The sequence below is a fragment of the Erpetoichthys calabaricus genome, chromosome 5 (assembly GCF_900747795.2).
Source record: "Erpetoichthys calabaricus chromosome 5, fErpCal1.3, whole genome shotgun sequence".
Taxonomy (NCBI): Eukaryota; Metazoa; Chordata; class Cladistia; order Polypteriformes; family Polypteridae; genus Erpetoichthys; species Erpetoichthys calabaricus.
Window position 1 is genome coordinate 214,938,335 of NC_041398.2, and position 144,179 is coordinate 215,082,513.

At 39.9% G+C, this 144,179-nt stretch overlaps 2 protein-coding genes and 1 long non-coding RNA gene across 11 annotated transcripts in view; 1 reads left to right on the plus strand and 2 right to left on the minus strand.

Annotated features, from left to right (window-relative positions):
* Nucleotides 1-347: 347 nt before the first annotated feature.
* On the plus strand, nt 348-61,986 carry alpk2 (alpha-kinase 2). Its single transcript, XM_028802509.2, has 12 exons — nt 348-475; nt 4,833-4,950; nt 18,935-20,471; nt 33,914-36,107; nt 44,467-44,614; nt 48,477-48,604; nt 48,719-48,754; nt 48,941-49,215; nt 51,433-51,521; nt 56,520-56,737; nt 60,742-60,790; nt 60,889-61,986. The coding sequence occupies exons 1-12, from the start codon at nt 370-372 to the stop codon at nt 61,100-61,102; spliced, it is 5,112 nt and encodes a 1,703-aa protein (XP_028658342.2). The 5' UTR covers nt 348-369; the 3' UTR covers nt 61,103-61,986.
* A 14,402-nt stretch (nt 61,987-76,388) lies between these two features.
* Nucleotides 76,389-82,003, minus strand: LOC127527826 (uncharacterized). Its single transcript, XR_007934949.1, has 2 exons — nt 81,826-82,003; nt 76,389-76,886 (listed from the first exon to the last, which is right to left on the minus strand). It is a non-coding gene; the product is annotated as an uncharacterized LOC127527826 (long non-coding RNA).
* Nucleotides 82,004-104,870: 22,867 nt separating this feature from the next.
* Nucleotides 104,871-144,179, minus strand: part of nedd4l (NEDD4 like E3 ubiquitin protein ligase) — a 555,383-nt gene continuing 516,074 nt past the window's right edge. For all 9 annotated transcript variants that reach the window (XM_051928330.1, XM_028802511.2, XM_028802516.2 and 6 more), the window contains 11 exons: nt 143,785-144,014; nt 139,428-139,549; nt 130,505-130,575; nt 129,270-129,365; nt 128,535-128,608; nt 124,594-124,654; nt 124,135-124,194; nt 116,371-116,478; nt 114,627-114,723; nt 114,332-114,404; nt 104,871-108,272 (listed from right to left, as the gene is read on the minus strand). In XM_051928330.1, the coding sequence (XP_051784290.1) occupies nt 108,170-108,272; nt 114,332-114,404; nt 114,627-114,723; nt 116,371-116,478; nt 124,135-124,194; nt 124,594-124,654; nt 128,535-128,608; nt 129,270-129,365; nt 130,505-130,575; nt 139,428-139,549; nt 143,785-144,014 (1,095 nt within the window). In that variant the 3' untranslated portion in view covers nt 104,871-108,169. The remainder of the gene's footprint in view (nt 108,273-114,331; nt 114,405-114,626; nt 114,724-116,370; nt 116,479-124,134; nt 124,195-124,593; nt 124,655-128,534; nt 128,609-129,269; nt 129,366-130,504; nt 130,576-139,427; nt 139,550-143,784; nt 144,015-144,179) is intronic.

The following is a 144,179-nucleotide window of genomic DNA, read 5'->3' on the forward strand; positions in this document are numbered from 1 at the left end:
AGTTTAAACACAATAAGACAATACAATGCCCGCCTTATTAAATGGATAAGTACCTGTGTGTCTGTCTCTGTCACTCCAAAAGATTGTGAAACACAAACGTCAGTAGTAATTAAATGCATTGCATTTGTCATTCTAGTAGATGTCGCATTCCCAACATTACCACTGCTTTTATGAATCCCATGCCAAATGCCATATAACAGAGCCATACACATTGCATGGTGTACTGCAAACGTTAACACTGAGGTCTGTTAACACTGCCCGGTCTTAGATGGGCAGTACAAATAGTAAGTAATATATACAGTATATCTGGATATTAACTGTTTATTCATAAAATTTAATTTCAGGCAGCCACCTTTGTTACACTAAGTGATGCTGGCAAACGGGAAGCAGTGCTCATCACCTCAGTTTATTGCCACTCTGAGGTCACAAACGGTCTTCGAAAAATCTGATGTCCAGCTCAGCTGTACAGTATCAGGTACGCCATGCTTTATTTCTTTAACCCTACAATAAAGTGAATTCTGTTTAATAGATTTGTAGATAGGATGGCAGAGTAGCACAGCGGTTATTGCTGTTGCCTCACTCCTCCACAGCCCTATGCTTGGATTTCTTTGTGAAGATTTTTCAGTTAATAAGTAAATGTGAGCCTGTCCTACGTAAGTGAGTAGGCACATATCTGGTGACTGGCTGGTCCATCTTGCCTGCTGCTGCTGTGACCCAGAACTCGGTAGAATGGGTTTGCATTTTTTTAATATTTATGTGAGGAGCTACACAACAGTTTTTTTTTCCTAATACTGAAGGTTTTAAAAAGTATTTAACTTTTTTTTATTAGTGAATGCAATTGTGTGAGACATTCAAAGGCTTTTCTACACAGTTGGAAGATTCATTTGTTTATAATAACACACGTTGAATGTGACATCACATAAGATGTTTAAGTTTAATCAATTTGTGTTCACTTTGATGAGTTCAGTTCCACGATCAGGGGTGTGTTTCTCTGATAACCCTGTCTTTTAAATATCCCTGTTTGAAAATACTCATCAGGACTGAACTTTGGTGGTTTTTACTGCCATGGTCATATTGGCTTGATGGGACTCTCTTTATCTTATCAAGAAAACCACCCATACTAAATGAACTCTGATAACATTAAATCAAATTATTTTTGTCCTCTAAAGCCACTTTTCCCTTATCTAAGCTTTAATATTTGAAGATCAAACTGTGCATGGCACATCCTGGCAGCTTTCAATGCAAGGCAGGAACCAGGGATGCCAGACCATCACAGGATACACACTCCAAAGATGCTCAATTAGGCTTTCCAGTTTCCCTGACATGGAAGTTTGTAGACTGTGGGATAAAAGCAGTTTGTCTAGATCACGGGTGTCGCACTCCGGTCCTAGATGGCTGCAGTGGTTGCAGGTTTTCATTCTAACCATCTTATTAATTAGTGACCAGTTTTTTACTGCTGATTAACTTCTTTTGCCTTAGTTTTAATGAACTTGACTCAGGCCCCCTAGTTGTCTCTTTTTCTTTAATTAGCAGCCAAATAATAATGAGACACAAAACAAGCCGCCACATGACCAGGGGGGTATTTTTCGTATGTGGATTACTTGTTTAGCCGGATGTAATTGTTGACGATTTGGCCTGATCCTGGATCTGTCGGTTTTTCGAAACTCTTGCTAGAAGTGTTGTCATAGCAACACATCCTAATCCACAAACCTGCTCGGAGCAGGTTTGTTCTACGTAAACAAGGATTAGTTTACACACATGATCAGTGACGGTGCATGGAAGTCATCCAATCATGGCTTCGCCTTTCATGAATGAGCGACCAATTGATATCGGTGCGCAAGTTATAAGAAGACAATTTCATATAGAGAGGGTTTTGCGCGATCGGCAAGATCCTTTATTGCTCCCGGAGGAAATTCTTTTCGAAAGATACCGCTTTAGCCGAGGGGGAATATTGTACCTCAAAGATTTATTAACATCTTATATTCAAAGTCAAACTAGGCAAAGTCGGGCTCTCACAACCACACAGACAGTATGCATTGCTTTGAGGTTTTTTGCAAGCGGCACTTTTTTTATATAATGTAGGCGATGTGGAAAATCTGTCTAAAGGTGCAATTTGCCAGGCAATTCGTAAAGTCTGTTTGGCTCTGAAATATTTCCTTCGGGTTTTCATAGTTTTTCCTGGACACCTGCGTGTGCAGACAATAAAAGAGGCGTTTCATGCCATTGCAGGTAGGTAATACACAGACAAAAACACCCACAGTTCCATAAAGAATCTCATAATCAGCCTAACATTCTCATTACCAGGATTTCAAAATGTGATTGGGCCACATGGGACTGATCAGAGTGGAGTTTGATCAAACATTATTTGGAAAATATACCTCTCCTCCTGATGAATAATCAGACACAGTGTCTTCATCAAATATTTGACCTTCGTCAATATCTCGTTGGTCAGTCACAGGTTCAAGGGATATGACATTCCCTGCAACTGACCCAACAAAAAAAAGAGGGCTATATGGAACATACCTATGGCACACACATGGAGGACAAATATATGCAATGACCACCCTTTACTTGAAATGAAGTGACCACTGCATCCTGCCACTGGTTCTGAGGAGGAGCTTCCCCCTGGAATGCCCTCAGAAACAGGGCGATGGGCATTTTGCTGGAGAGCCAACTCTTCTGCAGGGGTTAGGTCTGGACCACGTGGACCTCCACCTGTTTTGTGCTTGTCTGCCTCCTTATTAGCTTTAAAATTAATGTATTTTATATTATATATGATTCTTTATGTCAACAATTCTTTAAATAGTTATATACTAATATTTACCAGTTTGAAGTATATTCTTGTACTTCACTTTAACCTGTTCCCATGTTCTCCTTGTGCTCACGTTTGATCTGTAATTATGACATATTAAATAATAATTAATCTGACACATAGGAAATGAAACGCTTCATTCAGTAAGTACAATGCACACTACTTAGCGTTTAATTCGTCGGCCACTTTTTGCCAGCCGTCTTTTCTGGTCTGGGCTGCTTTTGCAGTGTTACCCCTTGTGCATATAAAATCTTGACATTCTTCATGTCCTTCGAATAAAAGGTCTTGCGCTGCGTGTGTGAAAAAAAAATGCAGCCGTTCTTTCGTCATTTTGTTACAGCCTATCAAAGACTTGCTGATCATGTTTTCTAGACTCAATATATATGGGCTTTTCACTCAGCGCGGGCAAGCGCATTCATCTTGTATGATTAGATCCAGCTAGACTAATCTACTATGCGGCAGCGTTTGAAAAACCGACCTATCCCGGATGAGTGTCACCGGCATTAACTTATCCAAGATGAGGCACCTGATCTCGGATGATTTAAGTGACGTACGAAAAATACCCTCCTGCTCACCTATGATCGTCACACAATATCTGAAAATGAAGAAAGGTGATGGTCTCGGTAAGGTTGATCTCTCAGCTCACCAAAACATTTTGACAGTGTTCTTAGGAAAAACAGAAAATTAAGAGTTTTAGAAATGTCTGCTGTGTCAGAATGAGAGCAGCAACGAGCTGTGGAATTAAATAACGGCTTTAATTAACAGCAAGAATCAGCTTCTCATTAAGAGATTGGATGGAGTTTGAAATCCCAGGTTAGCTGGTCATCTGTTGGCTCGTTTCACATCTCATTTCTGTTTTTCTGCCATTTAATGAAAAAAGGAATAAATTCAGAGGACTGAATCCTTAAAAACAAGGCTATTAAAATTAAGGGAAAAGAAGTTAATTATCAATGAAAACTGGTCACAGATTAGGAAAAGGGTTAGAATGAAAACCTGCAGACACTGTGGCAATCCAGGCCTGGAGTTTGACACCCCTGGTCTAGATGAAGAATACTTACCCACAGAAAGACCCTCTGAAATACATACAGGTAGGACACCCTGGCCAGAGATCAAATTGTGCGAAAAACCAACATACTCACTCACTCTGCCACCTGTCAGATTGGACCCTATCAGGATTTAGATGTTATCAACCACCTAAAGTTTGGAAGTCATAATCTGGGGATAAAGAGAGATCATTGTCAATCAAACAGGCCAAGGTTAAAACCAAACTAAAAATGAAGCGATCAACCCCCAAAGGTCATAACATGAACCAAAAATCATCATGAAAAACAATGAAGCTAGGTCATGGTCTATGTCCTGTCATTAAATTACCTCATTTTCAAAAAAATCAAATTGCTGTTTGAGTTTTTTCGTAATATAGGCCATCATTTATAAACATAGCCTCATAGTCTTACATGTCACAACATCAAGAACACATGGCTAACGAAAGAACCTGTTTCTATAAACGTAGTGCTGATCAGGCTAGAAATACAGGCAAAAAACTGTGACACACAGGCATTTCTTTCATACCGATAAAAAAAGTAACAAGAAAAAAAGAGAATAAATAACAGGGAAAGTTATTACTTAAAATATGTCCATGCTACTGCATTTTGGTTTATAAAGGCAGATATCAGTCTGTGTTTTTGACTTTCATCTACATCCAGCATCTCAAACCCCCAGAAACAGAAACCTCTGAAAATGCTCTCCAGAGTTGGGTTGCCAGGTCTGACAAATATTTCCATCACAGTGAGAGCTGAAAACCCACCTAATGGTGCTGTGGTCCAGCCCAATGAATGATTAAATGGTTTAGAAAATGACCGCTTTTGTGATTGAGCACATTGCAGCATTTATGCAGAAGTGCCAAATGTATGTCACAGCAGCTATCTTCAGCTCATGATAAACAAGTTAAACCGGTGATAATATTGACTGAGAGTCGACTTGCAGAGTATTAAGTTTGGCATGGTTTCTTCTTTTTTGGCAGGTTTCCCAGAGCCAGTGGTAACGTGGTACAAGAATGGCAGAACCCTTACAGATTTAGGAGGATGTGCTCAATGCGAAACCTTAATGGACGGCTACATCCACACGCTTCACTTGAGCAAGTAATTCTTTTTTTATTGTTGTCTCCTCTTTTTTGCCTTCTTACGTTAGTGTGTGTCAGCCATCTGAGAGGGAGAGCTCAAGGAAAAAAGTTAGTAATCGTTTAAAAAACATCAATAAATAAAAATAGAAACTTGAAAAATTAACATATACCCTTTTTTATTAATATGTGTATTTAAATATGTGTTGTGATGTAAAATTTTGCATATAACTTGATAAATATTTTCGATGTCTTTATTTGTAATTTAGGCAAAGCAATGTTACATTAGTGAGAAGTATGCATGTTTAACCCAGGAATGGGTCACTTTAAATTTTACGACAGAGTTGGTTGAGGATGTGCCTTAAACCAGTTTAGCGAGTGTTTCTCTGCTAAAGTCTTTCAACCCCCGCAAGAAAGCCATAAAGACATGTGGTCCTGGGTGTGGCAGGTTTTAAGATGTTCTATTCCCCCATTGGTCTGAAGTATGGCTGTTTGGAATTGGCTTGGATTAGAAGCTTTTAAGTACCATGATGTCCTATTGGCTCTAGGGGTTGGACAGAGAATCTATAAATCTGCTTGCTCAACCACATTCTATCTCGCTTACTAACCTCTGATGATGAAGAAGCATATCTCTCTTACTAATATCTGATGAAGACCAAACTGATGAACTAAAAGGACAACACAATGGAGACCACAGCTTGGCGGCCATATTGGAACAGGCATACGGCCTGTTCCAAATAAAGCTGAGCACCAATGATGTCTTAACTAGAGACATTTTAAATAACTACAAGTCTGTGTGCCGCCTGAAACTACACATCACCATTTAATCAGGTTGTATGGTTGCCAATATTCAAATGTACTTTGTATATTATTATTTATTTATGAATATTACCAATAATACATTGTTTTATGTGTAACTTAACTCCTGCTTGTCTTTTACTATACCTAATTGCCTGAGGTTATAGATATAGAAGAGAAGGTTGGGGAGAGGTTATCCTCTTTAATAAAACCCCTGTGTGCGTCCAGGGGTCAGGGGTGTCCGTGTGTGTGTGTCTTCTGGTGAAGTGCGCATGCGCGGGGCCACGCCGCACATCGCACCATGCCCCCCGCATGCACACGGCACCGTGGACGCACACACACTGGAAGCTGAGCACACAGTGAATAGCCTAGCCACGGCCGCACATGATAAGCAAATAAAGGACATCATTGCTGGGGAGAGTGCTGATTGGGTAGTCGCGGCCGCGCACATAAAATCCGTTGCTGGGGAGACACCACGCATACAATAATCAGCTGCACGCCAGCACAGATTAAAATACTTGCTGGGGAACTGCACAGTACTTGCTGGAGGGACGCCACAGGCGATTAAATATCCATTTAATATAGACTGTTCCTACTAATGTTTATGCACTACTGTTCTAGTGCCCGTTACTGTAACGGGCTTAATGTCTAGTATACTATAATACCTTATAAACAGTGATAAGTCTGTGGTATTTGAGGCGTTCTGACAGAGGCTACATCTTAATAATAAAATAGGGGAAAGTAGAGCAATATATTACTCTACCAAGACAAAACAAAATGTATACAAAATATTTAGAATCTGTGATCACATGAAGTAAGTGACTCTTGTGTCTTTTCAGCTGTATAACAAACAAATCACATTTTTCTGCCATGGCACCCTTAAGTAAAACAATAATAAGACAGCATGTCCATTGGTAGTGGAATATTAATCAGTGGGTGACACGGTGGCACAGTGGTTAGTGCTGCTCTGTCACAGCACCTCGGTCTTCTTCTCTTTGAGGTTTCTCCCTTTGTGGCTTTTGCACATTCTCACCATGTCCACATACTCTGAATTTCTTACAAAAGAGGCTGAAGTGAGAATGACTGCCATGTTTAAAATGGCCTGGTATAAGTGAGCCTCTGGATGGACTGGCACCCTGCCACCCAAGTCTGGCTCTTGCTTTGTGCCTGATTCTGCTTTGCTATGCACCTTGTCACTCTGGGTTGGAATTAAATTAATATTAGTCATTTTCTTCCTAATTACCAATTGTCTTAATAAGTACAGTCACAAAGCTCTAATGAGGTCTGAGTACTGCCAGTGAGTTTTTTGTGATCACTGACTGTCCAGTTTTGAGACAGAAAAGGTCTCCCGTAGTGACACAATAGTCTTTGGCCTTGGGATGCTGCTCCTCAATGTCTGGCCTTAGTCCATTGTGTGTACCTGAGTCTTAAAATCACTGGGCAAAACAGATTTTGCTTTTTGAGCATTTTTGATTTACATTTATGGATTCTGACCTGCTGATCACAAACAATACTTTTAAATGTTTCTATCACATTCCATTTTACTGCAATTCCCTATTTTTGTGATTTCTTATCTTATATATAAATGTCTACACATGGAAGTGTGTGTGTCTGTCCGGCCCAGAAGTGAGAGGTGGAGTCGGGGTAAGGGCTCCACCTCCAAGTAAACAGAAACTCGCTTAGCCGTTAATAATGCAAGCGAGGCCAGAACGTCGGTAAAACAAAACCTCAGAAAAAAGACAAAGTCGCTTAGCCGCTCATATCGGTTAAAATGGTATCCCCTTCACTTTTCCTCCCGGCACTAATATACAAGCAAGGCCAGCACATCTGCAAAACGAAACCTCAGAAGAAAGATAAAGTTGCTTAGCTGCTAATGCACAAGTGATGCAAGCACGTCAGCAAAACGAAACCTCCTTGGAGAGAGATGTCCAGAGTAGTTCCTTTCAATTACCTGACATCTCTACATTTCAGTTTTTTTTCTGATGATTTCAATAGTTTCTAGGACCCCAGGCTTTTTACATCACTGGCCTAAATAGCTAGTATATTATAATATCTGTGTTGAATTCAGGGTTGCCAGGTCCTTAAAAATTTCTAGCCCAATTAGCAAAGTTCCCTGAAAAAATAGCCCATTCTGTGAGGTAGACAAAATGAGACAGAGCGAAAGGGTATATTTCAGAGTGATTGAATGGGTATATAGCATCACACAACAGCAGCAGGTGTCTCCCTTAAAGATTTTACAACAGTAAAAAACATATACAAGTGTGAATAGCAAGGTAAGGAGTACCAGAAGGATGAAAAACATGATAAAAATGCAGTGGAGGGGAATTGAAAAAATAGCCCAAAATACCACATTGCTTTTTTTAAAAAGTAGTCCAAAAAACCAAAACCCAAGAAAGTCCATTTCTTCTCACAGACGATGATCAAAAATACCCCAGCTGAGCGAGAAAACATGGACCTGGCAATGCTGAGTTTGTGATCAAAAAGTAATGTCACTGCTATTAAGAATGCGGCTCAGACATACCAAGTCCTGTTGTTTCATTTGTGATTGGGACAACCGTACTAAAGCATCTCATTACATTTTAAAGACGTGGCCACTTCATATGCATTTGGTTCCAGGGCAGAAAAGTGTTGGACATAAACTACCTGACATCTAAAAAAGATATGTTTGCCTTCTCTTCTTCTCTTCTGAAAAATTTGGAGTGATTAGAAATTTTGTGAAAGCAATGAACAAGGAAGGTGAAGGGTTTTGATATTTAAGACAAATATTTCCATGGATAATTGGTGCCAAGATTAAGGAAGGCATTTTGTTGGACCACAAATCAGACACATCGTCAGTGACAAGCAGCTGGAGGAAATCGCATGGAAGGCCTTCAAGGATGTTCCTGAGAATTTTCCTGGCCACAACAAAGCAATAAACTATGCCCAGCTTGTTGACAACATGCTTTAAGTATACAAAACCATGAATTGGCACATATCACTACAGACTCATTTTCTGCATTCAGTTTTGGACTTCTTCACTGCTAATCCTGGTGCTAACAATGAGGAACAACGGATTAAAGGTCTCACCAGGACATTACAGTGAAGGAAAGCAGTTTCAGAGCAAGTAGAATTCATAAATGCTGGCCAACTATTGTCAGACAGGGAAAAGAAAAGCAGTAGATGTTGAGTACAAAAGAAAATCGTCAACAAAACATTTTGAACTAATGCATTATGTCAACAATCAATAAGCGATTAAACACACTAAATTCAATAAAAGTTATTTATGTCTTTCTCTAAACTGTAATGTGATATGGTAAATCAGAAACTTTATTTGTATTCAGCTTGAAACTACCTATCATAATCACCAAAATTATTTTAGGAAGCAAAATGTTTCAAAAAATAAGTTGGATTCATTTTCAATTGAAATTAAATTCACTCTTGATCCTAACTAAATAATTGCCACTGATCCCAATTGCAGTGGGCCCAAGTACACCCAGGGGTTAATGTTAGATAGTAAATGCTTGTCTTTTAAGCTGTAGTGTGACCTCAGAAAGTAACCTCAGGTTATAAAAGGTTAGCATCAACTTGGCTGAGATGAGCTGCCAAGAGTGACAAGAGATGACAAGAGTGAGACGTAGAGAAGATTAGGAGGGCAGTTGTACACACTGTCTGGTAGGATCAGAGCAGTGGTATAACGATTCCTGTCACTTTCACCCAAATCCACACAACCTTTGAGGAGTGCGTCATTCTTGTTGCATACCAACAGCCCATAAGGTTTTTGCTCAGCTTTGTACAGCATGTTTTGGAATGTGTTCTGTGCTCAGCCTGTTGGATTTGTTACTTTACCACTATGCAGTTTTCCTTCTTCTTGGAGTCATCACACTTCTCATGTTCTCATCAGTCCACTTATTACGGCCTAGCATTTCATTTTATTTGTGTGCCCTTTCCTCTTTGTTTTGACTGTCACTCTGTCCCTTATCTATTTATGTATTTACACTGGAGTCGGTTTTCACTGTCCAGATCATTTAGTTCAAGTCCAAGCATCCACACAGCATCTGACATTCTGCCCTCTGATGGCGTCTCCTGAATGTCAAAGGCAGAGCAAACTTCTACAGATTGCAGACAGCCACACCACTGACTGATGTCATATAAAGTGATTCCAGTTTTTGGAATTTCTGATTCCAGAAAGTCTTTAAACCATTTTGAAAGTGAAAGGTGTCTGATCATAGAGTAAAAAAGAAAAAGCTGTGCTTGAATGTAAAATGTTCTAGCATGTGAGACAATGGGGTATAAAATAAGAACCTCAGCCAGAGAAGAAGCAAGTAAAATGCTGGATTTGTGCAAGATTGTTCAGCGGTGTTGCAATTGTACTGAACACAGAGCAAAGTAACACAGCAGAAGTGTGTAAATACAAAAAACAACAGTTGAAATGTGAAAACAGAATACATATTTACAGGTTCAAGTGTACAAACTTATTCTATCTCTCTGCTACTCCATCCAGCCATTGGCCAGTTTAGCAATTGGGAAAGAAAACCACAATACTTGAAAACATGCAGAGAAGGTGGATGACTTTAAGATGCTCCCGAGTAGAGAGTTAGTAATGCTGATGATAAGTCATTGTACACACCCATCTGAATTAGAGAATTGAGTGAATAGCCTCCAAACAACCGCTGAAGAAATAAAACACGCAACTCGGAAAGACATTTCAGAATTCTACATTAACGTTGTGCCTCAGACTTGCTTTATTTTATTTAATTTTTTAAAATTCTTTATACAACCCGATTTGTTCTCATGTTTACTGCATCTAACCCATCTACAGTATAACTTCTTTATATCTTTATATCTTTTACTGTACTAGGGGGCTCTGCTTCCTGCTCGCTTCGCTTGCCAACCCCTGGGTGGGCACTATGTGCTAGCCACTTCACGGATTTGCCGCTCGCGTATAGTGAAGCAGATGTACAGTTTAAACAGATTGTTATTTTCATGGGAATTGTTACATATGCATAATAGAACTAACTATTTTACATTACAGCAATTAATTAACCATAGTAAAAAATAGTAAAACGTAATAAATTGAAAGAAAATTATGTTTCATGTCGCTTTAGTGATATTTGTTGTGTTATATTTTTTCATTCTGTTTGGCTTTGAAATTAACACTCAAATACTCTTTAAACTCTTTTACTGTAAAACGTCAGTAAAAAAAATTTTTGAATTAACTTTTCATCAATATTGCTTTGAATTTCAATTCTGTGTTTGGACTTACATCGTGATAATGCAACGTATAACTTCCCGTAAGTGAATATCGTTTCTTTCTCTCTAATAAATAAACTGACTTTTTCTAATGTTTGTCCCTGTGATTTGTTAATTGTCATATACGATACATCCTTCTTTCAACAGTAATTCGGCAGGTGTTACCGGTTGTAGATATTCTACAGGATATTGTAAGTTGATGTTTTCATCTGTGCACCATCACCACCAACTGTTTCAGCATAGTCTATTGATACGCATTCAACCAATTTGCTGTGTAACCGATCGACAATTTTTGCATTAATTTGTTTGACTTCATCGTTTCTCTGTGCTAGGATTACCCATGTACTCATTTCTTCTGTTGATAACCCTTCTGGATGAAATTCTTCAATAAGATTTGGACATCTGCGGTGGGTTGGCACCTTGCCCGGGATTGGTTCCTGCCTTGTGCCCTGTGTTGGCTGGGATTGGCTCCAGCAGACCCCCGTGACCCTGTGTTCGGATTCAGCGGGTTGGAAAATGAGAGGTGTGTGGCCCATGGGTGTGTTTGAAAATGGTTATGTGGACGGTGGGACTTGAAAAAATCTCTTGGAAATAGTCTTGTCTCATCTCAAGATTTTCTTTCATAATAGAGAGACATAGTTCTCTATCTATCTATCTATCTATCTATCTATCTATCTATCTATCTATCTATCTATCTATCTATCTATCTATCTATCTATCTATCTATCTATCTATCTAAAGTATGTAGATCACAGTGAACATTTGACCCCACTGCAGGTCTCCTTAAATGCCACCATGCTAGACTGTTCTAATGAAAGCATATCAGTGCCCAAATATAACAAGTGTTTCAGAGTAAGAAAAGCGTCCTAACCGACTGAAAACAAATCTGGTCCTACTCTTATGAGTAGATATAAAAGCATTTTATCTAATTTTCCTAATTTAGGAAACCACTCCTACCTTCACTAGGACTTAGGAGAGCTCATGAGCAGTCATAACCTGCTAGGAGCTGCCAGAAGATGGCATTCAGGCAGAGGTTGGCACTTATATTTTGGGAAAGGTGAAAAAATGTTTATCTGACACAGATGGAGTAATATTCATAACAATACTTGTACAGTTAGGTGATTGCTCCATCCATGAAAGTGTTGATTTTTTGCCCTAGTAATAGCGATAATTTGGATATGTCGCAACCAAGTACTTCTTGAACTTTACATCAACCTTTGAACGCCCTTAAAGCACATGAGGTAGTGCGCAGATTTATACCTTTTCTCACCTCTCCCCGTGAGGTAATGTTAAAGCAAATTGCTGATTTTTCTGAATTTGGTGATGTGACTGACAACACACAAATAAAGATCATTGCCCCAAGTGTGAAAGACTATGCATATGTGAAACACAAGCAGTGCAACCGTATCAACACACAGTGGTCGTGGATGCAAAGTGTATTGTAGTAGCCAACATATAACCCTGCAGATAAGTGGAGCTGATGGTTGATTGATAGCAATATGTTACACAGGTATACTGCATTCCATAAACCTTTGGGACGTTTGTGTTAACGTTTACAAGTCCAAGAAGGTTTAAGAAGGTAGGCAGAGATTCCCAGGGTGTGATAAAGATAAGTGGGGGAGAGAGACAGAAAAATCATGCAACTCAGGAAGGCTGGAGGAGACTTTAGTAACAGCACAGGAATATCCCTGGTTAGTTTCAGTAACCATTGTTTTACAAGGCATTTCCTGTGGCCTAAACAGTGCAAAGGTGATCCTTCAGAAAGTATGGCTGTCAATCTGTTATTGTTAAATAAACGTCTACATTATCAGACTTATCTTGGTCTTTCCATCTCAGAGAACAGGGGTCCCCAACACTGGTCCTGGAGGGCCCCAGTGGCTGCAGGTTTTCATTCTAACCCTTTTCTTAATTAGTGACTGTATATAATACCAGTAGAGAAATGCATAAAAGAAAATGTGGATAGCAAAGTTTGGATATATATATATATATATATAATCTTTAGAAAAAGCTTTGGAAAAGTTAAAGATGTCAAATGGATGTCCTTGTTGAAACTCTTTGATCTGCTAAAGTATATCCATTTATCTTCCTCTCCCAGGCTGTAAACCAATTTAGTCCTTGTTGCCCATCCGTTCACTGGTGATAAAATAATCATATTTCTGCTCCGTTTAAACAGATATTACTGTGATTGATACTGGTACAATTCAGGAAAACAGGAGGCTTTGATGTCCTGCCTCCTTAAGTGTTACAGTATATTTATCCTGTCCAATTGAGCAAAATGTTTGTTTTAATGTGATACAATTCAGGAAAAGAATATGCTTTGATGTTAAATTGTCCATGCAAGTGTCCTGTATATAAAACATAATAAAAATATAGGCATCTGTTGTTTAAAAATTGCAGATTTTGCACACCAGGACAGACAGTCATAATGAACTTTCCTTCATTTTGAAGAATACTAAATAAATGTGCCAAATGAACAGAGTGCGGCTCAAGTGATGCATGTTCTACTCTGAATGTCAATACTAAACCCACTAACCCCAAAGACAAATGGTTCAATCTCATGTCTGACAACAGTTATGGTGCCAACATGCAATAAAATTCTATGAGCTTGCTTATCAAAAATGATCTTCACACTTCATGGCAAGTAGTAAAGGCAGTGTATTTTTTTAAAGGACTCATTTGACACTCTGTCTAGGTTTAGCAGGATAGAAGCAGAGAAGCAATAGCAAAGCACAGTTGGTTTTAACCAGTTTTTCTGCATTGGCAATCAATTAAAGTAATTTGTTTTACATTCTTGGTTTTGACACCTTTTTTCTGGTTCTAGGGTAATGACAAGGGGTGACTAATATTGAGTGGGCTGAATCAGCGAGGGTCTACAAGTGGAAAAAACAAGTTTTATTTCCATGCTCAGATGTAAAATAAGATCCTCCTGTAGAGTCAAAATGTTGTGCATTGCAGTTTTGGTTTAATTATAACATGCAGTTATAAATGCAATAGGCCTCCATATTTTAGAGGTAAAAGATTCTTTATTTTGATATCGGACCCTTGTATTCACCTTTAAAGGTGTGTGGGTGTATAACAGGAGTTTGAATTCTAAACAGTAAATATGGAAGAATGTATCATTTGTATTAATGTTTTATTTGTATAAGCTTCCCCAAGTCAGACTGGTGTTATTAAGGCAATGCATTATTTACCTCTTTATTAACTGCACATGCTCCTCTTCACAGAGGTAATTTGTGCAGAGGCCACTAGGAGGCAGTGTAACTTGTCAATCCATGTTGTTTGGTAGTGATCTTGATCCACAATGCAAAATCAGCCCTGCTCCAGTTGTAACACAGATATTGTAAATGGAAAATCCCTGCTGGGAGCAAATAAGCTCTCATTTGGGTAGCAGAACACATCCGCTCAATGGTGGGCTGACATTGAGGTATCATAATCATAGAAAGAAGAGGGACTGATAGTAGAAGAAGAAAGGAAAGTGGCAGTAGTGAGGGGCCCGGCGAAGAAAGGAGGCATGCTGTACCCAGTAGCTAGCAGGGTAGGCAGGGTATTTTTTTCTTAGGAGAAAAATCTGAGACGTATGAGCCAAAAGAGCATGTCTCCATTTTATTTCTTTGTCATTGTTGTCTAGGAGAAACCAAAAAAATATTAAAGAGATCTCTTTTTTGATTTTTTATTCCTATGGGCTGCTGGGCCTGGTTGAGCTGACAGGCATTTTTGTACTGGGCGTGCTTTTGACTTCCCAGTTAACTTTCAAGGAAAATGAAATATGATTATAATAACTAAAGAAAGAGAGAACAAATTTTTATATACACTGGTAAGTATCTTCATTTGTGTCAGATAAGGTAAGGTTGGGGAGCATGCACTGGTACAGCGTGTTGCCACACCCACCACACATTTAATTTTACAATGCAGAGAAGCTTTAGGAGCCAGTTCTTTCTCTGGGATATTTATGACCTACCAGATCAGATAACACCTTTTGTGTTGACATGTGAGCTGACTATGTGTGCAAGACATTCTGTTAGCCAGCTCCCCAGGATGGTACAAGTAAATTTATCCCTTGAAGCTATCCAGCTAGCCGGGTGGAATACAGGGTGCCTGGACATTGACAGACTGCAACTAGATAGAGCTAAAATGTGAAGGGTGTAATTCAGGAGCTACAGAGTGACAAAAAGAGGAGGCTGCAGGCTATAGGCTCTGTCTCTGCCACTTTCCATCGTGAGATCAACTCTCTCAGTGGCCAAATTCAGACAGTCTGTGCTGCCTGCCATTCCATCCAATGGGGGACAGTGGAACAAAGACTAAGCCAGGTGAGAAACTAACAGATATTAAAACAGTCAGCCACCTGGTAGCATATTATCAAGTTGTTTATTATTTTGGGCACATTATCTATAATACAGGAATAAAATTTCTAAACTTTTTACCTGCCTATTTTTGTACTCTATCTTGTTTTCCGAGGTCCATTATATAAAAGATAATCTATACTAATAAAAGGCAAAGCCCTCACTGACTCACTCACTCACTCACTCATCACTAATTCTCCAACTTCCCGTGTAGGTGGAAGGCTGAAATTTGGCAGGCTCATTCCTTACAGCTTACTTACAAAAGTTAGGCAGGTTTCAGTTCGAAATTGTACACGTAATGGTCATAACTGGAACCTCTTTTTTGTCCATATACTGTAATGGAGTGCAGCTCGATGGCCGTGGGAGGCGGAGTCGCGTATCGCGTCATCACGCCTCCTACGTAATCACGTGAACTGAAAACAAGGAACAGCCACAAAGAGCGCTGAAGAAAACATTCATTACACAATTGAGAAGGCAGCGAAACAATAAGAAGCGAGCGAGTGACTGACTGAACACAGCACAAGTGATCACTTTGATTAATCAAACCTGTTCAAAAAACACATTACACAATTGATAAGGTACGAAAAGAATATGAAGCAACTGACGCATACAGGCATAAATTAAGTTCATAGACCTACAAAAGATTGCCATTTTTCTCCTGTACAACTATACGTTGCATTCTCAACAGTAAGTTTCCACGGCTTGATCATATTCCAACCGGAGTGCTCAACTGACAACGTGGTATACAAAGACAACTAAAACAATCGTAATAAACGAACAGTGAAACAACGGAGAACCCGTGCATTAAATAAAAAGGCTGCTTCCTTGGCAAAGCAAGGAAAAAGGATGGCCTTATATGGCGTTCGTTTATAAAAACAATCGTAATAGACTAACAATAAACCACTACAGAACCGCGAAGCAAGCAGAAAGGACAGACTTATATGGCGTTCGTTTATAAAAAAGCGGAGAAGCTGTGTAAAGACAGCTTCACAAAAAAACAGATCCTTAACAAATTGTTATTGGTATATTTTCCCTCAGTTTAAAAAGATTTTCTTTTCTTCTTAATAAAAATTTAAAAGCAGAACTTCGCCGCTGCAAAGCGCGCCTGACTTTATTGAAAAGAAACTAAACTTGCAGCGCCACTATTCAATGACGCGCCGTTATTCAATGACACTTGCCTAACGCCTGACTTTATTGAAAAGAAACTAAACTTGCAGTGCCGCTATTCAATGACGCGCCGCTATTCAATGACACTTGCCTAACGCCTGACTTTATTGAAAAGAAACTAAACTTGCAGTGCCGCTATTCAATGACGCGCCGCTATTCAATGACACTTGCCTAACGCCTGACTTTATTGAAAAGAAACTAAACTTGCAGCGCCGTTATTCAATGAGGCGCCGCTATTCAATTACACTTGCCTAACACCTGACTTTATTGAAATGAAACTAAACTTGCAGTGCCGCTATTCAATGACACTTGCCTAACGCCTGACTTTATTGAAAAGAAACTAAACTTGCAGCGCCGCTATTCAATTACACTTGCCTAACGCCTCTCCTAAGAGGAGATACTGTGGGATCTGGGCATCAGTCAAAGCACCATTCACAGGCCCGATTAGAAAGCGGGAAGCTGTGATTTGTATATGTATATATATGTGGATGTGTATATGTATATATATATATGTATATATGTATATATATGTATATGTACATATGTGTATATGTAGATATGTATATATATGTATACAGTATATGTATATGTATATATATGTTTACATAACCTCTTTAACACACTACTTCTCCGCTGCGAAGCGTGGGTATTTTGCTAGTGTAACATATGTGGGCCATAGCAGGGATTTGGGGACATTTTGTTAAGGTCTACATAATAAAGAATACAAAGTGAAGAGCAGGGTCACTCTTGGACTCTACCATGACAAAACAATGTGCTCATACCATCTTAATTCATTTTCAAGTGTTTCAGAAAAATATGGAGGCCAATTCCCAACCCACTAATTTAACATACTTGGTTTCAATCAATAATGTGCCTGGTCATTGTCCATGTGGATTCTGCAGGATTTCCCTATGTCTGCATAGGTTTTCCTCTGGGTACTCTGGTTTTTCTTCCTCATTAACCACACATTAACTTCTTTGACAACTCTAAGTTATACCCAGTGTGAGCATAATTGTGTGTGTGTGGTGGGGGGGGGGGCTTGGTTAGAAATTTTCAAAGTTCCTCCAAGATGCAAGAATGAAAGTAACCCAACAGATGCTAGGGGTGCCCGTTCCCCTGCTAAGAAATAGTGAAAGACCTCTGAAGGCTGGCAAGAAGCCTATAAACCACATGGCTGATATGCAGCATAGTTTCACCTGGTCACTAGCCAGTAAAGCCTGGGCCATGTCCCTCCTTAAACAGCGATGCCAGGCAGAATTGGCAAGAAGCCATTATGTCCAGTCACTAAATTGAAGGACAGGATCACTGAGTGCAATGAAAGGCATCATGTAGCTCTTAAAATATTCTGAGCTAGAGAGAGTTCAGGAGTGCAGGGGTAAGAGTGAGCCACTGAAGGGAACACTAGTTTAGTGTTACTGTGCCAAGGAAGAACTTCCCATGGCACCAGAAGGGATTTCAGGTCCTGGTAGGCAGTGACCAAAAGAAGATATTGTGCTGATAAGATTGGAATCAAACTGATTGAAAACTGAGCAGCACAGATTGTTTTTTACATTAATATGCTGTACTCAAAGACAGTGCTAATGTCAGAAATTAAAATAAGGCCACAATCAAAACCAAAAACCTTTCTTAAAATATTATTTATTTAAATTAAGCTTTTCTTCTTTATAGTTAATAGCAGTGTTTTAAAATGCCAGCATGACAATGTCACAAACTGCCCAATGTGCCTCCCAAGGGGAAAGTTAGCTTTTTATAGGTTAAAGAAAGACTTTTAAAAGTTTCAAATTTCAACTTTGCCACATTATAGAGCTGCATGTGCACTTCCAAGCCACACAATACTGACTTTCATCTATTGTTTTGTGAATACAGCGTATTGATTATGTCACTTTGTACAAATGTATGAATTTCTAGAATGTTATTAAGGTGTCAGTCAAACGTATAATCTGGGTAAATGTCTCATATGTTTGTGTCCATGTGTATTTTAGTTAAAAAGAATTGTGCAGGATGAGCAAAATAATTTGGTTTCACATTTAGTTTCACAATTGAAAAACTCAGTTAAGATTCCCACTGTTGAGGGAATCAAACAGAAGTGGTGAAGAATTAATATATTTTCATTGTTTTAATATTTTATTGTTTTTAAGCTAATCTTTTTCATTTTTACATTTTTTCCAAAAATAATGTGCTCTATTTATTTAATTTTTTTAAAGTTACTGTATTTTGTCCACTGCTCCTAGGATGCAATGAATCATGGGAGTATTATAAAGTGAAGCCTTTATCGTAATTTGTATTCTTTGTAGATTAAGTGTGTCATCCCTAGCCTAGTAAGGATATATTAGAGGGGAGGTTTGCCTCAGGGGCCATTATATAACACACCTGATTATGTACCAACTTTATAAAATTAAAGATGGCTACTGTTTGCCTGCATATTCTTTACACCCTCACACATAAATATTTTTCTCCTTATCTGACTTCCAGATGCGCAGAAAAGGATGCTGCAGTTTACCAAGTGTCTGCACAAAACACTCAAGGCATAATAAGTTGCTCTGCAGTGTTGGAAGTGGGTAATTTCAAAAGAATGCACATTTTCAAAACATTGTTCCAACATACACAGAGTAACAACAATCCTCCACTTGAACCAGGAATCAACACTAAAGACAAGCCCTCAATGAAAACAGAAAAGGAAAGCCGTGAAGATTCTGATAAGGAAGGAAGCTCCATAGCAGCTTTTACTAATCGTTTATCACAGATGTCCCTTAATGAGGAGCAGCCATTGGATGAACCCAATATCTATGCAGATATTGTCAAGAGGACAAGCACTACAAGTAATAGCCGAGATTCAGTGCAGGAAGAGGAGCTCACAACTGCACTGCAGATTAGTAGAGAGAGCTCATTTAGAATGAATGATCAGCAGGCATCTTTCAGTTATCTAGGGAAAGATGGCGTCATTTGCAGTTCCCAGCTTCCAGAAGCTAAGACATACCACAAACTTGAAGAAAGTGACTTGGCAGAACCTGTTGCTACAAATGAAACACCTGTTGGCTGCAGAAAAATGGCTGACGTAAATATAGGCAGCCAGACTGAATACCACCCAGAGACCAATTCCAAAAATGGTTTGTGTGTTCCTACAGAGCTGGCTGTTTCTGAGCACTGTGTCACAGATGATGACTTTCGTTGTGATCATCCAGAAGATTTTGAATGTTCTGACCACATGACGGAATATGCCAATTCAGTCTGGCAGGCAAGGCTGCAGGGAATTGAGCTGCCAACTTTAAAAGAAAGTGACTACCCTGATGATGTACTAAGATTAAGAAAGGGCCACGGTGTCAACAGCACAGAAAAGCCAACACAGGCCAGGGTATCAAATGACAGCTCAGATATGGAGGCAACCAATGGCCTCGCTCGAGATATGTTGAGGGCAGAAGAGACATCTGTTCAAGAAGCCCCATCTAAAGACTGCCAGCCTGGAAAACACGCAGACATGGTGCATATAGTCACGGCCCACCAGGAGGACTTGGCTACAATAAAAACACAAGAGCTTACAGCCATTGCCATTAAAAACAAAGCAGAAGAAAGGAACTGTTTGACTGAACAGAAGCAGGAGGAAATGAGGGGTGGCCTTGCTGAAACATCCATGGAGAGAGAGAGAATGGACTCCACTTCTAATCTGAAAGTATATGCCAAAGAGGTAAGCTTGGAAATAGAACTTGTAGCAAAGGATAAACGAGGGCAGGAAGAAAATCTCTGCCACAAAGAAGAGGAGGAGCGCGTTTGCAGTTATTCTATTAAACAGGACACAGAGAAGATGGGACATCCAGATGCTTTTATCACTAAAGAAAAACACATCAGCCTCACCCGTGGATCTGAACAAAGTCCAGGCATTGCAGTGCAAGAGAACGATCAGCTTCAACAAAAGGGGAGAGCGTCTGACTGCACATCAGAGTGGGACGAGCGCACCCTGGCAGACAAGCAAGCAGCCCCAAGTGAACAGCATGGCGCAGATGTCTCTGACGCGGTAGGTGCACATGTCCAGAAAAGTAACACATTTTATATTGTCCGCCCAGTATTCTGGTATCTCCTTCACATGCTAATGCATTGGCTCAAGGGAGTCATTTATAATGGAGTATTTGCTGTGGATGGTTAAAATTTCATTTGCCTACATCATGCTTTTCATATTAAAATAACAACCAAATTGTTTTTTGGATACTGTATATTTTTTTAAAATATTCAGAATTTCAACTACCCTTCTTTTTTAAAAAAAAAGCAAAAAAAAGTAAGAGCTAGTAATACAACTAACAAAAATTAAAAAGAACATTGGACCTCAATGTTCTGTACAGCTTTGGGAGAAACGAAATTGACTTTAATACTTACTCTGAGCATTTCCTTCATTAAGCAAGGAAGCAAACTGCCATGAAACGACAGCTGCTTCCCCAAAGAAATGCGAGTATTTAAAAAAAAGGCACAGATAAACAGAATTGTCCCCTAATTATAGACCGGCGCTTAGTGATAAGAGTGGCACGTTTCAGGGGGCAGGGGAGGTCAAGCGCAGCTAAAATCAGAAACTCGATACACGCAGTAACTAATGTATACGCTTGTCGCAAGTGACCCTCATAAGTCTGGTGAGGTGTGTGGTGTGGAGCCTCAGAACATTCTAGATCATTGTGTTACTGGAAGAATTAAACAACTCGGAATAAAAAAGGATTATAAAGAAAACACTACTCTTTTTTGGATTTTTCAAGTATATGCTCAGAAAGTCAATTATATATGTAAATATAGTATATACATATATACATATATATAGCTATATATATATATATATATATACACATTACTGTATATACCACATATATAGTTACTGCACATACAGTAACAGTAACAGTGTGTGTGTGTGTGTATGTGTATATATATATATATACATATATATACGGGGTGAGCAAAACAATTTACAGTTGTTCATATAGAAAAAGACATGCAGGTTATTAATTATTCTAATAGCTTTACTGACTCAATAGCTTTATTAACTTAATTAACTCAAAAGAATGTCACAGTGACACAGTGCACTTAGGCACACTCTCGTAGCTGCTCAAATTGCCCACCCCTGATCGTGTTTATATACACACACACACACACACACACATATTATATAAGTATATTCATGTACATACTGTACAGTAACTATATATGGTATATACAATAGTGTGTATATATATATATATATATATATTGTGAAAGATGCCTGGACACAGACAGACACAGAGACAGCCAGATGTCCAAAAGCACACACGTTTATTTCACACAACACTACACAGCACAAACACAGTACACAAATTAGCACAAAAACAGCTTGTTTTTTCTCCTCACTCTATTGCCGCCTCCACTCCACTCCTTGAAAGCGCCATCCTCTTCCACCCGACTCCGGCTCCTCGAATGGAGTGAGGCGGCCTCTCTTATCTCTCACTGGGATGTGCTGCAGGTTCTTCCTGACAATCATGCGGCAGCACTTCCTGGTGTGGCGGAAGTGCTGCCATCCAGGGCTCCACAATTGTCCAGGCGGTGGCCACGGGCCCCAACAGGAATGGCCCCCATTTAGACCAGGGCGGCGGCCCTCTGATGGTCCAGGGGAGGTATTATACCTCTCCGGGTACTTCCAGGTGTCCCAGCCGTCTGCCACAATATATATATATATATATATATATATATATATATATATATATATATCTTTAGCTGGAAATCCACAAAGGGAGCAAATGAATAACATATCTTAAAATAATTTTTTTTCCAAAGCTTTCGATTCCTAATTCGAATCATCATCTGTTAAAAATGATTAGACTTACAGGAACCCAAGGCAATATATAGCAAATAAAGAGGGGAGGACAGGTGGATGAGGTGGGAGAAGTGATTGATGAGGTGGGGTTCGGAGGGTGTTGGTCATAAAAACTTATTGATTATTTGCATGCTCTTCTTTTCAAGCCTGCACAAGTTGGGTTCATGTCCAAATGTCTGTTAATGGCGTTTTCATTAGATAGCCACATTTCAGCCAGTTCTCTGGCACTTTTAGTATTAGCCTTGAATTTTACTTGCACTGAGTCCCGTTTGAATGTGTGTCTGGTCGAACTTGTATGTGTGTAAATCAGAGACTGTAGGTCTTATCTTCTGACTGTGTTGCAATGTACCTGCATACGTATAGCAAGTATTTTTGATATACTGTACCGCTGGACAGGCATTATATGACATGCTATAAACCACATTCCATATCTCTGCTGCTGATTACATGCTTTTAGCATTAAGAAGGATTGTGTGCAGTGTGTTTGTAGGCTTGTGTGCTACTTTCATGCCTGATCTGGACAGGATAAGTGCCATACTTTCTGATGCAAAAAAATGACTGCAACCTGACCCTCCATCCCATATGGGACACACATCTTTGATGAATGGAGTGCTACTGAAATGGTTCTCCTTCTGATAAGTTTCCCCCCTCCCACAGAGGGCCTCTGAAGCACTGTTAGAGTCACCATTGGGTTCTTGGTCACCTCCCTAACCAAGGTCCTTGTTGCCCAGTTAGTCAGTTTGACTGCATGACCAACTCTAAGTCCTTTTAATGTAAATAATACCTTCATAGTGGCCTCTTTTTTCACAATACACCACAACTCCTTCTCTTCTTTATCTTTCCTTTTATTCCTCCACCTCCACTCTCTCCTCCATACCCGATTCCAATTCCTCCTGAGTAGAATGGTGGAGAACTCTCTTTTAACTCCAGACCTGGGAGTACTTCAAGTGCTTAATCTCTTGCCCCAGGAAGCACTTCTGGGTCAGGTAGGACCACCATAGTCCTTGTAATATCAGTTTCCAAGAGCGCCTGCTGGCAACTGTATAGTTAAAGGGCCATTGGTAGTGGCATAGTAATGCAATGACAGACAATGAGGATGTGTTTATGATGAACCCCAGGATGAGAGGCTGTTGAACTGGTAGATAAATTGGTTTGGCCCACCAGTAGAGACATCCATACGGAACATATGCAAGTTTTGCTGGCTCATAAGCAGGCCATGTGGAAGGAAATCTAATTGATCATATGTCCTTCTATTGAGCAATATTCCTTCTAGGAACTCATCATATTAAAATTATTACTCATTCATAACATTTCACAAACAATGTAGACATCTATTACTTAATAACTCTTCCATAATCCCCCATGGACTACATGAAAACAGGCTTTGCAAGATTGCCCTTACAGCCAAGGTATTCCAAAACTGTGTATTTTTATCTCCCCTTCTGATTTCACTGCCACAAAAACACCTTTGTTGACCACCTTATTTAGCACACTTCAGAAGTCTGCTTGATTTTTTCATTCATTTATTACTTGCACACACATCTTTGAACACTGGCAGAAAACTTACATGGACTTAGGCAGAACATTCAAAGTTAGCATAGCCAATGGCTGGCCTGGACTTCAAATCCTGGAACTGGGAGGAAGCCGTACTGCACCTCAGTGCCACCCAGTCCACAAATTAGAGCCAACATAATATTTTAAATGAGTACTAGAGTGGGACCTAACTATGCCAACATCTTCATTGACTGGTCGGGGGGAACAGCATTTCTTTTCTTCCTACCTGGGTTTTGTACCAGACCTGTACAAAAGATATACTGACAACCGTGTTGGTGTCACCTTTTGCTCCAGAAGCCAGCTACAAGAATCATTAATGATTTTATTAGTTTCCATCCATCTCTCAGGTTTATGGTCAATGTTTCCCACCACAACCCTATAATTTATAGATATTAGTGTTTCTATCGGCTTTCCAGGACTTAAAAGTCCGTCTGTTACAAGGCAAGTGACTCACAGAGTTACCTTCTCTGCATTTCCTTCCATCCCTGACATATTAAAAACTCTTTACCTCTTTCAAAGTTTTTTAGACCCCCACCTCTGCAGCGATGAGGCTGATATTTATAATGAAGCACTCGGAATGAGGAGTTTTTTCTTTCTAGTGGATGCTCTTCTCATATTATGGACAGGACCCTAACATAACATTCACTCTAAGACGAACCCCAGCAACAAAACCCGCATTCTGTTGGTCCTCCCATTCCACCCATCCCTCAGACAAGACGCGGAGATCTTTTTTTTCCTAACTTCACCTTGATCTCCTTCCATCAACCACCTAACCTATGCAAACTTCTCCTCCACAAGCTCACTTCACATAGGAGAGCCACATTCCTCACCAGACATGTTGAACTGAAGCAGGAACCATTGTTTCACCTGCAGATATGTCACCAACAATACCCTTGTATCTGATCTCTCTAGTAATTTAAACAAGCCTCTTGCCAGTCTGAATCTTATCTTATTTCCTACATACTGTAGGTGAAACAGGAGATGGCAAGCAGACCATTTAATAATAATATCAAAATAATGATAACTATTTATACTGTGGCATGTGATTCACTGTCTTGCGCCCCAAAACACGAGGCTGAGTCTCAGTACTTTAGGAAAACCAACTTTATTCAACTTGAAACAGGAACAGCAGGGTTATTTATTGCAGCGGGAACTACTACTCTCCTTTAAATGGCACAGCACCTGGGGCCAAGTCAGTGGCCAAGTTATACTGTTCCCTGCATTTATTACATTCCTTGCATCACCCATTGGCGACAGGCACGTATAGAGCGATCTTGATCGGCTGGTAGCTGTTTCCGCACTCTGCCTCAGCAGCGGACAAGCAGCCCTCCACAGACACAGCAGACTCGCTTCAGTGTGATGTCCTGTTGGGGGGTCCTACAAGAGTTCAGAAACCTCACAATATAGCACCTTATCATTCGTTTACATGCACTTTAAGGTGCGTTCCACAGATTATTCAACGAAAACAGATATACTACATTTACTTGGATTATTATCATTAATTATTTCTATAATAATTTCTAATAAATTTAAGTATACTAGATACAAAATCAACCAGGTATTGTTAAGCAAAATTTAACCACTAAAGTGCAAAACAAACATTCACTCTTGTCCATCCATCATCCAACCCACTATATCCTAACTACAAGGTCACGGGGGTCTGCTGGAGCCAATCTCAGCCAACACAGGGCACAAGGCAGGAAACAAACCCCAGGCAGGGTGCCAGCCCACCACAGGGCACACACACCAAGCACACACTAGGGACAGTTTAGAATCACCAATGCACCTAACCAGCATGTCTTTGGATTGTGGGAGGAAACCCACGCCATCACGGGGAGAACATGCAAACTCCACACAGGGAGGACCCGGGATGTGAACCCAGGTCTTCATACTGTGTGGCAGCAGCGCTACCACTGTGCCGCCCACTTCACTCTTATCAGAAAAAGGTTTTCTAACTGAAATATTTACAGTATATATCTACATTTTACCTAGGCATATGTACATGGCAACCCATTGAGTAGAAACAGTTTGATGTTATTAAAAAGATACAAAAGCAAATCAGACAAGTCCATAGCGGTTTCAGTTGATTTAGGATGTAGATGAAGTTCTTGATTCCTGACTGTGCTTGTTTAACCAGTTGACACGGAGGAGAAGAAAGCAAAAAACTCCTATGACGGGCCATAGGAAAAAAATAAACTACTGGAGGACCACTGTTGGAAGATGGAAACGAGCAAATCAAATAGTTAGGTCTGATGGTAATCAGTTTCTGCTTAGTAGCAGTCAGAATGACCTAGGCCAGCTGGTCTCCCACCCTCCACCGGGCACAGTTGATACAGTTTCAGGTAGCATGTCAAATCAGAGACCTTGTTGAATGCTTCACTTCCCTTTATCATAGCCACACTGTGCTCTCTGTTTGTGTTCTTTCACAGGGCTTCAAAGACACTTTTCAAAGAAAAACAAAAGAAGCTAAGGACTCAGCCTTGGGACCACACATGTCTGTAGGTCTTAATGATCGACTAACGTTTTCATTTTTCTGTTCGTCTTCTCTAATGGCAGCTTTTCTCACCTACAGTCTCTTTTTCTTCTTTCATCTGCCCTGACTTTGATCCCTTTTTCCTGCTGTATACGTCCTTTTCAGTTGCACACCTGATGAAGTTACACGGCCAACATGTTATGTCTTTTACCTTCTTTTCTTTTCAACACACAAATAACCTTCAAACTTTTTTTTTTACTTTTCTGATGCAGCCCCACACTAACTCCATAATATTTAAAATACATGCAAATGTGCCACATAAATTCATTAGTGCAAATAAACAACACCAAACAACAAATAACCCACAGTATGGCATGTTTACTGAAAGTGAAACTTTAGTCACATTTTAAAGCAGAGAGCTGATGGCCAGATACACTACAAGAAGAACAAAACAAGTAACAGAAATAGAAGAATCTGTCTGACCTTGAGCAAAAGTGTTCGGGTTGGGTAGGAGCTGCTTAGTTGCATAACCTCTCACCTAGCAGAGCGCACATCAATCAGGAAATGAGAAGGGTGCCAGCGCTGGAGGATGTCAGCGTCTACATCACTCTGATGTGTGAACTGTAGCTGAAAGTAAAATTAGATCTTTTATAGCTATAAAAAAGAGCACGCTTTTTTTATAAAGGTATAATGGCCCGCTCCTTAATGCCAAGTAAGACACTTTATACCCAACAGCTGCGTGGTTGAGGAGGTGCTGCTTAACGTTGGACCCTAAGCAAAGGAGTATTACAAAAACAGAAATTGTATCTAGCAATGGAACATGGCAGTCACTTGTAAAGGATTTATTCTTAAGTTTGTAGTCTCAGGGTGGTGACATGAGGAACCAGTCTGTTCTATGATACCAGAACAGTTATCCACCATTCTACTGAGAAAGTCATGGAGGCTTTTTGAAATTACAAATCAGAGATGTTAAGAGTGGCAGCTCTGTGGGTTATTACCCCCAGTACCGCAAATATTAAAAATTACAAATTCACCTAACATTTGTGCAGCAGAATATAGCAGTACTCACTTTTATTTAACCTAGTGCTCGCTTTATCAGTTACATCAGTGCCACACTTCCTGTTGTTTGGGCATGACGCCAGAAAGCATGAAAGAAAATTCAGAAAAGCTAAAATAGAAATATTAAATTCTTAAATCAGCCATAAACAAGCTGATTTGTCATTGACCACAGAAAACATGAAATAAGGAGGAGGGTACTTGTAATGTCATTGATTGTGGCTTCACTGTGTGCCAATATGGTCTTCATATTGTATGGCCACTGTGACAAATAGAGGCACTGCCAACCCCTTGAACCCTCAGACCAGCCGTCAGACACCAGATAAAAGTCCAAATAATAGTTTATAATAATACAATGCACAAAGCACCCTCCTCTCCACAATACTTATACAAATAACCAATAATCAATAATCAAATAATCCTCCACTCCCAGACGCTTAGCCACCCTGCCTCCCAACTCAGCTCATCTGTCTGGGATCTCCCACAGTCCTTTATAGTCCTCGACCCGGAAGTGCTTCTGAGCCCTCAGTCCATGTGATTATCCAGCACTTCCGGGTCAGGTAAAAACTTCTCTTTTTCTTCAGCCCGGAAGTATATCATTTCTTCTGTTCCCGTGGCTTGGAAATACTTCCGGGGTATACAGAAAATATAAATCCCTGGGCTTCCCTGCAGCGACTCCTGGCGGCCCCCATGGTATCCAGCAGGGCTGTGCATTATAACTCCACTGTCCATGATTCCCTGCTGGCATTCGGGGCACCTCCATGCTGCAAGGAGGGCTCCATCTGGCGGCTTGGGGGTATTGGCCATGATGAATGGCCGGCCATATCTCACACCACATTAACAAAAGGAGCCTTCAAATGTCAGCTTATGATATCGACTGGGATCTTTTACTTGTCTCCTTTATGTATTATTTAATTGACACATTTACCAAGGCATTTTATAATATTTGTGAACTTCTTATATTTCCTTTGTTTTTTATTGAAGCATATGCTGGAGAAGTGACTTGCTCATGATCACACAGTGTCAGCAGGATTTGAACCCACACCCTCAGGGTTTGAGGTTCAAAGGCCAAAGCTGCAACCACTACAACACACTGCCTGCCTATTTGTATTTGTTAATATAAAACAGGTAGAAAAGGAACAACTCACAGCTGAGAATGACCCACTGACCCTTAGTACTGGTGCACTGCAGGGATGTGTCCTCTCCCCACTACTCTTCTCACTTTACACAAATAACTGTAAATGGGGCGATTCATCTGTCAAAATTCTTAAATTTGCAGATGACATAACACTAATAGGCAAAAGTTCCAACAATGATGAGTTCATATACAGACAAAAGGGGGAAAATCTGACATTGTGGTGCAGCCATAATAATTTGGACCTTGCCTGCAAAAGGGGCCAGAGTTGCCTCGAAAGCTTGCGTATTGTAATCTTAGTTAGCCAATAAAAGGGGTCATTTTGCTAGACTTCTCACTACATCCATAATGGCTAACATGGTACAACACCCTAGTACTACAGACCTTAACATTAAAAAAACTGAGGGTGATGATCACAAATTTCAGAAAACTGACACCTGCTCACCTATCACTTGCTATAAATGGCCGTTAGGATGACTGAATCATTTAAGTTTCTGGGCCCAGTGCTGTCACAAAACCTTAAGTGGGACAATAACATCACATGTATTATTAAGAAAGCCCATCAGAGAATGTTCTTTTTGTGTCACCTGAGGAAATTCAATCTCCCTCAAGCAATACTGGTCCAATTCTACACAGACATCATCAAGTCCACTCTGACCTCATCTCTAACTGTCTGGCTTGGTGCTGCCTTTGTTCAGGCGAAGGCCAATCTGCAATGCATCATCAAAGCATGTGAAAGAATCATAGGCTGCAACTTACCGCACACTGAAGTCCTATATGTGTTCATAACAATAACATTTATTTATACAGCACATTTTCATACAAATAATGTCGCTCAAAGTGCTTTACATGATGAAGAAAGAGAAAAAAAAGACAAAATAAGAGTTAAAATAAGAGAACTCTAATTAACATAGAATAAAAGTTAGGTCCAATGGCCAGGGAGGACAGAAAAAACAAAAAAACTCAAGACAGCTGGAGAAAAAATAAAATCTGCAGGGGGTCCAGGCAATGAGACCGCCCAGCCCCCTCTAGGCATTCTACCTAATATAAATGACCTCAATCAGTCCTCATTATATTCAGGGTTCTCCTGGAAGGACGTGATGATGACGGTCACATGGACTTCTGGTCTTTAATCCATCAATGTCCAGGCTAAGGAAGAGGGTCCCAAAGATCATTGCTAATTTGACTCACCCAGGGCATCACCTGTTCCAAAGACTTCCCCTCCTTCAAACATCTTTGTGCAGTGAGAGCTAAAACAACATGTCACCTAAACAGTTTTTTCCCATGTGCAGTTATTCTTACTAATCAGGTTTGATCTTTCTACTCAATATCTACAGTATGTACACCTGCACACTACACTGCCTGGACATTTTAATCATACTATCTCTTTAATTTTTTTTGTATTGACCTTGCATACTGCATCATATTTTATCATTTTATATTTTATTCTCTTAATAGTCATTAAGCCCGTTACAATAACAGGCGTTAGAACAGTAGTGCATAAACATTAGTAGGAACAGTCTATATTAAATGGCAAGGGACCTTGACCTCATTCTTTTTGTTGGTCGTATTTTTCTTTGTCTTTCAGCCTTTCTTTTGTTGATGTTTACTTGCTGAGCTGACCGTTCTTCGTGGGCTGCCGCCGTGTATTGTGTGTCTTTAATTTTCTGTGGCAGTAATACTGTCTTGTAGGTCCACTGGCTTGTACGTCTGTAATATACCTTTAATTTTCTCTGGCGGTAATACAGGCGTGCGCATTGGTAATATGCCTCTAATTTTCTCTGACAGTAATACTGGCTTGTAATTGGCTGTAATATGCGTCACTGTATTGTGTACCTTTAATTTCCTCTCACAGTAATACTGGTTTGTATTTCCGCAAAAACGCCTGTAACTTTCTCTGACAGTAATATCGCGCATCGCACCGTGCCCCACGCATGCGCACTTCACCAGAAGACACACACACACGGACACCTAGACGCAAACAGGGATTTTATTAAAGAGGATATTTATCTTTTGTATTCTGTGCTCTCCTTGTATGCTGCACTAATGCTATCAAGACAAATTCCTAGTACACTTTATTGTATCTGGTCAACAAGGTGAGTTCTGATTCTGATTCTGCCAAATCAAGAAAAGCCCCCAGGTCAACAAAAGTCCTATCCTAATCTTAACAGAAAAATGAGGGAAACACCAGCCCTTGGGTGTCCGCAAGGTCTTACTTCAGTTGCCTATCCTAAATGCAAAATCCACCACCAACCCTTACATGGGACATGGGACGCATAAACCTTGGGCTCAGAAGATGATAAAATACACCAAAAACACTGGTGACAGACAGTGAAGGTGCAAAGAAAACATTGTGAAGAGGGCAATTCTGAAGAGATCTATAAAGTTGACACTCTCTCTTATTGATAAGAATAGACTGAGCCTGTGCCGAGATTATTGTGCATTTTATGAACAAGAATTTAAAAGGGCTATGTAGAAGGTAATCTTGGAGCCTTAGACAGGCAGTGGTCAAAACCAGTAAAGTTAACAAGATCAGCATACTAATCAGTGTTTGGGGAAAGAGAGAATCAAGGTCAAAAAATCAAGGAGAATTCAGCAAGCAAACAAAGCAAAGATAAATCCCTAACCAAAGAACATTTAAGCACACACAGCAAAGATTTGTCTTCAAAATTTCAAAACAAATTGATAGCCAGAGTGCTCCACCACCATCTTTTACCAGCAAAAATGACTCACCTTACATAGAACACATTTGCTTTCTGACACAGTGGTGCCAAGTCAATAATCCCTGTTAATGTGAACAAAATCACGGAGCTGAGATGGTTGTAAACTTCAGACCATACTCTTGTCCATACTAGCAGGGATGGATGTGGAGAGAGTTAGAGGATTCACATTTCTTGGAGTCACCATCACAGATTGTCCAAACTGACCACAGCACATCTCAGCCACCATCAAAACTACTCACATAAGTCTTTACCTCATCTGATGTCTGAGGACGTTTCCCTCTAAGTTCAATAACTTGTGCATCTGAGGAGTCCATCCACATTGGCTACATTACGCCATAAGACAACATCTGCTCCGCTTAGGACTGTAAAGCATTATAAGGAATGTGGAAGTCAGCAGAAAACATCATTGACACCCAGTTCTCTTCTGGTCAGATTATGCATAACACATACAGCCTTATAAAGTCAAACAGTGTTATTAAAGATAACATGTCCATCACAGTTACTTTTAAATGAGATGCTGATTTTCTCAATTATTTTGAGAATTTTGTTTGAGTTTGCTTTTCAAGTCTGACTCAACAATTGTTATTTGAGATATAATACTAGGGTGTTGTACCATGTGTGAAAAGAAGAGCCTCGACACACATAAAAAGGTTTGGGGCAGCCACCCATGTATTCTTGCTGGCTGCAAATGGGTTTTGTTAGCATGTGCATTGTTTTGAGTCCTGAATTGAACTGATGTGCTGAAGAAATGATGGCGGCTTTAAAGGCCAAAACCAGAAATGACATCGTCCATGGTCGGAACCGGGAGTGATGTTGTCCATTGCGCCGGAACCAGAAGTGACGTCATTGGCGGTGCGTCTGGTAGGTGTTTCTGTATTTGGCCTGCAGAGATAACAGAAGTGGGATTAGTGCACCCTGACACCCTCTGGCCTGGCGGGTAATTACCTTGACTTGGTCCGCTCAGCTTCCTCCTACTCGCACATGTGTGACACAAATGCACCCAAATGAAATCTCAAGTAATGAGATGAAGGAAGTTGCCTCGAAAGCTTGCATATTGTAATCTTTTTAGTTAGCTAATAAAAGGCATCATTTTACTTGACTTCTCATTACTTGAGATTTCATTTGGGCGCAGTGGTTTGCTCTGCTGCTTACAGCTCATGAATAGTGGGTTTAAAACTGTGTGGAGATTGCAACTTTACTCCATGCTTGCGTGGCTTTTCTTTTGGCTACCTATTTTTTGCTTGTATATTGGCATAAAGTGACAGGAAGGATACTTTAAGATATAAGAACTGGAAGATGAAATGTAACCAAAAACAGACTAGGGTCGAAACTGAGATGATAAAACTTTTGGGCCAAACCCTAATTGCTAAACAAAAATCATGGTCAAGAAAACATTTTAGATCAGTAGAACATTAGAACCGTCCAGTTTGCCAGATCTATCCTCTTAATTCTTCTAAAAATAAATGATAGATTGTGTAGCACAGCGTGTAGAATACAAGTCAAGGAGGTTAAGCTATATAACGCATTTGTGAGACCTCATCAGGAAAACTGTGTGCAGTTTTGGTCTCCATGTTACAAAAAGATATAGTAAGCCTGAGGGAAAGTCCAGAGAAAAGCAAATAGGCAGATTCCAGGACTATGAGGTATGAATTATGAGGAGAGATTGGAAAGGTGAACCTTTTTCCTTTAAGTAAATTGACATTAAGAGGTAACGTGTGAAAATGAACAGACTCGACACACTTAAAAAGGTTTGGGGCAGCCATCCATATAATATTCCTGGCTGTAAAAAGTTTTTGAAAAGAACAGAGATGTTCACAATACTGAGGCCAAAGCATAACTGGTGAGGGTTTCCAAAGATGGTGGCTTTAAGAGATCAGACGGGAAGTGATGTAAGGGAACCAGAAGTGATGATCTTCCGACGTCAGTGTGTGCACCAAAAGTGACATTCTTCTGGGCGCTGGAACTGGAAGTGACATCATGCTGAGTGCCGGAAGCAATGTCATCAGCTCTGAATCAGAGAGGTTCTTCCACGGCTCGTCCGTAGAGATAGCAGGAGAAGTTTCAGTGCACCCTGCCACCCCCAGGCCTGGAATTACCTTGGTCCATACAACGTCCTCGTGTGACACATGATTGACAGGAATTAGTGCAGTGGACCCCAGCTGCTACTTTCAAATGACTTCTTCAAAAAGAACATTGGGACACAGATGGAAACCTGCCCAGGGAAATTGTCACAGAAACGTTCGAAAGTTTTTCTTCACGTACAAAACCAACAGACACATAGAATAAACTACTGTGGTAAAGAGTAAGACTTTCGGAACCTTCGAAACTTAACCCAATGTTATTTAACAAGCTTGTTGGGCTGAGTGTTCTGTTCTTGTCAAAAATTGTTGTAATGTTCTAATGTTAAGGACCTCTATGTTGATCCGGTATGCAAGAGTTCAACTGTGTATCTGAGTGTGCCCAGTAATACACTGGTACTCAATCCAGATTGGCTCGTTCCTTGTGACTAATGCTTACAATAATTTGCAGATTGTTTATTTACAGTATTTTATTATTCTGCAAATTACACTCAAGTAAATTATGTTACAAATATTTTTGCTTTAATTTGTTAGGGAGAAAAAAGCATCATGGAAGTTTGACAAATACATTAATGACATGTCTTTTTTTGTTTCTTGTTCTGATTACTGTATAGACAAGGCCAAAAACACACCATCATAAAGTTTCAGATTCCAGTGATATGCATGGAGATGCCCACCCTGTTAGCCATTCAGAAGAGAGCACCATGGAATCAGGGGAGCAAACCTCCTTTTTAACAAAGAACAAAATAGAACAGATGATTCATCGGAATTCACACAGCAAGGAATATAAAGTGAGTGACCAGCTACAGCGTCTCTTAGATAATTTACAGCAAGGAAAGCCTGAAAAAACAGTGGTCACCAATGAACCTGGTACACCTACTCTTGATCTCAGGATTGACAACAAGATACTGATAACCCAGAAATCTGATTATGATAGTGACGTGAACCTTCAACTAACAGGGAGCCTTGACACAGAAGGGCCAAAGAAACCATGGGAGAGCTTAAAAGACTCTGACAAGTTTAGCAAAGACCATAAGCAGTTATGTGCTGACACTCAGGTGGAAGACACTACAACTCATTATGGGCTGTTCAAGCCAGATACGTTTTATAGCAAGCAAGACATCATCCCAAAATTAGAGTCGCTGTACAGAAATCACTCTGGATGCTCTTCCATTAAAGGAGAACACTTTAACAAATCTAGTCTCTACAATGATGTAAATGCTCAGCTTTCAGAAACTTCAGAGGAGAAAACACCTAGGACTACAAGTGCGCCTCTCAATGAAATCACAGCAATGAAAGAACTTAAGATAGACAAAAACAATGATAACATTGAAAATGAAATGTTAGGAGACATTTCACAGCATTTCAAAGCAGAAAAACTAAGGAAAACGCAGAGGGATCCTATAAAAGGTTTAAAAAACGATCAAAATTTAAATTGCAGTCCACACACAATTCAATCTCAGAGTAACAAAAGGAGCTCTAGGAATTCATCTAAACAAAAGGGAGATTTAACGTTTTTACCAGGTTTGCAGTTCAATACACAGGAGACAACAAAAGAAGAACCACAGTGTAGCCCTCCACATAAAGACCTAGTCCAAACTGAAATTTTAAAGAATATAAAACATGAGAGTATGGCAGTAATTCAATCTGCTTCACCAAATTGTTGCATAAAGTTCACTAATCCAAAATGTATCTACCCTCCTTTCTCAGAGACTTCTCTTGGTGATACTCAGATGTCCACAAAGGATGATCATTTGTCTGCATATGATAAAACATCGTCATGTAAAAAATCACAAGCTGTAAAGTGTCCTAATAAGACTTCTTATTATTTTAAAGATTTAGGGGAAAACAAGGCAGCGGCTGAACTGGAACCCACAATACAATCTACAAAAATAGGAAATTCCAAATTTAAAGTCATTACAATGAACATTGGGAACACAAATGACAAAGTCTCCATGCAGAAGGAGACAAAATCCAAACATGCTTCACGGAAATCAGAGCTTCAGAATCCTGAGAATGATACTAAAATGACAGGTGTACCGGTACATCTCCAGGAAGAGAGGCCAACAAGTACTTCCCGGAAAGGCACAGTTCACATTAAGCATCCATCATCAAGGTCTAGCTCTAAAGAATCTCAGCCTGCCCTGGCTAAACCCGCCCTTGAAATTTCTCAACAGAAGTGCCAAAAACTAGAAAGACAATCAAGCGACTTTGATTCTTCATGTGGCACAAAAAAAGAACAAAGTCTGAATAAGTTAACCGTCGGAAAAGTAAAATCCACGGCAAAATCAAAAGTCAAATTACCCAAAGAATTTCAAGAAAGTAAAGTATCTCCTGCAAAAGAAGCGGAGAATGTTGAGCAAACTGGCTCAAAACTCAAAGGACAAACTGTGCCTTCAACACAACTTCATGATAAAGCTTCTGCCAGCAATTGCTCAGTCGTAAAAAATGCAAACCTTGTTATAGACTGTGCCCATTCAAATGATATGGGCATCCCCTTAAGAACACAAGGAAAAATCATGTCAGAGCAGGAAATCTTACACTCGGTGGGTGAAGAGACGCCCGCTGTCCCTAAGCCACATGTGCTCCAGGGTAGTGAAGAACTCGCCAAACATGTGCGTGTCCCAGATGACAAAACCACGGCAGGCCTAGTAGACAAGAAAACACAGAAAAAGTGCGTGGGAGGAAATGAACACATCGAGCTGAAGAATAAAGAATGTCAAAGAGCCGCTGGACAGACAAGTCACAAGAAACATCATCAAGATGAAATGCAGACCCAGAAACCACCAGGAAACCAAGAAGACAAAGGTAAGGCCACAACAGATTACTTGGGGGTGCCGCTGTCTCTTTAACTGTGTTTCAGGATGGGTGGGCATCTTTGTATTTTGGATGTGTGGCTTTCATCTTTGTTTCTCATTTACTTAATGTGTTTTCTAGTTATGGCTACTCATGCAATACAAGTTACTCCATGCATTAATGGAAAGGAACCAATATTTATAATGAAGGACCATAACACTCTTTAACTTATTAAAGACCTTGTTAATCTTGTAACTTTTCTCCTTAAGAGTATATTATTATTTCATTTATTAAATTGATGGCAGTTGACTTATGCGCTAACTTGGTATACTATGAAACTCACAAAGTAGACACCTTTACGGTAACATAGTGTTATGACTGTGCATTTTTATTACATTTTTTTTCTTAAAGTTCTTACATTTTTTTGGCTCAGTTTTTAAAATGTATTCTTTTTCTTTAATTGTGCATTTCCAGACTGATTCTGAATAGTTTGATTTGTCTTATGATTTTGATTATTTTATTTTCCTGACACCATTCCAGATGGGACACATGATTGTGATCATTGCAGCGAATGAAGTCACTTACCTTCTGGTCTATAAATGGTGGCAACTGTCACGTTCAGTATATCTTATTGGATAAAACTCTGTTTGAAAAAATCCTTAGTGATAGTCAGTGTTCCCAACAAATCTCTAAAGGTTTAGTGTCAGGTTTGCTTTGGTCTTTTGCCCTTTAAATAACAAATATGTTTTGGGGTTGACAGTCTTTTTGACTCATTTGACAGTTTTTGCTGATCCTTTTGGTTATCATCTCCTGGTTAATCTGTTTTCTTGCTCACAAAATTTATTGGGCTTCCTTGTTGTGTCCATAACATATGTGCTTTATGTTACATACAGAGTGGATTCAGAAATTATTCTGACCCCTTCACTTTTTGCACAATTTAATTTGTTGTAGATTTAATTTTGAATGGATAAATTTGCCATTTTTCTCCTTCAATCTACACTCAGTAACCCAAAGTGAAAAAGTGTTTTCATAAAGGTTTACAGATTTATTTAAAATCAAAAGCTGGAATCTCTCGTTCATATAAATATTCAAACCCTTTTCTGTGGCACTCCACGTTGTGGTCATGTGCCTCCTGTTTGCTTTAATTCTCCAATGAGATGTGTGTAGAACTTGATTGGAGTCCATCTGTGGCTAACTGAGTTGATTGGACATCGTTTAGAAAAGCACACACCAGCGTATAGAAGGCCCAACAATTGACACTGCATGTCAGGACGAAAACCAAGTCATGAAGTCCAAGGCCTCCCTACAGACCTCTGTAATGAAACTGTGGTGAAGTATCGATCAGGATAAAGGTATAAAACCACACTTAAAGCTTTGAGTGTCCCCATGAGCACAGTGGCCTCAATAATTATGAAATGGAAGATGTTTGGAACCACCAGAACTCTTCCTAGAGTTGGAAATCTGGCCAAACTGAGTAACTAGGCAAGACAAACATGACTAAGAACCATCTGCTGAGATGGGATGCTCCTTGGCAGCAGGGGCAGAGAGACTGGTCAGAGTGGAAGAAAAGAAGAAAGCAGCCAAACACAGATAGGTCTTTGAAGAAAACCTGCTCCAGAACGCATGCTGCCTCGGACTGGTGTGATGGCACCTTTGAGCAAGATAATGACCCAAATCATACAGCCCAGACAACCCTGGAGTTAGTGGAGTAGCAAGAGTTTGTACCGCTCAGGGCGGGGCGGTGCTTCAATTTGTCGCCCTATAACATATCTGAATATATTAACATATTTAAATAGAAAATTAAAATGATGTATAGAGAAAAATTAAGATACATTTTGCATAGATTTATCTACTCTCTATATATAAAATCCTAAGCCTAAAAGTGCAACAAATTTATGTGATGTTTTAATGTCACAATTTAAATCAGGCATAATTTAAAACCTACGTATATATATTTGGTATCATTCTTTTTAGAATTTATCAAACTTTAATGTGATGTTGTTAGATTTTCAGATTCTTATTCCGTTTTTAAATTATAAACTAAAATATCAAGAACTCACATCCCGTGAGATGAGACTTTGTGTCAAGAGATTTAACCATTTCTGGGGCTGAAATAAAAGACAAAGAGTAGATGACAAAGACAACTGCTGTACAGGCTTTTAAATGTTTGAAGTGCCGCGTGAGATGCAGATCACATGGCACGGCAGCAGCAGCAAGCCAGCAGCTGATCGAGCAAAGAAGAGGTAAAAAAAAAACTGTGTTTGTATCCCATTGTATCACCATTTAAGAGGGGGTTTCGGAGGAGCGACCGTGTCTCCTTGTGGTGCTTTCAGCCCCCCTCTTCACAACACGAGCAGCAGAGATGAGAAGTGGCTGGCGTGTAGCATAGGCCAGGGGGGTTGGTGAGTGAAGCGAGTAGGGGGGTAACTCCCTAGTTCATATATAGAGAAACAGCAATAATTTTTCACATATAATTATTTATAAGCATCACCTAGACAAGAATATAGTATAGATGCACTGATAAGCCGTGTTCTATTTATTAGTTTAATATAATTACGCTGTGAAAACCGGAACCAGTGTAGTGTACAAGTGATAGGTGGGGATGTTTTCTGCACAAAGCAACAATGCATTTGGATTGATAAGGAAACAAAATTACAAATTAGTTGTTTATCTTCCTAGAAATTATTATCGGTGTAATGTTTATTTTTATTTTTGTTATTGCCTCATAAATTTCAACTGCTGTGTCTGATGCCATCACAGAAGGACAGTCTGAAAATTAGTTTTAAAGCATTTGTTGATACATTTTTTGACTTCTTTCATTCATGAGTGATATTTTTCCGAACCCTGCTGCTTACACATGAATTGCACTGAGCCTTTTGGCCTATAATGCCTCCCCCAAAAATGTGCTGCCCAGGGCGGACTGCCCCCTCCGCACCCTCCGAGCTATGCCACTGCCTGGAGTGGTTTCAGGACAAGTCTCCGACTGCCTTTGAGTGGCCTGTTTCAAAGCTCAGACTTAAACCCCATAGGGAAACCTGAAGATGGCAATTTACAGACGCGTCCCAACCCATTTACTGGGGCTTGAGAGATTCTTCTGCTAGGAAGAATATGATGAACTGTCCAAATCTTGGTGTGTAACGGTTGGAGAGACTTACCCAAGTAGATTTGAAGTTACCAAAGGGGATCCTACAAAGTTCTGAATTAAGGGTCTGAATACGTTTTGAATTTCTCCATGGCATCAATAAAGTTTTATCTAATCTAATCTTATATGAGTGAGTGATTTCAGTTTTTGATTTTTAATAAATTTGCAAACCTTTCTGAAAACAAATTTTCACGTTGTCATTATGATTTACTGAGTGTTGATTGATAGGCAAAAATGGCAAATGTCTCCATTTAAAATTAAATCTACAACATGATAAACTGAGCAGAAAGTGAAGAGGTCAGGATATTTCTTGAATCCACTGTCGATTCCTGTTAGTAACGCACATTAGAAAGGCTCACTGTTCCCTTGAGCTTTGTGAGATGCAGTTTAGAAACTAACATCAGGGAAGGTGGCTGGCCTTCAGAAGCTTCACTGCCCCACACCTTAAATGAGTGGAATAAAGAAAGCATGGCCAGGTGCTCCTGCATCTCAGAGTGGAAGGGGAACCCAAGATGACAGAAGATAATGGGCACTTCTGGGATTCCTAAAACTGATAAAAGTACATAAAGAGAATTTTGAGGAACCAGACAATCAGATTTTCTGGAACCGGAAGTGAACGCTGGCATTTCTGTCTGCCGCTGCTCTGTTTGTGTATTTTTTTCTCTTTGTCTGGAATTTGCTTGGGTGATTTTTAAATCTACTATGATAAACCTCAATTGGTTACCATGGATTACTGTGTCTATTCTGCTATCTAATGCAATCACATCTACAAAACTAAAATACTCACCAGATGAATTTACTCGTTTTATGCCTTTTGCATTGGATCTGCCTTCGCCTTTGCATTGGATTAAAAACTGATATTCCTGTCCCTTGCTTCTTTCAGCCTTAGCATGAGCCCTCGCAGAACTGTTCTCTGCTGGCAGAAATCTGTGTGGGTAAATGGAAGTTCTCTCGTTGATTCTCTGCTCATGTATCTAGCTTTGATGAATAGGTGGTGGAAACTGCCTCTTGTCAATTGCTGAGTACTTGTGGAAATCCCAGTGGTGACGGTCTACTGGCTAATGTGTTATTTTAATTGGGCCGAGTAGGTACACAAGGGGTACATTGCTTTGCTGCCAATCTGGAATTTGCTTGGGTAATTTTTGGAAATCTACTATGATAAACCTCAATTGGTTACCATGGATTACTGTGTCTACTCTGCTATCTAATACAATCACATCTACAAAGCTAAAATACTCACCAGATGAATTGTATCGACTTCGAACAAACTGTGAATTACCTGCTGATCTCTGACGTCCAAAGTACATTCACCGGGGGTCTCGTCGTCGTTTTTGTCTCAGCAGGTGTAACAGCAGGTCTGTTTCTTCACTTTGGTCTGAAGGACACTCTTGTCCACATATTTTTGAGTGATGTGTTGAACATAGCGTGCTGATTCCTCTGGTAAAATCACCGGCACTTCATAGGCACTTTGAAGTTTGAATTATTTAACACTCGATCTACACGTATCTCTAACAAAGCTCTGCTGATTGGTGATTTTATTATAGACACTAAGATGGACTGTTTATGTCTTACGGAGACTTGGCAGCAACAGGGTGATTATTTTCATCTATCAAGTGCTCCCTCCAGGGTTTGTCTGCATCACTAAATCCCGTTCTTTGGGGAGGGGAGGCAGTCTCGCAATAATTCACTGCAAAGACCTAAAATTATCACTGATACCTCATCCTGCGTATCCTTTCTTTGAACTGTTAGCTGGCAAACTCTACGGACCTTCACATGCTATAATTGCTGTCTTATATAGACCTCATAAATTATCAAGTATTTTTACTCCAGAACTTTTTACTGTTTAAACTACTTTGTGTCGAATGTCTCCTAATGTCATCCTTATGTGTGATTTTAACATACACTTTGACACCTCAACTGATACACTCACAAATGATTTTAATGAAATCCTTGACTGTTTTAATTTAATACAATGTGTGAACTTCTCAACTCATAAAAAGGTAATATTTTAGACTTTGCTGCTCTGGTATCACACCTCACAATCTTATTCCTACTGAATTACCTATCTCAGATCACAAAGTGATTACATTTGATGTTAGCTTACCTCTCCGTAAAATAAAAGTTCAGCATGTGATTTCATTTCGTAATGTCAAGCATGTAAACCCAGAGACCCTTATAGATTTGTTGCAATCCCAGCCTGTTTCTCCTTCTTCTACCACACCATCAGAATTAGTAGACCTTTACAATGCTGCTCTGTCTTCTGCCTTTGATACACTAGCTCCCTTAAAAACACGGACTGTCTCATTTATTCGCACTGCTCCCTGGTTTACATCTGAACTCCATCAGCTCAAGGCCATGGGCCGACAGTTGGAGCGCCTAGCTAAAAAGACGGGTCTTGTTGTACACAAGGAAATATATTCAGATCATATGTTAAAATACAAAAATGCTCTCTCTGTTGCCAAAACTGTATACTATTCTAACATCATCAATACAGGAGGGAAAAATACTAGAGATCTTTTTTCCACAATGAATAGGCTAATTACACCACCAGAAAATGTCACTCACCTTAACCAGTCTGTTAAATACTGCTGTACATTTTTGGATTCCTTCAACTCAAAAATTGAAAAAAATCCTCTATTTCTGAAGAAAATGACATACTCTCCACTATCACCCATATTCCCTTACCAACCACCTTATTCTCAGAGTTCAGTTTACCAGCTCAAAATGATATCTCAGAGCTTATAACAAAATCTAATTCTTCCACATGCCAATTAGATCCAATACCTACAAGCTTTGTTAAGTCCTGTCTGTCACATATTTCCCCCATGATAACTACAATAGTTAACTCTTCCCTTACTACAGGCACGGCCCCCCTCTCACTAAAAACGGCCTCATATACTCCAATTCTGAAAAAACCTGGCTTAGACCCAAATATCCTTAACAATTATCAGCCCATTTCAAATGTTCCATTCATATCTAAAGTTCTCAAAAAGATAGCTGCCTCCCAACTTCAGTCCCATCTTTCAAAAAATAACCTTTTTGAACAGTTTCAATCTGGGTTTCCTCCTAAACACTGCACAGAAACTGCCCTGGTCAAAATCATAAATGATCTTCTCCGGGTAGCTGACATGGGACTTTTATCAATTCTTGTACTTGTTGACCTCAGCTCTGCATTTGACACCATATCTCATCAGATAGTTTTGAAACGCCTAGCTAGTTTTTCAGTCTGTGGCCTTGTCCTCCAATGGTTTTCTTCCTACCTCACTGATAGGAGGCAATTTGTTCAAGTAAAGGGCTTTAAATCTGAGAATGCAGCCATTATTCAAGGAGTTCTGCAGGGTTCTGTTTTGGGGCCACTTCTTTTTACATCTTCCCAATAGGTAATATCTTTCGACACCATGGTATTAACTTTCATTGTTACGCTGATGACACACAACTTTATCTATCCACTAAATACACTTCTGCTTTCCCTCCAAATACTCTTATGGCATGTCTCCAGGACATAAAGCCATGGATGACTCACAGTTTTCTCCAATTAAATAGCAATAAAGCTGAGGTGCTCCTCATTGGTTCTAAATCTACACTTGCTAAGGTTAACCATTCTTCCATTTTAATTAACAACATTAACACAAACATCTCTTCCCAGGTTACGAGCCTGGGCATAATTCTAGACAGTACCCTCTCTTTTTCATCTCATATGATGTTTCTCGAACTGCCTTCTTCCATCTCCGAAACGTTTCTAGACTCAGTCCTGTTCTTGCGCAACACAGTACTGAAGTATCGGTTAAAGCCGTAGTCCCATCACGTATAGATTACTGTAATGCTATTCTATCTGGCATCCCACAAAAACTTATCCATTGCTTACAACTTATTTAAAATTCTGCTGCTAGGATAATAAGCTGTTCTAAATCTACTGAATGCATTATGCCTATTCTCTCCCAACTTCACTGGCTCCCTGTTTACTACCGAATACAATACAAAATACTGCTCTTAATGTTTAAAGCTCTCCACAGCCTTGGTCCTCTCTACCTCACTGATATCCTTCAGACTTACACTCCCTCTCGCTCCCTCAGATCCTCACTTTCTGTGCCGCACATCAAACTCTGTTCAATTGGAGATCAAGCGTCTCTCATAGTGCCCCTCGACTCTGGAATTCTCTTCCCTCTCATATCCGTCAACTCGATTCAATAACACATTTTAAAACTGCCCTCAAAACTTATCTCTTCAAACTGGCATACCAATTGTGAATTTAACACGGTTACTGCCTGCTGTCTTTGATGTTTGCTACTACCTCTGTACCTTATTGCAATTTGATGTTATCATCCTCTTTGTTTTTATATCATTTTACTATTGTTTCATTTTATTGTAAGGTGGCTTTGAGTGTTAAGAAAGGCGGCTATTAAATAAAATGTGTTATGATTATTATTATTTATGATCCAAAAGTGAAGTCATTTATTGCTTGTTGATATGTTCAGTTCATTTAGTATGACACTCAGACTGAAAAGAGGTCTACCATAGTCATCTGATCTAAATGTGGTTGGTAAGCTTTAATTTCCATGAAGAAGATGGTGGGATGCTAGTACTGTTTTATAAAAGAGGTGCTGATCCAGGCTTTGTCTTGTTGCCATAGCTGATAAGAGACCACAGTCTAGTGTTCTGATGGAGAGCACATCTCCTTGGTGAATGCAGGGCTGGTCCTTGTGCTATGCAGTTGTTTCTTTGGTGCCCCCTGCCATACTGTGCGAAAACATTCCTATTTCGATAATGAAATGTTGAAATGTTTGATGGGGCTCCACTTTGTGAGCAGAGATGTCCTGGAGTCAGCTGCGATGTGATGATTAAGGGCCTCTTAGAAAGAGCTAGGATATCACAGTTATCATCCCAACTATTTTAATTGAGAAGCCTACAGCAGAGGGACTCATTTTATTTTGCCGGTCTCGCAGTGGGCTGATGACTTTAAAGATCTTTAATAGGAATGAATAAAAAATAAACTCAAACCCCAAGAGTATTCCACACATTCCTCGTGCTTGTGTTGGTTGCCGCGTTCCTCTTACAGCTTAAAGATGTGCTTATGGAAGGCACAGTATGCATCCTCTTCGGGCCTTACACACGTTGCTGCCTCTATGCCTGGGCCCCTCCATACCCCTGAGTGCCTGATGTATGTTTTGCCTTTTTCATCATTTCAGTATTATTATTGTTTTTACTTCATTGAATAATTCTGTCTTTCAGCTCCTATACTTCTCCAGAATATCCATGCAGAAACATTTGCCAATGATTCTGGAAACATCAAACTTTGTTGCACGTTCAGCCACATCTGTGCAGACTCCACTATAAAATGGACTAAAGACTCCATGATTTTGGCTAAAATACAACGCAAGTAAGGAAGGCAGGTTTGCACCTCCCTCAGTGTTTGCTTTGATCTGTAATTACTATTACAAGGTGCGATTTCTGTAAACTAAAAAAAAATTGTATGTATGTCATTTTTCTGTGGGTGGTGGTGGTGGTGGTGGTGGGCCTGCACTTTCACTGACTGGAGCAACTTAAAGCTAAAAGCGGAAAGAGTAAATGTTTCCATTGTAACAGGTGTCTGTCACACTCACTGTTCTCCAACTGGGCTCAGATCTAAAGACCTTAGACTGACCAGCTTGATGAGTGGAAAAACAAGCCGTTGAGTCTGTTCAGTGAAATGAATATTCCTTCAGCACCGTGAGCCAAACAGTCATTTTCCATCCAAGCCGATGTCACTGCATCTATCAATGCGCGAAGACCACTCATCTCCTGTGCAGCCCACTGACGTCACCGAGTTGTGCAATGCACTCTTGTATCTTGGAATTGGATGGGATGGAAAGTCCTGTCACACATGGTGCTATTTTAAGAGCAGTAGAGATGGACTGGCTTTTTCTTTTACACTACCATTCAACAGTTTGCAGTCACCCACAATTTGTTTTTGATAGAAATTGCCAAGAGATAGATAGATAGATAGATAGATAGATAGATAGAGGCAATTTCTTCTTCTTCTTCTTCTTCTTCTTTCGGCTGCTCCCGTTAGGGGTCACCACAGCAGATCATCTTCTTCCATATCTTTCTGTCCTCTGCATTTTGTTCTGTTACACCCATCACCTGCATGTCCTCTCTCACCACATCCATAAACATTCGCTTAGGCCTTCCTCTTTTCCTCTTCCCTGGCAGCTCTATCCTTAGCATCCTTCTCCCAATATACCCAGCATCTCTCTTCTCTGCACATGTCCAAACCAACACGATCTCGCCTCTCTGACTTTGTCTCCCAATCGTCCAACTTGAGCTGACCCTCTAATGTACTCATTTCTAATCCTGTCCATCCTCATCACACCCAGTGCAAATCTTAGCATCTTTAACTCTGTCACCTCCAGCTCTGTCTCCTGCTTTCTGGTCATTGATTTCAAAATACAGCAAAGGCATTCCTAGTGTTTATAATTGCTCTTATTACTCGACTAATTTTTTATTTGTTACTCACATATGACTTCAAAGCCTCATTTTCAGCAGTAATTCCTTTACTGTCCTAATGGTCAGCTCCCTTAGCGTATCCTTAATTTGTCCTGTTTACATGCTAATTGGTTATTAGTGTAACCGTTGTACTTGAAATAGCACTGCTCAGACCTTTTATTCTGTTCACTTGGGTTGCAAGGTGCTGGCATTCCTTAATCTCAGTTCAGGGTTCAAAAATGGTGAGAATGAAACCATCTGAGCAAGAAACATGTCAGACTATTATTGTTTTGGCAGAATGAAGGTTATTCCATGGGACAGATTGCCAAGAAACAGAAGATTTCATACAAAGATGTCTATTATTACGTTGAGAGAAGAAGACACACTGCGTCTATCCAACACAGAAAAAGAGGAAGGATGAAGGCCACGATGGACAACTGCATAACAGGAACGTCAGAGTGTGTAGCTCTGATATTGCAGGTCCTCTTCTTCCTTAAATACACGGCAAATACCAGTGTCATCTGCAATGGAGAAAAGATAATTCCAGGATGCTGTTTTCCAGTCACCTTCTGTCCAATGTTCATTTTAACTTTTTCTTTTTATTTGCCAGTTTCAGACACTGCTTTTTCTATGAAACTCTGCCTCTAAGGTCAGCATCCCAAAATTGTCTTCTCTCTGTTGCAGATGACACTGGTATTTGCCGTTTATTTAAAGAAGAAGTCAACTGAAGACCAGTGAGGTGTTAGTTTCTCAAACTACACGCTCTCATGTCCTTCTGCTCTTATGCAGTTGTCCATTGTGATGGATGCCCAAAGAATGGAAGGATGGGGGAAGGCGGCTACTGTGGGACACTGCCTCCCCCAAGACGCTAGATGGTGACTTCCCTGCAGCATAATGGTGCCTGGGATTCCCGCAGGGCACCATGGGATCTTGAGTTTGGCTTCACAGCCCTGCTGAGTACCGTGGGTGCCACCAGGAGACGCTGCAGGAGGACCTGGGAGTTTTTACTGTCTGTATAGCCCAGAAGTACTCCAAAGTCACAGGGACAGAAGCCCTGAAGTACTTCCGGGTCAAGGACTATATAAAGGACTGCTGTGAACCCAGTAAGCAATCCGGACTCAGGAGGTGTAGGACAGAGCTTGCTGGGAGGTGTGGAGGAGAGAATTGTGATTATTATTGAGAACTGTATTTGGATGATCCGCTATGGTAACCTCTAACGGGAGCAGCCGAAAGAAGAAGAAGTGTTTGCTGAATTGCCTGTTTATTGTGGCTGGGGTGCTTTCTTCTAGGCACAATTCCTAGAAGAAAAATAATGAAATATCATCTTGGTGCTTTTAACCTGTGTCCTGTGCGTCTGTCTGTTAGGTTTAAAGGGGCAACAGTGACCTCTAGCATTCACACCATCTGGACTTTTCCCTTCTCTTTCTCTTTCAATCCTCGGTAGATCCAGTTTGCTTTCTTCTCTCACGATAGTCATAGACCCCTTTGTATGAAATCGAATGGAATAACCGTCATTCTGCCAAACAAACACAATAGACAGACATGTTTCTTGCTCAGGCTTTTTCACTGGCCCATTTTTGAACCCCAGAACTGAACTTTAGGAATCCCAACACCCAATCCTAGTGGACAGAATAACAGAGTTCAAATATGCTAATGCAAAAAACAAAGGTTTCTCTGATAACCATTTTAAAATAACTAATTAATGATAAGGTAAAAGAGATGATCATTAGGACACTGAAGGAATGGGTGCTGAAAAGGGGCTTTGTAGCCATACGTGAATAATAAATTAAAAATGAGTCCTTTCAAGCAGTAGCCATTCTACACCATAGTAAGACCTGTGACGGTGCAGGTCCTGCTCCATGCTCCCTCTTCCAGTTTCAGGAGCCTCTTGAACCCGTCACTGTCGATAATGTAACCGATAGAGCTGTCAGATGAGGACAAATCATACATGGAGCAAGGGGAAGGTGCAAAATGCAAAAATGCTTTTATTTAAAACAAAAACAAAAAGGGTTCAAATAAATAGTGCAGTGTGTCAAAACATTTTCAATAAATAAATAATCCATAAAAACATGTGAAATGAGTAGAAGTTAAAAATCACTACAAAAAAATCCTTTTAAACGAGGTTAAAATCACCAGGCTGGAAGCCATCCTTTTTAAAAACCTGGTGCCTTCTCCTTTTAACTGGCGGCTCCCCCTGCTTATCCCATATGGGACTTGTAACAGGCGAGATGCCCTATCCGCAGGTGCAGCTGACCTTCCTCTGGTCCGGTTGCCTCCTGTCCTCTGGCTACACACAGCTCCTTCGCCAGACCAAGACTTGGGTCCCCAGCGACCAGGGCGTTCACACTGGGGTTCTCCCTTCCTCCTTGACTCCCGCTGCCTTCTGTGGTGAGTCGTCCCCACTTCTGGTCACTCCAGCTCCTCTGACCTGCTCACCTGGAGTGACCGCTTCTTACTACCCCCGAGTGTCAGCCAAACACTCTTTCAAGAGGTTCTCCTTCCAACTGCCTGCCTTCACACTCACAAGCCTGGTCTTCCTGCTCACTCACTCCCGCACCGGCTCTTTTCTCCTCCCGCCTTCCTCTTCTCTCCACTAACCTCCGTTCTATATTTTCTTTCTTTTCTCCTTCGTCACCCCTCCGCGATTATTTATTTGCCACAGGGGATGGAGTGCTGTTATCTCATTAAGCTTGTGAATGTCTCATCCAGTCCATGTCTTCAAGGAAGCAAAAACGATACGTGGCCTTAACTCCAGATCTTGGTCTGTGTATTTGCAGGGCAGGAGATGAGAGCCCAGTGTCTCTGGCCATCGTTCAGGCAACAGCCAAAGACCAGGGGGTGTACCAGTGCCAGCTGAAGAACAGCTGTGGCAAGGCGTCTTCAGAGTTTAACCTGACCACAGAAGGTGCACACTCCCCTTTAGGTTCATTTAGTCTTTCATGGCCAACAAATGGCCAAATAAACCCCCTGAAATATCATCTTGTGTGTGATTCATCTTTCCTTTTTTCTCTTCTTTCAGCACTGAATAATCTCATACGTCAAAAGAACCTTGAAGGCAAGTTCCTTTTCAACTGATAACATTTTACTGTTTTAACTCCACATTCAACTAATAGATGTTTCTTTACACTTTCCAACCTTGTATTTCCGCCATGGTGATCAAACACCTTGCTAACAAAGTGAACACCAAATTGTGTTCCTAGTATTGCATAAAACAAGTTTGTTTTTTGTGTCGTCTTTATAGGAGGAGAAGAAATTACATTTGCACAGCTGATGTTTCGTGAAGATTTTCTCAATGACCAATATTTTGGAGATAATAAGCCTGGCTGTATTGTGACGGAAGAAGTGCATTTTGGGGAAGGATTACACCGGAAAGCTTTTCGGACTACTGTTATCAACGGCCTTGTGCCTGTTTTTAACCCAGGACATCCTTGTGTCTTAAAAGTGCATAACGCCATTGCATATGGCACCAAGACAAATGATGAGCTCATCCAGAAGAACTACAGGCTTGCAGTACAGGTAACTGAGACAGCCATCCATCGATTGTCTAGAGTTTATGTGATATGGTGCCTTTCAAAGAGAGCACTCAAAAGGTTTTAAAAAACAACTGGCTGATCGAAGTGTTTAAAATTATGAAGGGAATTAGTCCAGGTGATCAAGACTGTCATTTTAAAATGAGATCACCAAGAACATGGGGTCACAGTTTGTTTTTTTTTTACACAAAGAATCATAGACACATGGAATAAGTTACCAAGTAGTGTGGTAGACAGTAGGACTTAGGATCCTTCAAAACTAGACTTGATATTATTTTGGAGGAGTTAAGTGGATAGAATTAGCAAACTTTATTTGGCCGAATGGCCAGAATGGCCAAAAGTTTTTCTAGTGTTCTAATGGGAAAAGAGATAAAAATGAGGGTTAAACAAACAGCTAAGCAAACTGAAAACAAGTTCAGCCTTTTTAGGTCCACGATGTTGTGGTGTTTCACTGCAAAGCACTCCTATTCTAACACACCCCTAGACCCTGGCCACTTTTACTTCCATCAACTGACTGCTTGTAGTTGATTCACCTTTTAATTCCACATTGAATTAGTCTCTGGCCATGCGATGGCTTTAAACATATTCTGACATCACTTATGGCCTTTTATTGCTGTTAACACAACAGGGTAGATCTCTCATTAGGAGCCCTGGTCTCCCTTCACTCCTGAGACTTTCTTTAGCTAATGGAGGCTATACTTTCAGATAGCTCTTCAGTTTACAGATCATAAAGAAGAACAGCAAAGTCCCATTCATCTTTGCCAGGACTGTGTGTGACTGAGAGGTGTTACCACCTGCCTGAGGATGAACATCTTTCAGGGTGAAGGTCACCTTTGGGAATACATCTCTGTGCTATCTCACTGTGCCTGCTCTCTTATCTTTAAGCAAGTCTGAAGTGTTTTCTGTCCTTTGTAATTCTTTTCTGTGTTTGAGGGGATTGTTGTTGTTTCTTAAAATATTTCTATATTTATTAAGCTTCTGTAAAAGCGAAATTTTAATTTGGGATGAAAGTAAGTATTATCTATCTGTCTTTACCTTTACTGAATTACTCTTCACATATTCATATCTATCTGTTTACTTATCTAGCCTCTAAGTAGAAAACTGATAGCTATCATCTATTTATCTATATTCTGTATCTCTCTTTTATATAGTGCTATTTCTATCTATCTATCTATCTATCTATCTATCTATCTATCTATCTATCTATCTATCTATCTATCTATCTATCTATCTATCTTTTATATAGTGCTAATATCTATCTGCATATCTGGCTTTTATATAGTGCTTTTTCATTCCTATCTATCTACATGTAATCAATCTTTTATGCTACTCATGTCTATCTATTTATATATCTATGTTTTATATAGTGCTATTCATATCTAGCTATTTATAAACCTTTTATATAGTGCTCTTTATTTTTGCTATTATCTACCTACAGATCTGTCTTTTAAATAGTGCTATTCATATTTACCTGTATCACCATTTTTCATTTCCTTTGTTGAATTACACTCATTTAAAATTGTCAGTCAGTCAGTCAGTCAGTCATTCTCCAACCCGCTATATCCCAACACAGGGTCACGGGGGTCTGCTGGAGCCAATTCCAGCCAGCACAGGGTGCAAGGCAGGAACAAATCCTAGGCAAGGTACTAGCCCACCGCAGGTCACACACACACACACACACCAAGCACACACTGGGACAATGTAGGATTGCCATTGCACCTAACCTGCATGTCTTTGGACTGTGGGAGGATACCGGAGCACCCGGAGGAAACCCACGCAGACACGGGGAGAACATGCAAACTCCACGCAGGGAGGACCCGGGAAGTGTACCCAGGTCTTCTTACTGCAAGGCAGCAGCACTACCCACTGCGCCACTGTGCCGCCCACCATGTAAAATCGTGCTTGACTGAATTATTTCATCATGAATGCACAGTGAACTCTATTCCATGTTCTCCTCTGTTGCCACCACTTCTGACTCCCTCTGCCTTTTTCCATTGTTCCCTTTCTCTGTGATGACTCTTAGGTTTCTACTGTTTTCAACAAGCGAGGACAGCACATTTGATTTGAGCTGTGCTTTCATTTCATTTGGGTCATCTGGATGTGTAGCTCCAGTGTCAGTAAAGCACAAGGCAGCTTACTGGCCTTCATTTAATTTCAGTTTCATCATAAACTAAAGCACAGGCTCTCATATTTTGTTTTCTAGGAATGCCATGTTCAAAATACAGCAAGAGAATATATTAAAGAATACAGAACTGAAGCAACAAATACGGATTCCTTTGGTGAAGTCCCAGAGTAAGTAAAAGTGATTTTTTTTTTATTGGGCATCATCTAACTGGTTACAAATGTTGCATTTAAAATTTAAGAAGAATTACAATCTATTTTGAGAGGTAAAATAAGATATTACAAGAGATCATTTTAAAGGAATAATCCAGCCAAAAATGACATTTCTTTTATATGTTACTCACCCCACGTATTTTGTAGTGATGGCCAAGAAAAATGTTGTTTTTTATGTTTCTGTGGAGAAAGGATATTACAGAGTTTGGGACAGAACAGGAAAACCTTTAACACAGAATTGTGCTTTGGAATCGAAGTAAGGAATCAAATGCTTAAAGTTTTTCTCTTCTCTTCTGACTATGACAGATCCTTCATGAGTGGCCCTCACAGGTGACAACAATGTGAAATTAGTTTGTTATCCAAGCAGCTTTTGGCTATTTTTTTAATTTCTTCTTCATTATAATTTGGCTTCTAGTTACATCTGAAAAAGCAACAATTAAAATCCTAGAATCTTAAGAGATTGAGTTACCGTCAATCCTCACATTTTCTAACCCACTTATCCACATCAGGCTGTGTGGACCTGGGGTCTCATTTATAAAACTTAGTGTAGATTCAAATGTAAAACTATGCTTATGCCAAAAAAACAGAAAATGCGTACGACAAAAAAGAGTCAAATTCATAGTGTACACACATTTCCATGCAATTTACCCTTTACAAACCACACTCATCTTGTAAATGTGTGTACATGAACAGTAGTAGTGCTGCTGCTTTGCAGTAAGGAGACTGTGGAAGATTGTGGGTTCGCTTCCCGGTTCCTCCCTGTGTGGATAGCGCTTTGAGTACTGAGAAAAGCGCTATATAAATGTAATGAATTATTATTATTATTATTTTTAACACGCCTCAAACACCTTGAAACAACCGTATATGGACTATGCTAATGAACCTCATACATATGCAATCACGATGGCTGGGAGAGCAGACTCCCTCCTGACACACTGTCTGCACTCTGTAACTGAATCTACCTCTCCTCTGTGTTCTGGGGGTCAGGGAAAGACGTTGACCCCGGCCACCTTGCCAGAACGTTTGTCAGTCTCATCTTAGCATCACACATGACTTGCATGATCATGGAATGGCACTGCTCACAGTTAATGAAATCAGCTTCATTCTCACTAGGTGCCCTTATTGCAATATAAATTTAGTAAAGTACTCCGACTATGTGAGAAGAACCGGAAACTGCTGCAAATTGCCTTGTTATGTTAGCAAAAACGTGTTATGTTTTAAGTATGTGCACCCACACCTTGTGGGTCAGTTAATGGCTTCCAGTGCAGCAGGCATGATGGTAGAAATCTTGGCTGAGATATTCTCGACCTGTCAGCCAGTTCCCTGATAAGTGACAACAGGAAGCCAATATAAACTGACAAAAACCCAAAAAAGTTCTCTAAAAAGTTCACTTAAATAGAGCCTGTACATAACATTCATCACTTTTGAGGTATAATTTGTTTGTCATGTCAACACGCATTCTAATAATGACCCAATGATATGAATTATTATATGTGTGAATCGTTGGTTAGCTGATTTGGTTGCATTTCCCTACATTATCAAGGGTGTCATCATCTCTTAGGTTCACCGTGATGTTATTTAAGGATGTGTCAGAGTTATCATAAACATACGCATATTCTCCAGTCAGGTTTTCTTTTATAAATCCTGATATTTGCGTGGAGAGCTACATATGCACATTCCGAGAATATTTTTGTGCATACATGTTTTATTGTGGGTGGCACGGTGGCACAGTGGGTAGCGCTGCTGCCTCGCAATAAGGAAGCCTGGGTTTGCTTCCCGGGTGCTCCCTACGTGGAGTTTGCATGTTCTCCCTCTGTCTGCATGGGTTTCCTCCCACAGTCCAAAGACATGCAGGTTAGGAGGATTGGCGATCCTAAATCGTCCCTAGTGTGTGCTTGGTGTGTGTGTGTCCTGCGGTGGGTTGGCACCCTGTCCGGGATTTGTTCCTGCCTTGCTCCCTATATTAGCTGGGATTGGCTCCGGCAGACCCCTGCGTTCAGATTCAGCGGGTTGGAAAATGGACGGATGGATGGATGTTTTATTGTGTAACATTTAATACTCTTTATTGTGCATACCTTAATAAAATGTCTAAAATCTCATACACTTACCATTCTGTGATCAGGTACTTTAGCTCTTCTTCCCCACTTCCCTTCTACATCTGTAACCTCAGGTAATTAGACAGAGTAGAGAAACAGGCAGCAGTTAATTTACACATTTAATTATGTATTATTGATAAAATGTCCACAAATATTAAGGAAGCATGTTACAGTGTGAATACTGGCAAATCCTAACCCTTACAGCCTAAGCAGCAGTGCATGTTGTGCCCAAAGCGGTTCTCAGCTTATCTTCAGTCCAGCTTGCTTTGCTACCACACAGTCGTTGAATGTAGTTTTGACATACCAGTCTCAATATGGCTGCCAAGACAGAGTTGTCTTCATCATGCTCTTCTCTTCATCACCAGAGGGTGAGAGAAAAAGAGGGAAAAGGCAAGGTGACCAATTTTATGTTATTCTTACCAAAAAACCACAAACCAATGGGGCATCGTAGTACAGAATTTCTTTGATACAAAACCAATCATAAACAGCCACACTTTTGAGCAACACATTCAGGTACAACTCACCCCCCAGTAGCTTTGTTTTGTCGGTTTATGGCTGTCCTGTGGTGGATGGTATTAACTCATGTACGTAAGTACAAACACAGCCACCCTTACCAAGCTGCTCTGATGGGGAGTTGGTTAGGTAAGCAACAAAGCACTGCTGTTCTCATCAATGAAATAAAACATGCTTCCTGAAACACTATCTGATATTACATTTAATTTGTCTAGCTTACAGTCATACAAAATATTTATCAAAACACAAATGATATCCCCCTGTAGTGGGCATTATTGGAAGTGCTTTTGTAACTTATTGAGGCTTATGTGCTTTGGGATTCCCATTCCATGACATTTGGAGACTCCAAGGATCTCATAACAACCCCCTGGCCCTTCACCGGCCGCTCGAAACTACAAGGTGAACTCTTCCATGCTTGCGCGTTATTTCAAACTCCTAGGTAGTCCTCCCAACACTGTGATGCTTGAAACTCCAATGGTGACACACACCACCCAAGGGTCAGGGGATGCTGTAACCGTCTCTGGTCCCAGAACAATTGCTACAATAAAAAAACAATCGAATACACAAAAAGGTTGAAAACCACCGGTGGGGCTAATGGATACGTCACTTGCCTTTCAGCCAATGACAAAATATCCATCCATCCATCCATTATCCAACCTGCTATATCCTAACTACAGGGTCACGGGGGTCTGCTGGAGCCAATCCCAGCCAACACAGGGTGCAAGGCAGGAAACAAACCCCCGGGCAGGGCGCCAGCCCACCGCAGGTGACAAAAAATACACATTTAAAATATACAGAAATATTTTCTGTCTCACCTTAACCCACTATGAAAACATACCTGTGCAACACCGGCTACTTAGTTTTGGGATAAGACAATGTTCATTTAGCTCATTAGGATGTGCAACTGCTTCTAAATGCTCCACTGCAGGGCCATTAAAGTGCTCAAGTTGCATTGCTGTACTGTAATAAAGACAAATCAAGTGCACTTTTCTATGATTTTTTTTTCCCACACACTTAACTATTTTGGGAAGCCTGCTTTAAAAAATGTAAACAACCTAATTGTGCTTCAATCACTCAGAATATGGAACCAATGTAGGAAGTACTTTAAAGATAGAGATGCTTTCATCTGTGGCGCCTCTGCACGAGAACCACATTTGTCCACCCTCTCAAACGTAAGCAGTGTTTAATGTTTGGAAAACATTTGGGATAAAATCACTTAGAGATCTGCACATAGACAACGTCTTTGCATCCTACAAACAATTACACTCCAAATTTAACTTTCCATCAACACAATTCTTTCACTACCTCCAAATTAGAAAATTTGCTAAACAAAATCTGCCCAATTTGTCTCACCACCCAACTATTTCTATTCCAGAAGAGATATCGATCAGTCTTGAGGACTCAGACAGCATTTCTATAATATATAAAAACATTTTATGTCCCTTCCTTTCAAAGATCCCAGAATACAGTGGGAAAACGATCTCTTACTCAACATTTCACAAAAGGAGTGGAAGGTAGCCATGCAGAGAATTCACTCGAGCTCCATATGTGCAAAGCATCTTTTATCGAGCACATCTGTCTCATTTAAAATTGTCCAAAATGTTTCCAGGGCAAGATCCAACCTGTGAACGCTGCAATCAAGTTCCAGACTCACTTGGCCACATGTTTTGGGTGTGCACCAAATTAACATCATTCTGGACCAAAATGTTTAAACGCCTTTCAGACAGCCTTGGTGTCCCAATCCCACCTAATCCACTAACAGCTGTGTTTGGTGGACTCCCAGATGGGTTTAAAGTGGAGAAGGACACACAAACTGTGATTGCCTTTACTACACTATTGGCACGCAGACTTATCTTGCTCAACTGGAAGAATCTTAACTCTCCTATTCTAAGTCAGTGGGTAACTGATGTTATATACTACTGTATTTTAAACTGGAAAAAAATCAAATTCTCACTTAGAGGATCTGTGCAAATCTTTTTTTAAACCTGGCAGGACCTAATCAATAATATTTTAGAATAAGCATTTATATTGGGGGGAAATGATTTTCTCCTCTTTTTCTACTCTTAAAGTTTTACTCCGGCTGTTGGCCTTGCTCTCTTTCTCATGGGTTGGAGTTGATTTGAACTTAGTTTTGTAAACTTTGACTTGCTTGTATGGAATGTTACTTGCTTTTAATAAATTCAATAAAATGTAAATTTGAAATTAAGCTATACTATTACATGTTTGCACAGCAGTTGTCACTGGTCTCATTTCACAATTATAAATCACAAAACTCCATCTTGTCCACATTTCCTGATTGTGTGTCCATACATCTTACTAATGTGTGCTTGTCCTTATTTCATTTCAGCATCATTCCGATCTATCTAATCCATCGCCCTGCTAATAATATTCCATACGCCACTCTGGAGGAAGAACTGATTGGAGAATTTGTCAAATATTCGGTGAAGGATGGCAAGGAGCTGAATGTGATGAGAAGAGACTCAGATGCTGGCCAAAAGTGCTGCACCTTCCAACACTGGGTCTTTCAGAGGACAGGCGGCAACCTTCTCGTCACTGACATGCAGGGTATGAAATAAATATTCTTGCTCCCGGAAATATAAGCGTGCCTAATGTTGTGCAGATGGACAACCGTTAGTACAACAAACTTTTGAAAGGATAGGAGAAAGATTGAAATCAGGCACACAAACTGAAAAACACGACTAAGACTGAGTAGGATCTGAAGCTACCACAGACTATTAGACTGGAATATCATAGCATTCTAAGTTTTACTGGTACTTCTTTATTTTATTGTCATAACAGTTGAACTAAATTCCAGTTGAATGAAAACTCATTCCTCAAATTAGTGAAGCTGTCTCTTAACCTTAGGATGTGAAGTTCATGAGCCTCACAGCTTGTGGTTAAAAATTTTTGTGAACTCCCACCTCAGATGCACTATTCTAAAATAAAGATATGAGAACAATCCCACCTCTTCCCCACTGTGCATACCACAGTGGCCAAGTCAAATGATGAGTGACCTCACTGAATTCACTTCATCGCGCGTTTGGTGAAAACAGAAATTACACCAACTGAAGTCAATGTGGAAAGAGAAACTGGAATTGTTGTGAGTGGATTATAATGGTGTAGTGGTCTTTTAAGTGTTCCTGCAGATTAATGAAGTGTCTACCAACTATGCTGTACCGATTATTATCGCCAGAAATGTGATTCAGCAATCCTAACCACTATGTCATTGTGGTTCCATCAGAGAGGCCTTTATCTGTCTCTGTGTCTCGCAAGCTCCTAACACTACGCTTAACTAACACTCAAAAAGCCTGTGATGGAAGGGGTCAGCGTTATAGAGTTAGGGGGCTGTCCTTGTCACTCCCTGGTCTGCACTACATAACAAGAAGCATAACATGATTAATCCAGCAGGGAAGACACAACACACAATGAATCTATGCAGAACAGCAAAATATTTTCACAATCGCATGGTCAGACATTGTACCCTCAAATGAATATAATGTTTTTTTATTTTATTTGTTTAACACGAGAAGTGCAATTTGTCTAGAGTACTACATAATTATTAATTATTCATGCATGTGCAAAGCAGACCAGGCAGCGCTGTAAAATGTGATGTGGAGTATGATTATAGTATGCATCATGAAAGTTAAAGTCAGGCCAGGAGCACAAACCAGACAGTGACATCCCTATCCAACATAGCTGCTACAGCTATATGATGTCACACTGGCCTTGGAAAACATCATGGGGCACTGGGAAAAAAAGTTTATCTAAGCCAGGCAGACATTGAATTTTCAGGGAAAATTTGATGAATAAGATCACTGGGAAACCCATCATATTTGCTGAAAAAACACAGATCAACTCTAGTGATCACCTCACAATGATGAAAATCTCACCCTGTCTCGTGTGGACTTTCTAGTTCACCTGCAGATCCTGTGTAGCTCATTCAGTGTGACCATCACAACATGTCATATGGGGTGTAGATAATAAAATATCTACTTCTTTTTGATAATCTCATTAACATTTATATGGTACAATATGTCAGATGCTCTTTGTTTCCACATATGTTTGATTTTTGATACGTAAAACAGTAAACATGAAACATAAATGGCAAATGTCTTACAGTATGTATCAAATAGCCAACCTAAGCTGAAAATATAAGCTGTATTGGACATATGTCCTATAAAAACTTTATATATCTAGTGTGTGTGCTAAATGTGGTGACAAAACATTGGCATATTTCTACAAGGTGGGAGAACTCCAGATGCAGAGAGCCCCCTCATCAGATCAGACAAAGAAAGACACAAAATATACATACAGTGATCCCTCGCTATATCGCGCTTCGCCTTTCGCGGCTTCACTCTATCACGGATTTTATATGTAAGCATATTTAAATATATATCACAGATTTTTTGCTGGTTCGCGGATTTCTGCGGACAATGGGTCTTTTAATTTCTGGTACATGCTTCCTCAGTTGGTTTGCCCAGTTGATTTCATACAAGGGACGCTATTGGCAGATGGCTGAGAAGCTACCCAGCTTACTTTTCTCTCTCCCTCTTTCTCTCTTGCGCTGACTTTTTCTGATCCTGACGTAGGGGGATTGAGCAGGGGGGCTGTTCGCACACCTAGACGATACGGACGCTCGTCTAAAAATGCTGAAAGATTATCTTCACGTTGGCTACCTTCTGTGCAGCTGCTTCGTGAAGTGACATGCTGCACGGTGCTTCGCATACTTAAAAGCACGAAGGGCACGTATTGATTTTTTTATCTCTCTCTCTCTCTCTCTCTCTCTCTCTCTCTCTGCTCCTGACGGAGGGGGTGTGAGCTGCCGCCTTCAACAGCTTTGTGCCGCGGTGCTTCACATACTTAAAAGCCAAACAGCCCTATTGATTTGTTTGCTCCTTTGAAGAGGAAGATATGTTTGCATTCTTTTAATTGTGAGACGGAACTGTCATCTCTGTCTTGTCATGGAGCACAGTTTAAACTTTTGAAAAAGAGACAAATGTTTGTTTGCAGTGTTTGAATAACGTTCCTGTCTCTCTACAACCTCCTGTGTTTCTGCGCAAATCTGTGACCCAAGCATGACAATATAAAAATAACCATATAAACATATGGTTTCTACTTCGCGGATTTTCTTATTTCGCGGGTGGCTCTGGAACGCAACCCCCGCGATGGAGGAGGGATTACTGTATATTACTTCTAAAAATGGCAACTCAATTCCTGTAAATTTTTAAGATAAACAAAACAATTTGAAATGAATAAATCTTATTTATTTATTCAATGTGAAATGAATAAATACATTTAAATAAACCCTATGCATATTGCCATGTTGCTGCATTTAACTGTTCAGTAAACAAGCCTGTTATTGGAATGATCCTGTGGCAATGCTACCGAGAGGACTTCAAATCCCAGCAGTCAGGAGGAGTGCATAGGGGCCAGCAGGAGATTGACATGCACCTTTAAAGAATCTGGCATTCAACTAAAGATTTTAGTGGATAATTAGACAGTTCAGCGGATCCTGACAGATAGTGTTTCAGTTATATATGTCACAAAGAGTGTTTCTTCCATGTAATACTGCTCTGTTTATTCCTTACAGAGTGTGTATGCATGTATAATGCAATTTGTATGCCTAAGATATTCATATCTTAATGGATGACATTCTCATTTAATTTATTGTGCATTCTGTAGTAAGAGAGAAAGATTTCTGTGTTCATTGACATCCACGATTACCACAGAATATTTGGCTTGCTGACCATCAGCCTATTAATAAAGATGTGCTGAGACAGAAATATCAATTTGCAGTATTTGAGCAACATTAACTAAGCAAATAAAAAACTGTTTCATTATTATCATTATTATTATTATGTTAATACCACTGTAGATATCCCCTGAATTGCAACAAATTGGTCAGACACAGCTCCGTCTCTGAAAAAAACTTTGATTTGAATATTTTCTGATTTCAAATGGTAGCAGGTGGATTTTTTGGGGGGAGCCAACCTTCGTCATTGGTGGGGCACCTGAATTTTGTAATATGTCAGAACGACAGAACGTTTTAAATACTTTCTAGATGCAGGTCAAATTTTAATAAATGACTGAGTAAGAGTAGTTTAATCTTTTGTAAGGTTAGGTTAGGGCATACACATGACATTCACACTATAAGAGATCGCCATGCATAACAGTATCAGAACTTTAGGTGATCAAAGGAATGACTTTGCTAGAGAAAAGACTAATGTCTAATGTCTTTTGTATGGACCTTAGCTAGTGTTCCTGATGATCTTTCTGATAGAACCCAGTTAATTTTTGCCACTTGTTATTATCTATTCTGTCCAATTGGACAAATCATTTGTCCTGCTCAAGCATGACGCCAAGCAATAGATATAAAATCAGCCTGGTGCACTGACACAAGTCCTGAAAATTGGTAGGATGAGGGTGACTTTCACCTTTTAAGGGACCAAAGGCTTGATTAGTGTAGTGCAAGTCTGTGTCCTGAAGGAGCCATGCTCTAAAGAGATCTGTGTCACTAACCTGAGATGAAAAAACTGGTCTCACTCCGCATTCTCTCCCTCTCTCCTAAGGTGTTGGAATGAAGCTCACTGATGTTGGAATAGCAACCTGCGGCAAAGGGTGAGTCACTAGAAGGAGGAGGAGGAGGCGGCAAACTGTTGTGTGAAAGGTATATATCCTTGAAGTGTAACTCTCTTCTATTTTTCCTAAATTTGCAGGTACAAAGGATTCAAAGGGAACTGCGCCACTTCATTTATTGACCAATTTAAAGTCCTTCACCAATGCAATAAATTCTGTGAACTCATGGGGCTGAAGCCTTTACTGAGCAGCCAGCCAAAAACAAGAAAAATGGCTGCAGCAATAGTAAAAACTAAGGTGCAGCCAATGCCAAAGAATCATTTCTTCCCACCTCTCAGCAAAAATAAAGCATAATGGAGGAAGAACTAATGCTGGGAATACTCTCAGAGCTAAATGACTCTTCTGAAAAAGAAATGTTTTGCTGTATCAGCATGAAATAGGTCTTGGAGGTAACTGGCGCTTTGGTGTCATCTAACGTTGAAACAGACAGCCGTCCCAGTCATCTCATTTTTTTACTCTGTGTAGCCAGCATTGTGTTCATGACGAGGCTTTTCTGACGTTTTGCAAAGAGTTTCCTGCATGCACTAGAAAAAGAGCATCCATAAGAGGGGCTGAGGGATTTTATCGGTTTGAAATAACCGCAGTCGTCATTACTGGAACGTGAATGGAGGTTTGTTGTCAAGACACTTTTTAAAAGTGCTTTAAGCGTCTGCGAATGGACAACATATAACAATATACTGTATAAAATATGTGACAGAAATGTATCCCCCATCCTTGCACTCTTTGCTGCCATGTTGGGCTCTCATTATGTATCACAAGTGTGTTAGGGAAGTCCACAAATTATTTTTTTTTGTATTTTTCGCAGTGTTGGAATTGTTATTTTTATTTTGTGACGCCATTTTGTGGTCAGTTTTCCTTGTGGGCTCTGCCATCTTACACGTCATTTTCATGGACACAGCCATATTCTTGTTGATGATGTCCATTGCCAGTCTCCTAAATACTTGGCGTCAGAACAATTTGACATCGTCATGCTGCTACTATAAAAGATGATGGTGAACTCGGTGTCCAATTTTTGAAATGGCTAAATTAAAACAACAGTTTTGTGAGAGGAGAAAGGAAAATAATAAAGAGATTATAGTAGGAGACATTTTTGGTTAAGCTTATTCAACAAATTTTTGTTTTGACCTTTTTTGCTCAGTTACTTGTGTTACTGTAGTAATAAACATTTTTATACTGTTGTTGTTCCTGTTATGTTTTTGTGTATTTTGGGCTTTGACCTATGAGGATTCATATCTGACATTTATTTTACATTGGAATTAAGGCTATAAAAGTTCATTCCAGTAACCTCTTAGTTTTCTTTATTTACGCAATGCTGTGATGAAGGTCATGTGTCCTCAATCATTGTGCCAATGATGTGGCAGAAGTGATGCTAGAAATATGGTGGAGAGCACACTATGTGATACCCTTCAGATTGTAAAACTCTTTTTAAAAATCTTCACAGCGTTAGTCCCACCCTAGCGGTCGGATTGTATTCTGGGTAATTCGTTTTCACATTGCTGCTGACTCGTTATGCCCCCCTCGTCCGTTTGTTTTCTGGTGGTCTCGTTTGATATGATTTTAGAGTTTTGACCGCTGCTGTCCCTGACTATGCCTCACTTTTCATTTTCACCTCTTGGTCATTGTCATGCTTACCATAATCCTCGGGCATATATTTCTGTCATTATATTAATATAAAAGGAATAGTAACAAGTCCACTTGACTTACTTCAACTTGGATGTAATACTGCAGCCTTTAATAAAGTGATTGTTGTCGGATAGAGAAGTGTTTCCCCCAGGGGCACATCTTGTCTAGGAATGAGTTATTTTAGTTTTGCACCCCTGCTAAACATTGTAAGAGAACAGACAGACTACGATAAAGAGTTTGCACACCACCCTGGCGACCCTGAACAATTTGAGTTTAACAAGCAAAAAAACACACAATAATTGTTCCAGATGCAAGTTCTCAAATGAATTACCTCAAGATGGTGGATCTTCCATTCCGGCAGGAAGAGACGGGTGGGTCCAGGTGGATAGACACTGGAAGTGACATCAATGAGGGTACAACTGTTAATCTTCTGATCTGAACAGGGAAGAAGAGAAAAGGCATTAGGGCACAGCGCCAATCCTTGGAGCGGCAGGGAATTCCAATCATCCGAGCCCTTAAGCTGTCCCTTATGCTCACATGCGTGACAACACTTACATTATTCCCTCAGTCCTGCAGTAAATATAAAAGTAAAGAAATACGGTCAATCCCCAACTTTTGTGGAGTTACTGTTGCTAGAAAATGGCATGAAAGTCAAAGACTCAAATGTTAATACGTTGAACCTGTTGGAAATAGGGGGTTAGAGTCCCGTGACCACCAAAAACTGTACCCTTTCACTAGAGCTTGCTCAAAAGACACTTTTCTGCATAGAATTCTTTATAACAAAACATTATTTCTAGCAGTATCCAGTTTACCTCCATGAACTAATCCATAAAATGCAGTAAAATTGGTAACATGCAAAATATTTTTTCTAACTATTCATTCCATAGAATCCTGTGACCTTTTATGATAGCTGCTGTGCTTGGAAGTTCCTGAGACTGGCAAGGTCTCAACCCCACCTTCGACTCTGGTGGATGGAGTTACAGATTGTGAAGGACACAGAGACTTGAAATAATCAGTCAGCGTCGTCTGCTTTGGGCACCACTTAGGAATGTTAGGAGCCTCTGACTGTGGGAGCATAGCAGAGGCAAGTTGATGTTTACTGTGAAGTTGGGATCGATGATGGGATGTCTCTAGCCAGCTGGTCCACTCGTTGACATCAAACTCGTGACCAACAGTGGCTGTCGACATCCCAGCACAAACCTTTGTTTTCTCATGAATCCACATCACTGACTTTGCACACTTGGGTTGAATCCAATGGACTTGAACTATGGGGGCATAATTGCAACACAAGACTTGAGTTTTAAGCAACAAATAAGAATATATAATGAATGTTATACAATGATAGGGTGAACAAGATCGGTGAAATCCCTCGTAGGATACCAGCCCCTTGCATGCATCGTGCCTTTTTTTTTCTACTAAACATAGCCATTAAACCTGTAAATATGTGTGGTTGCCAACACAAACATTTAAGAAAGGAGTCTGGTTTATTATTAATATTGTCTTCCACTTCCAAAAATAATACTATTGAAAGGAGCCCACTAAACAGGTCTGAGTCAGATTGGGGTCACTTATGATTAGCTGTGATCTCTTCAGGAAAGCAGAACGCATTAGGTAGTGGGGGGCTTTAGGCTGTGACTCGATAAGCACCCTTGTGCCACTTGTTTTACAATCTGAAATCAGCCATTTTTTTCAAAAGTAGACCAATCAGGATAGAATGGAGTTCACAGAAATCATCGGCTAATTTGAATAACATTTCCTTACTCTCTGTTCTTGGTGATGAGTTGGCACTGCAGTGACATTTTCATAACGAAAACGAGAACTAGAACTAAAAATATTGTTTTCCGTTTTACAAGGACGAGAACTGAAATTAAGGCAAACAGAGAAACTAAAACTAAATAAAAATGAGTGAATTATGAATGAACTAAAACGAGAACGAAAATTGAGTAAAAACAAAAAAAACAGCAGTAGCATTTTCATTCAACCTGGTTCAGTTGTGCAGAGGGGTTGTTTGTACGTCGCCCCGAGCGTTCAGTTACGTTGCACTGTTTGCTATGCAGTGATCTTGTACCTTGGGCTTACTATAGTCACGTGGCGCAGCTTCCGTAAAGGACCGTTGTTTGTTTGTTGAGTACATTTAGCTCATCGAGTTGAAGTAGTAATAGCTTGTGGCTGACGATAGCAAGTTTTGCATAGATGTTTATGGGTAGAAAGCAAGAAAGTAACATGTGCAAATACTTTAATTACAGCACAGATGATAATAAAAGCAAATGTAGCCTGCGAGAAGAAGAAAAGAGTCTCGTAGGTTCAGTGCAGGACCAGCAGGATCAGTACTTAGTGGAAGTCCAGCACTTCTCTGGCACCATGACTGCACTTCATATAGTGACATGCAGTGTCACCTGTCATCATGAAAAGTAAAAAAAAAATAATAATGATAACATAAAATAAATTTGTCCACTGGTCTGTGCTATCAAGAATCAAATAATGTTGATTATTTATATACACAATATCGCTGAATTTGCGTATTTCATGTTCAAATACAGTAGAGAAACGTGAGGTGCGACGAGACAAGTCCTCACATTAAACTGCGCTGTCCCTCACACACAGGGTTGATGCATGCAATTGGCGTGTGCCTGTTGCTGTCTCTGTATGTTCCAATAAAATGTTTGCACACGCGTTTATTATACACCCTGACTTTCCACAGTCTGTCTAATATCTTTAAGAAATGTGTGTGACATATCTAGTCTTGCTGATCGGACTTATAAAACCGCAGTGAAAAGGTACAAGGCTGTGAGCCCAACATGTGCTTAGTGCTGCTGTTCTTCTAGCACAGGGGTGTCGAACTCTGGGCCTGGAGAGCCGCAGTGGCTGCAGGTTTTCATTCTAACCCTTTTCCTATTCAGTGAGTAGTTTTCACTGCTAATTAACTCCTTTTCCCTTCATTTCAATAGCCCTGTTTTTAAGGATTCAGTCCTCTGAATTGATTTGTTTCTTTATGAGAAGTTGATTCTTGCTGTTAATTAAGCCCGTTATTTAATTCAATGGCTTGTTGCTGCTCTCATTCTGCCACAGCAGACATTTCCAAATCTGTTGATTTTTCTGTTTTTTCTAAGAACACCGTCATAATGTTTTGGTGACCTGAGAGACCAACCTTACTGAGACCTTCACCTTTATTTATTTTCAGATATTGTGTGATGGGCACAGGTGACCTGGTCATATGGTGGCTTGTTTGATGTCTCATTATTGTTTGGCTACTAATTAAGGAAAAAGAGACAACTAAGGGGCCAGAGTCAAGTTAATAAAAACTAAAGCAAAAGAAGTTAATTAACAGTAAAAACACCTCACTAATGAAGAAGATGGTTAGAATGAAAACATGCAGCCAGGGCCGGATTTATATAATAATAATAATAATTTTTTGCATTTATATAGCGCTTTTCTCACTACTCAAAGCGCTCAGCAATTGCAGGTTAAGGGCCTTGCTTAAGGGCCCAACAGAGCAGAGTCCCTACTGGCATTTACGGGATTCGAGCCGGCAACCTTCCGATTGCCAGTGCAGATCTCTAGCCTCAGAGCCACCACTCCGCCTATGAAAAGAGGCCCTAGGCTATTCCACTTATGAGGCCCTTTCACCTTCCATTTTTAAGTTTGTAAATTACATGAGAGATAATAAAATACATCATTACTGTGATTAACCAATACATTTTTATGTTTGTTTATTAGTCATATGCGTAGAATTTCTCCTTATTTTCGGTTCAGTGTTTTAGTGTTCACTGTTTTTAGAATAGTGTAATTTTAATTTTGCTAACAATTTGAATGTAGGCCCCTCTTGATCTTAAGGCCCTAGGCTGAAGCCTAGTTAGCCTATAGGAAAATCCGGCCCTGCATGCAGCCACTGCGGCCCTCGAGGACCGGAGTCCGACACCTGTGTTCTAGGCAGAGGCTCAAGGCGCCAATAAGTTAGCGATATCAGAAAGTAAAGTGCACTGCAGCGGTCCGCTTACTTTTATTTTTTGTTCCAACTGACTGCCAAAAATAAATGGAATATTGGGAGTTTTTAAACTAAAGGAAAACAAGGAGGACTTTTACAAGAAATGACGAAGATTTTCATGGAGAAAGATAGGTGCATGGACTTCATTTACAAATAAAGGTAAGACCATAAACGGTTTTCAATTTTATAAAAATGGGATCAATATTTAATAAACTAAATTTTGACCTCAAATAAAATATCCTTTTGTTGAGCGGTCTGTATTAAAATTGATTAAAGCATCAGAATTAAAAGCTTTTAAAAACAACTAAATATTTCAATTAAGGTCAAAATTGAAATCCTTTTTTTTTTGTACACTACTCTATACTTTCATTTGTATTGAATGAGTATGAATTGTGAAATTGCAACGGCAAATTTAGAACACATGGAGGGTGCAGAGCAAATGTGCTCTCTACGCTATAAATGTAACGTTCTTTCTTAGCTAAATATGTGTGTAAAGAATGCTGATGAGATATGAAACATTACCAGTAGTCAATGTGCAGGCTGCCAGTAGAATAGTGAATAAGCTAATCTTTGGGGTTCATATATTTGTAAATCTGACTCTGAAGGAGACACCAGCCATGAACCTCACCGCACGTCACTGCTTCAGTGCTGGCAGCTGAGGACCTCGTCTGCGTACCTGTGAATATTTTCATTGTGCGGCTATCTGTGCAATGGACATCGTTGCAACATGAACAGATCTCTCGAAATGCGTGCTTGTTTAAAGCTTAACACCAACGTGCCTGCACAGACTGGTTTCTTGGGTTGAAACATTTGACCTTGCTGACTGTTTGCTCATTGATAGTCAAGCTGAGTTTAACGGCATTTTGACCTGTCTGTGTATTTTGTTGACTGAAACATAACTTGCATTGAAATATATGTACAGTAGGTCGGCATTTGTGGCCTTGCAACAGAGAAAAACTAAAATTGTACTATTATGTCAAAAAGCCCCAACTAAATAAAATAAAAACTAAAATTTTAAACACAGAACTAAATAACAATAAAAATTGTTGACTTCACTGAAAACTAGAACGAAATAAAAATAAAAATTAATTTTATAAAATAAAAACTAAAACTACAATTTCTATCAGAACTGAAATATCACTGCTTTTGTCTTGTGCCTCTGTTGTCTGGCATTCTTGTTTTTGTCCATTTTGTAATTCTCCCCCATTCCCTTGTTTGTTTTTTTTGTTTACACTGTTTAGGTAGGAGAAAGTGGGCATTGCCAGTTCTGCCAGGCCTTTAGTGGCATACAAGGCCTGTGCTGAGTGAATGACCGATCTGCAGCTCTACCAACACTTTGGTCAGCCCTGCACTTCATCTGATAACAAAGGTGTAAATCAGAGTTGAGATGACACCTCTGCAGAGATTCCTTCAGACATAAAGGTGTCCACTTGGACATTCATTTTAGGCTTGTGGCCTGCAAACTGAACCTGTCTGGACGTGATGGTCAAAATAACAAACTTTTCAGCAGGCACTGGTTCTGTAACTGGAAGTAACCTTGATCCAGTTACCACAGGTTACACCTTCCTTTGAAATTAACTGAATTCATCGCTCCTGCCTCTTTGGGGAGCTGAAAGCTGACAATCCACTCTCTTTAGTCTGAGACGCAACCCGCTCTAAGAGGAGTAAAAACTTCACAAACTTTGTTTCCTGGAAGCTCTGAACAAGCTCTGAGATCCACTATGACAAGACAAGCTCTGTGCCAGTGACTAAGACCAGTCTAAGAAGACTGAGAAGTGGCCATTATTTCAAGACAGGAACTTTGAGATCTAAACTGTTTAACCTGAAAGAGTAATGCTTGTCCCTATGAAGTTGCAGAGCACACATAGCAGTGAGTTGAGGAAGGCAGCATCACAGCATTCCACGGATGAAGGACCAATGATCAAAGGGAAAAAGTGCCCTCTGTCACAAGAAGACTCCTCTACTTGAGCAACAAAATGCAGCTTTACACAGCATCGGTCATCATCCTTTAAGATTTGGTATCGTAAAACTGTTTATCTGTGCCAAGATAAATTAGAACTGAGAACAGCGAGCCTCTTCTGTGTTATGTTTGTCTGTCTCATCTGTTTTGTGTCCTGTCTTCAATGTAAATGTATATGCAGTTATCATATTTCTATAACCCTTGTGTATATAAATATATTGTATTATTCTGTTTCTTAAAACACGTGTGCTTCAGTTACCTTAATATAAGTCTAACATCCGGAGACGGGAAAAAGATCAGGAGAGTAAAGTGGAAGCCATATCGAATTATTTGAATTAATTACCAGCATTATTTACCGGCATGAATTAACTAATCGATTGATATCAATCAATCCCATCTTCTTCTCTCATCATCCTGCACATCTCATTCATTTGCACAGAAAATCCTTCACTCAAATTCATTTCTGTAATTTGTGTTTCTGTAGTTGTAGCCCAGTCCTCCTCTGAGCTCTCATTCATTCAATTCCGGCTCTCTGGTTTGAGCTCAAGTGCCCCCAGTTGCCCGCAGTCCCTGACTTCACTTTGCTTTGCTGTTTAGCCTCCTTTTGTGTTTTCCACTTTCTCAGGTAAATTTATAAGCCTTTTCAATTTTTGTTTTTGTTTTGTTTTTTGTGAGCTGGACTTGTGTTTATTTTGATTGATTTTTTTACCCCTTTTTTGTATTTTGTTTTTTTTAGGTAATTTAGTATTTACCTTTTTAATTCTTCGTTTGTTTGACTTCTTTCTTTTTTTTTTTGATCATTTCAGTTGTTCTTTCTAATACTTTAGGCCCTTTTTGAGAGTGCATTTGCCTTTTTTGAAGTATTATGACCTTTTTGGTGTATTCTTTAAGGCCTAAATCAAAACACTGGGCAAACATGATGCAGCTGTAATGTAGGTAACTGGAAAATCCCAGCTTTTTAGCGCAATAGTAATAATTGTACATTTTATTTATGTAATAATAATAATAATTCTTTGCATTTATATGGCGCTTTTCTCACTACTCAAAGCGCTCAGCAATTGCAGGTTAAGGGCCTTGCTGAAGTGCCCATGTAGAGCCTTACCCTGTTTTCCTTTTTCATACTTTTTAACCCATTTAAATTCTAAATCTTCATTAGTTTTGAAAGGCCATGAAAGACACAATCATTGAAATAGCAGCAATTAGGAAACAATCAAAAAACAAAAACCTAAATTCAGTAACAAAAAATTTGTTGTCTGAGCCAAACATGGCACACAAAAATGACAGAGTGCCAGAATTCTTAATGGAATATGACACCCAATAATGATTTTTTTTTTGCAAATATCACAACATGTACTTTGTAGTGGTGGCTGAAAAAATTTTTTTAATGTTTACATGCAGAATGGACAGAAAGAAGCTTCTGACATAAAAGAATTCAAAGTGGCCAGAGCTCTACAACACCAAACAATACACGAAAAAAAGAGAAAAATAATCTCACGTTACTCGTGGCACATAATGTCTGTTATAGAGTCTCTCGTTCAAAGTGTGCAAAACAAATAGTTATTCAGCTCAAATACTGTTAAACATTAAACTCAATAAAACACTGTTTAGCTCAAATTCAGAAATGAATAGATATTCCTAAGATGTCAGAATCTGGGCCTCCTAAAATCCACCACCAGCTCTTCGGTTTTGCTGGTGTTCAGTTGTAGGTGGTTTGAGTCGCAGCATTTAACAAAGTCCTTGATGAGGTCCCTGTGATATCTGATAGAAATGACAGTTTGACATCCGTGGCAGAGCGACGGGCGCTGAGCAGGCAATCATGGAGAATCCACTGCATCCACTGAACAGGATCATCTCCAGACAGAGGAGCAGCTTCAGCGACAGACTGCTGTCAATGTCCTGCTCCACTGTCAGACTGAGGAGATCGTTCCTCCCCCAAACTATGCAACTCTTCAATTCCACCCGGGGCGGTAAACGTTAACATTATACAAAGTTATTGTCTGTTATACCTGCATTGTTATCACGCTTTAATTTAGTATTGTTTTTTATCAGTATGCTGCTGCTGGAGTATGTGAATTTCCCATTGGGATTAATAAAGTATCTATCTATCTATCTATCTATCTATCTATCTATCTATCTATCTATCTATCTATCTATCTATCTATCTATCTATCTATCTATCTATCTATCTATCTATCTATCTATCTATCTATCTATCTCAATGGGCAGTAGGAATCTGCTAAGAAGGGACATTTCAGTGTATAGCATATAAATATTTGGGGGTTAAACAAAATCCCACAGCAGAAAAACAAAACACTCCAAAATCTCAAAAATGCCTTGATGGATTTGATTGAAATTTAGTGACAGAGAAATAGAAATAATGTTGTTGATATTTGTCGTTACAAATCCTCTGGCGAATGAGACTTTCTAACGCACCGTATCCCCTGCTGACAACTATCTTATGGAGAAATGGGCCGTACTGGTTATGCTAATATAGGCCGTCTGCAGAAGTGCAGAAGTTTGGCTTGAAGCTTGAAGAAAATGCATTTGGCAAGTGCTTCCGGACATTAGCGTTTATCAACTTTAGACTGAAAAAGGCAAGGCGCTCCAGAAATGACGCCATCACTCCTCCACTCTCTTCTCCTCAATTCTCAGACTGGAAGAGGAAAAGAAATTAGTACAACCCCAATTCCAATGAAGTTGGGACGTTGTGTAAAACATAAATAAAAACAGAATACAATGATTTGCAAATCCTTTTCAGCCTATATTCAATTGTATACACTACAAAGACAAGATATCCAATGTTCAAACTGATAAACTTTATTGTTGTTTTGCAAATCTCCACTCATTTTGAATTTGATGCCTGCAACACGTTCCAAAGAAGCTGGGACAGGGACATGTTTACCACTGTGTTATATCACCTTTCCTTTTAACAACACTCAATAAGCGTTTGGGCACTGAGGACACTAATTGTTGAAGCTGTGGAGGTGAATTCTTTCCCATTCTTGCTTGATGTACAACTTCAGTTGCTCGACAGTCCGGGGTCTCCGTTGTCATGTTTTGCGCCACACATTTTCAATGGGAGACAGGTGTGGACTGCAGGCAGGCCAGTCTGGTACCCGCACTCTTTTACTACGAAGCCACGCTGTTGTAACACATGGAGAATGTGGCTTTGCATTGTCCTGCTGAAATAAGCAGGGACATCCCTGAAAAAGACGTCACTTGGATGGCAGCATATGTTACTCTAAAACCTGTATGTACCTTTCAGCATTAATGGTGCCTTCACAGATGTGCAAGTTACCCATGCCATGGGCACTAACACACCCCCATACCATCACAGATGCTGGCTTTTGAACTTTGCGCTGATAACAATCCGGATGGTCCTTTTCCTCTTTGGCCCGGAGGACACGACGTCCATGATTTCCAAAAACAATTTGAAATGTGGACTCGTCAGACCACAGCACACTTTTCCATTTTGCGTCAGTTCATCTCGGATGAGCTTGGGCCCAGAGAAGCCGACGGCGTTTCTGGGTGTTGTTGATATATGGCTTTCGCTTTGCATGGTAGAGTTTTAACTTGCACTTGTAGATGTAGCGATGAACTGTGTTAACTGACAATGGCTTTCTGAAGTATTCCTGAGCCCACGTGGTAATATCCTTCACAGAATGATGTCGGTTTTTAATGCAGTGCCACCTGAGGGATCGAAGGTCACGGGCATCCAGTGTTGGTATTCAGCCTTGCCGCTTACGTGCAGAGATTTCTCCAGATTCTCTGAATCTTTTGATGATATTATGGACAGCAGATGATGAAATCCCCAGATTCCTTGCAATTGTACGTTGAGAAACGTTGTTCTTCAACTGCTGGACTATTTGTCCACGCAGTTGTTCACAAAGTGGTGAACCTCGCCCCATCCTTGCTTGTGAACGACTGAGCCTTTTGGGGATGCTCCTTTTATACCCAATCATGACAAACACCTTGTGTTTCCAATTCACCTGTTCACCTGTGGAATGTTCAAAACAGGTGTTTTTTGAACATTCCTCAACTTTCCCAGTCTTTTGCTGCCCCTGTCCCAGCTTTTTTGGAATGTATTGCAGGCATCAAATTCAAAATGAGTGAAGATTTGCAAAACAACAATAAAGTTTATCAGTTTGAACATTCGATATCTTGTCTTCGTAGTGTATTCAATTGAATATAGGCTGAAAAGGATTTGCAAATCATTGTATTCTGTTTTTATTTACGTTTTGCACGATGTCCCAACTTCATTGGAATTGGGGTTGTACATGTGCATCAGAATAAAGCCACCCGAGTTTTATTCCCCCCAGCACTCTACTGCATCACACTTGTGTGCATTTGGGTGTGACAAGAACATGTAAACCATTATGTGTATAAAGCTAAAGCAACGGTTACCACCTGCATGTGTGCTTTCAATGTGTTGTTATCCAAAAATTAATGATATTGGACAGTGCACACTGCTAGTTTGACAGGACGAGCACAGCAGTGTCAGGGTACATGTCTGACATTGAGTCTCATTGCTGATAACAATATGGCCAGGGCCGTGAAGTGTAGTATTTGGGCTTTTTTCTGCATGTGATTTTAGCGATCGTGGTATTTTACTTTATGGATTTTGTTGTTATAGTCTTTTTTAGGTTGATCTGAATTATTTTATAAATGTCTTACTTCCATTGTTTACATGGTGCGTTGACTAGTGTCACATGACTCATTTGGTCACACTTTACACATCAGGCTCTCTAAAGACGGTGGCATTCCTATCACTCACTATCCCTCTGTGTTTTTAAAGTCCTTTTTGTGGTTCTAGACTCTGATTTTTATCTTGCCCTTTAGTTTCGACATCTCAGTCCTATTGTCTTCTTGTTATTGACTGTGAATCTGGGCTTTTTTCACCCCACAAGAATCCAGAGTCTCATTACATGAACTATCACATCACAAAATGGTGGCACCCATATCGAAACTAAGGGGGAAAATGCAACTACGTAATGATGGTAAACAATAAAAATTATTAGTGCAAATATTATTACTGGATTACAATTAACATTCTTAAAGGGATATTTATCGTGTCCATGTTAGAACATTCTCTACTGTCCGGCAAAATTCTGTCCTTCTTAAAACCTACAAAACTCCCCTGCACCCCCCAAAAAAAGAGCCATCCATTTTCTGCCTATATTTTGATTTTGTTTTCACTTTCATCAATTCCTTTTGTTCTTGTAGTTGCTGTTAATTTTTATAATTATTTTTTAGTGTTTATGCAGCAACATTTTTTATGGGCAAATCAAGAAGAGCAGCCATCAGTTCTCAAAGGTCTAAGAAACAACTGCTGCGGACACTTTGAAAGAGAAAGAGAACACCCTGAGGGTTTGTCTTGGAGACGGGGAACTGTAAAGAGTTTGGGATATTCAGAGATGTGCACTGCTTATCTTAAAAAACGAGGAGGCAATGACATCACACAAATGTCTGGGTGCGTCAAATGATGTGACTAACAACTGGCAATCATGGCCTTTAAATGCAACACCCACAAAACCAAATGACACTACAGTAACATCCAAAATTAAACTCGGGCTGCAGAAATTAAATCATGACATTGAAAATAAACTTTGAAGGAAATAGTTGTCAGCTTATTTTGCACATTATCAGTTGCCTTATTGCATATTGCATACATCACTCCACTTGAATAAGAGCAATGTTAATATGTTAATCCCATTGTGAGATGCAGTACAGACAAAGGATGTGAATACGGTGGAGTGTTAAAGACCAAAAACTCAAAATGGTCGGTTTATTTCAGTTTAACAAACCTGTCTTTGAAAAGAGGGCAATGTATCTGAGATATGGTGATCCCCGTCACTCAGACATGGAGATGACCCAGTAGTGCCCTCCATGCCACTTGCCTCTGTTTCTTCTGACAACTCAAAATGCTTATGTGACAGTGCAGAGTCTGAGCCAACATCGTTTGTAAAGTGTTGTACTGTAAATCAAAAATATGCAGTTCATCTCACAGTGTTTGCTGCCATCTAGTAGACAAAATCAAACAATCAATCAAACACTTACTTCAGCCCAAAATGATCATTTCTGTATGTTATTTACACATATGTGGCTTGTGGTGATGGTGGGGAAAAAAGTTTGATCTTATGTTTTCTTTGAGGACAAAGATGATAAACTTTTTAATAGAATAAAGGGTCCAGTCCACAGGAAACAAAACAGAAACATCCATTAAAAATCTCACATTACTTGTAATCCACAGGTCAGATTTTCCAGTTGTATGCTCACAATTTGTGCAATGCATGTATTTTTGCTAAATATACGGCAAAACAAAATACTTCCAGAAAATCAGAGCAGTGCACACTTTGAAAACGCATTCACATGGGCTGAAGCTTTTGAACTGAAGACAGGATTCTTGAGGAGGAGAGAAAACCGACGCAAATATCTTTAAACCCCCCATTAATCGAAAAAAATAATTGGCCAACTAATCAATTAGTAAAATAGTCCTAAATATAAACTTACCTTGACAACAAAGTGAGTTTTCTCAATCTAATTTTATTTTTTTAAACAAAATTCAATAGAACTCATGTCAGTCAGTCAGTCAGTCAGTCAGTCAGTCATCGTCCAACCTGCTATATCCCAACACGGGGTCACAGGGGTCTGCTGGAGCCAATCCCAGCCAACACAGGGTGCAAGGCAGGAACAGACCCCAGGCTGGGTGCCAGCCCACCGCAGGACACACACACACACACACACACACACACACCAAGCACACACTAGGGACAGTTTAGGATCACCAGTGCACCTAACCTGCATGTCTTTGGACTGTGGGAGGAAACACGGGGACACGATAGATAGATAGATAGATAGATAGATAGATAGATAGATAGATAGATAGATAGATAGATAGATAGATAGATAGATAGATAGATAGATAGATAGATAGATAGATAGATTTTTATTATCATTGTCACTTTTAGAAAGGAACAACGAAATTGAAGGTGCAGTCGAGTTAAAAAGACAAGAAGAGAAGAAATAATAACAAACCGAATAGTAATAAAAGTACTTTACAAAATATACAAATTGCACTTAAAGTCTATATTGCACTTTGGGAGAATGATATAGATCAGTTTTATTCTGAGTTCAGGGCCATGATTGTTTTTAAGGCGGTTTGTCTCCTGGTTTTCATTGCCCTGTATCTCTTACCCGATGGCAAAAGCTAGAAGAGGCAAAGACCGGGATGTGATGAGTCCTGTGTAATGTCTATTGCTTTTTTGAGGCATTGGGAGGTGTAGATTTGTTTCAGAGTGGGGGGGTACAGCCAATTGTTCTCTCCGCTGTCCTGACGACCCTGTGGAGCTCTCTCCTGCCGTACCACACACACAGTCCATACGTGAGCACACTCTCGATGGAGCAGTGATAAAAGGCAAGGAGCAGATTTTTGGGGAGATGGTTCTTTCTGAGTATTCTCAGAAAATACAGTCTCTGCTGCGCCTTCTTCATCAGCTCCTTGGTGTTGGCACTCCAGCTCAATGCCCAGAAACCTGAACATCAGGACCCTGTCCAGAACATGCAAAGTCCACGCAGGGAGGACCCAGGAGGCGAGCCCAGGTCTCCTTACTGCGAGGCAGTAGCGCTACCACTGCGCCACTGTGCCGCCCATTAGAACACATACGTGGCAACACGCTTACATACATCGTCTCCTCCCCATTGATGTGCAGCATCACAGCAAAGAAAATCCAAAATGGTGGAATGAAAGAACAAACTAACAGGCAGAGAATGTAAACTAAATGCTGTAATTTTAAACTAAATTGTGATGCATCAATGGCAGTAAAAATGGAAACTCACTCATCGGGCAACCAAATCAGCGCTGCTTTTGTCTTTAGAAGTTCTGAAGACTGACGTTACAGACTGTGCTTGTGCTCATTCAGCAGCAGGCAATAAGAAACTCGAGAAAGGCAGAGGCCAGCTGACACTGGTAGGCCAAGAGCTTCAATCCAGAATTAAACTCTACTCACTGAAAGTGTTGCCGATTTGTTATTATTTATTCTTATGAAATAAAAATTCATCCAGTCTAATTAATTAAATAATAAAAATACAAACTGATTGAATAAAAAGATGAATATACAGAAATTGAAGCTAATAAAAACAAAAAAGAGACCAAATACACACATACTGCCTGCCTGGCACAGTAAAGCGGTCGCCTCCAGTCACTGACTTGACCAAACCCCACCAAGTCTGATACCCAATTGATAAAATACAGCAAATTGTATGGCGTTTATCATAAAAAGTGTTCTATTAAATGAAGAGACGCCTTAATGTGTTCAGCATCCTGGGCTCCGGACATTTCTGGTGCTGTGCGCTCCTTTCTCGTCATAGCTATTTAGTGTGATAATGGCGTTTGATACCAGCAGACACAAACACCATTGTCACACTCCACAACTCTGACAGATCAGGCCACCATTCTGTCCACCACAGACCTTGTAAAGAGGACAGGGCGTAGTTCAACAGCCATTGAAAACCTGGTAACAAAAACAAGAAAGAGATGTGAATCCACTCTGACATCCACCATTAAAGCCAATACTGAAAGAGGCTGTGAAAAGAACACGGAGGAGAAATGACAGAGCTGCTGTGCACCAGTCTGCATGGCCTAGCATTGTGATATGATATTAAAACACACACACACACACACACACACACACACACACACACACACACACACTCTGGCCAGTCAATTTATTATTTGACATTCACTGAGGAAACCAAAAATGTATTCCAAAGTGGAGCTGCAAATTCGGCCTTCATGGTTGTGTGAGACTATCAAGTCAGCAAGAACCAGCGCTGGACAGGTAGCCCACCATGAAAAGGCACATTTACGACACCCCAAATGCATTCGCTCATGAGCCGGCAATTGACACGGACATCTGGGATATGGAAGAAAACACCTTTGAACTTAACTTTAAAGCTGAGCACTTGTGGAAGAGTCACAGTGGCATAGGGGACAGTGAGAGGGTGGGATTATCGCCAGTGTTGACCACTGTGCCACCTAGAATCTACTTATTAGACATGAACATTTACAAGGGTAAATTTCACACAAACCTTAGGAAGTTTTTCTTTACACAAAGAACGATAGACACTTGGAATAAGCTACCAAGTAGTGTGGTAGACAGTAAGACGTTGGGGACTTTCAAAACTCGACTTGATGTTTTTTTGGAAGAAATAAGTGGATAGGACTGGTGAGCTTTGTTGGGCTGAATGGCCTGTTCTCGTCTGGAGTGTTCTAATGTTCTAATATCATAAGAGCCGTCGCCTACAAAGAATGAAAGAGGATACCAGGGGGTGAGTGTCTGTCCCGTCCTGAATTGGTGCCTGCCTTGATGAATAAGAACATAACAAATTTTACAAACGAGAGGAGACCATTCCGTCCATCATGCCCCGTCCCAATATCTCATCCAGATGCTTCTTAAAGGTTGTCAAGGTTTTTGTTTCAATGAAATGGCTCGGTAGTTTGTTCCAGATTCTCACAACTCTTTGCATAAAGAAGTGCTTTCTGGCGTCAGTCCTTGAGTGGATGATTGACCATTAAGATGAAAGAATTCTGCTGGTTCTAATTCATCACGGCATTTTAAATGGCTTCTGCACATTGCTTGGATGATGAAAATGTTAAGTCAACATACAGGTATGCCTCCACACTTCTGAAATGGGGAAATAAAGGAGTTCAGAAACATGTAGTGGGCTTTATCAGCCAAGACCCCGAAGAAGAAGATTCATGTGAAGAACAGTTAGAAAGACTAAATGAGCCAATCAGACAGAATCTTATTTGGATCTCGGCAGAGAAGAATGAAGGACTCGGCCAGAGAACATCGCTCCGTCAGAGCGGAATTTGGAACATGGAGAACTGTAAGGGCAAAACCCCAAACCCAGAAGTCAATCATCAAGAAGAACGTTTTACATCCCAGAAGTCTTTGTTTTGATTTGAGAGGTCTGCACTTTACTAAGCCAAGTCTCGACTCCATGCCCAGTTCATGCTGATTTCACATCAAATTGATATAAAAATATCGCAAACTGGTAACGTGATAATGTCACCCGAAACAAAGTGAAAATAAATCAAATTTGATATTTATAAAAATCACAAGAATCTGGAAAAGCCCCATGAACTCCCAACTGTCATAGAATCTTCTGTCATGCTGGTATTGTATTGATGATTTAATAATAATAATAATATCAGTCCTTCCACTCTTTTACTTTGACAACTTACTTGGGACCTAAGGCCAGTGGCGGCTCGCGTATAGGCACTGTGGAACTGCAGCACCCCCTATTTCCACTTGAAGTTATCGATAACATTTAATATAATGAGTACTTTTTTTCTTTAATTCTTTCTTTGTACTTGTACAATATATAATCATTAAGCTTAATGACAGTAGCCATCCCCCAGTTTATGAAAAAGATACACAAATCTTTGTATGGAACTGTGGCTATTGTGCGCATGCGCGCATAGGAAGCTGCGCGCGCGAGAGAGAGAGAGAGAGCGAGAGAGCGCCGTCGCTCCCGCAGTGCCCACCCTGGCGTGCTGGTGGAAGGTAGTGTTTTTTTTTTACTCCGCGTGTGTTGTGCTTAAACACCGTGTACCATATTCTTGAATGTGATAAAGTGTAGAATTAGATTATTATTCTGCTTCCAGCTATTCTTTTTGATTCATTTTTTTTCGGTTTCTGAATAAATTTTCTTTTTAAACATGTTTGTTTTAAAATTGTGTAAAAGGAAACAAAGGCTAAAAATTTTCTGGAGCAGCACCCCCACTAATTTTAGCTACGAGCCGCCACTGCCCAAGGTTGAAGTCAAACTTGTAATTCGGTGTATTTGATGATAAACCCTCTCTGTTTTCTGCATTTACTACTTCAGTCCAGGCCAGTAGTTTTACTATTTCATCATTAACATTACAGTTAACTGTGACGTTACTGAGTACCTCTGAGTCTCAGAAAGGCATTATATATATACAGTATATAATTTCAGAGGCTTCTACGGCACTGTCGGGCAACCGGTGCGCCGGAATTTTCTAGGGGCGCCTCGAAAACTTTTGTAAAATATTTAAAATTGCTAGTGTTTCTAAACTTTTGGAAGCACTTATCTCTGTGAGCAAGGCTTTTCAACACTTACAGAAATGAAGTCTAAGAAACGCGAGAGACTTCAAATGATCGACAAGGAAATGCGCGTCTGTCTTTCGAAAATTGATCCTCGCATCAATCTCATATGTGCTGAAAAACAATCTCAGCGTTCACATTAATTAAATTTAAGATTTATCCTTTGATTCCTTTATTAATAAAATGTCTTTCAAATTTGTAAAATTAACTGTTTTTATTGGCGATTGTCCATAGATTGTGTCGTCACGACTTTATTTATGGGCAGTCCCACAGGTGCGCCGCGAAAGAAAATTTTTGGATTTCGTGCGCCGCAACTCGAAAAAGGTTGCCTTTCGCTGTTCTACGGGAATAATGAAAAAGAACTGTAAAGTTTACAAAAAAATCCAACACTTTTCAGTTTTTGCCACATTCATGCTTTTGTCTTAACATGCTGCTTTTTTCCAAAAAACTAAGTGTAAACTGTGCCTGGGTCCGAGTTCATCCATAGTGCACTTTCTTTTGAGTTTTTGCTTGAACGCTTTCTTGTGTTCCAGGGTTTCACCAAACTGTGTGTTCCTCAAATTACCTGAAGGTTACAATTGTTAAAAACAGAGCCTGCCAGAGCACTGAGGCCAACTACAGAGATGCCAGTCTACTGTTGGGCACACTCAGCCATAGTGGAGCCACTTGGAGTGGACACCAGAAAGCGCAGAGAGAGCCTGAGGCCAGCAAGGACAGTGAGTGACCAGACGAGGACTTGAACCTGGAGCCACTGTGTGAGCTAGACAGACAGATATGAAAGGCACTGTCAGATACACAGGCACTACTGTATATAATACACATATCATACTGTATACATACTAACATACTGTACATACTATATTGTACAGACAGATTTATATGAAAGGTGTTGTATTAGATAGACAGGCACTGTATCATAGACACTGTCAGATGGGCAGGCAGATATGAAAAGTGCTATGTTAGACAAACAGATCAATATGGAAGGTATTATGGGCAAGCAACAAATTAGGTAAGATATGAAAGATACGATCATAAATAAACAGAAAAAGTATTTGTTCGAGAGATGGATGTGAAAGGCACTTTAAGAGATAAGACACTGACTGAGAGGTACAGTACAGTATGAAAGGCACCGACAGACAGACTATCATAAATACACGATAGAATAGATAGAAATGAGATGTGTGCGTGTGTGTTCATGTCACCCTGCGATAGACTGGCGCCTGATTGTACCTGATGTTTGCTGGGATACTCAGATTTGAAAATGGCTGGATGGATAGAAATGATCTTAAATGGACAGACTGACAATCCGATATGAAAGGCACTATATTATAAATAGACAGGAAACACACCATTATTGGTTAGTCTAACAGATGTGAAAGGCACTATATTAGATAGAATGAGAGATATGAATGGCACTATGTTTGATAGACAGACATAAATGGAAGGCACTATATCATAAATGGACAGGAAACACACCGTTATTGGTTAGTCTAATAGATGTGAAAGGCACTATATTAGATATATTGAGAGACGTGAAAGGCACTATATTAGATATATTGAGAGATGTGAAAGGCACTATGTTTGATAGACAGACAGGAAACACACCCTATTAGTTGGACTAACGGATGTCAAAGGCACTATATTAGATATATTGAGAGACGTGAAAGGCACTATATTAGATATATTGAGAGATATGAATGGCACTATGTAGCGGCAGGCAGACCCTTTCAGATCATTTTGGCATAGCAGTCTTCACCGAATGCAGAAGTGGAGGGCACTGGACAGAAAGCGCACTCCATTAGAGAGGTCCCTCATGAGAGTGCGCCGGTAGCCATGCCTTACTTAGTGCTAATTAAAACTTCTTGCCTGCGTTACTCAGAAGTGTGAAGAGATGGCCTAAACAGCTGCTCGGTGCTCGGACTGCCTCTGCTATGTCAAAGTCCCTCATGCCCACCCCAGCTGTTGTTTTCTTAAACTGAAGTGCATAACAAAAGAAGTAAACAGTCCAACTAAACCTGAGAACTGCCCAGGGTGCTGCTCGAGTGCTCCGATAAATCCATGTGGTCTCTCGGTAAAGCAGGGTGAACTCATTTTGTGCAGGACTCTGCTGCCTGCCTTCTTTCATTTTGCAGTGTTGCTCACACTATTGTTATTTATCCTGTTTTCAAACAGAGTGCCCTATTTTTATTGAAACATGAAATTATACAAATGTCCACAAGTGTTCAGCACTCTTACACACACACACACACACACACACTTTCCCACAAGGCATTAATAAAAGTCTCCTCTTTGACTCCTCTCGCTAGTTTCTCTGACTCACCAGCGGGTCCTCACGGCGTGCCGAGGTCCGGGAGCGCACATCATCCCCTGAGTGTGGCCGGAGCCGGAGTGACATCCAAGCTCCTTCTCACTAAAGGCAGCTTCTGCGGAGAGCATTCAGTACCCGCCTACCTTTATGTGGTACAGGAGGTTCAAACAAACAGTTTATCATTTCCTTTGATAAGTCGCCTGTGGGTCTGACTGAGCCATCGGGGCGGGCACAAGAGATGAAGTGACCAGGGGTCAGCGACGCTTGCATCACTCCTTGAAGTCAATAAAATACTCGTTTTTTTCAGTTTTTTTTTTTTTTTTAGGTGGAAAGTCAGTTGTTGCTCAAGTCTGACACCTGACCAAAACTGCAAAACGCAATAGGCCAACACTCAGTGACCTTCATAGCAAGGGTCTCAAGATCTGAGGTCCATTCACACATGTTAAAACCTTTACGGTACACAGCAGTGTGTGCCACTCCTTGAACACGACCGTTAACAAGTGCCATTCTGGAGCGACTTGCCAAATGAAAGTCATAGAAGTCTACTGAGGAGAGGACTTCACTGCCACACAGTAATTGTCTCCCATGTGAGGAACTGACGGAAACAAAAACCGTCCGTCCACTAGGGCTGAGTTGGGGAGCCTCCCTGATGAACATGGCGTATCTAACAGGGCAAGGACTCCTGCATTTCCAGGTCTAGTGGAGTCCTCAGGGTTCATTTGAACTGTAGTGAGCCACCCTGGAGCAGCGACCTGTAGACGTGTGATTATTAACATGACACCCGCAGCCAATGGCTTCCGGGCCACAGCCCTCGTGTAGGTCTATGGGGAAAGGAGGACACAAAGTGGACAACATTAGTGAACTATGAAAATCAAGACTGAAGAGCACTTTGATAAGGTGAAATAACAAATCTGTACAAAACCAGAAAGGTCCACCTGCAATCACAGCATGCAGTTAGCAAGCTACTCGTCCTTTTAAAATTGAGAGGGGGACCACCGTGTGTTTCCTCCCACAGTCCAAAGACATGCAGGTTTGGTGCTTTGGTGGTCCTAAATTGTCCCTAGTGTGTGCTTGGTGTGTGGGGGTGTGCGCCCTGTGCTGGATGGGATTGGTGCCAGCAGACCCCCGTGACCCTGTGTTAGGATATAGCAGGTTGGACAATGACTGACTGACTGACCACCGTATGGCAGTCACAGGCCTTTAATGAGACACCCTGACACGTACAGTGCATCTGGAAAGTATTCATAGCGCATCACTTTTTCCACATTTTGTTATGTTACAGCCTTATTCCAAAATGGATTAAATTCATTTGTTTCCTCAGAATTCTACACACAACACCCCATAATGACAACGTGAAAAAAGTTTACTTGAGGTTTTTGCAAATTTATTAAAAATAAAAAACCTGAGAAATCACATGCACATAAGTATTCACAGCCTTTGCTCAATACTTTGTCGATGCACCTTTGGCAGCAATTACAGCCTCAAGTCTTGTTGAATATGATGCCACAAGCTTGGCACACCTATCCTTGGCCAGTTTCACCCATTCCTCTTTGCAGCACCTCTCAAGCTCCATCAGGTTGGATGGGAAGCATCAGTGCACAGCCATTTTAAGATCTGTCCAGAGATGTTCAATCAGATTCAAGTCTGGGCTCTGGCTGGGCCACTCAAGGACATTCACAGAGTTGTCCTGAAGCCACTCCTTTGATATCTTGGCTGTGTGCTTAGGGTCGTTGTCCTGCTGAAAGATGAACCGTTGCCCCAGTCTGAGGTCAAGAGCGCTCTGGAGCAGGTTTTCATTCAGCATGTCTCTGTACATTGCTGCAGTCATCTTTCCCTTTATCCTGACTAGTCTCCCAGTTCCTGCTGCTGAAAAACATCTCCACAGCATGATGCTGCCACCACCATGCTTCACTGTAGGGACGGTATTGGCCTGGTGATGAGCGGTGCCTGGTTTCCTCCAAACGTGATGCCTGGCATTCACACCAAAGAGTTCAATCTTTGTCTCATCAGACCAGAGAATTTTCTTTCTCATGGTCTGAGAGTCCTTCAGGTGCCTTTTGTCAAACTCCAGGCAGGCTGCCATGTGCCTTTTACTAAGGAGTGGCTTCCGTCTGGCCACTCTACCATACAGGCCTGATTGGTGGATTGCTGCCGAGATGGTTGTCCTTCTGGAAGGTTCTCCTCTCTCCACAGAGGACCTCTGGAGCTCTGACAGAGTGACCATCGGGTTCTTGGTCACATCCCTGACTAAGGCCCTTCTCCTCCGATCGCTCAGTTTAGATGGCCGGCCAGCTCTAGGAACAGTCCTGGTGGTTTCAAACTTCTTCCACTTACAGATGATGGAGGCCACTGTGCTCATTGGGACCTTCAAGGCAGCAGAAATTTTTCTGTAACCTTCCCCAGATTTGTGCCTCGAGACAATCCTGTCTCGGAGGTCTACAGACAATTCCTTTGACTTTATGCTTGGTTTGTGCTCTGACATGAACTGTCAACTGTGGGACCTTATATAGACAGGTGTGTGCCTTTCCAAATCATGTCCAGTCAACTGAATTTACCACAGGTGGACTCCAATTAAGCTGCAGAAACATCTCAAGGATGATCAGAGGAAACAGGATGCACCTGAGCTCAATTTTGAGCTTCATGGCAAAGGCTGTGAATACTTATATACATGTGCTTTCTCAATTTTTAAATTTTTAATAAATTTGCAAAAACCTCAAGTAAACTTTTTTCATGTTGTCATTATGGGGTGTTGTGTGTAGAATTCTGAGGAAAAAAATGAATTTAATCCATTTTGGAATAAGGCTGTAACATAACAAAATGTGGAAAAAGTGATGCGCTGTGAATACTTTCCTGATGCACTGTAGCTGTTGTTGTAATTACTAGTTATCTATTACAGGGCTATGTGTTTTGACATGTTATTTTTTATTTCAAATTAATTTTCAGATTGTTATTTTCTAATCTTTTGCCCCATTTTGAGTTCAGTATTGTGTCATGATTCTTTCATTGCTGGCCATGGCGTTCATTGTCAGTGTGATGTATATTTAGATGACATCACAGGATTGCTGGCATCCAAGCTTTTGGATTTAAAAGTAAACTTTGCAAGTGGAAATTGTTAGGCTGGGATAGTTGTGTTCAGGTTGTCAGAAATAAGAGCTCCACGTTTTTAACTACAAGCTTTGATTTGATTATTGTGCTTTGATGAGTGTTTGGCTTGACTCACTGGTTTGAAATGTTTGCCTGTTTAAAGACATTCATCTTGTCCTTCAGTTCCTGGTTCACCTCACCAGACCGAGTCCTTTAGATGGGACACCAGAGGTGAAAACAACAAGCAGAACACGCAGAGAGGTGGCTGAGGCTGTGGCCCTCTCGTCGTGGTTATCGGTTCTGGGAAAGCGTGAGGACATTTAAAGAAACAGTTCAGTCTGGAGAACAATCAGTGATGGAAGGATATAAAGTCTGTGACGGAATATGTTGGTCCTTGAGAAATGGTGTGAAGATCAGACAAGAAACCAATTATTATAAAGTACTAGCTGATTAGCCAGTGGCTTCGCTCACTGAGTGTAAGGGAAAAAAACTAAAATGTAGTATTTATAAATAATTACCAGTGTTATTTTTGAACAAATAAAGAGCATTCACAGTAACATAGAAATTATATAAATGTTAATTATTAAGTAGTAAAACATTTTGATAAAAGAATTTGAAGAAGCGTATAAATTATTAAACAGTCAAACATTAACATTTAAGAAGTAAAGATACATTGAGTACTACTGCAGTGGTCACCTGCTTGACAACCTTGCACTGTGTGCCTGTGATTTAAGAGAAAAATTATTCGGAGAAATGTGGACGCTGCCATTCACTGCTTAACGGGCAGAAGGTCCAAACAAGTCCAATACTTAACATGAAGAGGTCGGTACATCTTTTTAGATGTAAACTCTCCATCTTATTAAAAGAATTCATCACAAAGGCAACCTTGAATGTTGTGGGATTTTAGTGACCCGAATTCATCTTAAGGGACAGTTTATCAAGGAGTCCCACTTCGATTACACTTATTCACAAAGATCTCCACTGTCCCAGGAGCCGATGGGGCACTTGAAGTGTGACAAACAGTGCGAGAAGAGAGGACGCTGCCTGAATCTGCGAAGCTGTTGAGCCAGCGTCCACTTTGTTCTTACGACCCCTCGCCGCTGAAGGCGGTCTCGTCTTCACATTGTTTACAGCTCGGCGCAGTTAAAAAGTAGAAAGACTGAAAGCTGTTTTGTTCATCTCTTCTACTATCAAGTACTGCGAGTTAAAAAAAAGTTACAATGTGGGAGTTTTCTCTGTGAGAACGCGCCTGGCAGCAGATGGCTCAGCGCTGGAGTCCAGAGAGGAGGGCTGGGAGAGAGCGACGCGGGGCGCACTTGTATGGGATAGATCGGCGTGTTTGTGTTTACCACTTTTACGTCATTTCCATATCGCGTGGTCATACGTCATTTCCGTTTCAAACACGAAAAGAATTTTATATAGATAGATAGATAGACAAGTGGTCCAGCGCTTATATCTAAATGCAGAAGCGCCATCTACAGAATTGAAATGAATTCAACAGATTGTAAGTGCTGTCCACACTGCCTATGACGTTACTCAGACATCTCCACTCAACGGCCTCGTTCCGGGGTGTTTGTCACATGTACTAATAAAATGTGCTGCAGTTTTCATTCTAACAGAGGGTGCATACAACTGACAATATAACCTGGTAAAGGCAATTTTAAAGTGGAGACAAGTCAGAATTAGCATACCGTTTATACTCGCGGATGAGTCAGGACTTGATTTTACTGTATAATTTCTGGTATTTTATAATGTCGGTCGTATAAGTCGAATGCGGTAAACTCACGCTATTGGTCCAAGAGATTATGATATGCTAACGCCCACCAGAGAGAGTAACCACGGAGCACACGGCCTTTGTTATCTATGTGGGTGCGGCGATGCGCTGTACCAGCGGGTGCTCCTAACCTCTCTCACTCTCTGGTGTGCCCACGTGACCACACGGTAATACCCAAACTATTCCGAAGCAACATTTGCACTGATTTGTGTTTTTTGTATCTCACCCCCTCATACACCTTTATCATAAGAGCATCCCTTATCTACGATGGAGCTTTCGAGCAGAAGAAAATATGAATATGCTGGTTTTAAATTAAATGTTGTCAAAGCAGTGAAAGAAATTGGTAACCGCGCTGCTGCAACAAAATTCGATGTGTCTGAGAAACTGATGTGAGATTGGAGGAGGCAAGAAGATGTAAAAAAAAAAAAATAAATAATAATTGTCATATTTTTGAACGGGTTTATAATTCAGGGTCTGATTTTATGATTGTTTTTTTGGGTTTCAAGACCCGACTTATACGTGAGTACATACGGTATGCCACCCTAATTGGGGTGTTCATAAGAAATGTGATGATTTACTCCATTAGGTAGAAGTACAAAATAAACAAAAACAGCTGAAATATTAAAATGTGCTTCACTTAAAATGTTTAAAGTCTAAACATTCTCGATGGTAATAAAAAAAAATGTTCCTTTCTTTTTTACCCACTGATGGAGGTCCGTAGATTGCTAAATCGCTAGTCGTCTTGTTCTTCTTTCAGCTGCTCCACTTAGGGGTCTCCACAGCAGATCATCTTTTCCAGATCTTTCTGTCCTTGGCCAACAGCAGCCCGATTTCCGCCAGGACCCTGCTGGCTAACAGCACTGGTGGCGACTGTTGTTAATCCGGGCCTCGATGGGAAATTTGTATTGTTGTCCGCATATTGATCTGGCAAAGTTTTACACCGGATGCCCTCCTGATGTAACAGATTGCTATATCACTAGTAAAAGATCAAAAATAATATAATATTCATAATCACTGACCTTGAAATAGTCCAAAGCTTATGTTTAAAATTTGTTATTTTTAACCCTCTGGGAATTGCTCTTAGAAGGCTAGGACCACTGATAAAGAATCAAATATCAAAAATATCAGCAACCTTGACATAGAATAAAACAACACTCCTAGTGTAATCGATTATGTTACTATTAATAATTATTAATAATAATACCAATTCTCATTTTCTTTGTTATCTCATTAGAGGTGTGGCGTGTACAACCTTCTGATCACTTTTGCTGAAGACGCAGATTGGTTTATTTGTTATCACAAGGGCGCAATTTCCTGCACAAAATATTGTCCAGAAATGGCCTAGAAATGAGTTGGCCATAAGAGAAAGGTGTTAGAACATACAGTGTGTCACAGCGTACTGCATGATGGTGCTGTGTAGCCACAGACTGGTCAGAGTCCCAGTGCTGACCCCTGTCCACTGCCAAAAGTGCCTACAATGTGTACATGAGTGTCAGAACTGGACCATGGAGCAGACAAAGATGGTGGCTCGGTCTGATGAATCACATTTTCTTTTTAGACAATGTGGATGGCAGCAGGATGAACTAATGGGAAGAAGGCAAGCAGGTTGAGGCAGTGTGATGCTCTCGGCAAAGTTATGGTGGGAAACCCTGGGTCCTGGCATTCATGTGGATGTTATTTTGACACGTACCACATACCGAAATAGTGTTGCAAAGCAAACCACATACACCCCTTCATGGCAACAGTATTCCTCTCTTGACAGGATAATGTGTCCTTCCACACTGCAAAAATGATTCAGGAATTGTTTGAGGAACATGACAAAGAGTTCAAGGTGTTGTCTTGGCCTCCAAATTCCTCAGATGTTGGAAAAACAAGTCCAATCCATCGGGGCCTCACCTCACAATTTACAGGAGTTAAGGGGATCTGCTGCTAACGTCTTGGTGCAGATACCACAGGACACCTTCAGGGGTCTTGTGGAGGACATGAGATATGGAGGTGGCATGAGGGGGACCTTTACAAGATTAGGCAGGTAGTTTTAATGTTGTGGCGTATATGGGGGGTTCACGATCCTGGTGAGGCGGGAGGCGGTGGAGAAAAACACTGAAATGATTTCAAAGAGTTTATAATTCTTATGAACACAAAAATGATTGTAACTCTTCTATCGGCCTTTCTTTATTTCCCAAGTACCACTGAGCTCATTGACAGCCAGTACTTGTTCATCTGTGTCTGTGTAAGAAGGAACACGGCTGACAATACTTTAACGAAAGGGAAAGGGACTAACTGGAGTCTCAAGTTCGTAGTACAGGGTGGTAGTCATAATGGAGGTCGATGATTGATGGCGATGACAGGAATCCCTGAAGCCGCTGTGCTGATGTTCTGTTTAACTCTCCACTATTGGTCCTTTGAGACCCTCAGATACACCCAGACAAGTGTCAGATCCTGCTTTGTGCCGCCACAGACATTACGGTCTTGCAGCCAAAATGTGAGTCTCTTGGGCCTATGATTGGACGATCAGTGCCTCTTACAGGGTTGTGGACCAATGAATGGATCAGTTGGAGGTCACCGCAGCTCAACTCTTAAGTCACTTATGGCAGCCTCTACACTTGAGGACTTCTGTTTCAGGATTATTACACACTTTAAAGGATAGGTTTGGTATTTCTCACGTCAAGGATAGTTTTTCATACTCACAATTCATTTGTCACATAAATTGTGTTCTTGTGTGAAGATTATTATTATTTTTTTATTCACGGCATCTTTCGATGGAGTGAAAGTGGCATCAGTGCAAAAATTCAAGTTGAAAAACACCAAAACAATTCCTTTAATACATTTTTGTTTACCCTGTTGCTTCAGAGGGGTAGTGGGCTGCGTTTTAGTCCGACTACAAACACGAATTTCAGTGAACTCGTGCACTGGACAATATCATGACCGCTGCTACTAATAAAGACCTCAACGTAAGGCTTGTCATGTGAATACTCATCCTGTTACTCATCCTTTTTATTTCCCGACCATCTAACTAGATAGTTTTAACATTTCTTTCACCAATTTGGTGTTTTTCACTTTGGGGTTCTTGTTTTTTTGTATTGGACTTTTAATTTTCCCCCAGTATCAAAGACCAGTTGAAGTCTTTGAAACTTTGCTGGTCTAAATAAACAAGAAAAAAACTTTCATCTGGAAAATCCATCCATCCATTATCCAGCCCGCTATATTCTAACTACAGGGTCACGGGTGTCCGGTGGAGCCAATCCCAGCCAGCACGGGACGCAATGCAGGAACAAATCTCTGGCAGGATGCCATCCCACCACAGGACACACACACACACACACTAGGGACAATTTAGGATTGCCAATGCACCTAACCTGCATGTCTTTGGACTGTGGGAGGAAACCGGAGCGCCCGGAGGAAACCCACGCAGACACGGGGAGAACATGCAAACTCCACGCAGGGAGGACCCGGGAAGCGAAGGACTACCATGCTGCACATCTGAATCCTCAGTCCATGAGGAGACAAGAAGTCATACTCTTACACAAAGGCTGTAAAACAAATGAAGTTATCATCCAGACTGTAGAGAAGAAAACACATACACTACATACCTGCTGTGGTCTTTAAGATCACACTTGCTGATGACAATTGCATTCTCCTGCTGCCTGATGGGAGTTGTAGTCCCTGCATTGACACTGCTTTTAGCTTGCCCCATCCTCCCCTTTATAACCCTTCTTCCCAATATGACTGTAGCCCATATTGTTTAAGTCAGACGAACAGAGAGGCACAAGCAAATTTATGTTTAGCAAACAGACAGACATTCAAACAGCTCATGATTTAATTTATGTAATGTTTAAAATGAAAATTATTTAATTGTTGCCTTGGACGCGGTCAGAATCCCTGTGGCATGTAATCACGGCAGCAAGATTTAAGGCTTTCTTATTTCCAATGGCTGATATTTGAAACCTTTTTGCGCTTCTTGGATTTGATCTCCCAGTTTAAATATTTTTCTTCCTTTTGACTTTGATTTCCAGCTCTTGTTTACTGGTTTTGATGCTCTTGTAGTGATTTCCCACTTATGATCTTTCCTTGCCTATCAACTGCATCTCCTCGCCTTCATTTTCTCACTGCTGATCACAACACTCTTTCCATTATTTTTTGTCTCTGACATTAAAGCAAAGCCAGTTTATTTATATGGCACATTTCATAGCAACAGGCAATTCAAAGTCTTTTACATAATAAGGATAAAATATAATAAAGAAATGAAATACAAAGAAATAATAGAGAGACAGCAAAATTACAGAAAGTTAAAAGAATACATACAATGAAAAAAATAAAATGGTGACATGGCAGCATTTCAGTTCAGTAACAGCGCAGCACGGCACATAATCAGTCAAATGCGCAGAAAAATAAGAATATTTTGCATTTGGATTTGAAAGCTTTTACCGTCTCTAACCTGTTTTGGCCGATTATTCCGTTTGTGTGGCCGTTTCACCGTTTCGCTCTCACTCTGGGTATAACCAGCTGACCGGCCTACAAATGTTTAGCATCTCTGGGATATATTCTGGGCCAAAGCCGTCGAGTGACTTATTCACTAAAACCAGTATCTTAAAATCAAAACTATAGCTGACTGGAAGTAATGACAGTAGTACTGGAGTAATGTGTTCTGTTTTCTTCATTTTGGTAAGCATTCTGAACAAACTGCAATTTCTTAACCCTCTTTTTGAGCAGGCCTGCGAAAGGAACATTGCAGTAATCTAGTCTGCTGACAATAAAGGTATGGTGACGTTACTCTAAGCCTGTTTTTGACATCAATCCTCTGCTTTTAGAAATGGGTTTCAGATGATAAAATGCACGTTTAGTTACTGTTTTAATATGAGTACTGAAATTAAGATCTGCATCCAGAAGTACCCCAAGATTTTTGACTTGACATTCCCACCTTTTAGGTTAATATTTGGCTTACCTGTGAGGACAAGAGGGAATAATGAAGTTAGAAAAGGACCATTAGACTGTACACTGCTGGGCTCAGATGGTTACTGGCAGTCGATGACAGCCGTCATGGTGTAAAAGGCAGCTTGGCTTGTCCAGCTACTCCAAAGATTTGTTTTTTCCTCCGATGTTTTCCCACAGACGCCTCAGTGGTTCCGTGTAATGTTGCTGATTAACAGTCTGCTTATGGGGAGCAAACTCTTTATAAAGAAGTATGTCAGTGTCGAAAAAGATGATCATTGTTGTCGATGTTCCATATGACATGATGCAGCTTTATGAAAGTAATTAATAAATCTGAGTAAACCGATGAAACCAACTGGATGAAGCTGGAGACACAACTGCAGATTTTTTTTTAAGGCTTTTTGTCACAAAATAATAATTAAAGTGATGGAGACAGCCATTACTACTGAGACAAGTACAATACAATACAATACAATTTATTTTTTGTATAGCCCAAAATCGCACAAGCAGTGCTGCAATGGGCTTTTAACAGCCCCCTAGCCTTGAAACTCTAAGAAGAAAAAGAAAAACTCCCAAAAACAACCCTAGTAGGGAAAAAATGGAAGAAACCTGGGAAAGGCAGTTCAAAGAGAGACCCCTTTCCAGGTAGGTTGAGCATGCAGTGGGTATCAAAAGAAGGGGTTCAATACAATACAATACAATACAATACACAGAACAGAATAAATCCTCAATACAGTATAAAAATAAAAATATTACAAGTACAGAGCAGAATTTAACAGTAGATGATATCACATAATATGATTTGGATTTCTTTAGAGTCCTGGGGCCTCATGTATAAATGGTGCGTACGCACAAAAATGTTGCGTACGAACGTTTCCACACTCAAAACCTAAACTTGGCGTAAAGCCACACACATTTTCACGGTAGTTCATACCCTGGTGTACGCAAATTCTCTGCTTGGTTTTGCAGACTGGTGGCACCCAGCGTCAAAGCAGTGCTACTGTTCTTGTTTGGTTACCCTTTCTTTTTTAAATCCACATCCCTGACGTGTCTTTATAAATACACTGAAATTAACTGCATATTGTTTATTAGTTTAATGCACCTGATTGTAATTAACCTGTAACAATATAATGGTCCACAGAATGGTCAAACTATTCCAAATACCATAACTGCTTTAGCGTTGTTACTCTCAATGCATCTTCTTCTTCTTTCAGCTGCTCCCGTTAGGTGTTGCCACAGCAGATCATCTTTTCCATATTACTCTCACTGCACCACTCAGAGTATTTATATCACTGTATCTGAGTGGGGAATCACAGCAGCAGCTGATCGGAAAGAGAAATATCGGGATACAGCATCAAGCACACGCTGCCTCAGCCATGCTGTCTATTGAACTGCTCTCATACAGCAAACGCTTCAGAGCCTTTCCTTGCGGTTCAGAAACAGTTTCATCCCAAGAACTCTAAACGTACTCAATCAGTCCATCAAGTGCTCCTTGTAGAACTGTTTGAACCTATAAGTACAATTACCTCACTGTAAACTTGCAATACAGTTATAATGTTGCACAACCTGAGCCACTTTATAAAGCGCGTATTTACATATGATGATGATATCATTTTTAAGATGAAATGCAGCACAATATGTTTATTATACAGATAAAACTTTAATTTCATTTAAATAATCTATATTGTTAATAATTAAACATGTGAGGACACGGTGCCGCAGCGCTGGCGCTCCATTCACAGATTGTTCCTGCTTTGTGTTGTATTCTTGCTGGTGATGACGCGACACTGGAAGGATAGATGAATAGAATAATTAAACATGTACCACGAAGATATTTCAATGTTACTTAAAATTTTTGAAGAATCGTCTATTACAGAGCTGATTGTGTGGCGATTGGGTATTTGGAGAGGAATTGGGGGTTAGTACATTTGAAAGAGACAGTACTGCTACAATAAAGTAGCATTTCACCGAAGGTCACGTATGGCGCAGCAAGCATCTTGTATGAGGCAGGAACAGTCACTGCGCCACCGTGTTCCCATGTTTAATAATATGCTTTAACTCATATCATCATGAAAATGATATCACGTATACATCTCAGTATTTTAACTATTCAGAGAGCTGTAATATCATGAATGTAATGGATTCTGTGTCCTGTCGGAGGAAGAGAAAGCCCGGAAGCACGTAGTGATTCACACACACAGAGAACATAAAAGAGTTTGATATCTGACAACTTCTTTTTTTATTTCGGGCACTGTGCGACTTTGTGAACTTGAGCTTTCTCAATCAACTTCCTTTTGTTGTTTATATCACTGTTTAAACCAACAAATAGTACCTTTTTTCTTTGCCTCCACTTGGTATTCGCTGAAATTCTTCTTTTTACCCCCCCCGTGTCTTTTCACAGAAGGCTGAGCTTAAGGGCTATTTATATTGATTTGCATATTCAAAGAGGTGTAATTCTGGGAGGAGTTGGGGTGGGACAGCAGGCGCGTACACGTGCGTTACTTTTCATGCTGACCAGGATTTATGTAGCAGAAGAACGTGGAAGTTGGCGTTCACACAGATTTATGCATCTGGATTTTTTTGTGTACACGAACATTTCCACTTTTGTGCTTACGCCATGTTATAGTGTGAGTTCTACACACGGCGTTATGCATGAGGCTCCTGGAGACCTCGGCCATCAAGCTGCCTCCCCCTATTGGCCATTCCACAGCTGAAACAGCCAATCCGATGAAAGGACCCCTCTACCCAACGATTCCTGCGATCCTCCATCAGGGATGACTTTACCTTAGGCAGGCAAAACAACTTGGCAGGTGGGCCGTGGCACCAAGCACCACATTTGAGTACCAAAGTGTCTGAAGATTATTGTGAGAAGACCAGGAGACAAAACTGGAAGATCAAAAAATAACAATCAAAAGGCAAAAAGGTCATCGGAAGGCAAAAATGAGACAAAAAGTCAACAACAAACCGCTGGCTAGGGCCTACTTGGAAAAGAAGCAAGTTATTTTATCTACTATACTAGCTGTGCTACCTGTCTAAGACAGGTGGAAATCTGAATAATCAACGCAGACCTCAGCATAAACGGCCATAGTGCATCATATACTGGAATGTATTTTTATAATGCATGTAGTAATAAAATGCACTGCATTTGTCATTCCAACAGATGGAGCATCACAAACAATTTAAGCAATAAAATGGATTACTACAAAAGTTTGCGATATGCCATCTTCATATGTCCCATCTGTTGGAATTTGTTTGGAATGACAAATTCAATGTGCATGTCTCTGTTATATGCTATTTGGTGTGAGATTCATAAAAGCAGAGTTCATTTTGTTATGTGCCATTTGTGTGAATGACAAATACAATGGATTTTATTACTATAAATGTTTGTGATGCGCCATCTGTTAGAATGAAAGTGACACAGCAACCAGACAGACACTTACCCTTTTATTAAGAAATGCTATGATCTGTGTGTGGGTATGTGTGTCCAATCCCTCCAAGCAATTGGATTGGTCAGCTTGGCTTGGATGACACGATCGAAAGGGGTTTTGCCAGTCGTGAGAGCTTGAGACACACAAGCAGGAGTAAAGGCGTAGGAGGCACATCTCAGAGGTGAGATGTATAAAAGTGGACAGGAAGCGAGCAAGGCACCACAAAACGACAGAGTCTGAGGAGAAATGTTTACGAGAATGCAGTCGAGAGATTGAAACACATGCAGGTGCCAAGGAAAACCACTGAAGATACACGTAGTGCTATAGAGATCAAGAATCAAATCGTTTATTTTTGACATGTGGCTCGTGTTGCATGAAATGAGATGTTGCTCCTCACGCAGACTGACACCGGAGTATGATTTATGGCGTAACGCAAATGCAACTGCAAAATCATGTGATGCAAGATCTTGATTTCCAGTAAGCAAATAAAACTAAAACAGTAGTGAAATTGAACTTTTCCAAAATCAAATGTAAATGAAAGTTAGGAATCAAAAACTGCATGAAAAAAGAACCCAAAGTAAATTAAAAACACACGTAGAGAAAGTGTCTGCTACTGCAGCTACTACAGGACCACCAAGCGCTGCATGTTTTTCAGGCGGCTAAGCCATTAATAGGCCAGGCCAGGCCAGATGCTCACGGATTCACAAAAAGGCTCATGGGAAATAGTACAGCTCAATGCCTAAATCCAACTTCTAAAACATATCTGGACAAGATTCCGGGCCAACTTAGCTGACCTCTGACTGGTGTCCTCGTCTGTCAAACGTTTCGTGTCCCACATTCACTTGTGTCGTGCGTTTGGCTCTCGCTACCACTACTTGAATCTCTCTGCTGGCTTATCCACGCACACTGGATTTTGGCTCCTGTTGTTGACACCACATTGCATACACTGGATGGTGGTCCACCAAAATGGCCACTTGGATGTATTTCTTGACTTTATAACAAACAGTAAATTTGCTTCAAAGCATTTTGACTTCAGACATTAAAAAAGAAAACAAAATGATGGTCCTGTGGAAGCACTCGTTTGTGTTACTGTGAATTACTTGTGGGCCATCCTGTGCTTATCAGTCCGGCCTTCCAACTCTAGGAGCCCAGGGTCAACTCCCAGGGTGGTCACTCTCAGAGTGAAGTGTTCATTCATCTTCTCCGGCACCCGCTGTTTGTCGCTCTGTGACTTTTTCTGACATCCTAAAGCTGCACGTGTTCGGCTGATTTGTGACACTTATCTGTCCCACTATGGGACAGCTTCTCCACTCCCTGACTGCAGGACGGGCTCTGGCCCCCCATTATACCCTGCAGGAAGCCCAAGTTCAGAAAAAGGATGGCTAAGCTAGCGACGTCAATGGCGCTTTAAGATATTTCGTTCATTTGCCTCCAACAGCAAACCAAAGGTCACTGTGGTCTTCTGAATAGCTAACTGCCAAATACTCTGACCAGCAGGTCATCAGACTCCTGTCCTCTGTGCAAATGACAATATCTTATCTCGACAGTCAGCCTGTTTGAACTGATGCAACCTGATCAAATACTGAGAAAGGAGGGGAAAAGAGCAAAGGAGTGTTGAAATGAAATGTTTGCAGCCCGACTTTGTGATGAGCTGTCAGCCGCCCTTCAAAGAGGAATTCTGGGACGCCACGCTTCAGTCACAGGCTCAGGGGTGCAGTAAGTCTGCATTAACAAAAGACCACGTCTTGGCCTCAAAAAGCCCCCAGCAAACCTGAGGTCATATGACAACTGGTAGGCAGTTCACAAGGATGTCCATTGGCCATCTTAGACCGAGCACTAATCAAAGAAATGCACCTCAGGGCACAAACTCCAGCCATTTCAACTAATAAACTGAAGAAAATGGCATATGGGCATAACTCAAAAGCCCAACACAATGGGCTGCTGGCTGGGAAGGTCCTGGTCCCAAATAGTTGCCCTCCTGTACCTCGGTGGGGCTGGCATCACGTGTTGCACATAGGAAGACGTCCGTAACTGTTGTACTCTCCTCCCAGCCATGCTGGCCTCTAGCACTGCAGAATCTGCTTGATGACCACAACACTTCACTAAAGAGCAAAGATGTCTGGCTTTATCAGAAATGAATTCATGTTGTCAGACTCTGGCGATTAAAGAAATGATGAAGTTCAGGTCACAGTGACCACTTAAAAGTGCTAAACTGTATTGTTGAATACACAGTGCAGTGGGTACTACAGCGGGACCTAGCTATGCCAACATCTGCGTCAGCTGGGTGGAAGGGCATTTCTTTTCTTTCCAACAAGGCCTTGTACTGGACCTGTACAAAAGACATATCAAAGTTTGTGTTGGTGCTACAAGAATTTATTAACAATTTTACTGGCATCTATGTTTCTACCATTTTTAGACATCGCTATTTCTATCAGCTTTCCAAGACTTCAACCCTCTGTCCATGGCAAGCCAACTGACTCGCACGGTTACCTTTTCTGCATCTCTTTCTGTCCCTGGCAACCTAAAAACTCTCTAAGTCCATGACGAACAAGGAGGTTGACTTTTGTAATGATGTACTCAGAATGAGGAGTTTCTTCATGGACAGAGGATACCTTTCTCATTTTGTGGACAGGACCCTCAATCAAGCCAGGCGTAGATCTCATAATGTCCACTCTTAAGAGGAACCCCAATAATGAAAGCCACATCCTGCTTATCCTCCTGATCCACTCAACCACTCTCAGAAGGACGCCATGCCCCCATTTCACAGTCTAATCCTTCCACAGGAGCCTTTCTTCTGACGTCACTTTCCACCAACCTAACCTAACCGACACAAGCTTCTCTCGTGTAGCTCACTTCACAGAGGAGAGCCATATTCCTCACCAAGCACTGTGAGCTCTAACAGGAGCTGCCATGTCATTTCCAACAATATCCTTGTACCTGGACCCTCTGGTAAATTTGAAATTAAACAACAGATCTCTTGCCAGTGTAGAAATCTTATCTACTGCATTTCTTGTACGACATGTCCAGTCATCTACATACTGTATGTGAAACAGGTGAGATCAGGTAGTACGTTTGAGCCGTTATAATCAAAGACCTTACAAAGCCCATAGCAGAACGCTTCACATCCCTTTATCATAGCCACACCAATCTCTCCATTTGTGTTCTTCCACAGGGCTTTAAAGACACTTTTCAAAGAGAAACAAAACAGAAGAAGCTAAGCTCATTCTCAGCCTGGAACCACACATGTCCGCATGTCTTAATGACTGACTAACATCTTAACTCTCCCTTCATCTTCTCTAATGGCAGCTTTCTCACACCTGTTCTCACCTTTTCTCCTTTCACCTGCCCTGACGTTGTCACCTCCTGCATGTCACCTGGTTTTTTCCCTTTCAGTCGTACACCTGAACACACACACACTTACACCGAAACATTGCGTCTTTAACCTTCTGTCCTTTTCAGAGAAGAAATAACCTTTAACCTTTTTATACAGCACTACTGTATTTACTTTCATGTTGTGCTTAGACTAATCATTATACTTTATCGTTGTGTTTTTGATCTCCACAATGCCGTTTTGTGTTTCTGTCTCCAAGCCTCAGTCATCTGTTTACTGGGGGTGTGGGCCCAGACGTCGTGTCACATGACATCGTCAATGCACCAGTCTATAAGCCAGCGGCACACAACTTCCAATACTGTTCATCACTGGTCTAAGAACAAGAAGATGAGACAAAGACCGAAAAACAAAACCAAGGGGTGAAACTGAGTAACCAAAAATACTGTTGGCAGTATTTGGACAGTGACACAATTTTCATCATTTTGGCTCTGTACACCATCATAATGGATTTGAAACAAAGCAATCAAAATGTGTTTGAAGTGTAGATTTTCATCTTTAAATGAAGAGGTTTAACAAAAATATCGTATGAGCCGTTCAGGAATGGCAGCCATTTTTATACATGGCCCCTATTTTTCAGGGGCTCAGAGGTATTTGGACAGACTAACGTAATCATAAATATAACAATCATTTTCAACATTTACTTGAGAATCTTTTACAGTAAATGACTGCCTCAAGTCTGAGCCCATAGCCTTCTTCAGGTCCTGGCTTTCCACTCTAGTGAGGCTTTGCCAGGCCTTGACTGCAGTGGTCTTCAGGTGCTGCTTGTTGCTGGACTTTCTGCCATCAGTTTTGTCTTCACGAAATGAAATGCATGTCCAATTGGGTTGAGGTCAATGGATTGACTTGGCCATTGAAGAGTTTTCCACTAGTTGTTTTAAAAAGCACTTGGTCTGCTTTCACAGTGTATTATGGCTGATTGTCCATCTGTATTGTGAAGCGTCGTCCTTTTAGCTCTGCAGCATTTGTCTGAATCTGAGCAGATACTGAGGCCCTACACACTTCAGGAGTCGTCCTGCTTCTTCTGCCAGCCGTCATATCATCAATAAACACCAGTGACACACTTCCATTTGTAGCCATGCATGATTAGGCCTTAAAACTGCCTCCACCATGTTTCACAGGAACAATCTCTTCAGTCTGTCAGTGGAGCAGGACATTGACAGCAGTCTGTCGCTGAAGCTGCTCTTCTGTCTGGAGATGATACTGTTCAGTGGATGCAGTGGATTCTCCATGATTGGCAGGAGCCTGCTTGGCGCCCGTCGCTCTGCCACAGATGTCAAACTGTCCAGCTCCGTGCCTACAATAGAGCCTGCCTTCCTCACCAGTTTGTCCAGGCGTGAGGCGTCCTTCTTCTTAATGCTGCCTCCCCAGCACACCACCGTGTAGAAGAGGGAGCTCACCACAACCGTCTAATAGAACATCTGCAGCATCTTATTGCAGATGTTGAAGGACGCCAGCCTTCTAAGGAAGTATAGCCGGCTCTGTCCTTTCTTCCACAGAGCATCAGTATTGGCAGTCCAGTCCAATTTATCATCCAGCTGCACTCCCAGGTATTTATAGGTCTGCTCCCTCTGCACAGTCACCTCTGATGATCACGGGGTCCATGAGGGGTCTGGGCCTCCTAAAATCCACCACTAGCTCCTTGTTTTTGCTGGTGTTCAGTTGTAGGTGGTTTGAGTCGCACCATTTAACAAAGTCCTTGATTAGGTCCCTATAGTCCTCCTCCTGCCCACTCCTGATGCAGCCCACGATAGCAGTGTTGTCAGCGAACTTTTGCACGTGGCAGGACTCCGAGTTGTATTGGAAGTATTGAATTGTGAGAAAACTTAATTCTAGGGGAAAAAAATACAACTATAAGTTCACGAAAATCAGTAGACTAATTAGCTAGTTCGGTTAGACTTTAAGATTTAGTTTGATTCACATTCTATTTGTTTCCTGCTAATTCCTGGAGGTAAAGATTTCACCTCCTGCTTCATTGTTCTTCCTGACAAAATTCCAAAGCAGCAGAGCACATCCTTCCTTTGCCTTCATTTTATTTGACATACTTCTTAAGTATCTATCTATCTATCTATCTATCTATCTATCTATCTATCTATCTATCTATCTATCTATCTATCTATCTATCTATCTATCTATCTATCTATCTATCTATCTATCTATCTATCTATCTATTTTCAGAGCCCTTAATTGTTTCCAGCAGCCAAACCATACTGAGATGCTAAGCAGACCAGCAGATGACCGGCTACTTGGATCCCATTTGCACCCATGTCTCCATAATGGATTATTTTTTCAATAAACTATTTGAGAAGACAAGAATGAAGTTCCGAGTATCATTGATCTGCTCAGGTCTACAAAACATTTAGAAAAGAAAATCAACAGTTTTAGAAATGTCTGGTGTCCAAGGATGAATGCACCAACAAGCCACAGAATTAACTGCAAGAACTGAATTCTAGTTAAGAAATGGTGGCCCTGCGGGGCCTGAGTTTGAGGTAATCATCTCTTGGCTCATTTTACATCTCATTATTGTACAGCTGCTGGTTCAGGAAAAGAAACAAAACAATTAAGGTCTGAGGGTCTTAAAAAGCAAGTTAATTAAAATGTCAGCATAAGAAAGGCGTCCCATTAGCAGCAGGAATTGGTTGCTAAGCAAGGAAGTTACTGGAATGGATTTGAGTTTGACAGGAGGAACAGGCGGAGGTAACAAATCTTCAAACCCTGCAGCTGATGGGACACCCCTTACATTGGTAGGTCATTCCAAATTACGGCTGAAGGCTCTACTCCATCCATCCACTGTGCGGTCACTAGAAGCCTACAGGCCTATCCAGATGGTACTGGGTAGGAGTGCCAGCCCATTGTAGCCAATTATGTGCGTCAGTTAACCTGCCATGTAAGAGTCTGTGACGTGGGACTCGATCAAAAATGGAGAGAAAGTCCACACAAACACAGGATGAACAAACTGCAAACAGGCAGTGGCCTCACTGGAAACTGAAACCTACACTCTTAAAAATGACGGTTCCTTAATGGCACTTTACTGGGTTAAGTTTTCTTGTAGCTTCATTGCTTGACAAGCAGCCATTTCATTCTCAGAAGGGCTCTTCGCATGTGAAGTTTGTTCTTTGGGCTTTGAAATGCTTCCTAACATGTGGAAAAGACAGAAATCTTTAATATATAGTTGGATGCCTATAGGATGGTGATGGATCAAGAAAAGCCGAACTTGGCCTGTGTTACTGTATGCAGCCCATTGGTATTTTACAGATCTGTTATGATCTGTTCCTGGATATTTATGGAACCTGTTATGGATCTAAATAAATAGCGCTTCTATCTGGAACATTCAAGTGGATGGCTCGTTTGGGAAATGATATGGTAACCCTTGGAATAAGCACTTTGGCACTGTGTTTTGGAGATATGACGTGGCCAGTATAACCAGTGTGCCACAGTGTTGATCTTGAATGATTTTGTTTACTTCTAGAAACAATCAAGTTATCTGGGCTTCATTTCAAGTATCTGGACGGCACAACAGTGCACTGGTTATAGCTGCTACCTCCCAGTCCCTGGCGCTCTGGTTTAATTTGGTAATCCATTTGATAAATTTGAAGACTTGCCAGTCGAGTCAGCTACTGCTTCATGGTGAGCACTTCTGGGTTTATTGCTCTTCCTAAAAAATGTATGACACCATGTCCGATCGACTGATTAATTAGACTTTAGCTAAGGTGACCCCCTTTAGCACATACAGCTGACACAAGCAGTTCAAAATAACACACAGTCTATGTTACAGACCAGTGCATAATAACAAACACAAGACATTAAATATGTCTTATAACAAACTGAACCCATGCAATCTCAGTGCAGTAAATATTAATTAACCAAGCCAGGCCTGTAAGTAGGAGCTATGCCACTGCTGGTCAGCCACAGTGTGCTGTGAAGACACCAAGTAGAAAACACAGCTGACAAAGAAGCCTGGCCGACATGTTTTACACATGGTGAGGCCTTCTTCAGGGCTATAAAAGGCTCTGCAGTCCTGTTGGCGATACTGCTGTGTATAATCATCATAAATTCAGAAAAGACATTATTACCAATAGGTATAGCCCATGGTGGCAATGCCACACTGTTATGCCAGATGCAAGCGCTCGAAGTGGATCTGCTGGACCGCAGCCCTGATGCTCTCAAATCTGTCTTTTAAATCCCAGTTGCCTTTCTTTTAATAACCTGCTGTCAAGATGAGAGAAGCAACTGCTAGATGTTATTAGCAACAGACCAAGAGATGTGTGTGGTTTTCGATATACAAACTAAAACAAACAGGTTTTAAACCAGAGGACCTACCAATTGTTGTAGTGAAACAAGAGTAGTCACCGACTGCACAATAATTCAAATAGAGTCAAAAAGACAAGACTGTGAATTGAATCAAGATGTGAAAATCAAGCTAGGTGGATAATCTCAAATCCGTTAAACCATAACATAGGGACTTGGACAGCATTCTGCCTTGGGCAGATTTGTGGCAGATGAAATTCAATGTCAGGAAATGTAAAGTATCACAAATAGGAAGTAAAAATGTTAGGTTTGAATACACAATGGGCAGTCAGAAAATCGAAAGTACATCGCATGAGAAGGCCTTGGGAGTCGAAGTGGACTCAACACTACCACCTGCCAGACAGAGTTCAGAAGCCATTAAACAAGGCTAACAGAATGTCAGGTTATATAGTGCCCTGATGTGTGGAGTACAAGTCCAAGGAGGTTCTGCTCAAGCTTTACACCACACTGGTGAGGCCATAACTGGAGTACTGAGTGCAGTTTTAGTCTCCAGGCTACAAAAACGACAAAGCAGTGCATGAAAAAGTCCAGAGAAGAGCGACTAGACTGATTCCAGGGCTACAGGGGAAGGATTATGAAGAAAGATTAAGAGGAGACACAACTGAAGTGAAAATTATGAAGGGAATTAGTCTTGTGGATGGTTTTAAAATGAGTTAAACAAGAACACGGGGACACAGTTGAAATCCTGTTAAGGGTAAATTTCGCACAAACATTAGGAAGTTCATCTTTACACAGTGAACCTTAGACACTTGGAATAAGCTGCCAAGCAGTGTGGTAGACAGTAAGACTTTATGGACTTTCAATACTAGACTTTGTGTTATTTTGGAAGAATTAAGTGGGTAGGACTGGCGAGCTTTGTTGGGCTGAATGGCCTGTTCTCAGCTGGATTTTTCTAATGTTCTAATTACCAGAAAATCAGAACCTAAAGCACTTATCAGCACTTGTTCACAGTTCAAATCTGTAATCTCGGACACTGGATTATTTATAATCAAATGTTCGTGTTGTAGGTGGAGTATTTGCTCTAAGGCTGGTCATCTGCACCAGCAATCAAAAGGTTGCCAGTTTGAATCCCGATGGGCCCTTGAGCAAGACCCTTAACCTGTAATTACTCTGTCCTGGATATGATGTTAACCTGCATCCAGCCCTGCAAACAGGTCCTCCAGCTTTCAGGGAAAACTCAGAAGTTCGTGGCAGGACTGCCACTCCAGCCACCATACAAAAGCCTCACACCGTTCCATTCCTTTCAAACTAGTGTGGTGCCGAGGTGTCACCAGTTGCACGGCCGCACTCAGGTCCTAATTTGGGATCCTGAGGTGGTTCTTCATGTGGTGGGTGCAGCAATGCGCTGTATGCTGCTAACCTCTTTTTAGATGTGATTAATGGAGGCCCGTGGATGAGGTCCCTAACAACCATGCAATGCTTCTCAGAGACTCGCTGATCACCTACTGAAATTCTGAAATGGTGAATTGCACACTTAACAATAAACCTAAAAAATTAGAACCTTCCTCAGACTAAGATGTTGCATGAAAACCCACATATATAAGAAGCTTGTAAATTCAGCTTTTTAAATATTAAAAATATTAAAGTCCCATGACTAGGAAAAAAGTGTGCTAAGGAGAACACAAGTCTTCTAATGCTTAATATGCACGTTACCACAATAAGGTGGTCATGGCCACTACAAAACAAAGACAAGGGGTTGAACGGAAGTAGAAAACAAAACACAAAAGAGCTGTACAAACATTATGAAAATATTATAATTTTAATATCAAACCATAAGAAAAATGGGAAGAAAATCCAAAAACATGCAAATAAGTGAACTGTGTATAAATGCTGGCACTATGACTGTAAGGACTGAAAGGTCTGCAATTGTAAATCACTTTCTGCGAGCCCAGAGAGCACATTAGACTGCAGTGTTACGACAGAAATCACAGACTAAAGAAAACCACCAAAAGAGTAAATAAATAAATAAATAAAATTGAATGTTTGGTATACTTACAATGATGAAGGAAATTTACATCGAGGAGTTCAAGCCTGTGTTTAGTGAGCTCACAGCGAATACGTCCAACACGTACAGACAGACACAGAAACAGCAATGAACACTTAAAGACTTGACTGAGTAAGCAGACAGCGAGGGTCAGCATCATTTTTGATTTATTTATTAAGACTGTGTATCCCATTTACAGACAAGATCAGTTGAACTGCTGAGATAAGAAAGGCTGCGATGTCATACAAGATTATACAATCTCATTTACCGTTTGTAAAGCACATGATAGAAAGGCAGAAGTAAGACGCGTGTCAATATTCCGTGGCCTAAGACAACATTTTCCCAGGTTGCAGATGACCACTGGATCCTGCAGAGTTTCAGAAGTAGATAAACTCAAAACAAAAAAAAACCAAAAAAAAAACAGAATGGGAATAAAGACCAATGAGCACATCCACTCAGCCCATAAACTGAGAAAGATGGAGTTACAGAGTTCTGCTTTCATCTCAACGTCTAGCCACACGAATGAGAAAACGCTCACGAACATGCTACATGTCCATGCCTGCAAATGACTTTACCTGAGCGATCATAAAACCTCCTGTGCTTTCGGAGGTCTCGCCTCGGGCTCCTTATGCATTTGTCTGGAATGTGTGTTACGTCACAAAAGCAATGCTAACACAATGCAACTCCATGTACGCAGAAACCAAAAAAAGGATTTATAGAACTTGTTTTGTTACATCAGTTCCTCTCTTCATTTTCAAGAGCACTCCATACATTGTCAAACTCTTTTTTTTTTTTTTTTTTTTTAAAAGAAGAGTCGAGCAAACTCAACTAAGACAGTGTGAGAGTTCACTTCAGTTTGGTATCTCAATACACAGAAACATGGAGCTGCACTAAAACACCAGGACTCGGCACGACATTTCCAGCAATCTCTTGATTTCTGATTCATCCCACATTGAAAACAGTGAAAAACTAATCCATCTTTCTATAAAATAAGCATTGCTTATGGTCAATCTTTGTTTAAAGAAGTGTTGAACAACTAAAAAAAAAAACAAAACACGTGATCAGTTCAATTTGAGAAGTAGAAAACTGAAAAAGGCCTTAGGTGGTGACATTACCATAAAGAAAAAATATCCGAAGTGTAAAGAGATTATTTATTCAGTAGTTTAAAGCAGTAAAAATTCACAATACTTCAGAATTTGTTTTTAAGCAGCCATCATGATGGTTTCAGTTGTGTTTGAAAACCAATATTAACTTGCAAAGAAATTAAACAAGCCTCAAAGGAAAAATAACAGCAGTAGTAAAATACTTCTAAATCAGTTTTTGTCACATGGAAATCCAGGAGTCGAACCTTCCATGTACAAGGAGCTGCTTGCTGCGCAGGCTACTAACATTTGGTATGGCTGGCGGCCGCGCAGGGTGACCACGCGTCCCTGCTGCCCTCCCCCCAAACGCCTGCATCTGTTACACTTCCAGTTGTCTACTTTCATTTGTCCAAGGGGGGGCGTTTCCCTCGCCTCGTTCTCTTGTCGATTATTCAATTATTTTTGTATTTTCCCCAAATGTTTCAATCTGATATAAGCAAACCTATTTACATAAAATTGGATATCATAGGAATTAAAAAATAGTGTATATACACAGAGAGACGTTTCAAAGTCGCTTATTTTCTTCCCCTGTTAAATACAAATTTACCAAGTTGGGGTGCTAATAGTTCTGTGGTCTTCAGAAAACAAATCCTGAAGCCACCACTTACGTCACAACATGTTCAACTGTGGCCTGACATTTGTGATTTCATAAATTTGCAAACTTTCTCTGGATTTCTAGAGAATGGAAAACAAGGATCTGGAATCAGAAAATCCCTCCTTAGGCTTGTCGCCATTTTTATCTACAAAGACAAATGCAACAGCCTGCAACCCTAACTACCATTTGGTTTTTGCTGGGGTCCATGCCGATGCTTTTTAAAGTTTTAAAGTGTACGAAGCTCTGTGTGGTGCGGCAGTGGGATACGATGTAATGTCAAAGGGTCGTGAGAGACATACGGTAGGTGCAACAATAATACGGGCGGAGTAGTTTAATCAAGTTTGATGAAGGAGACGATCACTTGTCTTATGTGAGAGGACAGTCCCACATCCTAAGAGATCCTAGGGCGAGATGACTGCATGCGACCGGACTTGTGCACTCCGTAGACTACACCTATAAACACAAATATACACATACATGTATATATACTGTACAAGAATTATATGACAGGAGTTTGAGCTAAAACATAAGTGTAACCAAAAACAAGTAAGTGAACATTCTGTATACACAAAATAAGAGATGGGAACCAGCAGCATTTTAAAAATGATCAGAAATAATCAAATTTACAGACAAAAAAAAAAAGAAACAAGGCACCACACAAACAGGTGCGTTCAAGGAATAGAAACACATTCAGATTAACGTAAAAATGCAACACGTGATGCATAAAGTGCGCTTCAGTGGAATTGGAGCGTAAAGTGGGAAACCGACAGACTGAGGGGTGAACAAGGTAACGTGAGCCCCTACTAGGGCGAGTGTGTAAACTAAACGTCCAGTCTCGTCCTGCTCATATTTTGATCCTTCCATCACTGACCATTAGGGACTTTTCAAGAAAATATAAAGAATACACGTTGATGAGTAAGTAGTGTGTTGGAAACAAGCAGTATCAGGAGGGTCAAGTGTATGTCTGCAGTATATTATGCATAAAACCGCACACATAATTTGTGTTTTAATAGTCTAATATCTTTAGAAAACAGTGTTTCTGTCTCTTTTTTAAAGAAGTGACATTGCATTGATTAGGTGGTGACGATAGTGTGACCCTACTGTAGTTCATTTCTAATAAGATTTATTTTTAATTTCAGTTTTCATTCACATTAATACTCTCACCTCCATCATTTAAAATTATGCTACATGAATTAGTAAAACTTAGTTATAATTTTAAAAAAGAAGGCCACCCTCAACCTCCCCTCCCCCAAAACAAAAACCTTTAACCTAAGTTTATAACTGACTTCATGTTAACAGACTTAGAAAACAATCCAGTTGATACATTCTTGTTAAACAGGCGTAAAGAAGTTTAGCTGGGAAAAGGTTCTTGGTTAATGCTGTGGCCATTTAAATGGCAGACAAATCTTACAAATTCTGCATCATTCCTAAAGTAAACACAAGGCGTAATACAACAGCAGTAAAAAAAGTGAGCCCAACGTTTTCAGTGTACTATTATCACATTGTGCCTTGACCCACGGACAGAAAGTGGGCCACCATTTCTCTTTGCACGCAGAAGTCCGTATTATTAACATCAGCGTAATGTAGAGGTTACATGTGACGACCAGGAATTCAGAATAGTTACAGTCATAGAAGATAGCTTTCTCTTACAAACGCCACCGTAGAGTCACTCCTAATACATACTAAAGAAAATGTCACAGAGCTGGGCATGGCTTCCATTTTCTTTAGTCGACTCCTTCAAATCCTTGAGCATTTTCCACAGCCATTAGAAGCTTTTCACGCAAGTCTTCAAAAGACTCGTAGGTTGGCAGATCTAAGCGGTTAAAGCTGAAAGAAAGTAAATATATTTATTGGTGTGGAGTTAAAAGTGTCAAAACAAAGCAAAGCTTTCATCTCAGTCTTCTGTCATCACTGACCTCTGGATCTTTTCTTGTCCTTCAGGTTTATTCATGTTGTCAATCAACACACACATCTAAGAACTTTCTTTGTTTTGGTGAATGTAAAGCTCCACTTTTGTATGAGAATTTTTAGATATTAGACAAATGAGCAGATTTTGTCTGCTATCAGGGATGGCTGATGGCTAGGCAAAGGCCAACGATGACCCCTTTTTATCAACAGTTTATCATCATTTTCATCTTTACTTGCGTCTTTACCTAATTTAAGAGCTTAGGTTAATGATATCTTTTTCAAGAAAGATTTTTGTTTTGTTTAGTGACTTAAAATGCATAAAAATATACTGATACTGGAGAATCTTCATATCCAGGGCCAAATGTGAGCCGTACAACAAAGTGATTGCCTCATTATAATACTTTGGTAAAGGCGGCAGTTTCATTCAACAGTATTTCTTTAACAATATGAAATAATAATAACAACAATACAAAAAAGACAAACATAAACCAAAGGAGCTACATAAAAATCAAGTACCTAATTTACAGTCATATGAAAAAGTTTGGGAACCTCTCTCAGCCTGCATAATAATTGACTCTCCTTTCAACAAAAAAGATAACAGTGTTATGTCTTTCATTTCCTAGGAACATCTGAGTACTGGGGTGTTTTCCAAACAAATATTTTTAGTGAAGCAGTATTTAGTTGTATGAAATTAAATCAAATGTGAAAAACTGGCTGTGCCAAATTGTGGGTCCCCTTGTAATTTTGCTGATTTGAATACATGTACCTGCTCAATACTGATTACGTGCAACACCAAATTGGTTGGATTAGCTTGACAAGTCTTGAACTTAATAGACTGGTGTGTCCAATCATGAGAAAAGGTATTTAAGGTGGTCAATTGCAAGTTGTGCTTCCCTTTGACTCTCCTCTGAAGAGTGACAGCATGGGATCCTCAAAGCAACACTCAAAAGATCTGAAAACAAAGATTATTCAGTATCATGGTTTAGGGGAAGGCTACAAAAAGCTATCTCAGAGGTTTAAACTGTCAGTTTCAACTGTAAGGAATGGAATCAGGAAATGGAAGGCCACAGGCACAGTTGCCGTTAAACCCAGCAGGTCTGACAGGCCAAGAAAAATACAGAAGCGGCATATGCGCAGGATTGTGAGAATGGTTACAGACAACCCACAGATCACCTCCACAGACCTGCAAGAACATCTTGCTGCAGATGGTATATCTGTACATCATTCTACAATTCAGCCCAATTTGCACAAAGAACATCTGTATGGCAGGGTGATGAGAAAGAAGCCCTTTCTGCACTCACGCCACAAACAGAATCGCTTGTTGTATGCGAATGCTCATTTAGACAAGCCAGATTCATTTTGGAACAAAGTTCTTTGGGCTGATGAGACAAAAATTGAGTTATTTGGTCATAACAAAAAGCGCTTTGTATGGAGGAAGAATAACACTGCATTCCAAGAAAAACACCTGCTATCTACTGTCAAATCTGGTGGAGGTTCCATCATGCTGTGGGGCTGTGTGGCTAGTTCAGGGACTGGGGCCCTTGTTAAAGTCGAGGGTCAGATGATTTCAACCTAACATCAACAAATTCTTCAGGATATTGTTCAAACATCAGTCACAAAGTTGAAGTTACGCAGGGGTTGGATATTCCAACAAGACAATGTCCCAAAACAAAAGTTCGAAATCTACAAAGGCATTCATGCAGAGAGAGAAGTACAATGTTCTGGAATGACCATCACAGTCCCCTGACTTGAATATCATCGAAAATCTATGGGATGATTTGAAGCAGGCTGTCTATGCTCGGCAGCCATCAAAATAACTGAACTGGAGAGATTTTGTATGGAAGAATGGTCACCAATACCTCCATCCAGAATCTAGACATTCATCAAAGTTTGGGAACCTCTCTCAGCCTGCATAATAATTGACTCTCCTTTCAACAAAAAAGATAACAGTGTTATGTCTTTCATTTCCTAGGAACATCTGAGTACTGGGGTGTTTTCCAAACAAATATTTTTAGTGAAGCAGTATTTAGTTGTATGAAATTAAATCAAATGTGAAAAACTGGCTGTGCCAAATTGTGGGTCCCCTTGTAATTTTGCTGATTTGAATACATGTACCTGCTCAATACTGATTACGTGCAACACCAAATTGGTTGGATTAGCTTGACAAGTCTTGAACTTAATAGACTGGTGTGTCCAATCATGAGAAAAGGTATTTAAGGTGGTCAATTGCAAGTTGTGCTTCCCTTTGACTCTCCTCTGAAGAGTGACAGCATGGGATCCTCAAAGCAACACTCAAAAGATCTGAAAACAAAGATTATTCAGTATCATGGTTTAGGGGAAGGCTACAAAAAGCTATCTCAGAGGTTTAAACTGTCAGTTTCAACTGTAAGGAATGGAATCAGGAAATGGAAGGCCACAGGCACAGTTGCCGTTAAACCCAGCAGGTCTGACAGGCCAAGAAAAATACAGAAGCGGCATATGCGCAGGATTGTGAGAATGGTTACAGACAACCCACAGATCACCTCCACAGACCTGCAAGAACATCTTGCTGCAGATGGTATATCTGTACATCATTCTACAATTCAGCCCAATTTGCACAAAGAACATCTGTATGGCAGGGTGATGAGAAAGAAGCCCTTTCTGCACTCACGCCACAAACAGAATCGCTTGTTGTATGCGAATGCTCATTTAGACAAGCCAGATTCATTTTGGAACAAAGTTCTTTGGGCTGATGAGACAAAAATTGAGTTATTTGGTCATAACAAAAAGCGCTTTGTATGGAGGAAGAATAACACTGCATTCCAAGAAAAACACCTGCTATCTACTGTCAAATCTGGTGGAGGTTCCATCATGCTGTGGGGCTGTGTGGCTAGTTCAGGGACTGGGGCCCTTGTTAAAGTCGAGGGTCAGATGATTTCAACCTAACATCAACAAATTCTTCAGGATATTGTTCAAACATCAGTCACAAAGTTGAAGTTACGCAGGGGTTGGATATTCCAACAAGACAATGTCCCAAAACAAAAGTTCGAAATCTACAAAGGCATTCATGCAGAGAGAGAAGTACAATGTTCTGGAATGACCATCACAGTCCCCTGACTTGAATATCATCGAAAATCTATGGGATGATTTGAAGCAGGCTGTCTATGCTCGGCAGCCATCAAAATAACTGAACTGGAGAGATTTTGTATGGAAGAATGGTCACCAATACCTCCATCCAGAATCTAGACATTCATCAAAGGCTATAGGAGGCGTCTAGAGGCTGTTATATTTGCAAAAGGAGGCTCAACTAAGTACTGATGTAATCTCTCTCTTGGGGTGCCCAAATTTATGCACCTGTCTAATTTTGTTTTGATGCATATTGCATATTTTCTGTTAATCCAATAAACTTAATGTCACTGCTGAAATACTACTGTTTCCATAAGGCATGTCATATATTAAAAGGAAGTTGCTACTTTGAAAACTCAGCCTATGATAAACAAAAATCCAAAGAATGAAGAGGGGTTCCCAAACTTTTTCATATGACTGTGTATGCTACCTTCAAAAACTGTAAGTTTCAAATATCTCAGAGTTGTAACTCGCATCACGAGCTTCCAAGAATTAGAATGGTGCAAGCACATTTCAAAGTTGCATGTCAGTACCTGATATTAGCGTCTGTTTGCCTGATTTTTCACATAATATTTTTTGTTTATGTTGATTGTCATTTTGTAAAATGTGTTAATTTCTGGAATGTTTAAGGTGTCAGTCATTTTTTCCATAAACATCCATTCCACACCATTTTCCAAGCCCCATGAATCCTGAGCATGGTCATGGAGGGGTGAAGCCTATCCCAGCAAGGGTGAGATGCAAGGTGGGAGCAATCTATGGACAGGGTGCCAGTCCACTGCAGGGTGAACACACACAGTGATCAATTTGTTATTTATTATTTTCTCTGTTATTTCAAGACTGCGCTCCATCATGGGAGCACTGCGTTATGAATGTACATACTGTGGATTAAATGTTACAAAGCTCGCCAGTCCTGTCCACTTAATTCTTCCAAAATAACATCAAGTCGAGTTTTGAAAGTCCCTAAAGTCTTACTTTGTACTACACTAGGTAGCCACTTGACCACTTAAAAGCCTGGACAAGAAATGAACATCACATTTCTGTAATTTTAAAACTCCTTTAATATAAAAACAAGAAAACTTGTTTTCTTGAAGCAAGAAAAACTTTTCTACAAGAAAAGCAAGAGGAGACCAATCAGCCCGTTCAGCCCATGTCTTTAGCTAAGCTGTCCCAATATCTCATTCAGATACTTCTTAAAGGCTGTCTGGGTTTCTGCTACGACTACATAATCTGGTAGTTTGTTGCAGATTGGACTTGTCCTTATGTCCTGGAATGCACTTGGCTGCTTCTCCTCTGCACAGCTTCAAGTGCTGCTTAGTCTTTCTATAACACAGTGACCAGAACTGTGCATAGTACTGTTAAATCTATAAAAGATTGTGTACTTACTATATTGAATTATTATTTCTTCAATTTTTTTCAGAGGTTGTCTACTCATTTATTAAAATTGTTTCTGTACTAAATCCCCTCTAAGCACCAACTGCAGTCCTCACAAACACTACTAGTCAATTTATGTTCCCTATTCAATAAACATAAAAAAATTCCCAGCGGAATGACTCCTTGGAATGCCCAAAGCACCGGTATGGTACATGATGTCATTCCTAGGCACTTCAAAGCAAGCTACTGATTTTGCTCTTCGGTTCCATTAGTATGCAGGGCTTGGGCATCCTGCACCCCTGCAGATGATTTTCAGTTTACTCTGTAAGATTCAACTCTCACAACAATCTAAGCATAATCTGTGTTCTGTAATTGATCAATGAGCGCTGGGTTCACACTCTTGGAGCCAAAAGAATTATGAGACAATGTACAGTAGAATAGTACTTATTAGGAACCAAAATAAAAAGTACATTTCTTGGGCTGGTTGTGCCCACACTGCAGCAGCTCCTTCAGATGTCTCACTGGCACATTGTGACTCATGGAACTGACTTTGGCTCGCTGCTACTGGTGCTTATGCTGCAGTTAACCAACCTGATTTGCCTGGCGACGCTCACTCATTCTTTCAGCATTTTGTAAATGATGCCCTTTTGCTTTTTCTACTGTTTAATTTGTTCTTGAGATCTGGTGCACCGCTCTCATTATCCAAACCCTGAACACCAGCAAGGAGGCGAGCGCACAGAAAGACTGGCAGTTCTTGTGAACCGTTCCTATGCTCCTTTTATCTCATTAATAGCAGTCTTTTGTCCTCCGTAAGTAACACCCTACAAACCCATAACATCTAACTGACAATTACTGTTAAAGTCAACCCAAAAAAGAATGATAAAATTGACTCTATGAAAAGGAGAAAAAGAATAACATCTTCTAAATGTTTGCTTTCCCTTATCCAGTAATGTATCCCTTTGATGTCAGTATTACTACTTTCCGGTTAGAATTTTTATGAAAATCCTTTCATTGTCACCCTTCAGCAGTGTCTTCCTTATGAAATAATCAACACTCTTAAAGAAGGGTAACACAAGAAGAGTTGAGAAGACAGCGCAGCCAGAACAGCATTCTCAAACCTGCTTAAACCATTTCCACTGGGCACAAAGCAGAATGCAGCGGTTGCCAATCCCAATGCCCACTCACTCACACACATGTATGTCTTCATTGACTCTCAAATTGGGTTACGCTAGAATTGTCAATTAATCAAATACGCAGAAAGCAAAACTTGGAGGCGCTGGAGAAATAACCATGAAGACCTCAGGAGGGCTTGCAAAGTCCACCCAGACCATGCCAGGATTCAGTCAGGACTCTGAGGCTGTTGTACCTCCCTAATTCAAATGACTTATACTTTAAATAATAAACAACTAATTAAATCTAACACATATTATTTCATAAAATGTCCAATCGATACACTTGAGAGTTTAAACTGTAAATATGCAAAAACGGAGAAAAACATTTACCAAGTATGCGCCCTTGGAAGTTTGTCTGGAGTGCCCCACTGCTCGATTGTAAATAGCTGAGGACCATTAGAACCTGGGATATTGATAAAAATAAATTTAGGAGAGATTCTTATTATTATAAAACAGAGCTTATCATCAGGTATAACTCTAGATAAAACAAAGGACTTGGACAATCTGCTTGAAGACTTAATACAGTTAATGTTTCAATGTACAATTTTGAGGTTTTTTTTTTGGACTATGTACTACAAACACACACATACAATTATGAGTAAAAGATTTTTTTCTTTTTGTTTACCGTATAACTCAGCAAACCCATTCATGGGCACGCGAGATGTTCCAGTAACAAACTGAAGTAAACGGATACGTTTCTCTGCATCCATGAGCAGCACGGCCTGCAACAAGAGCAAAAGATCATTTCAATGAATGATAACATGCAAAAGACATCTAACTGTAGGCAAATGCAGAATATGACACTGCATGTCAAGTGTGGCCCTAATGACACCTTCTGTAGGACACCGGCAGAAGCACAAGCATGGACTTGTCTTCACTAAGAAATTCTCATTGATCTGAATCAAGACCCCTTGGCCCGCTCGGCCCAGTCTCAACACACAAGCCTTTCCTGTGCTATATGTGTGTGCCCTGTATTCTGTTACACACAAGCCAAATAAATCAAAAACAACAACAAAAAAAAAACTCTTGAAGTGTCAGCATAATAGTCCATGGTAAACACATTTAAATATATGCCAAAACACATTAAAATATTGAAAAGTCTGCAACTTGGGATTGCTTAATCTGTTTAAATATATCCAGCATTTTAAGTAAGCAGACTTTGATCTTGTTTGGTTTACTTTGAAGAGAGCAGGGAGCAACCGAGTGGCCACAGAAATGCACTTCCCGATTTTCATTCATCTGTTTTACATAGGACTGATAATGTCAAAAAATAAACAAACAATAACACTGGATATTAAGCAAAATTGTAATACTAAAAATGAGTTGTAAGGCTTTATAAAGAAACAAAATACAAAGGGAAACATTCAAAAGGAATCTGATCCCACTTCCATTTCCATTATAGAAGAATGGGGAGCTGGAGCCACTTCCCGTATCACTGGTGTTAAGGCAGAAACCAATCGTGCCAGCCATTCACAGACAGAGCCATGGCACTGCAATTCAGGTGCAAGACACTGGGATGTCATAGTAAACCGACATGTCTGGAAGAAAAACTCAGCACTGACAGTGACCTGACTAGGAGCTGAATCCAATTCAACAAGTGCAGAAGTAGCAGGGCCACCATGCAGCAGTTAAGACAGAATATGCCATGCAGTGCTTTTGTCATTTCACTGCAGACTACTATTTATTAGGTTGCAATTGCAGTATTTGTGTTTATTTGACAAGGCCACTAAAATGGTTTTACACAAACCTGTGCAACTGGGAGATTAGACGTGATGTGTGTTAGGTGTAGGGAGGTGGACAAACTGGCCACATCTTAACAGTAATATTAATGGACACATATTGTTGGGGTCAATTTAAATAAGTCAGTTTGAAACTGGGGGCAGCATGCTGGCACAGTGGTAGTGCGTTGCTGCTTTGCAGTAAGGAGACCAGGGTTCACATCACAGATCCTTCCCTGAGTAGTTTGCGTATTCTTCCCATGTCTGAATGCGTTACTCCTACGTGCCAAAGTTTTCTCCCAGTGTCCGTAGACATGTTGGTTCATTGAACTGGGGACCCTCAATTGTGAGTGTTTGTATGTGTGTTTGCCCTGCGACGTACTGGCGCCCTGTCCAGGATTTGTTTCCCTCTTGCACCCAATGCTAATTTGAATTGGCTCCAGCTTCAATGCGACCCTAGTCTGGATTAAGTGGGTTAAAAAATAACATGACAATTTACACTTGTGTGTTTAACTAAATCTGCATTTTGTGCGTGTACACTATGTATTTTGTAACATTTGTAATTTGTATTTTAACTATGAACTTGCTGCATATTTCTTTGACTTCATTCTAAGACAGTTAGTTCCCACTTCTAAGCTGCATTCTACTTACCTTCCAGAACCACTGAATGACAGGATGATTTGGACAGTAGCCATTCTTGTAGACGGTGTGCTGCCTCCAGTCATTCACATCCACGTCCCCAAGGCCACACATGAGCAACTGTGTGGGGGAGAAAATGAAGGAAGAAAAAAAAAGTCTCAATTTTATTACAGTAAGTTATATTTTTGCTTACTTCTACATGCCCATGAAGACTCTTTCACTTTAAATTATAAAGTTAACTTTCTTAATATTAGGCAAAAAGTAAAGGTTACAAATGAATTTATTTTAAAAACCACATTAGCAAAACAAACATCAATTTCAAAATCAGCTGATGATTACACACTGGCAAAGATTAAAGTACAAAGGTTTAATGTCATAAAGAAAGGCTGGCATTCTACTCTTATGACCAGATTCTGAGATCATTTGATGATGTGAAAGATTCACTTGCTAAAATTAAAATAGAAGTGTTTAGGAAGTTTGATGTTCACTCTAAATCGTGAGTTTTATTTGGTGTAACTGAAAAGAAAGGACAAAGGCCAGCTGTCCTGTAGCATCCTAGTTATGTCCATGCCAATCAATCAAACAACCACTTCAAAGGCAGGCATCCCATCCCAGAGTCCTGTATAAGCACCAGAAGGGTATAGAAACAAAATATCTGTTATATACCTTTGACAACAAACAGCATGTGCTGCTTTCACTTATCATGTCAGCCGTAGCTCATATGCCCTGTTGTGGAAGCCCTGGGGTCCACTGGAAACACAGCACAAGAAAGTATTCGCACCCTTCACTTTGATCACTTTTTGTTATGTTGCAGCTTTATGCTAAGACAGTTTTTCCCTCATCAAGCAACACTCAATACCACAGAATGGTGAACTGAAAACAAGACTTAGAAACTTTTGCAAATTTGTTAAAAATAAAAAAACTATCCCATTGAAACAAGTTTACTCTGTACTCAGTTGGGTTTACAGCCAGGAGCCTTCTTAGGTATGATGTGATAAGCTTCACTCATCTGGATTTGGGGGATTTTCTACTATTCTTCTCTGCAGGTTGGATGGGGACCACCAGTGGACAGCTATTTTCAGGTCTCTCTCGAGTGATATACAGTGGTACCTCTGGTCACGACCGTAATTCGATCCAAAATTCTGGACGTGACCTGAATGTAATTTCCCCATAAGATTGTACGTAAATACAATTAATCCGTTCCAGCCCATATGAACTGTATGTAAATATTTTTTTAAGACTTTTAAGCACAAAAATAGTAAATTATACCATAGAATGCACAGTGTAATAGTAAACTAAATGTAAAAACATTGAATAACACTGAGAAAACCTGAACAACAGAGAAAATTAACATTGCAAGACTTCGCGCTACACCCTTACGAACCACTCGTAAAGACTTTTAAGGACAGGGAAAAAAAATTAAAGTTTGAAAAATCCTTAATTTATACAAAAACTAACCATAAACAACCAAGAAAACTAACCTTGCACGAGTCGAATTCTGGAGTGCAGGAAGTGAGGAGGAAGCTGGGTGGGGAGGATGTTACAGTTTTGAGGGAGAGTCCAGCTTCGCGAAGGAAGATTTTGATTTAGAAATTGATTGATTTCTAGTAGATCGACTTCTTGTACTCGGCGGTAAGATCGGTAACATAAATGCCATGCTCATACTTTTCAATAATTAATTTCTTTAATTGGATTTCAATTTTCTTTGAACCTTTCTTCTCACCAACACTACCACTCTTCACTTTCTTACAGGCCATGGTTAATTGCAAAATGAATACAAAAGCACACCAAACACAAAGAGTTCACAGTGAATGCGCGTATGTCTGACCGAGAACGATGTACAGGGAGAGACTGAACATGTGTGGAAATCATTGGCACGAATGAACCAGAAGGGAAACTGGCTGCCAGTGTTTTTGTTTGCCACCAGAGCGTGTGGTCGTGAACAGATGCAAAAGTTTGGCGAACTTTTTGATCGTAATACGATTTGTACATGTTCGGAACCGTTCGTGACCAGAGGTTCTACTGTATTGGGCTCAAGTCCAGACTCTGGCTGAGTCATCCAAGAACATTCACAAAGTTGTCCCTAAACCACTCTTGTGTTGTCTTTGCTTTGTGCCTAGGGTCAATGACCTGTTGGAATATGAACCCTTGGGCTAGTCCGAGGTCCAGAGAACTCTAGAAACAAGGTTATTATTGTAAACTAAAACAAAAGCAAAAACTCAAGATCAGAAACTAAAACAATATGAAACAATTAGAGTGGCTGAAAAGGCTATCTAAAGTAAAAAGAGAAATAAATCACAAAAATATTTTCAGTTTTCATGATCATAACTATTAGGACATGGTAGAATCCATTTTTGAGTTTGGGCCTGCCCTGCAGGTGGTGAAATTCTTTTTATAGATTTTCCTCTGACTAAGATGATAGCGACCATCAGCATGGCCATAAAAATTGACAAAGGCGACAATAGTGCATGATGTAACAGCAGGGTATGTTGTGTGCTGCACAGAGTAAGGGTAAAAACCTGACAAACCTTGAAGTTTACCTAAACTGCCATCATGAAATAGCCTACAACATACTTCTGGGCAAATAATAAGTGAGGCTGAAAATTACGAACAATCAAAGCGCACATACAAGTCCAAGTCCACATCATACAAGAGAGCAAATATTAACATCATGTTTGGACAGGGCTTAGGGTTCAGGCTCAAAATAAAACCAAAAATGTGAAGAAGCCCAAGTAAACAGGTTTATTGAAACTGGCATGTCTACAAAGTTATGTGTCATGCCATAGTTCAGAAAATGTGTTTCTTTTCTTGACCCTAAATTTAACATGCCATGTGCTGCACGAATGAATGAACCCATCGCATATACAACTGATACAGAAACAAAGCTTATCAAATAAACAGCCAAACAGAAAGTAACCCTCTGTGCAGGTAGATGGAGTAAAAAGGGAGTGACGGCAGCTTCATTTTTGAGAATGTCTGCATGCTTTTACCATTCACCAAAAACTAAAAGGCACAATGCTTTGTTAAGTTTAGGTTGCATATGCTATCTGCACAAGGGAGAGACTCTGGATGACATTATCAACTCAACCGTACTCAGGATGAATGTGGCATACCAGAACAGAAGGTATGATAATAGTGATAGACAATGGAGCAAACACAGTAAAACCTGTAGGTATACTGCAGAGGCGAGGAGGCTACTATAGCAGACAATTAAATATATAAGATATATGTTCAAACATTTTTTTTTATTCATCCTTACATTATGCCATGAGAAATTTGTGCATTTTTATGAGAAACGAAATAACCTCTATGTATGACCGCTAATAAGCTCCTACCAAATTAACAAAAGTGTTTGTTTAAATAGAATAAGAATAGAATGGAAATTTTGCAAACGGGATATGGATAATGTAAGGTTTTATCTTTAGTCATAACTTGCTGTGCTATACGTCTACGACAGATCAAAGTAATCAATATAGATCTCATTGTTAACATTTGCAGTGCACCATGAAATGTATATGACTCTGTTATACACCATTTGGTATGGGATTCATAAAAGCAGTGTTAATATTTGTAAAGCGCCACCTACTGGAAGGACAAATGCATTGCATTTTATACCTAAAGGTGGCACTTTACAAACATTAACACTGCTTTTATGAATCCCATACCAAATAGTGTATAACAGAGTCCTATACATTTCATGGTGCACTGCAAATGTTAACAATGAGATCTATATTGATCTATCCGTCCATCCAGTTGCTGTATGTCCGTCTGTGATGTGCCACCTTATAGAATTACAGACATACAGCAACTGGATGAACGGATAGATATGCACACACACAATTATCCTTTTATTAAGGTGGATAAATTGGCATGCTAATATAATATTTTGAAGTCCATTAAAATGTTTATTGTATGAGGTTGAAATGTATGTATTAATGAAATTAATTAAGTAAGAGATGAAATATGTGTTTTACCTAAAATGACTGACTGACTGACTTGTTAGCCTCAGACATATTGGAATATCAATCACTCTTGCCAATGGTTTAAATCCCAAAATTAAACAGAAGTGTGCATAACATAAACAAGTATTTTTTATTAGAAAACCAAAAAAGGGAGCATTGGAGGCTAGGTGTTTTTCATAAGAAATTTGACAAATGAGAGGAGACCGTTTAGTCCATATACTGGTACCCGGTACTAAGCTGTCCCAGCATCTCATCCAGATTTTGTTAAAGGTTGTGAAGGCTTCTTCTTCAATGACATGACACAGTAGTTTGTTCCAGAGTCCCACAACTTTTTGTGTAACTCTGGAACAATTTTGCTAGTTTTATTTTTTTCTATAAAACTACTGTAAATAGGAATTTACTGGTCCATTAACTCTTATCTTGCCTGTATGCACTGGCCACTCCTTGTCTTCAAAGCAGTATATACAGGAGAGTTATTTATATTGACTGAGACAGTGGAACACAATCACACCATAGCAGCACAGCAAGGTGAGGCTACACAGCTTGCAGGAGCTTCAGCAAACACCACATTTCTTCAGAAATACAAGACCTTATCTAATACAATTATTAGCTTAAACACAGAAAGTCAGCCTTGGCCATCTGAACGTGCTCCTCAAATTGCTTGAGAATGGTAGGTAGGGTGTTTTCACTGCAATACCTGTTCAGGTTTGGCAAACCAGAGTGGCTGTGTATCCTGGGCTTAACCCTGTGGCGATGAATGTTGTGTGCTCCCCTGCATTGCTATAACCATACCATAATTAAACTAAAACAGAAACTAATATAAATTAGTCTTTGTGAAATAAAAACTGAAGTAAAACTAAATTACTAGGGTACTATACCGTGTTATCAATTATGAATGTAGTGAGAAGTGAAGCAAAATGACACCTTTTATTGGCTAACTAAAAAGATTACCATATGCATGCTTTGAGGAAACTCCGGACCCTTCTTCAGTCAAGATGTAATTTCTTGTAATCTTTTTAGTTAGCCAATAAAAGGTGTCATTTTGCTTCACTTTTCACTAAAACTAAATTAAGATTAAATTAATAAGTAATATAAAAGTAATATAAAAGACTAGTATAAAAACACATGTGCATAATAACCCTGCTCTGAAGCAGATTTTCATAAAGTATGTCCATGTACTTTGCTCCATTCACCTTTCTTTCCCTGACTGGACTCGTAGCCCCTCAGCATGATGCTGCCCACCACCTTGCTTCACCATTGAAACGGTATTGCACAGGGGATTAGTGGTGCTTTGTTTCCTCCAGACGTGAAACTTAAATGAAGATAAACTGTTCAATTTTGGTTTCATCAGATCAGAGAATCGTTTCTCAAAGTCTGAGTTCTTTAGGTGCCTTTTTATAAACTCCAAAGTGGACTTTCACGTGTCTTCAGGGCACTCTGCCATAAAGCCCAGTTAGTGGAGTTTTGCAGTGGTGGTTGTGCTGGAAGTTGCTCCCATCTCCACACAGATTCTCTGGAGCTCAGCTCTCTTATCAAGGCCCTTCTCCCACAATTGCTCATTCTGTCTGGGTGACTAGTCACTAGTTTTACGAAGAACAGTGGTTGTCTTCTACTGAAGAATTATGAAGACCACTGTGCTACTGGGAAGCTTCAATGCTGCAGAACATGTTTGTAGCTTTCACCAAACCTGTGCCTTGACATACTCCTGTCTCTAAGCTCTGCAGGCAATTCCTTGGACCTCATGTCTCAGTTTTTGTTCTTAAACACATTATCAACTGTAGAACCTTTTAGAGACAGGTATGTGCCTTTTGTAATCATGACCAATCAACTGAATTGACCACAGGTGAACTCCAAACAAGATGTATAAACATATAATATAATATAATATAATATAATATAATATAATATAATATAATATAATATAATATAATATAATATAACTAGTTGATTACCCAGTGGCTTCACTCACTGAGTGCAAGGGAAAAAAATAAAATGTAGTCTATAAGTTATTAAACAGTAAAACATTAACATTTAAGAAGTAAAGATACTGTACATTGAGCACTACTGGAATGGTTTCGGGTAAACTACATTTTAAAGGCGCTATAACACAACAGGTAAATAGTAGATCCCTTATGAAAGGTGCTACACGACCGCTGTGGTATAGAAATTACATTTTCTGTTTACAGCAATCGGTTCGTAGCGTGCATTGTTGCAATGTTACTTTTCTTGGTGGTTTATTATATTACGGATTTTTTCAAATGTTCATTTTTTTCCCTGTGCTTAAAACTCATTAAAAAAAAAAGTGTTTTTAGCCAGCGGTTGGTAGCGCTATAGCGCAAACTATTGCAGTGTTAGTTTTCTCTGTTGTTCAAGGTTTTCTCAATGCTATTCAATGTTTTTACATTTAGTTTACTATTACACTGTGCATTCTATGGTATAATTAACTATATTTGTGCTTAAAAAAAAAAAACTTAAAAAAAAAATATATTTACATACAGTTCGTATGGTCTGGAACGGATTAATTATATCTACATACAATAATATGGGGGAAATTGCTTCAGTTCACGACTAAATCAGTTTATGACGAGTTTTGGAACGAATTATGGTCGTGAACCGAGGTTCCACTGTAATTTCCATATGATGTAGTCATACGTAATTTCCGTTTCATATGTAATTTCCATATCACGTGGTCATACGTAATTTCCATTTCAAACGCGAATATAATATAATATAATATAATATAATATAATATAATATAATATAATATAATATAATGGCATGCACCCAAGTCACAGCACAAGTTATGAATTCTTACATCAGTATATCAGTTTTCTATTTTAATAAATTTGCCAAGATAACTAAAATCCTGTTTTTGTTTTTTTTATTCTGTGTATTGAGCGTTGCTTGATGAGGGGAAAAAATGAATTTAAATGATTTTAGCACAAGGCTCCAACATAACAAAATGTGTAAAAGTGAAGGGTCTGAATTATTTCTGAATGCACTGCATGTGTAATTCATTCCTTTCAATGCAGTGATAAGCTTTGTCTCCAACAAGGCAACTAAATGTAATCGCAGGACTTGTGTCTCTGGATCTGTGCCAGACCAACACTTCTATGGCTGCATTTGAACAGCATGTAAAGAACAATTCAGTAAAAAGTAACCAGGAGACGAGTGAAGCCAACAGCTAAATTATTAGGGTAAAAGAAACAGTCTCTTTTGTGAAGAAGTGATAGAAATTCAGGCATAGCAGGCATTTGGGTGACTCATAATACTTAACACATCTTAGAAAGAAAGAACCAAAGCAAGCAACCATTACTGCCTCCTCTGTCTTCTTGGTTTATATACCCTGATAATCTTTTTCCTATACTGGTGCCGTGAATTTAACTTTTAAAAACTGAAAACATTCTTGTTTAATCTGTTGCACCTTGTGGGTATTGTAGTACAACATTCTGGGAAAGTCTTAGGTGTCACCTCTAGTTATAAGAGGACTGCCAGCCTTGCTCTATAGTTAACACGGACATACAACCTCAATCCCTGAGTGCCCCTTCTGAAATCTGTATGGGCAGAAACAAGGGGCTGACGTTAGAATAAACTTGGCAGCCTGTAAGGTGCAGGGCACCTTTATAATACATTCTCACTGACAGAAGATTAGAGCCGGGTCTCCAACATTCAGTGGACCCGCTAACACACACATGCTAACTAAAAGTCACTGAGGCTTACAAGTCTTTCAAAGGCATAACTCTAACAAAGAATATCTAAGAATGCAATGTAGATTTAAAAAAAATATATGCTCAGAAGAGCACAGATCATTTACCTCAAGCTCATTTTCATCAAAGATTTTTATCAAGTCGATTGGAATGAGCTCAGTAAAACCCTGCAAACAATAAAGACAAAGTCACACACATAAAATGTACCAAGAAAAAGTACTTAAAAAACAATACAGTAAAAGACGTTTTGCACAGATCACAGCGTATGAGCATTCAGGACAAAGCTAACTGTGCAGCTCTTTGCCGTTCGATGTCACTGTAGCACCGAGTCATTCACAGTACTGTACACACACTACACTGGAGTGTATGCGCCCTCTTGTGGTAACTACTAAGAAGACATGCTTATTTCAGCAAATCTGTCACTGTATGTACAGAATGTACAGCACATATACAACAAATAAGCAAAGTAAAGCCCACAGCACCATGAATAGTTAAAAAAATTGGCATTCACACAACAAAAAATGTTACAGAAAAATGAAATTCCAACACCCTCATTATAGTCTTACCTCTAGAAAAGCATTCATCTGCTTCTGGACCCTATTTACAAATCTCCACTGAATCACAAGGCTGAAAAAGTAAAAGTAAGTCAGTCAGTTAAAGAGAAAGAGCATGTTAGAATAATAAAAAATACAAGCTACTCAAGTGCTTTAGATATGTGTCCATAAAATATAACTTGGCACACATTTGCCCCAAGTCTATAGTTTGGTTGACCTTAACTTTTTTGTTGGGGCAGCTTCACTGGAGAGCCTGGCAAGTTTGTTAAGGTCCTTTATTTCTATAATTACCTATTACAAGAGTGAATATGCAACTGATATAAAGAATCAACAACAGTTTTATACGTTTTCATGTAATAAGAAACCAAACAAAAAAGTGGATGACCTGGAATTGCTGCTAGAGGACCATAATGCTGTTCAACAGAAGCTGACGATGGCTCATTTGTTACTAATCAAAAGTGTGTGTCCCCAGTGAGGGACTGAGCAGTGACTGCTTTGTATTGGACAGAGTAGTGGTTCTTAACCTTTTTGGCCTTGGTACTCAGTTTTACCTATTTTTGCTCAATGATGATCCTTTATTAGCAGTAAATTTAATATAAACTAGCCAACATGTACCCCTAAATGGGGCCACATATTAACAAATAACACTACATGCTGTACACGTTAAACATTTAAACACAGATTACACAACAGATGAAAGACACACAGTCTCATCCAAGAATAACTCGACACACAAGTGTTTAATACTGAATAAACTTTAGTGTATGTTTGTCTTTTTGATGGGTAACCTGCACTTGATGCTAAAATCAGTGAAAAGAGCACAGAGAGGAATATGTTTTAGTTTGCTGTTGGCCGACTCATCTAGAATTTCAGTACACATATCCGATTGACAAGGCAAGACAAGCTCTTCTGCAATAGTGTGAGTTTTGTTATATTTGGCAATTTGTTGTTCAATGAGATGATGCCACCAGTGCCTGCTGGCTTGTTGTAGAAACATTCTATAATGATTTTTATAAAGCTTCAAGATTTTTAATTTTTTTCTTTAAATAAGTCAAAATATTTACTTAAGTAGCATGCTTTGTTTCTAAATGTCTTTATAGTTTCTAAGGCTTCATGATTACATCTGGTAGCACCACAGCACAAATAATGCACGATGGCTGTTGCTCGCCTTACTTTGCAGAAAATATGGGCTATATGTTATTTTAACATTTCTTTTTTGGTTCAGATTATTGTGAGAATCTTGTGAGGCAGATATGGAACTGGAAGAGTTTAGAGAAGGTAATGATACGAGGAATCTGATGAACTTGTCCATGTGCGGTGGGTTTCTTATTGAAGTGTGTGGTGCGGTGGACAACTGGTTGTCATCTGCTTGTAACTGGACTTTTGTTAGTTGTTTCAGTTAATCAGTATGCAAAAGCAAAATGTCAGTTTGACTGAGTGCAGAACAGAAATCTGCAATTAGTAGCCTCCTAAAAATTCATTAGCTAGCACTTTTTTTTTAAACTTATGCTGATGACCCATCTAGGGTGCTCAGTGACTCACTTGTTGAAAAACACTGGTATAGAGTGTTTTCTATAGTTAATATTAATAAAAAACTAATAAAGCAAACAAAACTAGAGCATGGTATCACTATCAACATTATAACCACCATCATTGTCATTTTCTGGGTTTACCCACCGAAGTTGGCTGGTTGTTCCCTAAATCTTTTTCATCCATGGTCCTGGGCTCCCTTAGAGGTGGCACTCAATCTTTTCATATCCTCCAACACCACCTGCGATCCCATCTTCTTTGGCCTCCATTTTCTCTACTTCCATCTTGGTGCATCTCTCCACCCAATCATCCTCTGTTTATTCCCTCCACACGCCTAAACCACTTTACTCGACTTCTGCACAGCACAATCCCTATCGCCTCCACACCAAGTGTTTCCTTTAACTCAGCACTCATCTTCTTCTCACTTTGTACCATATCACACACCCATCTGATCATTCTCATTTCTGTTTTGCTTTCATTTGTCATGTCTCACTCTCACAAAGCGTACTACACCTCATACAGCTGTGGTAAACTTTACCCTTCAAAGCTAGAGACACCTCTTTTGAAGTTAAAATGGGGAACAGCTCCCCAGATTTCTTCCATGCACTTCTCACTTTCGCTGTCTCTGCTGTGCCCGCACCTCCATTTGCACTCAACTTATCTGTTAAGTAGCAGGCCTTCCTAAAGAATGAAACAATCTATTCACCCATTCAGAAATTATTGGACTGAGCATCATAAAAAAGGCAAGAATCAACCACGGACGGGGTGCTAGTGTATTACGGGGTAATTTCATGAACACAGCCAATAAAACCATGAGCTGTTTGGATGTCAAACAAAAACAACTAAACTGATTTTCACTAAAGTTTGCATGTGTGTTACCTTTGGTTCAACTTTAAACAGAGCCTATATACAGTATTACATTGGAGAAAAGCATCATAATGGCAGTGGGACAAGTCAAAAACCAGTGCCAACGTGGGGACTACAATTCACATCAGACAGCGGGAGAGGGCAGTGGTTGATGGGAGGACACCTTCAGCACACACAGAAAGTTGTTTAGTAGCTTTTTCTTCTCAACTAAGTAGGCCAACAATTTCACTGTCTCACTGGAATACAGCTTTTGTCTAACAGTACATCATTTTGTCGCTTTAGGGCTTACGTTTCACCATGTTGAATTTCCAAAATACAAATTACCCGGGCAATACTCGGTACTTCCACTGGTACAAAGTGCATTTACCTTTACTTATTTGGCTGATGCCTTTAGCCAAGGCGACTTACAACATTTATGATACAATTAGTTACATTTCTTTTTTTTTTTGGTTTTCCAATTGGAGCACAGGCAGGTCAAGTGACTTGCTCAGGGTCACAGTGTCATTAGCGAGATTTGAACCCACAACCTCAGGGTTTGAAGTCCAAAGCCTTAACCACTACACCACAATAGCCTACCCTAGGACCTAAAGGAGAGGAGTCGGACCATGTTCACACTACCACTGTCATCTGACCCAATTCCAGTTTCTCACACTTCCAGTACAGATCAGATTTTTTGCCTGCATGTTGAATCTGTCCCTGGAATTGGAATTGTGACCCACATTTGCATGTGGATCTCAATTCTAATAAAGATTCCAATTGAATCTTGAAGCTAAAATTACACTTTCATGTCATTCTTATTGTCTGCTACCTGATTATTGCTGTCCACTTGAGCATTACATGTACAAAAATAAGTGATTGATGATACAGACTGCTGAACTATTCTGATGTGTTTAATTACATTTTGAGTAAAGTCTCTAGGTTGATGTTACAAAAATGTGTATTATGGAGGTGGGCTACAAGCAATCTAATCTAACAAAAATTACAAGGGTTAGAAAAGGCACCTGTTTGCTTGTGAATTGCTGACTTTGTTTACACAGATGGTTTCAATGCACTACTGGAAAAAACAGGAAGTCACATGTCAAGGTTATCAAGCACGTGCCTGTCCCTTCACAGTGTTGTTTGTGAATCAGATCAGATGCTGACCACATGCAAATTCAAATAAGAACAGTCAGATAAAAAATCTAATAAGTAAAATTGGTAATGTCTGTTTAGACGTGTCAACATGATGTAAATATGTGACAAAGATAATATCATTTTGGACGAGGGGGCTCACCAGCATGAAAACAATCAGTTTTACAATATAAACAGAGAAAATGGTGGCCTTTATGTCTGTATTTGAGTATCTGGGCCAAAAGGATCAGCATGGACAGAAATCAAGAGAAGAACTCCATCAACAATCAGTGAGGTTTGACAAGAGAACCGAGGTGATCTGTGGAGCAGTGAGAAAGCCTGCTTGAAGAAAATGTTTTTATAGAACATTGAAGATTTCATATCAGAAGATCACCAGACCCAAGTTTACATTTATTATTTTATTAGAGACTACAGCCAATACTTACTCAATGTATTCTTTTTTATTGTCATTTGTTACAACCATTTCAGATCCACTGGGCTTCAGGTCCACTTGGTACGTCTGAGGAAACAATTTTAGATTTTGATTATATTCTGGCTGTTTAGATAAAAAGAGACTTGATGCAAACCACCACTAGAAACGATAACACATGTGACATAAAAAGAAACCCACAAGAAATGAAGATAGCAAGACTCGGTGTATGCCAAGAATTAGTGCTCGGAGTCACACTGAAAACACAAACAGGTATCCAGAAAGTAGCAAGTTTTCAGAGGAAGAGAGAGGATATCAAGAAGAAATGTTCATCCACTCTGAATTCTGAATCAATAACGTGACCCAAACTCCCACATTCCAGACTTCTGAAGTAAAAATTGTTAAAATACTTGATGAAGGTTTACTTTAGTGAAAGCACAAAATATAAAGGAAAAAAAATTGGTTTAAAATAGATGCGAAACGATCGATATTGTGATACGGACCTCTCTGTTTATTTACTGTACTCAGAATGCTGAAAACATGAGGCTGAACAACAAAAAATATATATATATAAAAAAAATATATATATACTGTAACATAATATAACATTCTCATAACCTGATTAATTTAATGGGGCATTTGAGAATGGAATGGAATGTTACATCATGTCATGCTTTGTTTTATGTTACTTTACTTCGTGTTACGTTATAAATATATATATATATATATACACACACAAATATTTATGTACCTGGCCAAAGTTTTCTTCATCTATGCAAAATCTGAGATCCAGCTCTGTTGGGTCATTTTCCAGAATCCATTTTAAAGAGTTGTAGTACTCACTATCCTGAAAAAGCAAATAGTTTTGCATAGGAAACTTGATTGAATTTAATGGACTCATAACTGCTGCTTACTGGATAGAATTTTTGACAATCTGTTACAAGAAACATGAAGGATAATGCTTTAGTGGAGACATCCCGGGATGGCAGAGCATTATCCATAAATGTTATATTCTTCATAACATTTTTATTCCAGTACACAATACAGTTCAGCTACTTCTGAAACAAAAACTGTTGCAGCTCTTTATTTATTTTACCATTCTGCTACCTTTGTAACACACACACTTTTGATGTTCACACATATATTACATTTATCACAAGAGAGCACCCTTATGGAGAGCACAAGAGACAACATTCTAAGAAATAGAATTTGCTTTGTGAGATATTCATTGTGATCTGCAGATGTGAAAGTAATAATGCATAAATGGTGCTGGAAGAATCAGCTGAAAAAGGCAAAGCTGGCTGTCTTGAACAGATCTATTGATTTTGGATGACAAATACACTTTTTATCAGAAACCTGTTCATCTCGGTGGGTTTACATCTACAACACAGTGCAGAAAGCACACACCACACATCATGTGATGTATATTCTACTATGGGTATTCACCCTTAGATGTCTGGCTATGCCACATGTTGGCATCACCTTGTAAGCATCACATGTGGCAGATAAGAGCACACATTGTTGGTCGATCAAAAGGAAGATTTGCACTACATGAAGTCGACCCTCAGTGACTCATTACTTCTGCTATAAATTTATTTCTATTAGCTAAAACATAGCTGCACATAGTACAAATACAGCTGAATCAACCAGAAGAAACTGCAGTGTCAGACATTATGGTGTGATTACGGTGCAAGCAGTAAGGAACGGCTCTCTGTCAGTCTGGTTTGATATAATATTATCTATGTGCTAGTGACTAGCATTTATTTGTTAGGATGGTTTGGAGCTCAGTGCCTACACATATGGATTCTATTGAAGTTAGTTCCAATAATATACCCACAATGTCCATCAGGGCCCACATGTGCTTTAGTTTCACCACAGTCAATCTTTGATATTCAACTGAAATAATTTTACAATAACAAATGGACAAAAGACATTGAAACAGCAGATGTTTACAGCAGCTCTCAGACGTGTATTCGATATTCTTACCACTGATTCCATATCTTTCAGTGTAATCTGCTTTCCTAACATCATCTTGTAAAAGGGCCTGATGAAGAAACCTACAAAATTAAACACACACACAAAAAAAACACTTTACTGATTGTGAACCAAATTTTACATTTACCATAAAAATCAAGGGGCGGCACGGTGGCGCAGTGGGTAGCGCTGCTGCCTCGCAGTTGGAAGATCTGGGGACCCGGGTTCGCTTCCCGGGCCCTCCCTGCGTGAAGTTTGCATGTTCTCCCCGTGTCTGCGTGGGTTTCCTCTGGGCGCTCCGGTTTCCTCCCACAGTGCAAAGACATGCAGGTTAGGTGGATTGGCGATTCTAAATTGGCCCTAGTGTGTGCTTGGTGTGTGGGTGTGTTTGTGTGTGTCCTGCGGTGGGTTGGCACCCTGCCCGGGATTGGTTCCTGCCTTGTGCCCTGTGTTGGCTGGGATTGGCTCCAGCAGACCCCCGTGACCCTGTGTTCGGATTCAGCGGGTTGGAAAATGGATGGATGGATAAAAATCAAGCTTTATGGTATGTGTACTAAATTCTTATTAAATATGGGTTAATTCTGATTCTGATAATTTTCCATATATGACCCTCCATAAATCTATCCCAAAAAATTTAATGGGATACATGAAGTCATCTAAAGGAATACTCCACACAAAAAGTATATGTTTATGTTAATTAACCCATGCAGTTTGTAGTGACGGCTGAGAACATTTTTTAATTTCTTATTTTTATGAAAAATGCACATAAAATTTCAGATACAACAGGGGCCAATGGCAATCAATGCTGGACAATAGCAAACAACATAAAAACATCCATGAACAAATCTCACGTTACTCATATCAAATAACCTGTGTGTCAAGTCATCCATTCGTATGCTCACAACACAGAAAATGCACGCATTTTTAGCGAAAATGTTAAAATATATTAACTCTGAAAAATGAAAGTAGTCCATAAACAGGAAGCCACCTCACAAAGGGTTGCACTTGTACTTCTGAATTAAAGGGCCGCCTCTACCCTTCATTCATTGGTCACAAGTTCTGTCTTGTTATGTCCATTCTCAAATGACCTCATAAATAATATGACCTTACAAATTTTTCTTGGCCATCACTGCAAACTTCATTTTGGGTGGAGTATTCTTTTAAAAAGCAATGTGACAAAAACATGTGACATCATAAACCAGTGGAAAAAAATTCAGCAGACATAGGAGACTAAAGTGGAACTGCCTTCAGCAAACCCGACAAATCAACACCATAGCTGCTGTCATTATGTTGTTAGGCTAGTAGGACTTTAAAACCAGTCAGGACTGGAAAATGTCCCGGAAAGTCAATGTCCCAGGCAGCCAGTCAAATTCCAAAAGCTGTATCCATGCGGCAGCAGTGCCGACCCACCATTCTGTTGTGTTTCACCTACTACAGAATTGTGTCCATTAGATGGCAAATCATGTAATGCAACCCTCACCTGGATTAAGAGGGCTTTGATAACGATGGACAAGAAACTTTTTCAAAACTTTTGCTTCCTGAAAAAGTTTGTGATTATGATAAGACAGTTTCAAGATAAACAACCTGTCTGTGTTTTATTGAGTATAGAGTGTTTAATCACTTAGTAAAGTTGACACATTGTATTAGTTCAATTGAGCAAAAAGTGCCCTGCTGTGAATTTTCGCTTGTACTGAGCATCTGATGCTTCTCGTTTCAGTATCCAACAACAGTCAGCTAGCCAGCATTGATGAACCCCACTTGCACTAATACCACTGTTCTGTTGTTGCCATTTCCTTGTGAAACATTTCACCACATCCGTCACCAAGATCAGCAGGGAAGGCCAAGTGTGAATGTAGAAAATTAATATTTGAAGACATGTTGCACTTTATGGTTTTGTATGCTTGAAGTTGTTGTGATTTGTGCATTTTTAGCCTGTGAGAATCGTAGCCTCATTTGCCTTTTCTTAGCTGACAGGAGTGGTACCCTGTGTGGTTTCCTGCTGCTGTAGCCCATCTGCTTCAAAGTTTGACATGTTGTGTATTCAGAGATGCCCTTCTGCATACTTTGGTTGTAACGAGTGATTATTTGAGTTACTGTTGTCAGCACATACCAGTCTGGCTATTCTCCTATGACCTATGGCATCAACAACGCATTTACTCCTAGAGAATTTTCCCTTTTTCAGACAATTCTCTATAAACCCTAGAGATGGCAGTGCATAGAAATCCCAGTAGATCAGCAGTTTATGAAATACTCAAACCAGCCTGTCTGGTACCAACTACCATGCCACATTCAAATTCACTTAAATCACCTTTCTTCGACATTCTGATGCTCAGTTTGAATTTCAGCAGGTCGTGTTGACAATGTCTACAAGCTTAAATGTGAGTTGCTGCCATATGACTGGCTGATTATATATTTGTGTTAACAAGCGGTTGAACAGGTGTACCTAATAAAGTGGCTGGTGAGTGAGTGTGTGTGTATATATATATATATATATATATATATATATATATATAAATAAACACATACACAGAGTATATACTGTGTAGAATTTATAGTTAACTTTAAAATTGTAGCGCTAATAAAAACTACTTGTCTACTCTATAAAAAATGCCAGGGCTTTTAATGCTTTAACTTACTTTTTTGCCAAGAAACATTTTTACTCAAAATATTTTCTCCTTATCCTTCTCTTGTTCTACTTAAAGTTGTCACAGTGATTCATTTAAACCATAAACCAAATATCTTATAAACAGAATGAACGTGAACACTTCAATAATGTTATCATCATTTAAAAATATCAAAAAATATAACTGACTTACAAGCATAATGATTTATTTAATTTTGTGTAAAAGTGCCAGCCTGTGTAATGTGCAGCCGTATTTAGCACCATCTGTGTTGTACCGTACATTTTATAAAGTATCATACACTCAGTGGTATGCATAAAGTTAACGTTTTTTTTCCATTGCCATTTTTGTTGTTTTTACTTAGCCAATTAAACTAAAAATTGATCTTTCTCACCCAGAACATTATATTTGAATATATTATCTTTCTTATTTAATAGAAAAGGGCAGAGGCCTTGGATAATAATCAGCTTCACAGCTCTTGAACCTTAGCTCAGTTTGCTGCTGCCTTTTGAGTGGACTTTAAATGTTCTCCCTGGGCTTCATCCCACAATCCAAATTCTTTTTGATGAAATGGTAGCTCTGAATTGGCCTGTGGTGTGGTAGTGGGTCCTGAAGCAAGAAATTAAGACAGACAGGTTTTTCTTTAACCCATCACTTTAGATGACAGCAGGCACTGGCACAACTATACCGGCTAACCTGTTTTTCAGATGTTCTACACTCCTATTTGGAAAGCTTGCATCAAAGGTAGTAGATCTCTGCTTTGAACTTTTAGTTTCAAATTGACCCATCCAGTTCAAATAAACGAAGCACTTTTCCTTTCCTAGCCAATGTGTACTTATGTTCCAGTTTTTCTCCTGCTTCCTTGTAAACATTAACTGGCCTTGAACCATGCTTGTTGATTTTGTACAAAGATGATACATCTTTCGTTTTATGACCTTGGGGATTAATGCAGTGTACTAATCACCAAAATACCAAAAAATAAATGAAAAGATAAAAATAAAGAACTTTATATGAGATGCTTCCCGTGTTTGCTTAATTACATATATAAATAAATTAGTACTAAATACAGCACAGCTCTGAAGTACTGTGCAGCACAAGCTGTGTACTGTTCGGTTTGAAACAATCCTAGGAGGACTGGTAGTAGTAGAAATTGTATTGTCACGTGGAAAAGTACAGTGTGCAACCAACAAGCAACATGATGCCACTCTCGGGCACCATAATAATGCATTAAAACACAGACCTTTATTAGAATTATTTGAATATACGATTCAGATTCTAGGTGTACTCTTTGCCGCTGTGACTGTGCTCTAATTACCTGAAATCTTGTTAAAAAATCACTTTATTGACATCTGGTGGATGATCTTGAGAAGGATGTAAAAATAACAAGCTGACAAGCTGGTTAAGTATGTAGATGACATACAAACTAAGTGACCTTGATGGGTGACTTCAGGGTAACAGAAGTCAGAATTGTTACAAATGATTTCTGACAGACATCTAATCAAATATACTTTTGTAGCCATAATACTTTCTCTATTTATACATGCTTTAGATTTTGATTTTACTTTCACTAACTCCCTATAGTTCATTCAGAATCATCAATATATTTCTAATAATAAAAGAAGAACAAACTTAAATTAGAAAAAATATGTGGTGTCTACCAAACAGGCTCAGACTAAACGCACTCATGATTTACTGGGATTGATTTATAAATCCATGCTTGTTCCGCTTTCAGGTCTCAGGGAGGCAGAGACCATTCTACTGAGCACAACTTTAAAACCCACTCCAGACAGTCGTAGGGCGCACTCAAGTAAGTACACCTGAGCTCACAGGCATGTCTGTTGAATGTGGGAAGAAACCCACAAGAAAAGAGAGAAGGGAAAAGCAGTGTTAACTACAGGGCAGGTGTGCTGTGAATATTGTCAAGCACTATTTATGTTAGTGAAATCAGATTCTAAATGAAAGTATATTTTAATATATTTTATATTAGGTGAACTGAGATGGCAGGAAAAGCTTCTTATGTGATTAGCTGATTTTATCTAAAGCAACTACACATGGCAAGTCAAACATCAACTGCAGTAATGAGAGGGTAGGTTGGGGATTCTGGACTTCCTGACTGAGAGACCTGGAAACAACATTTCCAGAACCACCACACTGAGCACTGGAGCCCCTCAAGGCTGTGTGCTCAGTCCATTACTGTTCACACTGGTGACTCATGACTGTGCAGCAACGCACAACTCTAATTACATCATAAAATTTGCTGATGACACGACTGTGGTGGGTCTCATCAGCAACAACAATGAGTCAGCATACAGAGAGGAGGTGCAGCAGTTAACGGACTGCTGTAAAGCCAATAACCTGTCTCTGAATGTAGACAAAACAAAGGAGATGATTGTTGACTTTAAGAAGACTAAGAGTGATCATCTGCCACTAAACATTGACGGCTCAACTGGAGGTTGTCAACAGCCCCAAATTCCTGGGTGTCCACCTGGCAGAGAACCTCACCTGGTCCCACAACACCAGCTCTTTAGCCAAGAAAGCCCAGCAGCGGCTCTACTTCCTGCATAGGCTGAGGAAAGCCCATCTTCCACCAGCTACTCTAACAACATTCTACAGAGGAACCATAGAGAGCATCCTGAGCAACTGCATCACTGTCTGGTTTGGAAATTGCACAATCAGGGATCACAAAGCCCTACAACAGATAGTGAAGACAGCTGAGAAGATCATCGGTGTCTCTCTTCCCTCCATCATGGACATTTACACCACACACTGCATCCGCAAAGCCACCAGCATTGTGAATGATCCAACACACCCATCACATTCACTGTTTACACTCCTACCATTAGGAAAAAGGTACCAAAGCATTCGGGCCCTCACCTCCAGAATGTGTAACAGTTTCTTCCCCCAAGCATTCAGACTCCTGAACACTCATGGACCCGACTGATATCTGATATATGTATTGTATACTGTATGTACAGCTGTATGCTGTACTACTGTATATGATGAAATGACAATAAATACTCTTGACTTGACTCCTGAAAAGGCTTTCCTCTCAAAAAACAATATTGCAGCTTGAATTGGGTTTGTAATACACTGACAGTTAGAGCCTGTAGCTTCTTGGATAGCAGGCCCTACATTTAATCCTTTTGCTTACTGTTTGCCAAAAACTGACTACATTGGTGTAGTGCTTAGAGCTTCATATACCTGAGCTCAGATTCCAGCAAGGCACTGATTGTGTGGAATCTGCATATCTACCTCATCCCTGTATATTGTGGCTTGTGGCTGTTTTGTTTTTGCTAACCAAATGCCACAGTGTTGCTTTTACATCTCAAAGACATGCATGTTAGGTTAAATTCAGATTTGGCCTCCTATGAGTTTGTGAGTGTGTCTGCTCTGTGACAGGCTAATGGTCCATGAAGGGTTAGCTCTGTGATATGACAATCCTAAACGGGACTGAGCTAATCAAAAAACAAGATGTACAACACATTAGAATTTCCACTTATCAATATCTTATTTCATTTCATGAATTAATTCCAAAGAGTAATAAACAGAATTCATTGATAAACACTGCATTTTTGAAATGCTAGGACTAACTTTAAGTACACAAAGATCAAAGATCTGTCAATGAAGTCCCCTATTTGATTTGCGTCTGAGATGGCCTCCATATGTAGTTTTCATGTCTGCTATGTGCTTGTGTGCATTTTCCTCTCATAATCCAAGGACACGTCCCAGTTTTAGCAGGTTGTGATTACAAAATACATAAGCTAATAGGCTTCTGGGTAGCAATCAATGGGTTAAAAAAGTAAGTATTTTATACATTTACGTTCACATTTCCATTCATTAATTTATATATTCATACAATCATATCACTCCTCCATAACACATTGCTAATTGTGGCCACTATCTTTGACTCACAACTAATGCGCTTCCTGAAAGTAAAGAGGCCCTCTGTCACTGGCCTTACATACAGTAATTAATATTCTGGGCCGGATTAAACATAACCTTTAAAGTATTGCAATGAATACAGTTACACATTAATGAGATGTTTAAAAAAGTCAAATGTAGAGAGGGAGCTTCAAGTATTTAAAACACAAAAATATTCTATTTTTGTGAAATATTACCATTAAAATATTTATTTCCACTATTACTCAGCCTCTATAACTTGCATAAATCTACATTTACATGCATAATTATGTCAAACAAAGGCACATAAAATCAAAGCCAAACTGATTTAAAGGTCCATCTCAACCAAATGTTTGTTTGTGCTGGAGGAAATCTTAACAAAATGGATTAAACTGTCAGATCCTGCCATATTACGACTTACTGAATATATTATGATTAAAAATTTAAATACATGGCCCACATCAGTAAAGTGGGACTATGGTTTAAAAGATACTACACATTCATTTCAAGATACAAAACAGAAAAACTTAAATATGTACTACATATATTTTGTATTTATATATACATGTATAAACTGCAAAGGGTTGTGTCGGTCCGTCATGTGATTACATGCAAACCACTGGGGCTAAAACCTTGATCTTCATCTTATGCAGAAGCTTATGATGTGATATGCACTGATGGAGCAAAAAATGGGCCCAGCAGCAACCTGCACAAACTGCATCAGCAAATTGATTGAGAGGGTGACACTGCAGAAAGAAAAAGAAGAGCTGCGACACCTGCTGAGCGTAAAGTAAATTGCAGATGCTGATTATGTCACAGAAAGAAGTTGATCTTGGTCTTAATTGAAGGCTCATTACATGATATGTGCTGATGAAGCAAAAAATGTGACTAGCAGCAACCTCTGCAAGGATACTGGGGTTTGTGTCATTCTTATAGCAAACTCTATAGGAAAACTGATCAAGAAGGTGACATGGCAGAAAGATAAAGGAGACTAGTGACATCTGCGGAGTGTAAAGCTAATTGTGGATGCTGATTATGTGATAGGCAGAAAAAGGAGGACAACCCTGGGATACGCTGCCTGCCAAGCACATGTGGCACAGCAACCTGCTGGTACTTGTACAGTACTTTGGTTGGAACCGTGATCTTGGGAGGACAGGAGGTCTTCATGTTTTCTAGTGCACGCTAAATGAATCTTATCCTGGAGAAGTTTATTAATGTTTTACATCTAAGATGTCTCACTTAAAGGTTTTCCAATGCTGTATCTGTCCTAGTGTCTATATAAGCACTAGGAATTCCAGTTTCTATATTACATCTTGCCAGAAGAAGGGGCCTGAGTTTCCTCGAAAGCTTGCATATTGTAATCTTTTTAGTTGGCCAATAAAAGGTGTCATTTTGCTTAACTTCTCACTACATCCATAATGACTAACACGGTACAACCCTAGTACTAGTGCAACATAAAATTCTCAAAACCCAGGTAATCTAGTTCAGGGTCATGGGTGGATGGAGCCCATCTGACACCAGGAATTGATCGTTAGTTGGGTGCCAGTCCCGTTCTGGAATTTAACTTTGTGAAAATGTCATTTAGAAACTAATTATGGTGCTGGAAGTAAATACTGAGATGTCACATAATACTGCTAATATTTAGTAAGGCGCCCTTTTCTGTAATACGTGTTTTGGGTGCCTTTCAGTTTTGCATGTGGTTAATGGTGATTTCCATTTGTTCTCCTTTAGTACAGTTCCTCCACCCCTCTCACTCTGTTTGTGCACCGCTTATGAATTTTAAATTTCCAGGTGCGCCAAAGGTTCTTCAGAGGGTTGAACTTGGGACACTGAATGGGTCAATCAAGGATTCTTGCCTTTTATTTTTTAATGATTGAGCCACTGAAATCTACATTCAATCTGCTCATGTGCTTTGCATCACAGACTAAATGAAAGAGGAAATTTTCCCCAGAGTGCCGTTTTAGTCTGGCAGAACATCTTTGTATTTATTCTCTCCTCTGCTCATTTTCTTTCAGTCCTTGCTAAATAGAAGCAATTGTATAGCATGCTGCTGCATCAATCTTGATTCAGTACAGTGGAGCAAGGACAGTTTATAAGCTTCAACCCAAAAATATCTGTTTTGATGTTGTATCCACAAAAAATGTAAATGTAACCTGTAATGGACTGGCACAGCAACCAGGTTACGCTTCTCTGTATGATCTGTGACACAGTTTAGTGCAGAATGATGAATTAATCTCTTAGACTTTACTAACCTACTAATAAACAACAAGTCATTCTTAAACGATCCTGTTATTTAAAGGTGTAATTACCTGAGGCTCAACCACTTGGAAGTCAAATGTTTATTAGAAAAATAGTTCAGCAATGACACTGCTAGTTTCTGTACCTTATCTCAGTTGTAGGACTCAAAAACCTACCATCTAACAGCTTGCCATGGAACACGGCCATTCCTGCTACCCGTCCAATAAATTTAAAATAAGACAGATGATCTTCGTTACAGAGGCCAGAGTTGGGATTAATCTGAAGTGTGTAGTTATCTCTGAAAAGAAAAATAAATTAAGAGCATGATTAATATAAACACATCCTAAAAAGCGAGACTGAATTGCGTCAGACTCAATCAAACCTGCCTCTGCAGCCCTCTTAGACATCTTCAAATAGGACCCTTTCAGACATTACCTCTTAAGTTGTATACACTGCATTGTTAAGTGTGGCTGCTATGGGAGCTGCTGACCTACTTAGAAATGTTTTCAAATAATCATGTCTTCAGGGTTTTGCCAAGAATAATGCTGGAGGGAGGAAACAAAGAAACTGGGACATCTTGTATGATAATGCCGCCTGACTCAAGGCTGAAGCATTTGTCTTTGACAGTGAAAGCTGGTAAGTACATAGACAATACAAAACATTTTCATAATTTGCAGACAGAAAATGATGGCTACCACAGTTAGGCAGTATTCTTCTCTTTCTGTAAAGCTATTCGCATACCATCACTAACAACATCCATCACATTAGTTTTTAGAGATAATATGGAAAGCAGAAGACAGATATGATGTAACATAGTCCTCCCAGATAACATGGCAAAACTCTCCAGACACCTGATAAAACAATTTGTTACTTTCTTTTTTTTTAAATTGATCTTACATGCACTTTTAGGGTTATTACATGTGTCAAACCTGAACACAGCGGCCTAAGTGAAGTATTACCACAATAAGTCACTTGAGTGGCACAGGACTCATTTTTCAGGTTACAGTAAAATGTCTTGTGATATTACAAAGTGCCTACTGCATTACCAGGCATCTAAGGAATGCCTTTCTGATACCTGCTATTCTTCTTGGTCTATAAATGAAAGGGTATTAGATGTAATCCCATGTCAGATTACAAATGTAACAGTATTACCAAAAACCAGTGGACCCATATGAAACCACTCTCTGGACCTTGGTCATATATGCTGACCAGAGATCTAATCATGTAATTATGGCCCACGTTTCTCTTCACAGCTCCTTCTCAATTTGTTTAACACACATTTAACCTTTCTTGCAGAAATTCACACATTTAACTTTTAAAAATAACAAAAACACATCTACAGGAAAAGGCCTGCTATAGTTATTGTAGCTAACTAGACACCTGAATTTTTTCTTCTGCAAGAATCCAAATTGTTGCTCTAATGCCTACAAATAAAGACAAGGTAAAAGATGTCTTTGACCAGTGCCAGTATGTGGGCTGAGCAGGTTTTCTATTAGATTAGCAGAAGGAGGTCTAATAATTCGGGAGGCCTGGCTGTTCAAATGACGTGTACATATACAACAGAAAGACAAGATGGGGAACTTCTTATGATCTAAAAAGAGACTTTTTTGCTTTTAATGAAAACCCTTCATTAAAAACTACTACCCAGCATATGAAGCTGGTTCTATTTGTGTACTAACCACAAGCTTATTTTAGTGATTTACAGTACTTATATGAAAGAATGAAACTAAACAGAATATGAAAGTGATGAAAAAATGCATGCACAGTCTGTCCAGAAAGAAAACACACTTTGTAAATAGGATGTCAACCAGCCAACAGAGTGGACCTGTGATGGTGGTGGTGTACTTTAGTGTCCTTCACCTTTAAAATCTCTACTTACTCAATCACACCACATCAATTAGGCATTGAGTACATGTGGTAGAGTGAACTTGCCTCCTGTGCCTTCTGCTATTTTTTGCAAGTGGAAATCCAAAGGATCTTGAAGAGCAACATGTTTCCATGAAATTCTGTGTGGAACTGGCAAAAACTTTACTGGTATTTTTCAGATGTAGCAGCAGCTTTACGAAAAGGATTGTTTAAACCGCACACAATGTTACGATTGGCACTGACATTTCAAATTGGAAAGACGATTTGATTAAAATCCCAAAACTAGACAGTGATCACGATGGGAAAGTGTGTAGTCTGATTTGTGATAATCGTCACCTAACTCTCCATAAAGTTGCTGAAGAAGTATGCATCAGTAAAAGTATGTGTCACACAATTTTGTCTTAAAAACAGCAGATACATCGTGTGGTGCGTTATCTTGTGTGAGGGATGGCCGGCCATATATTCCGGCCCACACCTCCAAACCGCCAGGTGGAGCCCTCCCAGCAGTATGGAGGCTCCCTGAATTCCAGCAGGGCCTCATGGACCATGTAGTTTTTATAAACTGGATACCATGGGGACCACCAGGAGCCGCTGTAGGGAGGCTTGCGGAATGCTACGTGCCCTATAACCCGGAAGTACATCCTGATCACATGACCAGAAGGAACGACGTGCTTCCGGGATGAAGAAAAGGACTTTTAACCTGACCCGGAAGTGATAACGAATCATGTACTGCAGGGTTAGAACCACATCCGGGTCAGGGGATATAAAAGGACTTTGGGAAAGCCCAGACGCGGAGCTGAGCTGGGAGGAAGGGTGGCCAAGTATCTGGGAGAGGAGGAGTAGGATTGAGAATTGTGTTAGTATTGGTTATTGTATGTGTAGTGTGGAGTGGAGGGTGCTTAGTGCACGGCGTTATTATAATAAAAATAATAAGTATTGCACGTTTACCTGGTGTTTGGCGTGGTACCTGAGGGTTCAAGGGAGCGGTAGCGCTCCCTACTGTTACACTTGATAGTTGACCATAAAGTGAACCATGTCACAGTTAGTTAGGAATTGTTAGATCATTCAAATGCTGATTAAAACTTTCTAAAACATTATAACACGTGATAAAACATGGGTGTGTAGTCACTGCAGAATTTTATTTGATCCTGAAGTTGAAATCCACCCTGAAAATTTGCCACAGGACCTTCACAAAATTCCACAAAACAATTTCCAGGACTCAATCCAGAAATGGAAAAAACATCAGGAACATTGTATACAAAGAGGAGGGGAGTACTTTGAAGGAGGCAAGTCTGATTAAGTTGTAAGAATATTAATGTTTTTTTTTAAAAGTTTGGTTTCTTTTTGGAAAGACCTTGTATATAGAAAATGAACAATTTTGCAAATACGGTGCCTTCAGACAGGTTCCTTCACATTTTACACATTTGATTTGTTGCAAACTTGTACTCAAATCACTTACATTCATTTTTTCCTTCATCAAGCAATACTCAATACCCCAGAATTACAGAGCGAAAACAGGAGTTTAGGAAATTTTACAAATTTATTAAAAATAAAAAAGCTGAAATGCTACTTTAACGCAAGTATTTAGGACCTTTGCTATGACACTTGAACTCTTGCTCATGTGCATCCCATTCTATTGGTCATCGCTGAGATATTTCTATGCCTTGTTTAGAGTCCACCTGCGGTCAATTCAGATGATTTCACAGAATTAGGAAAGGCACACTCCTGACTCTAGAAGGTCCCACAGCTAACAATGTCTATCAGAGCAAAAACCAAGCCATGAGGTTGAAGGAATTGCCTGTAGAGCTTCGAGAGAGGATTGTTTTGAGTCACAAATCCAAGGAAGACTACAACACTTCTGCAGCATTGAAGGTTCCCAAGAGCACAGTGGTCTGCATAATTCTTAAATGCAGTAAGTTTGTAACAACCACAACTCATCCTAGAGCTGGTTGCCTGGCCAAACTGAGGAATTGTGGGAGATGGGCCATAATACGACAGGTGACCAAGAACTCAATATACTTTTCTGGGTGAGCTGCAGAGAACCTGTGTGGACATAGGAGTAACTTCCATAAGGATAATCACCACTGCAACACTCTACCAAGTGACAGAGTCACCGGACGACACATGAAAGACCACTTGGAGTTTGCAAAGAGGCACTTAAAGGACTCTCAGACTATGAGAAACAACATTCTCTGGTCTGATGAAACCAAGATTGGTCTGTTTCCCTCAATTCTAAATGCCACATCTGCTTAAATGAAGTGATGAATAAAAGGTCTGAAAACTTGTATCAATATGATATTTCAATTTTTTTTTATTTTTAATTAACATGCAAACATTTCTAAAATCCAGTTTTTATTTTGTAATTCTGAGGTAATGATGAATGAATTTGAACAAACTTTAGCATAAGGCTGCAAAACAACACAATGTGCAAAACATGAAAGGGTCTGAATACTTTCTGAAGGTGCTATACAATTAGGCACACAAATGTAAAAGTAACCAAAAAATTTAAGAGGGAAAAATTGTCAGGCACTTAATTAAATTGGGAAATTTCAAGAAAAACCTTACCAGAATACATGACCTCATCAAGTTCTAGTGCAGCATTTAGAAAAACACAGCCTCATGCTCCCCATCCCCTTGTAAACCCACCATATTCAGGCACAGACTTACGTGGCAGAGTATTCAAAAAGGCCATAATAAGGATTAAACATTTCCTTGGACAGTAGAAAGAACCACTCTCTGGCTACTCCTCCATAATCGAGCCCCTTCTCTGATTCAAACTCAATCCAGAGTCTTGCTTTGAGGATGTCTGGTCTCTTTAGAGACATGATTCTTCTGTAAGATTCCTCAAATATGTTATTTCTGTGGAGCTTCATTTCAAATCTATTAGGGATATCCGCCTACCAGAAAAAAAAAAACACATGGTGGTACAGGAATTAAGAATGAAAATTAATATTGCTTAAATGTAACATGGAAATATTTGTTTTACTTTACATTACATAACAGAAAATGCTTGAATGAAACAGTCTTTAATAATGCTTTATTTATGGGGCCCAAAAATGCTT

Coding starts and splice junctions, on each gene's coding strand:
- alpk2 (XM_028802509.2), top strand. CDS start 370: ATGCTGGCAAACGGGAAGCAGTGCTCATCACCTCAGTTTATTGCCACT. Junction 51,522..56,519: donor TCCTTTGGTGAAGTCCCAGA/GTAAGTAAAAGT, acceptor ATTTCATTTCAG/CATCATTCCGATCTATCTAA. Junction 56,738..60,741: donor TCTCGTCACTGACATGCAGG/GTATGAAATAAA, acceptor CTCTCTCCTAAG/GTGTTGGAATGAAGCTCACT.